The 123,493-nt window shown below is 41.5% G+C and overlaps 2 protein-coding genes, 1 non-coding gene and 2 pseudogenes across 4 annotated transcripts; all 5 read left to right on the forward strand.

The window, feature by feature from the left end:
* The first annotated feature begins 4,819 nt into the window (after positions 1-4,819).
* On the forward strand, positions 4,820-105,685 carry OXSR1 (oxidative stress responsive kinase 1). Of its 2 annotated transcripts, XM_029244175.1 has the most exons (19): positions 4,844-5,221; positions 21,312-21,424; positions 28,334-28,442; positions 45,394-45,535; positions 61,611-61,666; positions 71,504-71,613; positions 74,102-74,203; positions 78,081-78,214; positions 82,162-82,210; positions 82,829-82,894; positions 87,030-87,152; positions 91,190-91,225; positions 96,349-96,483; positions 97,801-97,865; positions 99,794-99,846; positions 101,520-101,588; positions 102,447-102,511; positions 102,929-102,965; positions 103,176-105,685. In XM_029244175.1, exons 1-19 carry the CDS (start codon positions 5,152-5,154, stop codon positions 103,214-103,216), a joined length of 1,575 nt encoding a protein of 524 aa, XP_029100008.1. In that variant the 5' UTR covers positions 4,844-5,151; the 3' UTR covers positions 103,217-105,685. The 2 variants fall into 2 exon arrangements, with proteins under 2 accessions (XP_029100009.1, XP_029100008.1); XM_029244176.1 differs by having other exon boundaries at positions 4,820-5,221; positions 102,929-105,652.
* LOC114907983 lies at positions 38,509-39,330 on the forward strand (annotated as a pseudogene).
* On the forward strand, positions 92,507-92,579 carry TRNAG-CCC. Its single transcript has one exon. It is a non-coding gene; the product is annotated as a tRNA-Gly (tRNA).
* LOC114907984 lies at positions 95,210-95,839 on the forward strand (annotated as a pseudogene).
* A 4,508-nt stretch (positions 105,686-110,193) lies between the features above and the next one.
* On the forward strand, positions 110,194-120,303 carry SLC22A13 (solute carrier family 22 member 13). The gene is given in 11 exon segments (XM_029243300.1): positions 110,194-110,260; positions 111,146-111,528; positions 117,305-117,408; positions 117,654-117,808; positions 118,037-118,177; positions 118,180-118,204; positions 118,371-118,490; positions 118,577-118,643; positions 118,645-118,752; positions 119,260-119,471; positions 119,676-120,303. Coding segments are annotated over 11 exon segments (1,710 nt in total). The 3' UTR covers positions 120,004-120,303.
* The last annotated feature ends 3,190 nt before the right edge of the window (positions 120,304-123,493 follow it).

The raw sequence follows: 123,493 nt of genomic DNA on the forward strand, positions 1-123,493 counted from the left end.
TTGAACAGGTAATATTTGGATTTATAAAGTCCAAAATGTACAAAAGAGTATATCCTTCCTACTCCTCTTCCTCAATAAGTCAGTAGCTCTGGCCTGGCTGCAACCAAATTTACCAATTGTGGCAGAGATCGCCTAGATGTTGACTAATCCCATTTCTTCTTGCTGGACACAGAAGAAGCCATGTCCCAGTTTCCTTGACTTCAGTTCTGACCAACACAACCTGGGAAGAAGTAACAAACACAACTTCCAGTGTTGGCCAGCTTTTGTAGTGTTCTCCCTCTCAGCTAACCAGCTGGCTGAATGCAGAGGGTCCAGCAGAAGACTCTAAGGAGGTCCTAGAAGATGGTGGTGCCACAAGATGGAAGGAGCCAAAATCTAATTCTCTGCTTGGAGGAAAGGGACCAAGGACATATGTATTGGACTATATGTGTGTGAGAAATAAGCTTTTGGGTTAAACCAGCCAGTTTAGTTTAGTTTTGGGTTGTTACTTCAGCTAGCATTAACACACAAATTTCTTATTTATCCTAAGATGTTCTACATAATATATACAAGCAATTACCAATCCTCTATCAATGGACACCTTTATCCAAGGTTGTTTCCAGTTTTCCCCTATTACAATAATGTTACAATAAACATCCTAATGAAGGAGGTTTCTAGACATATTAAACCTTTAAGAGACAGCGTTTGAAAAGTAGCAGGCACCTAGGCACCTGCTCCATCTCAGTCAGGTATTTCCCATCTTTTGCTCAATTCAACTTGAGATCATCACGTTGGCATGGTGCCAGCCTGAGAGAACCTGAAGCTACTCTCTGGCCCAGAACCCAGCTTGATGCTGAGACTCTACTTTCTGCATGGACTGATTTTTCTTTTCCTACAATAACCTCTCATCTACCTATTTCTTACAGGCTCTGAGCCCCTGTCACCTTGGACATTCATTCCCTGGGTTTGCCAAGATGTCAGCTTCTCCCCAGGCTCCAGACTCCTAGCTTGTGCATGTCTTCTCTACTCGCAAACTCCATCGATTTTTAATCAACACCATGCCTGAATACGTGCCTGTACAGGGACCATTCTAGGCACATAGGCGGGAAGCACACCTATGTGAGGAATGGGTGTTATCCCTTCTCACAAGAGATGACTTTATACTACATATGACGTGTGATACTGGAGAGAAGGGGGTGGGGGTGGGGAGACAGATTCCAGCAGTTTACAGTTGGTCCTGGAGCTGATGTGGAAATGCTGAGAAAATCAGCTTAGGACAAAGACATAAACTTGTGCTTTTCTTTATATTCAGGTTTCTCACAAAAGGTACATATTAATTTATAGACTTCAACTCTCTTTCTTTAATGGAGCCTATAAAACTCGAATTAAAGCTGTAATTATCACTTCAACACATCATTAGTCTTGAAATCAGTCCTTTTTCCTCTACCCTGCAGGTGCTAAAAGCAAAACACAATGCAGGTAAGTTGCTTAAAGGCAACAGAGAAAGAAGAGGAAGCATGAATATACTTTCCCTCCCAGCTTTTCAGCCCAATGATTCTCAACTTCTGGGTTTACACACTGTAGTAGATGCTGTCTATACCCGTACATATCCTTTGGGCCTTCTCTGACGTTTGGTTTCAGAGAGTTCTAGTATGTGAGGAGGACTGTCTGTGTCTCTTGCTTGAGTGCATTCTCTGACTTTAGGAGCATGCTTTTCCCAGCACTGAGGTGGGCGGAAGTGCAGGAGCATTAACAATAAAGAGGAAAAGGAGTTGGTGGGCAAATACGTCAGCTTCCTTGCCTGCTGGTGGGGCAATTCCAAGGTGCGTTCCAGTTTCTCAAATAGCTACACAGTCTCCCCTCTTTAATATACCCTTGAATGACTTTCCTTCCTTTCTTGTCTCACCTCACCACTCCTTCAGAATGCCTCTTGAGGTCACCTCCTAAATAAACTATTTGCATCCAAATCTTTTCTGAGTCTGACTTTGGGAGACAAAAGAAGACAAGGACTCCTTTGAAAATGTGAGGAAAAACAAGGTCCCACTCTTCAGGAAAGTATGTCATACTTTCAAGAAACCTAGGTAAGATTTGGTTAAATTTTGGTATTAGGGCAAGGGTTCAGAATCACCTTAACCCCCTTTTCCCCCAATCCCCCAAAAGATTACTGAGGGAGCCATATACAAGGACCAGCGGCCTAAGAGGAATGAAATTATTACTTCAATAGCTTCGAAAGTGCCTAAAACCCCGTTGTAACCTGTTTAGAACACACTTTGCATGGCTGGCTCCCTCGCAGTTTTCTCATAGAGGTTTTCTCCAAACTCCCTAACTATTGTCCATCACAGTATACTCGTCTTTTCCTGCTTGATGCTTTGTAACGTAATTCCTCATCTATGTATTTGCTGAGTTGTTTACTCTTCCTCTATTAGACTATAGCTCCATGAAAACAGGAACTAAGTTACTTTGTTTACCACTGTACACCCAGTGTTTATGACAGTGCTATCACATGGAAGATACTCCATAAGCTGAGAAAGAAATTGAGGTTTTGGCTTCTGGTCTCAAACAGCCACCAATTCCTTGCTCATTAAAAACATGGGAACTTCATGACCATCAGCCACATGGAGAAAGCCCAGGAGACAGGGGAAATAAAATGACCAGATCTGCAGAGCAGGTTCTGGCTCAACTAAACCATCAAGCTTTGTGCATTGGAGGAAGTAGAAAAGAACCCATCAACGAATGTATAGTGGCCCTGACCACCAAGAATGTGGGTCAATTAACATCGTGAATTTTCATTATTAGGTCAGTAGCTCCTTTTCACTGGGGAAGAAGAAGAGAGAAAGGAGGAAGGTGGCCAGATTTCTCCCTGAAGTACATACTATTCTGCACACAATTTCAAAGGAGTAAAAACCCCACAAACTTTCTGAAGGTTGTTCATGGTCCACACAGGCCAATAAATCCAGGTTAAGAATTTCTGGTTTATGGATCTTTCTACTGGTACAAACCTTGACATCTCTAATCCTTACTATCAGCATTAGCTCCTCTCTGATAGATTTGATCCCCATCCCTCTTCTCCCTGCAAAAAGAAAAAGGCAACACGTGGCAGTAAAGAAGGTGTCAGTAGTTAACAGCTGAAACCAATCTCTATAGCAAGGCCTGTGCTATGTTTCCAAACTTGGGAACTCTGGCACCTTTGCCGTGACTGGAAGAGTCTAGCCTCTCAATTTCCACCTGTTGATAACATGTTAACTATGCAGGGTCTCCTCCTCCATGAAACATTCTCCAATCCCACCAAGCAGGTGGAAACGCGTTAACAGCTTCATTGCTGCAGCTCCTAGTTGACTGCTTTTGTTTTTTTCATAAATTTATTTTATTTATTTATTTTTGGCTGTGTTGGGTCTTTGTTGCTGTGCACGGGCTCTCTCTAGTTGTGGCGAGCAGGGGCTACTCCTCGTTACAGTGCACGGGCTTCTCATTGCGGTGGCTTCTCTTGTTGCAGAGCACGGGCTCTAGATGCGTGGGCTTCAGTAATTGTGGCATACGGGCTCAGGAGCTGTGACTCACAGGCTCTAGAGCGCAGGCTCATCAGTTGTGGAGCATGGGCTCAGTTGCTCCACGGCATGTAGGATCTTCCCGAACCAGGGATTGAACCCATGTCCCCTGCATTGGTAGGCAGGTTCTTAACCACCACGCCAGCAGGGAAGTCCCACTGCTTTCGTTTTGTAGTCAGTGGATTTCCTGCACAGGGCTTCCAGTGCCTGGCATGGCCTGGGTGAAGGTCTCTTTCGTAAGGACTACTACTGGTCTAAAAGACATCCAACTGAGAAGAGCTTCACACCTAGCCCAATCCACGTCAGTACTCTTTATCCCATTTTACCAAGTATGTTCAATTTCACCTCGTTAATTTCTCCAACGGCCCTAAGTGGTCAACCTGTGAAAACTCAAGTTCAATGAGGTCACACAAAAGTCAAGGCCTCTGAAACGACCTCAGATCTCCTGGGCCAAACCTCACTTGTTTAATGGCCCCAGCCGCCTCTGGGGAAAAACTCCAACCTTCCGAGGCCCCAAGACAGGTGCTCATTTAAGCTCCAGACCCAAAGTTGAGTATGGACAGAACACCCTAACCATTAAGGTTACTGAGAAGGCCGCGACGGGCGCTGCAGATAGAACTTCCGCCTAGAGAAAGTGTCGTCACGGGGCGAGCTTCCGGTTCCCCTGTCTCGTGGCCCAAGGCCTTTTATCCCACTTGGCAGTTGTCCACACTCCAAAGCTACCCCACCCAGCTGCTCCCTCGGGTTTCTCCACACCCTGCGGAGCCGTCTGCACGTCTCGAGGGTGTGACGGTTACACCGCGACATCTCTTGGGAGAACTGTGCAAAGCAAGAGGCATATCCGCCACCCTGAAGGACTGGAGCCCTGTCAGAGAACGGCGCTCAGAGCGCCTGCTGGCGGGACTAATTTATGACTGACGTCCACACTCACCTATTGCCTTTCTGATTCCTTCTCAAATAAGCCAATGAATGCGACAGCGGAGACGGCAACGTGACCCCGCCGCCAAAAGTGGCTCCGCCCCCTCCACTAAGCCGCCGTTTGGTTGCCATGCTCAGTGTGGCTACCGCTTCTGCTACTTTAGGCTCTTCTCTGGCTTTCCGATGCCCTTGTTGAACTCCTTTCAAAGCATTTCTTCCCTTCCATTGTCAACTTCCTCCTCCTCGGGCTTCTTACTTGCTCACTGCTCATCCAGCCACACTTGAAATGGCGGCTGGAGGCGGGGCCGAGGCGGGGCGTGCCCGGCGCGGTGACGTCAGCGCGCTGCGTGTCGGCAGGTGGAGGGAGAAGGGAAAGTTTGGCCCGTGCGTGGGGCTGGGGTGGAGGGCGGGACAGAGGGGCTGGGCCGAGGCGAAGCTCCTGTAGCTGCTGCCACGGAGGCCGAGGCCGGGACCTGGGCCGGGCAGGGGAGTGCCGGCCGCGGAGGAGCAGGAGGCGAGGTCCGCGGGTGCTTCGAGCCCCCCGCTGCTCTGCCGCGCGGCCACCCGGCGCCAGGCGCCGTCGACCCGTGGCTGTTCCAGAGGCGGTTGGTGGGGGCGCGGCGGCAGCGGTTGGGGGTGGGGAGAGGCGCGGCGAGGAGAAGAGGGAGGTCAGCGAGTTTGAGGGAGGGCTGAGTGCCGTGCCGCCGTCATGTCCGAGGACTCCAGCGCCCTTCCTTGGTCCATCAACAGGGACGATTACGAGCTGCAGGAGGTGATAGGTGAGAGCTGGCGCCGCGGAGGGGGGAGGTGCCGCGCTGGATGGCGGGTGACACGCGGGAACGAGGGGACCCGCGGGAGCTCGGAGGGCGCAGGGCTCCCAGATATTCGTGGGCGCTCGAGTGGCCCGGGGGTTGGTAGGGAGCGTGGGTGAGGCTCCAGGTTTGTGCAGCGCGTGCAAGGCATGGAGGGGATTTTGAGTGGCGCGCCTGTGCGGCGCGGTGGGGTGGGGTTTGAGAGGCTCACCAGAGATTTGTGTAGTGACAGATGTTTGAACCTGAGCGACAGATGTGTCTGAGAGAGAAAGAAAAGTGAAGGTATGGGACAGGCCTTTACGAGGCGGTGCGAGAAATGGGGTATTGCAGTTGGGGGCACGGCCACCTATTCGGGGGTTGGTGGCTTAGGGTGCTTTTGTTCACTCCCGCATCCGTGCGAGGACCCGCACGAAGTGCCAGGCGTTGCTGCGGTAGAGCTGGGGATTCTCTCCAGATGAAGCTGCAGGTACCGCACTGAGCGATGTAGACACAACTTACGACTGCTTGGAATTGACTTTCTAGTCAGGGAGGTAGACAGTAAATAAGTAGGTAAATAAAAAGAATTACAGGTCTTGGCAAGTGCTAGGAAGGGAATAAACAAGATGTTCTGATAGAGGATAACGTGGAGACCTAGTTGGGGCAATTTCAAGGAAGATGCTTTTTCTGAGGCGTTTACATGTAAGTTGAGCACTGAAGGATGAGAGAGTCTTAAGAGCCTAGGGAAATTTTTTCCCGACTGAGGGATGAGGAAATGCAAAGGCTCCTGAGGAGGGAAAGAGCTTGGTGTGTTTTAGGACCTGAAAGAAGACTGGTAAGGTTAGAAAGGTAAGGGAGAAGCCAGATTTTAGGGATCTTCTCAGCCGAGGAAAGGATTTTGGAATTTTATTTTAAGTGTTATTGGAGGGCTTCAAGCAAAGACCTGAAACAATCCGATGGACCTGGCTATTGTGTGTGGAATGGATTTGAAGGGGGTCTGGGAATACCAGTTGGCAGAGACCAAAACTTGCACAAACATGGATTGTAATTCTCACAGAGGCACAGTGATTGGGGGAGGGTGGGGACTGGGGATGAGGGGAGTATTTGTTAGACAACAATAATCTAGTGATTTTAGAAATCAAAAGGGGGTGGGTTTAGCTAAACAGAAGCTCAATCCAACAGACACGAGCAGACCCTTGTGTGTTGGAGGAAGGAGATTGTCTGCTTTGCCAGATCAGCATCCAGTCCTAAATTAGTTTTATAACAAAGAGTGTCTGAAAACTCCTTAGCTGTCTTGGCGGGGTGGGAGGTGGTGGCGGGGTGGGTAGTGTTTATTGCACCGTGTAGGTGTTTAGAGAAACTTTGTCACATTTCTTTTTTTCACTTTACTCCTTGTTTCAAAACAAATCTGGCCTAAGTTTTATCTGAAAGACAGCACATCTTTTTCCTTAAGCCACTTCATGGATCTTTACTACATGCTGGGTCTTTGATGTGTACTGGTTGGTTCTAAAGACAGCTAGCTAGGTCTCTGTCTTGATTGATTGCTTCTGAGTCCCTCAATCACAGTTTCTTATTGAAAAAAGGGATTAAGTGGGAAGTTCCAAAATGATGTCTAAAAAGTAAGGAAAGGGGGTCCTTATCATTTTAGAAAAGGAATTTTGATTTTCTTTCTGGTAAGGTGTACATCTTTCTAGGGTGAAGAGGAGGGTTGTAGTTGTTCCGAATGCCCTTGCTATTAAGATTGCACAAGGCTCTAGAGCTTTAGAAACTTGTTAATTTGGTGTCCTCAGACCAATAAGGTGTCTGAGTGAGCAAAAGGGAGGCTCAGGCCTCTGGGTTAGGGTTAGTCTTCATCTTATTCTCAAAGTGGTCTGTGGATAAAAAGTTAACTCCAATGTGATTTGACCACCTTATTTTTAAAAACAATTTTACTCTGAGGTATAATTTCACCCATTTTTAGTATAAAATTCACCCATTTTTAAATATAAAATTAAATGATTTTTAGTAAATTTATTGTGTTGTGCACCAATCAGCATAATACAGTTTTAGAATATGTTCATCACCCCAGTGAGATCCCTTGCGCCTGTTTACAGTTAATCCCTGTTCCTACCCCCAGTTTCAGGCAACTGCAAATCTACTTTCTGTCTCCATAGATTTGCCTTTTCTGGACATTTCATATAAATGGGATCGTGTAATATGCAGTTTTTTTTGTTTGGCTTCATTCACGTAGCATAATATTTTTTCATTTTTAAAAGCAATTTATATACCATAAAATCCACCTGTTTTAAGTTTACAGTACTATAGTTTTTTAGTAAATTTACAGAGTTGTTCAGTCATCACCACAATCCAATTTTAGAACATTTCCATCATTCCAGAAAGATGCCTCATGTACATTTGCAGTCACTCCCTGCTGAAGACAACCACATATCTACTTTTTGTCTCTATAGATTTGTCTTTTATGGAAATTTCATATAAATATCGTATAATATGTGATCTTTTGTGTTTGGTTTCTTTTACTTTGTGTAATGTTTTTTGAGGTTCATCCATGTTGTAGCCTGTATTAGTACATTTTTCCTTTTCATTGGACACCACTTGATGGACATTGGGTTTCTTCTGCTTTTTGCCTATTTGGAATAATGTTGCTATGAGCATTTACATCAAATCTTCAGTGACCATGTTTCATTTTTCTTGAGTGGAATTGCTGGGTCATATGGTAGATTTATGTTTAACTTTTTAAGAAATGGACAGACTTTCAAAGTGACTGTACCATTTTACATTCCCATCAGCCGTGTATGAGGGTCCCTATTTCTTTACATTTTTGCCAGCATTTGTTGTCTGTCTTTTTGATTATAGCCATCCTAGTGGATGTGAAGTGGTATTTGATCATGGTTTTGTTTTACATTTCTGTAATAACTAATAATAGAGAGTATCTCTTTTTTTTTAACATCTCTATTGGGGTATAATTGCTTTACAATGATGTGTTAGTTTCTGCTTTATAACAAAGTGAATCAGTTATACATATGTTCCCATATTTCTTCCCAATAGTATCTTTTCATGTGCTTATTTGTTAGCTTTTCATATCTATTCTTTGGTAAAATGTCATTCAAATCTTTTTCCCATTTGGGTTGCCCATTGGGTTGTTTTCTTCTCACTGAGTTATAGAGATGTGTGTGAGGGTGTGTATTCATTCTGGATATGAGTCCCTCACCTGATATATGATTTCAAATATTTACTCTCAGTCTTTTTTTGGGGGGCGGGGGGGGGGCGTGCCACAACTTGCGGGATCTTAGTTCCCCGACCAGGGATCTAACCCGCGCCCCCTGTAGTGGAAGTGCAGAGTCTTAACCACTGGACCACCAGGGAAGTCCTGAGAAATCTTTAGTAACCCAACATCACAAAGATTTTTTTCCTATGTTTTCTTCTGTTATAGTTTAGCTCTTAAATTTAGTCCTCTGGTATATTTTGGGTTAAGTTTTCTGTAAGGTGTGAGGTAAGGTGAACCATCTTGTTTTACAGATGAAGACACTGAGACATAGGAAGGTAAAATGACCTGTCTAAAGTCAGAGCTAATTATGGGCAGAGCCAGTACTGGTGTCTAACTGTCGCCTAATCCAGGATCCTTATTTCTGCATCTGCTTTTGGTTTTTGGAAGTATCTGAAGATGGTGGTCATAATCTCATCTTTTTTTTTTTTTTTTTTTTTTTTTTTTTTTGCGGTACGCGGGCCTCTCACTGTTGTGGCCTCTCCCGTTGCGGAGCACAGGCTCCAGACGCGCAGGCTCAGCGGCCATGGCTCACGGGCCCAGCCACTCCACAGCATGTGGGATCTTCCCGGACTGGGGCACGAACCCGTGTCCCCTGCATTGGCAGGCAGACTCTCAACCACTGCGCCACCAGGGAAGCCCCATAATCTCACCTTTTAAAGGAAATATCCTTACAATGAAAAAAAACTGATCGGAGCAGATATTTTGTAGATAACCCTTTAGATATAGTTAGATTTATTCTCTTTTGTGTATCCTATTTTGTCATTTTTTTTAATGTTCTCTCTCTCATTAATAAGTTCCTGAAAGTTCTTAATGTACTTCCACTCCTCACACACTCTCTCTCACCCCATCTACTCAAGAGGGAGGAAAAAAAGTTTTTCCTTGAACTACAGCCTAGTGCAAGTAGCAAGGCTCAGTAAAGCAGTGCATGCTTATTCTAACTTTGCTTCCATGCCAAAATGTTTGGAATACAGTATTTTGTAATAAGCTGTAAGTAGCTTTCCAAATGAATCTTTGTAATTTCTTCAGATTATACTCATTTTTTTTCAGGAAACAAATGGTTGAAGTCTGGGCAAAAAAGGCTTGGGGGAATCTTTTTGAATTTTCTGTTTCCAAAGGATTGTATTTTAAGGAAATGGTATAATGCTGTCTCCTTTCTCATCAAAGCACATACAGTTATTTGAACTATATATCTTTTTCACATGTGCTACTTAGGACTGTATTTGGGGTTAGTTTCTCGCATGGTTTTATTCTCTCTTTTTCTGGCAAAATCTTATAGAGAAGAGAAAATTCCCTTCCTAGAACATAATAAAAGCATACAAGTTGGGAATTCAAAGGACTTCCTTTTAAGGTTTCCCTGGTGGCGCAGTGGTTGAGAGTCCGCCTTCCGATGCAGGGGACACGGGTTCGTGCCCCGGTTCGGGAAGATCCCACATGCCGTGGAGCGGCTGGGCCCGTGAGCCATGGCCACTGAGCCTGCGCGTCCGGAGCCTGTGCTTCGCAACGGGAGAGGCCGCAACAGTGAGAGGCCCGCGTACCGCAAAAAAAACCCGACTTCCTTTTAAAGAATTGTATCATCTTAAGCATGCTTTGGCAAAGGTTTGAACTTTAAGTATGATTACTTGTAAAAGATGTAGTATTGGTCTCACTATTAATCATTTATCTTTTCAGTGTTTTTGAGCTCCTGCCTAACCCCTACTATTGCATTGGCACTTCTGACCAGGTGTTGTACTGTATTTGACGTGTGTTGAAGCAACTGTAATAGTATGGGCTTTGGGGTTAGACTGACCTGGATTCAAATCCTGGCGTTAGCTCTTACTACCTATCTGATCTGGGGCAATTTATATAACTGTTTTAGTGTCAGTTTTTTGTCTGTAAAATGGGAATAATGGTACCCATGTCCTTGGGGCTGTTGTGCAGATTAAGTGTAGTTGTTTGCAGGAAGCTTTTAGCTCGTATTCATTACTCCATACAATCTCTTTGTTATCTCTTTCTTTTTTTCTTCTTTTTCTGTTTCCTAATTTTTGGTACTGCCATAAAATGTGAAATACATGATTTGGAATCTTGTAACACTTGTAATCTTGTAATGTTTTGAATCTGTTGTAATGTTTATTGGACCATCACTGCATCTTTTTTTTTTTCTTACTTCCAGATCTTATTCAGGTTTAGATGGATTTAAGGATTTATGCTGGACATGGTAGTATAGCAGTGTAAGGCCCTGCCACCTGTTTTATTGCCCACGATACAATATAGTGGCAAAGTGGGAAACCAGTCTGTCAAGGGCTGTGCCATGTGGCTTTTGTTATCATGCATTTTTTTTTTTTTTTTTTTGCGGTATGTGGGCCTCTCACTGTTGTGGCCTCTCCCGTTGCGGAGCACAGGCTCTGGACGCGCAGGCTCAGCTGCCATGGCTCACGGGCCTAGCCGCCCCGCGGCATGTGGGATCTTCCCGGACCGGGGCACGAACCCGTGTCCCCTGCATCGGCAGGCAGACTCTCAACCACTGCGCCACCAGGGAAGCCCATTTTGGTTTTTGTTTGTTTGTTTGTTTTGGTTTTTGTTTTACTTTTTATTTATTTTTTGGCTGTGTTGGGTCTTCATTGCTGCATGCGGGTTTTCTCTAGTTGCGGCGAGCTGGAGCTACTCTTCTTTGCAGTGTGCGGGCTTCTCATTGCAGTGGCTTCTCTTGTTGGGGAGCATGGGCTCTAGGTGCACGGGCCCAGTAGTTGTGACTCACAGGCTCTAGAGCGCAGGCTCAGTAGTTGTGGCGCATGGGCTTAGTTGCTCTGCGGCATGTGGGATCTTCCTGGACCAGGGATCAAACCCATGTCCCCTGCATTGGCAGGCAGATTCTTAACCACTGTGCCACCAGGGAAGTCCCGTGTTACCATGCATTTTTAAAAGTCTCAATAAATATTTACTGTTTACCTCATCCTAGGTTTAGAAAATTGTTCTTTAAGATCCGTTTTTAGTAAGGTGTGATTCACCTACCTTTGATACTGTGGTGAAGGCAGCCTACTAGCTTTATTCTCTACTTTCCCTACCCTTTTAAATTTTCATTAGTTGTTCACTAGCTACACATTTGATGTCTAAGGTATTGGTTTCCAAATACAGATTCCAGGATCCCACCTCTAGCTCTTCCATAAATGTGAAAGCCGTTATTTTCTATTGATAGAGTGATGCTTAATGGTTAGTGTATTTTCTCCCCCTGATTGGAAGACTTAGCTATGATAACATTTTCAATAAGGCCAGCATTGGGCCAACAACCTCATAGGGTTGTATCAAATAGGGATTGCATTTGGCTGCATGTAATGGAAAACAAATAATAGTGGCTTAATAAAATACTTTTTTGCTCCCTTTATATGACACGAAAACTGGAGTGGCAGCCTAGGTGCCATTAGGCACCCAGGCTCGTAGTTTTTCACTCCACTCCACTTAGCACTTGACTTGCATTCTCATAGTTGCAAGACAGTTGTTCCACCCCTAGCCTTGTGCTTGTGTTCCAGGCCAGAAGAATATGGTAAAAGGACAAAGTCACATGACAACTCAGCTGGCTCCCTTTCAAAGGGCTTTCTTTCCTGGAAGCCTTACTCAGTGATACATTTCTATTTTATTGGACAGAACTGTGTCATTTGGCCATTTGCAAATGAAATGAAGCTTTTTATCCAAGCATGTTATTACTTAAAGCAAAATAGGTAAAAGTTCTCTTATTAAAGAAGGGAAAACTGTATGTTGGCTAGGCAACTAAAAATGTTGGCCTCGGGTTTTTTTATTTTAATTAAAATAGTTAAATAAGACACTGCAAGTAAATAATTTAACCTGACAAATAATCAGTTAATGTTAGCTTTAAAGAGTCAGTTGCCTACTAATTAAGAGTATGGTGTTGAAACGTCATGTAGTTCTGGTTTCTAGGCCCTACTCTGCATCTTACTAATTTATGACCTAAGTCTTACCTTTGCTTGCATTGCTTTGTAAGATCAATAATACCTAACTCATGGGATTATTGTGAGAATTAGATGAAAAAAAAGAAGTGCAAGTAAGGAGAGTGCTCAGCATAGTACTTGGCGCACAGAGTAAGTGCTCAATAAATGGTAACGCTCACGATGGTAATAATGAGGTAATGCCCGTGAAGACTGGGCTATTTTTGTGTTTGTTCTGCCCCAAATGAGCAAAATTTTTTTTTCTTGAAAATATATGCCACTACTTGAGTCATGAATCTATTCAACAAATATTTACTGACCTCCACTTGTGTGTCAGGCACTATTTGGATGCTAGAGATACAGCAGCAAAGCAGACAGACAGAGATCCCTTGTGGTGGTGATGAAGGACAAATATAAAGTAGGGAAAGGGGTTGCGAACTGCTAGGGATAGAGGTGAGTTTTAAAGAGGTCAAGGAAAGCCTCACTGAGAAGGTGACATTTGAGGAAAGACCTGAAGGAGGTGGAGAAGTGAACATGGTGGTTATCTGCAGGTAGTTTGGTCTAAGCAGAGGGAACATCAGGAGCGCAAAGGTCCTGAAGAAGGAACACACTGATGTGACTAAGGAATAATGAGGTAAGGGTGGCTGGAGCAGAGTAATTCAGAGGTTGAAGAGGCAGACCGGTTGAAGAGATCAGGAGAGTAAGGTGGTAGGTAGGGATGGATGGTCCTGGCCATCAGATGGTATGAAGCGTGGTAAGTCATTGTGGTACTTGGCTTTTGCTTTGCGTAAGATTTTATGTTTTAAAAGGACAACCTGGGCTGCTATGTGGAGAATAGTTTTTTAAGGGTATGAGGGTAGGAGAGGTTATCCAGGGGAGAGAGGTAGTAGTGGAGGTGGTGAGAAGCAGTCAGACGTTGGTGTAGCATATTTTGAAGTTAGAGATATGCCATTGGATTGGATGTGAGAAGTATCCAAGATATTTGGCAGGAGCATCCAGAAGGATGAGGTTAATATCCGTCGAGATAGAGATCACCAGAGTGAACAGGAGCGAGAGATGATTCATTGCAAAACCATCAGGCTGCTTGAATAATTACTCAGAGCATATGGCAGTGTCTTTATTTTCATCTTTGTATGGAGAGAGAGCGTGATTTTTATGATAATGACTGTCCTTACAGCTGTTTCTGTAAAGGAGCTTTAATTTTCAGTATGACTCTGACAAGAGGGCTTATTCAGAAAAAGGTTTATGAAATTGTAAAGTCCTGTATTTTCCATGGTTCAGGTGACAGTGCCTTAGTCATCTTTCAGAATAAACAGTCTGGACTAGCTGTTTAGTTGGTGTTAAAGCCTTACTGAAAAATACTTAAAATCTTTAGAATATGTATCTGTAATAGTGACGGTTGGTCAGAATTTGGGGGGAAAATATCTTCAGTTGATTTGGTTCATTTGATTTATTTTTTCCTCACAGGTAGGAATAAAATCCATATTTTTGCTTACTCTTTTAAATTTCAGGATCTAGTAAAGTGGAGGGAGACTGTGAAATTTTTTTTAGTTCCACTCATGCCTTTGGGCAGCTCCTTTTCTGTCTCAAGAGATAACATTACCCAGTTTGAGGGATTTCAGGAGAAAGCTCAGTCGTGGTTTTTCACTTTAATCCATTCTGGTGTGTAATGTACACTAACATAGCAGTTAAAGAACCAGCTAGGAGAGGACAGAAGAGTGGAAGAGGGGACATGGGGGATGGTGCATGGAGGATGCAAAACATGTAAAATAGTGAACTTCTGAATTAGGATGCTTTATTGGAAATTGTTTTACATTTTCCATTATATTATTCTTCATATTAAGCCAATGCTTATTTGCTGGCATTAGAACAGTAGCTTTCACACTTTGACTAAACCATTCCTAACAGTTACCTTTTACATATTTTCATGTGTATTTACACTGAAGTAAAAGTTTTACAAGATAATATTTGCATTTTTATTTTTTTATATATTTTTTAATTGAAGTATAGTTGATACATAATGTTTACTTTTACTGTGTGCAATACATACTGATGGTTTCTAATTTGATTCTGTTTTCTCTAAGAAAAATGATGGTTGAAACCCAGTAAGTTGACTTGTGGTTTGAATAATTCCTCATGAAGGAACCTGCTTTAAAGAAGAGAAAGAAAAAATATGTATTGTGGGGCTTCCCTGGTGGCACAGTGGTTGGGAATCCGCCTGCCAATGCACTAAACACGGGTTTGAGCCCTGGTCCAGGAGGATCCCACGTGCTGCAGAGCAACTGGGCCCGTGTGCCACGGCTGCTGAGCCTGCGCTCTGCTTCGAGCCACAGCTCCTGAATCCCGTGTGCGTGGAGCCCGTGCTCCGCACGGGGAGAGGCCGCCGCAACGAGAAGCCCGCGCACCATGACAAAGAGTAGCCCCCGCTCACCGCAACTAGAGAAAGCCCGCGCACAGCAATGAAGACCCAGTGCAGCCAAAAATAAATAAATAAATTTATTTTAAAAAATATGTATCGCACAGTAATTATATTAAGAAAAAGCAATTTTGAGTAGAATGCTTCATGTAAAATACAACATGCTTTCAATATTTTTCTTCCCCCATGCCCTCTTTTGTAAACATTTTTGTGAAATTACTTTAAAAAAAAATAATGTATTTATTTATTTATTTTTGGCTGCGTTGGGTCTTCGTTGCTGGGTGCGGGCTTTCTCTAGTTGCGGCGAGTGGGGGCTACTCTTCGTTGCGGTGCGCGGGCTTCTCACTGCGGTGGCTTCTCTTGTTGTGGAGCATGGGCTCTAGGTGCATGGGCTTCAGTAGTTGTGGCACTCGGGCTCAGTAGTTGTGGCACTTGGGCTCAGTAGTTGTGGCTCACGAGCTCTAGAGCGCAGGCTCAGTAGTTGTGGTGCATGGGCTTAGTTGCTCCGTGGCATGTGGGGTCTTCCGAACCAGGGATCGAACCCGTGTCCCCTGCATTGGCAGGTGGATTCTTAACCACTGCGCCACGAGGGAAGTCCCTGAAATTACTTTCTATTTGGGAAGAAAATGAGAAAATGGAGAGGAAGGAAGAAAGAATTTAATGATTGTACATTTTTTCTTTTTTATTGTTTACATTTCATCTCTATCCAAGGCTGTATGTACAGGAGAACCCATGATTAAAACATTGAAAAAAACTACAGTTTAAGTGGTATGGCTAGGGATGGGGAGTTGGTGAGGATAATTTATCCTCATGTGTTTTGGTAAAGATTCAAGTACTTTAGAAGCGTAATAAACCTACCTTATATCAAATACTTGAGGAGACACAGCTATGTCTTTTAATAGTTTAAATGTCTAATAGGAAGATAATAGGTAAATAAATGAAAAATAATGACATTTATTGAGGATTGCCATTTCCAAGCACGTAATCAGGGAACCAAGACTTACCCTGCTAATGGTGGCAGAGTTTGTTTGAATCTAAGTGTGTTTTCCATGGAGCTTCCTGAAGTTAGGTGAGTTTTGACTTGGGCTTTAAAAGGAGGGGGAGGTATGGATTAATATGTAGAAAGCAAGCAAGGTGAATGGTTTGCACAGAGGAATGGAGATGGAGAAAACTAAATTGCATCCAGGGTATGGAAAATAAGTTAAAGCGTTGAGTTATCAAGAAGTACAGTATTGGGACTTCCCTGGTGGTGCAGTGGTCAGGAATCCGCCTGCCAGTGCCGGGGACACGGGTTCGAGCCCTGGTCGGGGAGGATCCCACATGCTGCAGAGCAGGTAGGCCTGTGCACCACAACTACTGAGCCTGTGCTCTAGAGCCCACGAGCCACAACTACTGAGGCTGTGAGCCACAGCTACTAAAGCCCACATGCCTAGAGCCCATGCTTCACAACAAGAGAAGCCACCGCAATGAGAAGCCCGCGCACCACAACAAAGAGTAGCCCCCACTCGCTGCAACTAGAGAAAGCCCGTGCGCAGCAGTGAAGACCCAATGCAGCCATAAATAAATAAATGAAATTAAAAAAAAAGAAAGTACAGTATCAAGTAGTGGCTGTGGTTTAGTGATCTGAGGAGTGATATAGTGCAAATGGACCTTGAAGATTATTTTATTAAGGGTAATAGATGGATTGAAGCCTAGGCTTTTTTTTTTCTTTTTTTTTAAGCAATCTACGGAACTTAGAGCTTACTATCTGTATGTGTACTGTACTCATTTGTGTGCATGTGTGTATGGTTCTGTGCAGTTTTATTACACGTGTACCTTTGTGTAACTACCACTAACTAAATTCAAGACACAGAACTGTATTCCACCACAAAGTCCCTCTGGCTACCCCTTTGTAGCCCTCCTAACCTGTCTACTCACATCCCTAATCCCTGACAACCACTAATCTGTTCTCTGTTGCTGTTATTTTTGTTATTTCAGGAGTGTTGTATATTATATAAATGGAGTCATAAAATATGTAACTTTCTGAGATTGGCTTTTTTCATTCAGCATAGTGCCCTTGAGGTTCAATTGTGCATATCAATAGTTTGTTCATTTTTATTGCTGAGTAATATTTGTCTGTGTGGACATACCATATGTTTAACCATTCACCTGTTAAAGGATATTTGGGTAGTTTCCAGTTTTTAGCTATTATGAATAAAGCTGCTGTGAATATTCATGTACAAGTTTCTGTGTGAACAGAAACTTGTATATGAATTTTTAATTTCTCTCAGAAAAATTTTAATTTTTAATTTTAATTTCTCTCAGATAAATACCCAGTCATACAAATGCTGAGTTGTACAAGTTCATTTTTAGTTTTAAAAGAAATGGCCTAACTATTTTCCAGAGTGGCTATACCGTATTTTATATTTCTGCCTACATTGTATGAGTGATCCAGTTTAACCATATCCTCACCAGCATTTGTGTTATCACTTAAAACAATTTATTTTAGCCATTCTAGTAGGTTATTCCATTGCTGTTGAATTGCTTTTGTACCTTTGTCAAAAATCACTGTGGGGGGCTTCCCTGGAGGCACAGTGGTTGAGAGTCCGCCTGCCGATGCAGGGGACACGGGTTCGTGCCCCGGTCTGGGAAGATCCCACATGCTGCGGAGCGGCTGGGCCCGTGAGCCATGGCCGCTGAGCCTGCGCGTCCGGAGCCTGTGCTCCGCAACGGGAGAGGCCACAACAGTGAGAGGCCCACGTACCACACATACACACACAAAAATCACTGTGGCACATTTGTGTGAATCTATTTCTGGTTTCTCTGTTCTGTTTTGTGTGTGTGTGTGTATGTGTGTATGTCTGTCCCTCTGTCTATACCACACTGTCTTGATTACTGTAACTATATAAGTCTTTAAATTGGATGGTATGAATCCTTCAACTTTGTTCTTTTTTTAAAAAATTATTTTTATTTATTTTATTTTTGACTGCATTGGGTCTTTCTGGTGCACAGGCTTCTCATTGTGGTGGCTTCTCTTGTGGAGCAGGGGCTCTAGGTACACAGGCTTCAGTAGTTGTGGCTCGAGGGCTCTAGAGCGCAGGCTCAGTAGTTGTGGCACACAGGCTTAGTTGCTCTGCGCCGTGTGGGATCTTCCTGGACCAGGGCTCAAACCCGTGTTCCCTGCATTGGCAGGCAGATTCTTAACCACTGCACCACCAGGGAAGCCCTGTTCATCTTCTTTACTATGGTGTTGATTATTCTAGGGCCTTCCCTTTTCATATAAACTTTAGAGTAAGCTTGTCTACGTGTACAGAATACTTTGCCAGGAGTGTGATAGGAATTGCCTTAAACCTATATGGAGTCAATTTGGGGAGTATTGACATCTTTACTGCATTGATTTTTCGAATCCATGAACATAGTAAGTCTCCAGTTATTTAGGTCTTTTTTGTTTTCTTTGTTTGGTATTTTGTAATTTTCAGCATATAGATCCTGTTCATATTTTATTGGATTTATACCTAAATGTTTCATTTTGGGGGAGCAATTGTAAATGATACTGTGTTTTAAGATTTTGGTTTCCACTTGATTGTTGTTAGTATATAGAAATGCAGTTGGTTTTTGTGTGTTGACCTTTTATCTTGCAACTTTGCTAAACTCTTTTATTAGTTTTAGAAGCTTTTCTTGTATAGATGGTCATGACATCTACAAACAGGGACAGTTTTATTTCTTCTTTTCCAATCTGGATGCCTTTTATTTCTTTTTCTTGCTTTATTGTGTTGTCTAGGACTTCCAGTGCTATGTTGAATAAAAGTGGTAAGAATGAACATCTTAGCCTTTTTCCCAATCTTAGAGGGAAGGCAGTCTTTCACCAGTATGATGTTAGCTGTAAGGTTTTTTTTTTGTAGATGTTCTTTATGAGGTTGAAGAAGTTCCCCTCTATTCCTAGTTTGCTGAGAGCTTTTTTTATCATGAATGGTGTTGAATTTTTATAAAGTGTTTTTGTGTCAGTGGATATGCTCATATGATTTTTCTTCTTTAGCCTGTTGATACAGTGTATTACATTGATTTTTTTTTTTTAATTGTACCAGCCTTGCATACCTGGAATACATACTACTTGGTTGTGGTGTAGTATCTATTGCTGGATTCAATTGGCTAACATTTTGTTAAGGATTTTGCAGCTAAGTGCATGAGAGGTATTGGTCTGTAGTTATTTTGTTTTGTTTTGTTTTTTCTTGTGATGTCTTTGTTTTGTTTTGGTGTTGGTAATACTGGCTTCATGAAATGAGTTGGAAAGTGCTCCTGCTTCTTCCTTTTTTTCTAAATTGTTGAACTATGAGTTAAAATTGTTTGTAGTATGTAGTATTCCCTTTTTTAAAAAGATCAAGATATGTCACTTAACATAAAACTAACCATTTTTTTAACATCTTTATTGGAGATATAATTGCTTTACAATGTTGTGTTAAAAACTAACCATTTTTTAAGTGTACAGTTTAGTGTTTTTTTAGTATATTCACAGTGTTTTGCATCCATCATCATTGTCTAATTCCAGAGCATTTTCCTCACCCCAGAAAGAAATTGTACCCATTAAGCATTAACCTCCCATTTTCCTCTTCTCCCAGCCCCTGGTAACTACTAATCTGTTTTCTGTGTCTATGGATTTGCCTGTTCTATGGACATTTCATATATATGGAGTCATACAATATGTGGTCTTTTGTGATTGGTTTACTTCGCATAGTATGTTTTCAAGGTTCCTCCCTTGGCTCATGACTCCATTACTCTTACCTCTGCTTTCATTGTCTCATCTTCTCTGACTCTGACCCTCCTTCGTCTCTTTTATAAAGACCCTTGTAATTAAATTGGGCCCACCCAGATAATCCAGGATCATCTTTCCATCCTTAATTTCATAACATGTGCCAAGTCTTTTTGCCATTTATGGTAACATTCACAGGTCTCAAGGATTAGGATGTGGTCACCTTTGGGGGGCGGGTATTATTCTACCTACCACACAGATTTTAGAGCTTTTATTATTATTCCACTTCTCCCTGAAGCTCTGTTCTTTTTTTCAGTCAGTTTTCTCTCTGCTGTTTAGATTGAGTAAAATTATTGATCTTATCCTCAAGTTCACTGAATTTATCCTGTTATCTCTCTTTTTCTATTGAGCTTCTCCAGCAGGTTTTATATTTTGGAAATTATGTGTTTTAGTTGTGTAATGTCCAGTTGGTGCTTTTTTTTTTTTAGTAACTTCTGTTTCCTTATTGAGGCTTTTCTATTTTTTTATTTTGTTTTAAGATAATTCTTAACTGTTTGTTGAAGCACTTTTATGATGGCTGCTTTAAAATTCTTGTCAGATAATTCCAACTAGTAATTCGTCTTGGTGTTTGTATCAGTGTGATTGTCTTTTCTCATTCAAGTGTGTTTTTCCTGGTTCTTGGTGTGACGACGTGATTTTCTTTTTTTAAATCGTGTGATGGACATTTAGGATATTAATGTTAGGAGACTCCTGATCCTATTTAAAATTTCTATTTTAGTAGGCAGTTACTCTACTTAGATTTAATGTGTAAGTCCTGGCCTACTTTTGTGAGCTATGTAATTCTTATGGTAAGTGAGTTTTCAGAGCTCTGGCAGTGTTATTATCTTCTGCTTTATTCTTCTGGCACAGCAGGACTCCTATTTAATCTCTGCAGGTGTTACCTGGGTTGACAGGTGGGTGTGGGTCTGGTTCCCCCCCTTCCGCCCCCCACCCCCTCTGCTGCTGCTCTGGGCAGATTGGCTGGATGTTGCCCAGGTGTGGGGCAGGGACCTAGTTGCCCTGTGGTGCATCTGGCCTGCTGCTGTCTGGGTGTGGGTTGGAGACCCTGCTGATGCTGATGCTGTGGTGGGTTGGGTGGATTGTCCTGGATAACGATTGGGAAATCTGTCTTCTAGGTTGCTACTGAGCTTCCCCTTTCACAGTCCTTTGGCTAGAAAGGATTTTTCTCATTTGTCTGTTTGGCTATCCCTGTTGGTTCCAGGAAGCAGGCTGTTCTGGTGCCCACTCGTGGATATGTGCGAGATAAAAGAAAAACCCAGGGAGCTTACAATAGTGCTTTTCCTCACGTCCTGAGGGTCCTAGCCAGCCCATCTGCTTCTTTCCACCTTTCAGATTGTCTTTATGATTGTTGAATTATTTCTAAGGTATTTAGTTGTATTTAGAGGAGAAGAGCAGGGAAATGTGAGCCTACACCATCATATTCTAGAACTTCTGGAACTCAAGCAACTTTTATTTGTGTGTGTGTGTGTGTGTGTGTGTGTGTGTGCGCGTCTGCTGGTATTTATTGACAATTCTATGAAATGGTCAAGGCTTTTGCTTTTATTGACACCCTACTTTTTAGAGTGTTTCTCTGCATTTTTTGTTGAGCGTAAGAATAAGTTAAGAATTATTCTCTTGTTTAAATTGTGTAGGAATTTTAAATGTCTTGTTTTTATCTACCCCTCTACATATTTACTCACTTGTATATTTATCTTTAGGGAGTGGAGCAACGGCTGTGGTCCAAGCAGCATATTGTGCCCCTAAAAAGGAGAAAGTGGCGATCAAACGGATAAACCTTGAGAAATGTCAAACTAGCATGGATGAACTCCTGGTATGCACTTCTCGTATTTCCTGTATATTCATGTTAGAGTGGGAAATAACTTGAAGTTTTTTGTTTTTTATTTTTTAAAAAGGTTTGTGATTTCTTCATTAATAAGTAATGCTTATTATAAAATTTATAAAGTCCAGGTAAGTAGAAAAAAATTATAGTCCTCTCATTCTGAGATTGACACTTGCTATATGTGCACATTTAAACATCTTTGTATTTTCATAATAATGTAACCATATACTTGTTCTTTCAATTAAAAATTTATCATAGAATTCTTTCTATGTCTATAAATATGAATTAATGTAGCTTTCAATATGTATGTAGTGTTCCGTTGAATACTTTATCTTACCTGCTCTCTAGTATTGGATGATTTTTGTTTCCTCTTTGTTGTTATAAACAATGCTTGCTTACTTCTCACTTTCCTTAAAATAGTATCATGCAATTGTGATTTCTGGGTCAAATGAAATATACTTTAAAAGGCTTTAACCTTCTAGGAACATGGTACCAACCTGCATTCTGACCATTGTTGCAGGATGAGAGGTAGAATGACCCCCCAGCAGCATTGGCTTCTCCAAGGGCTAGGGTCAGGGAGAAGAAAGGGTATCCCAAGGATCCACAGCTGCATGAGATGTTCTGTGGCGTTAAAAGCTAGCCACACAGGGATTGTTTTGTACTTTTATGCTCCATGACACATAGAGTAGTTTTTAAGTATATAGTAAGTGCTCAGCAAGGGAAATGAAATAGTTTTTCCAAATCATTTAATTTTTTAAATCCTCAGTTTCTTTGGTTTAAATTGGAAATAATATCTGCTTCTGCTTTGTGTACCTCATGAGGTTTTTCTTTTTTTAATAAATTTATTTATGGCGTTGGGTCTTCGTTGCTGCGCATGGGCTTTCTCTAGTTGCGGTGGGCGGGGCCTACTCTTTGTTGCGGTGTGCGGGCTTCTCATTGCGGTGGCTTCTCTTGTTGCAGAGCACGGGCTCTAGGCAGGCGGGCTCTAGAGTGCAGGCTCAGTAGTTGTGGCGCACGGGCCTAGTTGCTCCGCGGCATGTGGGGTCTTCCGAACCAGGGATCGAACCCGTGTCCCCTGCATTGGCAGGCGGATTCTTAACCAATGCGCCACCAGGGAAGTCCCTTATGAGGTTTTTCTTGAAGATTGAATGATATAGTACTTGAAAACCATAAACTGCCACACAAATATGAACTAATATTGTTATATTGTTAAGTAATTTCTCTAAGATCATGTACAGCTAATAGTAGAAAGGACAGGAACTAAGACTGGTATGATCTATCAGTCCTGGATTGGGTTTAATTTCTGGTGTAGTCTGTAGTGAGTATTTAGGGAATAATTGGAATAAAGTAAAAGATAATAGAATTATATATTGAACTTTCAGCAGATGAGACAAATGTATTTCTTCAGGAGCTGGTAATGCATAAGCAGAAGCTGAAGAGTTGGGTTGCTGGAGTGATCTAGAGCTGTCTTTGGTGAGAGCACACACACCTGGAAGGAGATGCTGATTGAAACACTATGTGACGAACTTGGATTTACAGATGCCAGCAATACCTTAGAGAACCATTTGGGCATTTGAACTGCAGTGATCATAAAAGAAGTCTAAATTGTAAATTAATTCTTATTGTTAAAGAAAAACAATATTTAAAAAAAATTTTTTTCACATCTTTATTGGAGTATAATTGCTTTACAGTGTTGTGTTTGTTTCTGCTGTACAACAAATTGAATCAGCTATACGTATACATACATCCCCATATCCCCTCCCTCTTCAGCATCCCTCCCAGCCTCCCTATCCCATCCCTCTAAGTCATCACGAAGCATCGAGTTGATCTCCCTGTGCTATGCAGCAGCTTCCCACTAGCTATCTATTTTACATTGGGTAGTGTATATATGTCAGTGCTACTCTCTCACTTCATCCCAGCTTCCCCTTCCCCCCGTGTCCTCAAGTCCATTCTCTATGTCTGTTTCTTTATTCCTGCCCAGCCACTAGGTTCATGAGTACCGCTTTTTTAGATTCCATATATATGTGTTAGCATATGGTATTTGGAAAACCCTTTTTTTTTCGGTATGCGGGCCTCTCACTGTTGTGGCCTCTCCCGTTGCGGAGCACAGGCTCCGGACGCGCAGGCTCAGCGGCCATGGCTCACGGGCCCAGCCGCTCCGCGGCATGTGGGATCTTCCCGGACCGCGGCACGAACCCATGTCCCCTGCATCGGCAGGCAGACTCTCAACCACTGTGCCACCAGGGAAGCCACATACTAAGCTTTTGATGTTGTGATTTTAAATTTTATTTTCAAAACTGTCTTTATTATTATGCAGAAAGGATGCTCTGGGTTCTCCAGAGAGTACTGATGTAAACCAATTACAGGTGTGTAATGTGTGTGACAGTTATTAGTGAGGACGCAGTATATTGCTCCTTTCTCTTGTTAAAATGTTTTCTCGTCTGATAGCCTTTGCTAAGTGTGATCACAAAGTCGGCTGTCAAATCTTACTACATTTATTTTCTCCAGAGATTTTACTCACAGACTTTTCTCTGAGAAAGGCAACTATGTAATATATTGAGATTTTTCTCTCCTCTGGTAGATGCTAGGACTAGATTCATTGAACAAACATCTGAGGGGACCATTAAGAGGCTTAAAATGTCTTTTCTTCTGCCAAGAGGCTCACAATCTAGTTGAAGGGTTAAGGCTCTTGCCTGCTGTACATGGCAGAGTGTGACAAATGCTTAGGAGAGGTATAAGTACTGTGTTGCAATAAGAGGAAGAAGGGAGCTACCAGTTATGAAAGTGGAGGCCTTTGTGGAGATGTTTGTGTCCTGGGCCACCTGGGCTGGGAAGACTTTGAAGAGGCAGAGATGGAGACCCTGCTGGGCAGGGGTTTAAGATCAGCAAAGAATAGCATATTATATATTACCATTATGAATATATATGATATTATATATTAATATAACTGAAACATTTTTATAAAACAATTTTTTTGAGCATTTCTTTTTTTTTTTTACATCTTTATTGGAGTATAATTGCTTTACAATGGTGTGTTAGTTTCTGCTTTATAACAAAGTGAATCAGTTATACATATACATATGTTCCCATATCTCTTCCCTCTTGCGTCTCCTCCCTCCCACCCTCTGTATCCCACCCCTCCAGGCGCTCACAAAGCACCAAGCTGATCTCCCTGTGCTATGCGGCTGCTTCCCACTAGCTATCTACCTTACGTAAAACAATTCTTAATTATGTGGAATGCACTCTGATTTTCTATCCTATTTTTGTTTGTCTGTTTTTTTTTTAATGTGATCCACTAAATTTATTTCATGACCCATATGAGTTGCATCCCATAGGTTGAAGAACCCAAAGAGATATTGAGACTAAATTCAGGCAGTGACAGTGATAATGGAAAGGAAGACACAAATTCCCCAGACATTTTATAGATGGAAAAATTGTTAGTACTAGAATGAGCACTCTATGAGGGCAGGGACTATTCACTCTGAATGAGTGAATGAATAAATTAACATTACTTGGGGACTGACTGAATAGTGTGAAGTGGAGGAAAGCCACCTACGTTGGAGTAATCAGAAAACCAGGGAGTAATTAGTAGAAATCAAGATGAGTGAGTTTCAAGAAGGAATGAACAGTCCATCATTAAAACATGGCTTCCGGTGGAGAACTGAAAATTCCAGACAAAAGATCTGGTATTAGCAGACAATAAAGGACTTTCAGGAAAGCATTTTCATGAGTAGGGGTGGAATCACTTATGAGTGTTAAGGAAGCTGCTGGGAAATTTGAGTCAGAATGAATATACCACTCTTGCAGAGCACTTAATATGTATATTTTTTCTTTTTGAAAGGAAAGGGAAAAGGATAACTCCAAGGGGAATTAAGAGGAATAGAAGAGAAGAAATGGAATATTTAAGGCCCTTTTAATCTTTAAAATTTATGGCTCTCCTGCTAGCCTCCTTTTTTTTGTTGTGGTTGTTTTTTGTTTGTTTTTATTAATTTTTTTTAGTTGTAGTTGATTTACAGTGTTTCAGGTGTACAGCAAAGTGATTGAGTTATACATACATATATATATATATATATGTATGTATATGTATACTTTTTCAGGTTCTTTTCCATTATGGGTTATTACAGAATATTGAATATAGGTCCCTGTGCTATACAGTAGGTCTTTATTGTTTATCTGTTTTATATATAGTAGTGTGTATCTGTTGATCTCAAATTCCCAATTTGTCCCCCCGCCATAGTCTCCTTTTAGAAAACCCTTTGTAGTACTCTTTTTTCCAGGATTAAGCTCAAAACCTTTTGCTTAACATTTAAGACCTTGGACCATTTGACCCCAGCTCTTTGCATTGTCACTCCCCTATGTGATTTCTGTCTCTTTCACCTCTCCTGTCCAGTTAGTCACCAAGTCCTATTGTTTATACCTCTTTAGTATCATCTCTTGACTCTTCCCTTTCTTTTCATTCATATTACCACTTATTTTTTTTAACTTTTTATTTTGTGATAGTCTCAACCTTACAGAAGAGCTGCTAAAGCAGCATAGAAAGTTCCCATATGCTGTTCACCCAACATCTCCTAAGAGTAACATAACCATAGTACAGTAATCTAAACTGAGAAATTAGCTGTTTATCGTTTTTCAGGCCATTATCATCTCACCCAGCTCATGGCAACAACCTTGAACAGAGTCTTTCCCTTTAGTCTTGCCTTCTCTCTTTTATTTTCTACATTACAGCCAGAGTGATTTTTATGAAAAAATAAATATAGTTAAACCTTTGATGCCTTTCCATTGCTGTTAGGATGAAGCCTAAATTATTGAACACAGTTACAAGCTCCTTTATGATACGGTCCCAGGTAATTAAACAATCAAAACCCCTAAAAACATATTTATCTTTTCTATTTCAGTGTCAGTGTAGTAAAACTTCTTATAGGAAGCTTTCCCTGATTGTCACTCCTAATTTTTGGTAATTCACCTCTCCGATGAAATCATGTAGTATTTAGTACTTCTCCTATCATACTTTCTTCATCTGTGTTATTAATTAGTATTTGTCTGACTTCTTCATCAGACTGTAAGTTTCATGAGGGTTCACCATTGTGGTCAAGCACCTAGGACTGTGCCTGGCACAGAGTAGGCATTTGGTAAATTTCTGTTGAAAGCATGAACTACTTAACCTTAGACAGGTTTACTCCTGTGTCCTAAAATCTGTCTTGCTTATTTCATCCTTTTTTTGTAATTTTATGTGCTTTGCACCTTGTACTGCTATAACATTCCACATCCTGCAGAACTAAACGTAGTTCCCACCTTCTCTGTGAAGACTTCTTGCCTGCCTTAACTGTTCTTTCCTCTGGATTCTTGTAACATTTACTATCTTTACTGCTCATTTGGCACATATATGCTGTTCTCTTTATATTCCCTCTTATATGTACATATCTTATCTCTTCAAATCCTGTATAACTATGTCAATAGGCAGGTGTTTACTTTAGTTCTTCTTCCTTATCCTTCATATTTACTTACCTTTTAGTATGGAAGACTGTGCTAGTAACTTAGTGGGTAGCAAAAATGCACACAACAAAGTCCTTGCCGTAAAAGAATTTACATTGAAGTAGAGAAAATGAAAATGGAAAAACTAGTGTTTATTGAACACTTCTTATGAATCAGGGATTATGGGCAACTTTTACACAATTGATCTTACTGAACAAATACCAAGGGCATAGGGCAAGTATTAATACATCAGTAGTAAAAAGCTATATAAAATGCTATAGGATTTTATTCATTCAGCAAATATTTATTGAGGGTATACTGTGTGCCAGGCACAATAAGGGCCAGTATACAGAATCTGACCTCTCATTGAGCTACAGTTTTGTGAGGGATGCAGAAAAATAAATAGGCAATTATAGCATCGTATGATAATTCCCACCATGTGTATGAGTCCACTTTTAAGTACTTAACCTTCTTGGAGTTGTCAGTCTAGCAGGGAAGGACAGACAAATAAGCATCCAATGTACTATCCAGTACATATGTGCTGTGATGTAAGGAGATATGCACAGAGCTTGGAAGCCAAGAGAAGGGACACCTAACTAACTCAACCTGGGAAGTTGGGAGGAAGTGGTATTTTGGCTGAGATCAGAAGGAAGAATTGGTGTTTTCAGCTGGGTGAAAATGAGGGAAGTGTATTTGAGGCAGAGGGAACAACAGGGTTAAATGCCCATGGTTAGAAGAAGCATGGCTCACTTGAAGTTACTTTGGCTGGATCATAGGACAGGGGTATTTTGGGGGTAGGGGTCAGTGAAGGTAGTAGGAATGATGGAGAGGTAAGCAGGGCCCTGATCACACAGGGCTTTTATAAGGCATTTAATCACACCAAATCTAATTTAAATTCATAAATTCGAATGAGATAGTATAAGCTGAGACTTTGGGCTCAGGTGTCTACTTTGGATTTAGTTTATGGCCTCTTTAAATTGGGAACCGTTAATCATTTCACAAAAATGAGGTGAAACAATGTTTTGGAGAAGAAAGACAAACCAACCAACCACCCTTTGTTTATTAGTATTGATAATTATCCTCTGTGACTGTAAAACCTGATTTCCCAAGATGGTTCTTTAAGGGCACCTGGAAGTAAAAATATGTGTCCCAGTGGAGGCCTCTGTGGTGCTGTGGCAGGGTGTGATAAATAGTGCATGTTTTTGGTTTCAGAGATCGCTAGTTTAACGAGTGAAAGGAGTAAGAGTCAGAATGGACTGAGGGAAACCAAGCGGTTTTTTTGGTTTATCCATTCTTGCAGAGGTCAGGCATGAAAATCCCAGAAAGGTTGTGACATAGTCTTTGGAATTCCCAGATCTGGATTCAGTAACTTCTAGTGTTGTTTTAGCCTTGCATATAATGAATTACCATGTTTTCTCTTCTTTGTAGAAAGAAATTCAAGCCATGAGTCAGTGCCATCATCCTAATATTGTGTCTTACTACACGTCTTTCGTGGTAAAAGATGAGCTGTGGCTAGTCATGAAGCTACTAAGTGGAGGTGAGTAGAGTACAATGAAATGTCAACTTCCATGGTTTGGAAAATTTATACAAATGTTTTTCTTGTTTTGGTTTTCATGGACATTTACATTTGAGGAGATACTGAGAATAAAGTATCTAATGATAATAGTGCACAAGCTGAGACAAGTTTCACATGTTGCATTTGTTCGTCATGCCTCTTCAATTACTCTTAATCTAGGATGGTTCCCTCCTACTTCCTCTCTTCCATGAGGCAGACTTACTGAAGGGTCTGGTCTGAAGGGTCTATCTTGTCCCACATTTTTTTTTTAACATCTTTATTGTAGTATAATTGCTTTATATTGTTGTATTAGTTGCTGCTGTATAACAAAGTGAAGCAGCTATATGTGTACATATATCCCCATATCCCCTCCCTCTTGCGTCTCCCTCCCACACTCCTTATCCCGCCCCTCTAGGTGGTCACAAAGCACCGAGCTGATCTCCCTGTGCTATGTGGCTGCTTCTCACTAGCTATCTCTTTTACATTTGGTAGTGTATTTATGTCAATGCCACTCTCTCACTTCGTCCCAGCTTACCTTTCCCCCTCCTTGTGTCCTTAAGTCCACTCTCTGTGTCTGTGTCTTTATTCCTGTCCTGGCCTTAGGTTCTTCAGAACGAGTTGTTTTTTTCTTAGATTCCATATATATGTGTTAGCATACGGTATTTGTTTTTCTCTTTCTGACTGACTTCACTTTGTGTGACAGATTCTGGGTCCATCCACCTCACTACAAATACCTCAATTTCGTCTCTTTTTATGGCTGGGTAATATGTCATTGTATATATGTGCCACATCTTCTTTATCCATTCATCTGTCGATGGACACTTAGGTTGCTTCCATGTCCTGGTTAGTGTAAATAGAGCTGCAATGAACATTGTGGTACATGACTCTTTTTGAGTTATGGTTTTCTCAGAGTATATGCCCAGTAGTGGTATTACTGGGTCATATGGTAGTTCTGTTTTTAGTTTTTTAAGGAACCTCCATGCTGTTCTCCATAGTGGCTGTATCAATTTACATTCCCACCAACAGTGTAGGAGGGTTCCCTTTTCTCCATACCCTCTCCAGCATTTGTTGTTTGCAGATTTTTTGATGATGGCCATTCTGACCGGTGTGAGATGATACCTCATTGTAGTTTTGATTTGCATTTCTCTAATGATTAGTGATGTTGAGCATCCTTTCATGTGTTTATTGGCAATCTGTATATCTTATTTGGAGAAATGTCTATTTAGGTCTTCTGCCCAATTTTGGATTGAGTTGTTTGTTTTCTTGATATTGAGCTGCATGAGCTGCTTGTATATTTTGGAGATTAATCCTTTGTAAGTTACTTCGTTTGCAAATATTTTCTCCCATTCTGAGGGTTGTCTTTTTGTCTTGTTTATGGTTTCCTTTGCTGTGCAAAAGCTTTTGAGTTTCATTAGGTCCCATTTGTTTATTTTTGTTTTATTTCCATTTCTCTAGGAGATGGGTCAAAAAGGATCTTGCTGTGATTTATGTCATAGAGTGTTCTGCCTATGTTTTCCTCTAAGAGTTTTATAGTGTCTGACCTTACATTTAGGTCTTTAATCCATTTTGAGTTTATTTTTGTGTATGGTGTTAAGGAGCATTATAATTTCATTCTTTTACATGAAGCCGTCCAGTTTTCCCAGCACCACTTATCAAAGAGGCAGTCTTTTCTCCATTGTATATTCTTGCCTCCTTTATCAAAGATAAGGTGACCATATGTGCGTGGGTTTATCTCTGGGCTTTCTATCCTGTCCCATTGATCCATATTGCTGTTTTTGTGCCAGTACCATACTGCCTTGATTACTGTAGCTTTGTAGTATAGTCTGAAGACTGGAAGCCTGATTCCTCCAGCTCTGTTTTTCTTTCTCAAGATTGCTTTAGCTATTTGGGGTCTTTTTTGTTTCCATACAAATTGTGAAATTTTTTTGTTCTAGTTCTGTGAAAAATGCCAGTGGTAGTTTCATAGGGATTGTGTTGAACCTGTAGATTGCTTTGGGTAGTATAGTCATTTTCACAATGTTGATTCTTCCAATCCAGGAACATGGTGTATCTTTCCATCTGTTTGTATCTTCTTTAACTTCTTTCATCAGTGTCTTATAGTTTTCTGCATACAGGTCTTTTGTCTCCTTAGGTAGGTTTATTCCTAGGTATTTTATTCTTTTTGTTGCAGTGATAAATGGGAGTGTTTCCTTAATTTCCCTTGCAGATTTTTCATCATTAGTGTATAGGAATGCAAGATATTTCTGTGCATTAATTTTGTAACCTGCTACTTTACTAAATTCATTGATTAGCTCTAGTAGTTTTCTGGTAGCAGCTTTAGGATTCTCTATGTACAGTATCATGTCATCTGCAAACAGTGACAGTTTTACTTCTTCTTTTCCAATTTGGGTTCCTTTTATTTCTTTTTCTTCTTTGAGTGCTGTGGCTAAAACTTCCAAAACCATGTTGAATAAGAGTGGTGAGAGTGGGCAACCTTGTCTTGTTCCTGATCTTAGTGGAAATGGTTTCAGTTTTTCACCATTGAGAACAATGTTCACTGTGGGTTTGTCATATATGGCCTTTATTATGTTGAGGTAAATTCCCTCTATGCCTACTTTCTGGAGGGTTTTTATCATAAATGTGTGTTGAGTTTTGTCAAAAGCTTTTTTCTGCATCTATTGAGATTATCATATGGTTTTTATCCTTCAGTTTGTTAATATGGTGTATCACATTGATTGATTTGCATATATTGAAGAATCCTTGCATTCCTGGGATAAACCCCACTTGATCAGGGTGTATGATCCTTTTAATGTGCTGTTGGATTCTGTTTGCTAGTATTTTGTTGAGGATTTTTGCAACTATGTTCATCAGTGATATTGGCCTATAGTTTTCTTTTTTTGTGACATCTTTGTCTGGTTTTGGTGTCAGGGTGATGGTAGAATGAGTTTGGGAGTGTTCCTCCCTCTGCTATATTTTGGAAGAGTTTGAGAAGGATAAGTGTTAGCTCTTCTCTGAATGTTTGATAGAATTTGCCTGTGAAGCCATCTGATCCTGGGCTTTTGTTTGTTGGAAGATTTTTAATCACAGTTCCAATTTCAGTGCTTATGATTGGTCTGTTTATATTTTCTATTTCTTCCTGGTTCAGTCTCGGAAGGTTGTGCTTTTCTAAGAATTTGTCCATTTCTTCCAGGTTGTCCATTTTATTGGCATACAGTTGCTTGTAGTAATCTCTCATGATCCTTTGTATTGCTGCAGTGTCAGTTGTTACTTCTCCTTTTTCATTTCTAATTCTGTTGATTTGAGTCTTCTCCCTTTTTTTCTTGATGAGTCTGGCTAATGGTTTATCAATTTTGTTTATCTTCTTAAAGAACCAGCTTTTAGTTTTATTGATCTTTGCTATCGTTTCTTTCATTTCTTTTTCATTTATTTCTGATCTGATCTTCATGATTTCTTTCCTTCTGCTAACTTTGGGGTTTTTTTGTTCTTCTTTCTCTAGTTGCTTTAGATGTAAGGTTAGGTTGTTCATTTGAGATTTTTCTTGTTTCTTGAGGTAGGATTGTATTGCTGTAAACTTCCCTCTTAGAACTGCTTTTGCTACATCCCATAGGTTTTGGGTTGTCATGTTTTCCTTGTCATTTGTTTTTAGGTATGTTTTGATTTCCTCTTTGATTTCTTCATTGATCTCTTGGTTATTTAGTAGCATAATTTTTAGCCTCATGTGTTTGTATTTTTTACAGTTTTTTTCCTGTAATTGATATCTAGTCTCATAGCGTTGTGGTCGGAGAAGATACTTGATATGATTTCAGTTTTCTTAAATTTACCAAGGCTTGATTTGTGACCCAAGATATGATCTATCCTGGAGAATGTTCTGTGTGCACTTGAGAAGAAAGTGTAATCTGCTGTTTTTGGATGGAATGTCCTATAAATATCAATTAAATCCATCTTGTTTAATGTGTCATTTAAAGCTTGTGTTTCCTTATTTATTTTCATTTTGGTTGATCTGTCCATTCGTGAAAGTGTGGCGTTGAAGTCCCCTACTATTATTGTGTTACTGTGGATTTCCCCTTTTATGGCTGTTATCATTTGCCTTAAGTATTGAGGTGCTCCTATGTTGGGTGCATAAATATTTACAGTTGTTATATCTTCTTGGATTGATCCCTTGATCATTATGTAGTGTCCTTCTTTGTCTCTTGTAATAGTCTTTATTTTAAAGTCTATTTTGTCTGATATGAGAATTGCTACTCCAGGTTTCTTTTGGTTTCCATTTGCATGGAATATGTTTTTCCATCAACACACTTTCAGTCTGTATGTGTCCCTAGGTCTGAAGTGGGTCTCTCGTAGACAGCATATATACGCGTCTTGTTTTTGTATCCATTCAGCCAGTCTGTGTCTTTTGGTTGGAGCATTTAATCCATTTACAGTTAAGGTAATTATCGATATGTATGTTCCTGTTACCATTTTCTTAATTGTTTTGGGTTTGTTACAGTAGGTCTTTTCCTTCTCTTGTGTTTCCTGCCTAGAGAAGTTCCTTTAGCATTTGTTGTAAAGCAGGTTTGGTGGTGCTGAATTCTGTTAGCTTTTGCTTGTCTGTAAAGGTTTTAATTTCTCCATTGAATCTGAATGAGATCCTTGCTGGATAGAGTAATCTTGGTTGTAGGTTTTTCCCTTTCATCACTTTAAATATATCCTGCCAGTCCCTTCTGGCTTGCAGAGTTTCTGCTGAAAGATCAGCTGTTAACCTTATGAGGATTCCCTTGTATGTTATTTGTTGCTTTTCCCTTGCTGCTTCAATATTTTTTCTTTGTATTTAATTTTTGATATTTTGATTAATATGTGTCTTGGTGTGTTTCTCCTTGGATTTATCCTGTATGGGTTTTCTGCACTTCCTGGACTTGATCAACTATTTCCTTTCCCATATTGGGAAGTTTTCAGCTATAATCTCTTCAAATATTTTCTCAGTCCCTTTCTTTTTCCCTTCTTCTTCTAGGACCCCTATAATTTGAATGTTGGTCCGTTTAATGTTGTCCCAGAGGTCTCTGTGACTTTCCTCAATTCTCTTCATTGTTTTTTCTTTATTCTGCTCTGTGGTAGTTATTTCCACTATTTTATCTTCCAGGTCACTTATCCGTTCTTCTGCCTCAGTTATTCTGCTGTTGATTCCTTCTAGAGAATTTTTAAATTTCATTTATTGTGTTGTTCATCATTGTTTATTTGCTCTTTAGTTCTTCTAGGTCCTTATTAAATGTTTCTTGTATTTTCTCCATTCTATTTCCAAGATTTTAGATCATCTTCACTATCATTACTCTGAATTCTTTTTCAGGTAGACTGTCTATTTCCTCTTCATTTGTTTAGTCTGGTGGGTTTTTACCTTGCTCCTTCATCTGCTGTGTATTTCTCTGTCTTCTCATTTTGCTTAACTTACTGTGTTTGGGGTCTCCTTTTTGCAGCCTACAGGTTTGTAGCTCCCGTTGTTTTTGGTGTCTGCCCCCAGCGGGGATGGTTGGTTCAGTGGGTTGTGTAGGCTTCCTGGTGGAGGGGACTGGTGCCTGTGTTCTGGTGGATGAGGCTGGATCTTGTCTTTCTGGTGGGCAGGTCCAAGTTTGGTGGTGTGTTTTGGGGTGTCTGTGACCTTATTATGATTTTAGGCAGCCTCTCTGCTAATGGGTGGGGTTGTGTTCCTGTCTTGCTAGTTGTTTGGCATGGGGTGTCCAGCACTGGAGCTTGCTGGTCATTGAGTGGAGCTGGGTCTTAGCATTGAGATGGAGATCTCTGGGAGAGCTCTTGCCGATTGATATTATGTGGGGCTGGGAGGTCTCTGGTCAACCAATGTCCTGAACTCGGCTCTCCCACCTCAGAGGCTCAGGCCTGACAGCCAGCCGGACCACCAAGACCCTGTCAGCCACACGACTTTTGGAAGTCTGAGGTCCTCTGCCAGCGTTCAGTAGGTGTTCTGTACGAGTTGTTCCACACATAGATGTAATTTTGATGTATTTGTGGGGAGGAAGGTGACCTCCACGTCTTACTCCTCCTCTATCTTGAAGGTTTCTCTCTTCACACTATTTAGTTTTGAAGTGTTCCATACTCACAGATCAATCAAGGAAAAGCTTGAGGGCAGATTTAGGGAAATCTTCCATTACTCCTGTTGCTAGAGGATCTACATTTCATGTTTTTTCCTTTGTGCTTAGTCTAGTTTCACTTGCTCATAGAGTACTGCGTGCAGTGGCCTTCTTCCTGGCAATTCAGACAAGAGTTCCTAGCATGAAATGTATCAGGCTGCACCTGATACTTGAGCTTGGCGGGCTGCGTGCAGAAGCTCTACACATGACACCTTGGCTCAGCGGGGCCATGTGCAGAGATGTTGTGCCTGGCCCTGTGAGCTGGAGCCTTGAGCAGCACTAGCAGCACGCAGCTACTCCACATTCTGGATTTAACTGGTTATTTCTTCCTGGTGATGTTTAACCTGATTTATATTCCTCTGTTTCCTACAAATTAAAACAAGACCCTAAGTGTTGTTTGGACAGAATATTTTGTAGGTGATGCTGTGTACTTCATATTGCATCACATCAGGAAGTAGTATTTACTATCTGGTTTTATCTTTAACGGTGATATTAATTTTGATTGCTTAAGATTATGACAGCCAGGCCTCTCCATGGAAAAGTAAGCTTTATTTCCCTTTGCAGCAAGCAAGTAATCTGTGGGATGATACTTTGGCACTGTGAGTATCCAGTTCCCCAGTCTTTTGTCTAATGATTTTTAGCATCCATTAACAATCCTTGCTTGTCTCAATTAGTTTGTCAGGGGTTGCAGAATGGTAATTTTTCCTATTGCGCCCTTTTTTTTTTTTTTTTTTTTTTTACAGTTATAAACTGGCATTCTTCTCTGTAAAGGAACTTTCCCTTATTAACTGGGGCTTTTTGATTAACCTATACTGTAGTTCCTACTGAAAAGGCAGGATAAATGTGTTTTTTTAAGGACCAATTTTCAGAGTAAAAAGTTAGTTTAATAATCACTGCCAGTGATTTTTTTTTTTTCCTTTTTCCCATTGAGTAATGCTTTCATTTTTTGGAGTATCACTATATAGACTCAAGGATTTTTATATATTCAGTGTCTTTCTCAGCTATACTCTATTCTTTTGATGCTCAGGTTATCCAAAATTTTGTCAATGGGAGTCCCTTCAAGCTTTCTGTTGTGTCCTTTTGACATGAATCCATCAATCTTTGATAACTTCCTTGATTTTTAGTTCAGGATAAAGGTTCACATTTATATTGCTTTTCTCAGAATCAGTGAATATTCTAAGAAGCCCTGATCCTTTTTATGGGGAGTGGTATTTAGAAAGTATAACTTGGATTCTTGGGATGCTCATTGCTGCTACTTTGTCATTGTTTCTAGTTGAAAGAGCTTGGAAATATATTGTAGCATATTAAAAATAAGTCATAATTTGACAGTTCAAGTTTAATATTACAGACGTTTAAAACTTTAAAATTATATTTGAATCTCTTTACTCTTACACAGAAAATCTTGTTTCCCCCATATTAACATAATTAATTACATACTTTATCCTGCACTATTATATTTACAACTATTTCTGCTTTAGTCCTTAGAATAAAGTGTAAGCGTTGCTGATTGCAAACAGTGGACCCTTGGTATGTATAGATTGAAGATTTTGTTATGGTTACTGAAACACCCACGCCATGTAGTAAATTAGACATTTTCTTATGGCATGGATTTGAATGATGTGGCAAGATGGAGAGGACAAGTGAGTGATGGAGCTGCCTGACTTTCCCATCACTGTGTGACTTGTTTGCGTATATATTTTATGTGGAAGCATGATCTTCCATTTTGGATTGTAGGGTTACACAAAAGAGAATCCATGTTTATTTGCCATGTCAACACCATTACTCATTGAGCACCTTACTTACCCTGAGAGCCTTTAAAGGAAAGTCGTAGGCTTTAGAATTAAATTCCAGGTTTTCTACTTAGCAGTTGTGTCACTGGGCAAACTTTTTCAACTCTTTGAACCTATTTTCTTGTCTGTTAAATGGGGATGCCTTTCTGCATTTCAGGGTATTGGGGAGGAGTAAATGAGATGACTATGCAAAGCATCCCCCACTATGCTGACATGTAATAGGTGCGCAAGAAATTTTAATCATTAATAATAATAATCCCTTGTTATTTGATGCTTTTCAGTGTAGCCAGAATCACCTTTTTGTTTCAATCCCATTAGTGACACACTGGAGAAACTGGATTACTTTGTTAAAGGCCCTGTTCATATGATGATTGGAAGCCTTGCTAACACCAACCACCTTTCAAGATGGTGGTCAAGCATGGTTCTTTCAGTATGGACAGATATGGGAATATTAGGTAATATTGTATCTTTCGTTTTTGATCACCTACAGCATAATTTTCTTTATATGTAATTTACAAAAATGTATAATACAGAGTTTTTAATGTTTTGCTAAAAAGCCCTCTGATGAACAGGAATAAGTTGTCTGCTTAATTCTGTTATCCATAGCTGTATGCCAGCCCACCCTTTCTGCTACTCCTAAGCAGAATGCCTTAAAAAAAAATTTTTTTTTAAAGAATCCCCGTTCCTCTCTCAGTGAGTATATGTCCTGATCACAGAAAGGGCAGGATATGTAGCTGAGTGGGATGTCTTTTCAGTGTACCTCTCTGTTCCTCCTGGTCTTAAGTTTCCTGGGATGGTGCCCAATTTTTCTAGCATAGCACTCAGCAGATTTCCTGGTTGATAATTTTCAAATATATTCCAGGCATTAATTCTTTTTATAATTACTTATAATTTTATGAGTCAACTTAATCTTATATCTAAATGTTTACTTTTAAAATATTAAAAATTTTGCATCTTTTTTAAGAAAATGTAATCTTTTGTAGTTATAAAGTAAATACATATTCAAACTGAAGAGATACATTAAGTAATATTTAGAAAACAAAAGATAGAAGTAAGCACAACTTAAAAAAATTTTTTTTAAATAGGAGGAAATTGTCAAGATAGCTCAATTAAAAAGCCTTTCATCAAATGCTTATTGATTACCAATACACTGGTGAATCAAACCATCAGTTCCTTGCTATTATGGGCCTTATAGCTAATAAGTAAAAGTTATAATTAAGTAATTATAAGAGTGTAGAGTGCCATGAAGAAGTATCAGGTATCATGGGAATAAGTACCAGGAGAACCTAACTTTATTGAGGGAGAATGGCTGTGGCAAGATAGACAGAGACTGCCTTTAGGAGGTGATGTGCTTCAGGAGACCTGAAGAGTAGGTAATAATTAGCCAGGTGAAATGGGAGAAGGAATCCAGAGATAGAGGGAACACTGTACTGAGAGTGACTGGAGGCCGGCTAGAGCAGTGTGGTGTGTCCTGGGAACTGATGGGGGATCACAGCTGGAGCAGAGAGAGTGAGAGGAGGGGACTATTGCGAAGCAGGGGCTCCATGTGAATAATTTAAAAATGTAAATAGCCAGAGTTAATAGAAGTCTGTTTAGGCTGCATTCTTCTATATTCACTTCCTCAGCCAAAATATTTAAATCAAAAGCATATTTTTGATGTAGCAACATTGTACTGATATAGAATTTAATAAGCTCATTAAATGTAAAATGAATTGCAACTGGCAGTCTTAATCCCATCGACCAAATGGACAACATGGTCAAAATAAGTTTAAGTGTGTCAATATTATAATTATTTTGTAATGCTCCCTTATGACTATAATATTCTTATCTTTTGTTAATTAAATAATTAGAACTCTGATATTGAGTGTTGGAATTTATTAGTATAGAAAGTTAATCTTTAGAAATTAGAATCACTTTCTATCTAAATAGCTGTTTCTACCGTTTATTAGCACCAAACTGCAATATAAGATTTTTAGAAATCAAAGTAATTAAGAAAGCTTCTGAAGATTTTGCTGGAGCCTGCGACCGAGTGGGAGTGGAGTGGAGTGGCTGTTGTTGCCGACTCTTTCCTCCTTCCCACGGTCCAGTCAGCTGGTTGATCAGGCCATCGGCCCTCAAGCTGAGACTTGTCTCTTATTTAGTTCTGGGGAGTGCCTGGCCGACATGAGTGATGTAGAGGAGAACAACTTCGAGGGCAGAGAGTCTCACTCTCAGTCAAAATCTCCAGCGGGAACTCCTGCTCATGTAAAATTGGAGAGCAGGTCAGGATCTCGTAGTCCATCAAGAGTTTCCAAACGCTTTGAATCCCATTCTCGATCAAGATCAAAATCCAGGTCGAGGTCAAGGAGGCATTCTCATAGACGTTACACTTGATCCAGATCCCATTCTCACTCTCATAGGAGACGACCTCGAAGTAGGTCCTATACACCAGAATACCAGCGTCGAAGGAGCCAAAGTCATTCTCCAGTGTTTAACCGGAGAAGACATACAGGCAGCAGGGCAAATCCAGATCCCAACACTTGTCTAGGAGTGTTTGGCCTCAGTTTGTACACAACAGAGAGAGATCTTTGCGAAGTATTTTCTCAATATGGACCATTGAGTGGTGTCAATGTGGTTTATGAGCAGCGAACTGGACGATCACGAGGGTTTGCTTTTGTTTATTTCGAGAGAATAGATGACTCAAAGGAGGCTATGGAAAGCTCAAATGGAATGGAGCTGGACAGTAGAAGAATTCGTGTAGATTATTCTATCACCAAGAGAGCTCACACACCTACACCAGACATATACATGGGCAGACCAACTCATAGTGGTGGAGGTGGAAGAGGTGGCAGACATCGAGATTCTAACCGTAATAGAGGATATGATCGTGGGTACGGCAGATATGAAGACTGTGATTACCAGTACAGAAGAAGATCACCTTCCCCGTACTATAGTCAATACAGATCACGATCAAGATCTCGTTCCTACAGCCCAAGACACTATTGATAAACAGAGTAGTTGCAGTTGAGGACATCTTTTTCTCTTTCTCTTTTTTTGTTTAATTCTGGATTTCCCCAAGCTTCTGATCCTTCCTACTCCTTAAAAAGAACCCTTAAAAAAATCTTTGGTTTATTTAGCTTCTACAGTTTGTCGATTGTATTGCTGTTTTCTACCCCTTTTATTATATTCTTAGAGATGTAATTGTTGTCATTTTGGGTAGTTGAACATCTTGAGTAAAAAAGGAAACCCCAGTGTTATGCTTTTGTAAATGGTTTTTTGTTTGTTTTTTGCTTTTACAGAAGATTAACTCCTGCCTAATCAAATGAGGAAAGAAATGGTCTTTTTAAAGCTTCTTTTGTGTTAGATATTGTATTAGACATTGTATCAGAGAGCTGCATTTACTACAGACTCCTTTTTAAACTTTCTTTTGGGGAAGTTAGTAACATATAAAGTAGTTCAGTCATGTCAGGTTTGTCTGGGGTGGCGTGGAGCAATCAAATAGTTGAGTGTAGAAAGTTTGAAGCTATAGAAGAAAACACTTGGTCATTTCTTTTGAAGAATGGAATTTTTGAACCCTAAAAATTATGTCGTTTTTTAGAGATAAAAACCTTGTGGACTCCTACAAAACATGTTGTATTTAAAATACATTTGTTAAAACTTCAAAATGTTAAGTGTGATTTTTGTGTTGAAATTATTGAAGTTTAATCAGTGCAGGACAAGCCTTATTATTTAGAGCAGTTGTATGCTTTGATGTTAGAAATTTTGGTATTGGGAAAATGGTTTAAGCAGGCTATTGTATAGAGTCCTTAGAAATAGTGAGGGGAAGGGTAGTCTCCTTTCAACTAAAAGTTAATTTCTTTGGAAAAAAAAATAAGAAAGCTTCTAAAAGGAAAAGATGAAGGGGCTTCCCTGGTGCCGCAGTGGTTAAGAACCCGCCTGCCAATGCAGGGGACACAGGTTCGAGCCCTGGTCCGGGAAGATCCCACATCCTGCGGAGCAACTAAGCCCGTGTGCCACAGCTACGGAGCCTATGCTCTAGAACCCGCGAGCCCCAAGTACTGAGCCTGCGTGCCACAACTACTGAAGCCGGTGTGCCTACAGCCCATGTTCTGCAACAAGAGAAGCCACTGCAATGGGAAGCCCGCGCACCACAATGAAGAGTAGCCCCCACTCGCCACAACTAGAGAAAGCCCACGTGCAGCAATGAAGACCCAACGCAGCCAAAAATAAATAAATAAATTTATATGAAAAAACGTCGTTCCTAACAAATATTTAAAAAAAGGAAGGGGGGCTTCCCTGGTGGCGCAGTGGTTAAAAATCTGCCTGCCAACGCAGGGGACAGTGGTTCGGGCCCTGGTTGGGGAAGATCCCACATGCCTTGGAGCAACTAAGCCTGTGCACCACAACTACTGAAGTCCGCGCTCCTATAGCCCATGCTCTGCAACAAGAGAAGCTGCTGCAATGAGAAGCCCGCGCACTGCAACAGAGAGTAGACTCTGCTCGCCACAACTAGAGAAAGCCCATGCGCACAACGAAGACCCGACGCAGCCAAAAATAAATAAATAAAATAAATTTATGAAAAGAAAAAGTTAAGTCTTAAAAAAAAAAAGATGAAGTACCTGTAGGACTGAAAGGGACGAACTATAGAAATGCAGAAATCTAATTTAATTCACTGTGTTAGGGAATTATTTTGTGGTTTAAGGATGCTTTGTCATCTTCTAAGAGATAAAAGGCATGGGACTTCCTTGACCCGGAGCAGGACCCAGGTAAAAAATACCTGTTATTAAGAGTGACCAGGGCTTCCCTGGTGGTGCAGTGGTTGAGAGTCCGCCTGCCGATGCAGGGGACACGGATTCGTGCCCCGGTCCTGGAAGATCCCACATGCCGTGGAGTGGCTGGGCCCGTGAGCCATGGCTGCTGAGCCTGCGCGTCCGGAGCCTGTGCTCCGCAACGGGAGAGGCCACAACAGTGAGAGAGGCCCGCGTACCGCAAAAAAAAAAAAAAAAAAAAAAAGTGACCAGCTTTGGATGGTCAAGCAATAATGGAGGGTGTTTCTGTTAATCTGAAATGGAATACTCAGACTAAGCAAATTGTGGTCCCTTTGAAAACTTATATGGCTTAGGAAGACACAAGCAACGCCCAGTGGCTAAAGATTGGTTAAAACTTCTTGGTAAAAATGCCTAACTAAAATGAGTGAGTTAATTCTGGACTCGAGTTTTTCATAAAAATAAACTGTGCAAATGAACATGTTGACTGAATAATTTGATTGAGCTACAATTATCAGATTAAACAAGGGTCATTAACCAGCAGCTGCTTCACCACTTTTTCAATTTTTTTTTAATATTTAGTAACGGTTTTCTTGGACAGTTAAAGTTTTGCATTGCTTTTTTTTTTTGCGGTACGCGGGCCTCTCACTGCTGCGGCCCCTCCCGTTGCTGAGCACAGGCTCCGGACGCACAGGCTCAGCGGCCACGGCTCACGGGCCCAGCCGCGGGGTATGTGGGATCTTCCCGGACCGCGGCACGAACCCTTGTCCCCTGCATCGGCAGGCAGACTCTCAACCACTGCACCACCGTGGAAGCCCTGCATTGCTTTTTAAATGTTCTGTGCCATAGACTATGAAGGCAGACATGAAATGGTTTGGGGGAATAGATAATCTACCTACATTTTAATTTTTTGCTTTGTTATGAAATTTGTACCAAACCCCTCTTGTTTTCCATTATTTAATTTACTTGCTTTTACTCTAAGAAATTCTTGGGTTTCAGTGGACGGTGTTCATCAAGTAGCCTAGGTTGTTAAAATGCAACTTCTTGGGCCCTACCTCAGATCTCTTGAATGACAGTCTATAAGGTCTGGGAATCTGCATTTTTAACTAGTTTGCCAAGTAATTTCATGCATTAAAGTTCAAGAACAGATTATCCCTGTAGAATATTTCTTCCAGATTGTGCCTAAGGACATAATATGGTATATGCTGATATAGCCTTCCCTCATTGTTCCTTCTTTTCATTAGATATTAATTTGAATCATCCAGTGATAAATCTACAGTTTTCTTTTGCTTAGAGTATTTTACTTTCATCTTTCTCTGAGTTGATATAAAGAATTCTGTGTACTTTTGATGTTTGAGGAGGGAGGATTATAGGCACCATCATCATGTTAGACGCTGCAAGATGCTGAGGAAATCATATGGAAAAGAAGTGGGGACCTTCCAGGACCAGTATTTGTCAGTTAAGGAGGAGGGTCTTAGTGGCATGATCATCCCTCCACCTATAAAAATCATATTGTTGGGAGGGAGACTAAAACTGAAAAGACAAGTTATCCCAGGGAAGAGGGGGCTTCTTATCCAGCCTTGTTTGGTATATCTGTTCTGGACATTGTCTGGGGGTGTGCACTGCTTTAATTTCCCTGTTGACCATTGGATGATGTGAAATCAATTAAAATTTTCTAAGACTTTGAAAAGGAGTTCCTGCTTCAAACTCTTTAAAAATACAGATCTAATAACTTTGGTGTGCCCTAGGGTCTTTGTTACTCCATTTCTTTGATCTTCCAGATTAGAAGTTCCCTGAAAGTCAGCAGTCACATGTTTTTGACATATTCTGTGGCACCTAGTTCTAGATCGCATGTAATATGACTTAATTGTTGAATGAATAAATTGTGTTTTTAATTCCTAGTAGGGGTTTCTCCCTTTGCGTTCCTTATTTTAGATATTCTTTATATTACAAACATTTAACTCAGCTGGGATTTATACATATGTTTTCTTACCGAGCAGTTCTTATATGGCCTGGATTTCTCAGAAGAATGAAATACATGCCTGTTGGTATAGTCACTTTGCTTTTTGGGAGTTGATGTGTGATTGGTTAAACTAAACAGAACAAAACTTCTTCCTTAGGCCCCCTCTTTGTGAACCAGTCTTGTGAATCCCAGCAATAAAGAGGGGAAAGTGTTAGAAAAAGTTACCTAGAATCTGAAGCCTCCCTGGTTCTTTGTCTACAGAGAGTAAACTGCCCGTCTCCTGCTGGAGGTGGGGTGTGGTTGTGGCCTGGCTTCCAGGATAGGGAGGAGGGATCTGGGAATCTTATTCTGCCTTATATGAACTTTCAACCAGTTTTCCTGTGTTCAGCCCTTTCCTTCAGTACCCCCTTACTTTCCCTTATGTGGTCTTTGGTGTTTGTATTCTGAGCCTTTCTGGAGCTCTAGGGTAGGGAATCTACTTTTTCCTAATTGATATACCTCCTGTGCAGGCACTGAAGTTACAGATTTTTCCACTCTGCATAATCAGTTACGTTTTTCTGCTTTCTCTCTTCTAGAAAATTAGTGCTATATCTCTTCTGTTATCTTCTTTCTTGCTTTCTTTTTTATTCTGGGTTTATGCCCTTGTTATCAAGCTTATCAAGTTAGTGGATTTCAAATGGGAGGTAAAGTAAACATGTGTTCAATTCTCTAATGTTTTCGAGGATTCCATCTAGACCACTTCTTTCCATCTGTTTGGAAGTACATTTTTTTCTTTTTAAGTGTGTGCAATAAAAAGCATCCACCAGGACATGTTTTCAACAGAAGCATTTGCCAAGAAATGGGCATCCAGCCTTTTCAGTGCAGTTTATGTTATGTTTCAGATTTCTTGGCACAGTTTTTAATATTGGAGATTGTTTTGCTTTGGTTCTGTGATCTTTATGGGCCATTGTACTGCCAGAAATCTGACCGATCTCTAGCAAACTTTTTTTTAATAATCATCAGTTATGGTAGACAGCATTCTGTGACTTTAATTACTATATGGGTGTCTTTTCCCTCCCTCTCTCCGATTTTTAGGAGGAGCATTATTTCCCATCCTGGGAAGAATGGGATTGATAATACATCTGGGCTGTTATTTTAAAAGAACTGCCATTTTTATTCTTTTCATATTTTTCTTTGCCTTACCTGTTTTATTTCTATTACTTATTAACCTGAAACATAATTTTAACCCTTAAATTCGTTTGCATACACATGTGATATTCTGTAATTTGACCTGCGTTTCAACTGTGTTTTATATCTTTATTTATACAATGTTGCATACTCTAATCTGATGTTGGAGGCCTAGATTGGTTTGTTATATCTTATACTAAAGTGTTATTGATGGGTATGGTTTACCTAGGGATTCTTCAGAGGTGATTAAAAATCATCTATTACCAGCCAGGAGATGGAAGCAACCTAAGTGTCCATCATCGGATGAATGGATAAAGAAGATGTGGCACATATATACAATGGAATATTACTCACCCATATAAAGAAACGAAATTGAGTTATTTGTAGTGAGGTGGATGGACCTAGAGTCTGTCATACAGAGTGCAGTAAGTCAGAAAGAGAAAGACAAATACCATGTGCTAACACATATATATGGAATCTAAGGAAAAAAAAATGTCATGAAGAACCTAGGGGTAAGACGGGGAATAAAGACACAGACCTACTAGAGAATGGACTTGAGGATATGGGGAGGGGGAAGGGTAAGCTGTGACAAAGTGAGAGAGTGGCATGGACATATATCCACTACCAAACGTAAAATAAATAGCTAGTGGGAAGCAGCCGCATAGCACAGGGAGATCAGCTCGGTGCTTTGTGACCACCTAGAGGGGTGGGATAGGGAGGGTGGGAGGGAGGGAGATGCAAGAGGGAAGAGATATGGGAATATATGTATATGTATAACTGATTCACTTCGTTATAAAGCAGAAACTAACACACCATTGTAAAGCAATTATACTCCAATAAAGATGTTAAAAAAAATAAAATGAAAAAATATATATACAGAAAAGGGAAAAAAAATCCTCTATTACCTTTTTCAGATTCTCATTAGAAGTCTAAAAAAGATGCTGGTGTAACACTACTATTTGGATATTAGCAGGCTGCTTTCTGTTTTAGAGTGGAATCGAGAATAAATTATTACTTTAAACTTCTGTATATCCTTATATTTACTATTTTTTCCTTTCTTTCCTACACAGCTAAGTTTATGAAAAGGTTTACATGTGTTTTGATTTAAAAATGGCTTTGAATTATATTGAATGAGTTAAAAAAATCATGGAAAACTGTGTTTTCTCTTTTCAGGTTCTGTTCTGGATATTATTAAGCACATTGTGGCAAAGGGGGAACATAAAAGTGGAGTCCTAGATGAAGCTACCATTGCTACAATACTCAGAGAAGTGCTGGAGGGGTTGGAATACTTGCATAAAAATGGACAGATTCACAGGTATGTAGAAGACAACAGTCTTCTCTTTTGGATAAGTGCAGTGATAGTTGTGCTGTATCATTTCATGGAGGCTATTCCCCATTCTTTTGCACAGTTAATCATAATCTCTGAGTGTTAGCAGGGTTCTTTGTATTACTAGTTCCAGTACATAGTGGTTACACAGCTAGTAAGCATTTAAAAGTAACAAGTACTTTAGTCAAATTGGAAACTCCAGAAACAGGAGAAATTCCTAATTTCCTATGGGAGTCAATCATTGCAATCACTGATAACATTTTGGAATATTCTTTTCCAGTTTCTTTTATATGCTAACAGATATTTAAAACAAAACTGTATGTATAATTTTGTCTGTTTCTTTTTTGTTTCCTTTATGTTATATCTTGACTATTTTCTCAAATTATTAAAAGTTTTTATAAAATCACTTTTTAAAATTAAAAATTATTATTTTTTTAAAATAAAATGACATTTGAAAACCTGTGTAACATTTTATGGTTCAAGTATTTCTGGCTAATTATATCTATTCAGTCTCTGCGTACAGATAACAATTGTTACCTGTACAAATGGTGGTAGATTCTGTGTTATTACAAATTTGTTTAGTCCCTGGATTTGGTTTTCCTTCATTTGAAGATATATTTATTTCCCCATCGTTTCTGAAGGATAGTTTCCCTGGGTATAACAATTTGTAGTTGACAGTTCTTTTCTTTCAGCACCTGAAAGATGCTGTGGTACTTAATTGGGGCCTTCATGGTTCCAGATGAGAAATCTGTCATGTGAATTGGTGTTCTTAGGCAATATGTTGCTTTTCTCTGGCTACTTTCAAGGCTGTTTCTTCGTGGGACTTCCCTGGGGGTCCAGTGGTTAAGACTCTGCACTCTCAATGCAGGGGACACAGGTTCAATCCCTGGTCGGGGAACTAAGATCCCATATGTCACATGGCGTAGCCAAAAAAAAAAAAAGATTGTTTCTTTTTTTTTAGAAAAACGATTTATTTATTTATTTATTTATTTTGGCTGCACTGGGTCTTAGTTGCCGCATGCAGAATGTTTTTAGTTGCGGCATGCAGACCCTTAGTTGCGGTATGTGGGCTTCTTAGTTGTGGCATGCAAACTCCTAGTTGCAGCATGCATGCAGGATCTAGTTCCCAGACCAGGGATCGAACCCGGGCCCTCTGCACTGGGAGCTCAGGGTCTCAGCCACTGGACCACCAGATAAGTCCCAAAGTTTGGTTTTGACAAGTTTAATTATGATATGTCTTAGTGTGGATTTCTTCACGTCTGTCCTGTTTGGGGTTCCTAACCTTCTTGAATCTATAAGTTTTTGTCTTCACCAGTTTTGGGAAGTTTTCAGCCATTATTTCTTTGAATACCTTTGCAAGCTATTTTCCCTCATCTTCTTCTGGGACTGTAATGATGGAAATGTTAGATCTTTTGTTATTGTACCATACTGTACCATAATCCCTGAGGTTCAGTTTTCAGCCTATTTTTACTCTGTTCAGATTGAGTAAATTTTCTTGATTTGTTTTCAGGTTTGCTGATTCTATCCTCTGTCCTCTCCATTCTACTCTGGAACCCATTCCTTGAGCTTTTTATTTCAGTTAGTGTAGGTTTTCAGTTATATAATTTTTATTTGGTTCTTTTTTATAGCTTTTTTTTTTTTGCTGATATTTTCTGTTTTTCATTTGTTTTGAGAATTCCAAATTGTATGTTAGAAGCATTTTCATGATGGTTGCTTTAAAATTCTTGTCAAATAATTCCAAAACCTGATTCATCTTTGTGTTGACATCATTTTTTTTTTTTTTTTTGCGGTACGCGGGCCTCTCACTGTTGTGGCCTCTCCCGTTGCGGAGCAACAGGCTCCGGACGTGCAGGCTCAGCGGCCATGGCTCACGGGCGCAGCCGCTCCGCGGCATGTGGAATCTTCCTGGATCGGGGCACGAACCCGTGTCCCCTGCATCGGCAGGTGGACTCTCAACCACCGCACCACCAGGGAATCCCATGTTGACATCATTTAGTTGTCTTTTCTTTTTGAAGTTTTTCCTGGTTCTTGGTATGTTGAATGATTTTTTTTTTTAATTTTATCATGGATGTTTTGGATGTTATGTTAGGAGACTCTTGATCCTATTAAAATAATAATATAGTGATGTAATATATTTTAGCAGGCAATTGCCATGATTTTTTAGAGCCCTTGCAGTGTTGTTCTGGTTTGTTTTGTTCCTGTGGCACTGCTGGGGCTCTCTTCTCGATCCCTGCTGATACCACCCATTGGAGTAGAGTGCCCTTCCCCAGGCCTGGTGCTGCTAGCTGGAAGGTGGGAGATAGTGACTGTGCCTGTAGGTCTGTGAGCACTTCTTGGGCTCACCTTGTGGGCCAGGCCACCTGGTCGCAATTGGGCTCCCACTCATTCTGTGGTATTGCCTGTGGACATGAAAGGCACTTTTCTGGGCCACCTTTTGCTACTGAGTGGGGAGTTGGGAGACACTGGGTCTGGGTCATCCTTTGCCACTGTGTAGAGCAGCGATCCCCAAACTTTTTAGCACCAGGGACTGGTTTCATGGAAGACAATTTTTCCACACACTGGGGTGGGGGTGGGGGAATGGTTTAGAACAGGCCATGGCCCAGTAACCGTCTGCGACCCTAGGGAATGGGGACCCCTGGTGTAGAGGACCAAGAGGTGCCAGACCTGGGTCACTTTCTGCTGCTGGGTGGAAGAATGGGAGATATTGGCTGGGGCTGTCGGTGGTGCTGGTGTAGGCAGCATGGGCCTACCTGCTGCACTAGATGTGGATTGGGCAATGGAGTTTCCTGTCTGGTCTTCATTGGCACCTCTGGTTCTGGCCTAGTCGGTCAGCCTTCCATTCCAGCTGTGTAGTCAGGGATGGAGTCCCTGCTAGGTCTGAGCTGTGCTGCCCCTTTCCTGATCCTTTGGCCACAGAGAGCAGGCTCAGAACTTCTTCTTCTTTTTTTTTTTTTTGGTCTGTGCCTATTGACAGTTCTGGGTTGCAAGACTATAATACCCAGTCCAGGATATATGAGATTGAAAGAAAACTCAGGGAAGTGGTATAGTGCTATGTGAAAGTGGACTTGGATTAGTTGTAAATGTGTAGAGCGAACTCTAGGGCAACCACTAAAAAAGGAAAAAAAAAAAAGAATTAATACGCTAAGAGAGGAAAGAAAAATAGAATCATATAAAATGCTCAATTAAAACCAAAGAAAGCTGAAAAAGAATGGAAGAACACAACAAGATATAACATTTAAAATCACCTACTTTTAACGAACTACAAAAATAAGAACAGACTGAGCCCAGAGTTAGCAGAAGGAAGTTAAATAAAAGCATTACAGTGGAAATATATGAAATACAGACTAAAAATACAGTTGAAAAGATCAATGAAACCAGTTTTTAAGAACTGGTTTCTTAAAAAGATAAATAGACAAATTGTTAGCTAGACTCACCAAGAGAAAAAGAGAGAGGACTCAAATAAATTAAATTCAGAAATGAAAGAGGAGACATTACAGCTGATACCACAGAAGTATAAGGGATCATAAGAGACTACTATGAACAATTTTATGCCAACAAATTGTACAACCTAGAAGAAATGGATAAATTCCTAGAAACATACAATCTACCAAGACTGAATCATGAAGAAATAGAAAATCTAAATGGACCAATTACTACTAAGGAGATCAATTCAATAATCAAAAACCTTCCAACAAAAATCCAGGACTGATGGCTTCACTGGTGAATTTTACTAAATATTTAAAGAGGAACTTATAATAATCCTTCTCAAACTCTTCCAAAAACTAGAAGAGGAGGAAACATTACAAACTCATTTTACAAGGCCAGCATTACCCTGATACCAAAGCCAGACAAGGACACTACAAGAAAAGAAAATTACAGGCCAATATCCTTGATAAACATATATGCAGAGATCTTCAACAAAATGTTAGCAAACAAAATTCAACAGTATGTTAAGAGGATCATACAGCATGATTAAGTGGGATTTATTCCAGGGATGCAAGGGTGGTCCAACATCTGCAAATCAATCACTATGATACACCACTTTAACAAAATGAACGATAAAATCATGGTCATCTCAATAAATGCAGAAAAAGCTTTTTGACAAAATTCAACATCCTTTCATAATGAAAACTTTTGACAAACTGGGTATAGAGGGAATAACATAATAAAGGCCATTTATGATAAGTCCACAACAAACATCATACAAAAAATGATACTGACCTCCATCTTATACCATACAGAGGAATCAACTCAAAATGGATTAAAGACATGAACTTAGGACCTGAAAGTATAAAAACTCCTAGAAGAGGGCTTCCCTGGTGGCTCAGTGGTTGAGAGTCCGCCTGCCGATGCAGGGGACACGGGTTTGTGCCTCGGTCCGGGAAGATCCCACATGCCGTGGAGTGGCTGGGCCCGTGAGCCATGGCCGCTAGCCTGCGCGTCCAGAGCCTGTGCTCCGCAACGGGAGAGGCCACAACAGTGAGAGGCCTGCGTACCGAAAAAAAAAAAAACCTCCTAGAAGAAAACATATCCTTGAAATTGGTCTTGGCAATGATTTTTTGGATTTGACACCAATCGCAAAGGCAACAAAAGCAAAAACTTTAAAAATTAGACCACATCAAACTAAGAAGCTTCTGCACAGCAAAGGAAACCATCAAAAAAGTAAAAAGGCAACCTACTAAATAGGAGTAAATATTCGCAAATCACATGTCTGATAAGGGGATAACATCCCCAAAATAGGAGGAACTCATACAACTCAGAGGCAAAAAAATAAAAACAACCCAATTTAAAAAATGGGAAAAGGACCTGAATAGACATTTTTCCAAGGAACACATATAAGTAGCCAACAGATACATGTGAAAAAGGTGATCAGCATCACTAACCATTGGGGAAATGCAAATCAAAACGACAATGAAATATCATCTCACACCTGTTAGGATTCTGTTATCAAAAAAACAAGATATCAGGCAATTCCCTGGTGGTCAAGTGGTTAGGACTCTGTGCTTTCACTGCCAAGAGCCAGGGTTCAGTCTCTGGCCAGGGAACTAAAATTGCACAAGCCGTGTGGTGCAGCCAAAAAACAAAACAAAACAAAACAAAAAGACAAGATATCAGATGCTGGCAAGGATATGGAGAAAGGGAACCCTTGTGTACTGATGTTGGGAGTGTAAACTGGTACGGCCACTGTGGAAACAGTATGGAGGTTCCTCAAGAAATTAAAAATAGAATTACAGGGAGGCTTCCCTGGTGGTCCAGTGGTTAAGACTCCGCACTTCCAATGCAGGGGGCACAGGTTTGATCCCTGGTCTGGCAGCTAGGATCCCACAAGCCGTGTGGCGCAGCCAAAAAAAAAGAATTACAATAAGATCCAGAAATCGCATTGCTGGGTATATGTCCAAAAGAAATGAAGTCATTATCTCAAAGAGATATCTGTACTCCCATATTCAGCATTATTCACAATAGCCAAGATATGGAAACAACCTAAGTGTGTATCATGGATGAATGGATAAAGAAATTGTGATACACACACACACACACACATATACAGTGGACTTTATTCATCCATGAAAAGGAGGAAGTCCTGTCATTTGTGACAACATGGATGAACTTGGAGGGCATGTTATGCTAAGTGAATTAAGCCAGACAGAGAAAGACAAATACTGCATGGTACCACTTAATATGTGGGGTCTTAAAACACACACACACACACACACACACACACACACACACACACACACACAGTTAAATTCCTTGAAATAGAGAGTAGAAAAGTGGTTGCCAGGGGCTGAGTGGGTGAGGGAAACAGGGAGAGGTTGGTGAAAGTACAAACTTTCAGTTATAAGATGAATAAGGTCTGAGGATTTCATGTATATCATGTTGACTATAGTGGATAACACTGTATCATATTATTGCAGTTTGCTAAGAGAGTAGGATTTAAATGTTCTCCAAAAAAAAGTAAATATGTGAGGTGATAAATGTGTTAGTTAACTCTATGGAGTTAATCCTTTCCCAGTGTATATGTGTACCAAACCATCACATTGTACACTTTAAATATCTTATAGCTTTATTTATATCTTAAAAATTTATTTATCTTACGATATATCTTATTTATTTGTATCTTACAATTTTATACCTCAGTTAAAAAAAAATCACCTACTTAACCCTAATCCATCAGCAAACAGACAAGCAAAGGCCCAGAAAAGTAACTGATCAAAGATCAGACGACTACCAATTTGTAAAACTGAGGTTTTAAGGAGTAATCAGAATATGGAGGAAAAAAACAAGGTATTCCCTCCCCCTACACACAAACTTTTGATTAGATTACCCTGAGAGTAGAAGCATTTTAAAGAAAATCAACGTATAGTAAGTGAAATCACTCATCTATAGAAGCATCTCATTCTAGGAAAAATGAATAATTCTTTCCAGTTGTTTAAGTTTTTCCACCTGCTTAAGTCTTACAAAAGAAACAAACTTTTTTTTAAATTAATTTTTATTTTTGGCTGTGTTGGGTCTTCCTTGCTGTGCACGGGCTTTTTCTAGTTGTGGTGAGTGGGGGCTACTCTTTGTTGCGGCACATGGGCTTCTCATTGCAGTGGCTTCTTTTTATTTTTAATTTAATTTATTTTATTTATTTTAGTTTTGGCTGCATTGGGTCTTCTTTGCTGTGCACGGGCTTTTCTCTGGTTGCAGTGAGCTGGAGCTACTCTTTGTTGCGGTGCACGGGCTTCTCATTGCGGTGGCTTCTCTTGTTGCGGAGCACGGGCTCTAGGCACGCAGGCTTCAGTAGTTCTGGCACAGGGGCTCAGTAGTTGTGGCTTGCAGGCTCTAGAGTGCAGGCTCAGTAGCTCAGTAGTTGTGGTGCATGGGCTTATTTGCTCTGCGGCATGTGGGATCTTCCCAGACCAGGGCTCAAACCTGTGTCCCCTGCATTGGCAGGCGGATTCTTAACCGCTGTGCCACCAGGGAGTGGTAGCTTCTCTTGTTGTGGAGCATGGGCTCCAGATATGCAGGCTTCAGTAGTTGTGGCACGCGGGCTCAGTAGTTGTGGCTTGCGGGCTCTAGAGCACAGGCTCAGTAGTTGTGAGGGCTCAAACCCGTGTCTCCTGCATTGGCAGGTGGATTCTTCACCACTGCACCACCAGGGAAACCCCGAACTTTCTTTTTATGAGGATAAAAGAGAGTAATTGATTCTAAGGAATAACATGTAAACTAGAAATCTTGGAAACACTGAAAGTATATTCTTAAGACAATAGTATTTTTCATCTAAAATTGTACCTAATCAGTTGTTTTGTACCTAGTTAAAATAATGTGTTAACAAATGACTGAAAAGGGGACATGACCAAAGGGTAAATGTTTAGGAATTTATTTCCCACACTGTCAAGGGAAAAGGTGCCCTGAAAAACAGGATTCCTGTCCTCTGAATGGTGATAACCCTGTGTATACATAACTTGATACTAGCAATGAACATAATTCAGTTGATACCTCAGTTCTGATTCCATGTTCATCAAGTAATCTGCTAGAAAGACATATGCCGTAGACTGCTAATTGGCCCCTAATATGTCTCCCCTTGTTTTAGAATTAAAAGAAAAAAGACATTTTTTACTGGGCACATGAACATCCAGAGGAAAGGCAGCATTTCATAGCCTCCCATGCAGGCCAGATTTGACTGTGTGATTTAGTTTCTAGCCACTGTGATGAAAACAATAGTGTTCCCTTAACAGGTTGTATCAGTCCCAGCACCACTGACTTTTGGGCTGGGCAATTCTTTGTTTCAGGGGCTATCCTGTGCGTTATAGAACGGATCTAGCAGCATATCCGGCTTCTACCTATTACACGCCAGTAGCAGACACGTACACACCGACCCCAGTGCCCATTGCGACAACCTAAAATATCTCTAGACATTGCCAAATACGCTGAGAACCACTGCTCACAGAAAGTGACATAACCTCTTTATGCCCTTTCCTTCCTTCCATTGAAATGTGGATGTGGTAGTAAGGCATCTTGGACTGTGCAGCAAGAACTTAGAGATGGTAGAGCAATAAAATATGAGGAACCTGAATCACCAACTCTGTGGAGTTACCATGCTGAACTGATGTCACTCATGCCCAGACTGTCATGTGAGAGGAAAAAAAATTTATTTTACCACCATATAGATCATCAGTGATTGGCAGACTCTGGCCCACAGGATGAATGCAGCCTGATGCCTGTTTTTTGTTTGTTTTTTTGTTTGGGTTTCTTTTTTAAAACACAGCCATGCACATTTTAGCACTACAGAGAAAAAGTAGTGGTGACAGATATCATCTGCCCCACAAACCCTATTTACTGTCTGGCCCTTTAAGAAAATGTTGACCCCTGGTGTAGATAATAATGACAGCTAGCATTCACTGCAACTTGTGTGCTAAATACTTTTTTTTTTTTTTTTTTTAGTGTTTATTATTTGGCTGCACTGGGCCTTAGTTGCGGCATGTGAACTCTTAGTTGCGGCATATGGGGTCTAGTTCCCTGACTAGGGATCAAACCTGGGCCCCCTGCATTGGGAGCATGGAGTCTTAGACACTGGACCGCCAGGGAAGTCCCTAAATACTTTTCTAAGTGTATTTTCTACCTTAACCTGATTTAATCTTCACAATTATTTTATGAGTTGGTACTATTTTTTTTTTAATTAATTAATTAATTTTTGGCTGCGTTGGGTCTTCATTGCTGCGCACAGGCTTTCTCTCTAGTTGCGGTGAGCAAGGCATACTCTTTGTTGCCGTGCGCCAACTTCTTACTATGGTGGCTCCTCTTTGTGTGGACCACAGGTTCTAGGCACGTGGGCTTCAGTAGTTGTGGCACACAGGCTCAGTAGCTGTGGCACACGGGCTTAGTTGCTCCGCGGCACATGGGATCCTCCTGGACCAGAGCTCAAACCCATGTCCCCTGCATTGGCAGGTGGATTCTTAACCACTGCGCCACCAGGGAAGCCCCTGGTACTATTATTATTCCTATTTTACAGGTGACGAAACCAAGGCAAAGAGAGTTAAGTAACTTGCCAAAGGTCACCCAGCTAGTGACAGAGCTGGGATCTGAATTTAGCAGTCTACTTCCAGAGTCTTCTAGGAAATGTTGTGCTAATCAGTGATGCTGGGCATACATATCATGCTGGGTTTAAATATCAATTATAGTTTTTAGTTACTAACTCAATAGAATTTAGATCTGCCACTGAATTATTATTCTTTAAGTATGCAATTGTTGTCTTATTTAATATATCCGTATCTCTATTTTTAAAAGTCAAAGTTCTCACTTCAGAACATGGATAGAAGTATGTTCTTTTCCCTAAACCTTTACATACTCAGACTTTATATAGTCAATGGTAAAATTAACCCAAAATACACACTGAAATACACGTTAAGTCCACTGTTTTTTTTTTCTTTTTTGCAGTACGCGGGCCTCTCACTGTTGTGGCCTCTCCCGTTGCGGAGCACAGGCTCCGGACGCGCAGGCTCAGCGGCCATGGCTCACGGGCCTAGCCGCTCCGCGGCATGTGGGATCTTCCTGGACCGGGGCACGAACCTGTGTCCCCTGCATTGGCAGGCGGACTCTCAACCACTGCACCACCAGGGAAGCCCCACTGTCTTTTTTAGAAAGCAATCAAATTGACTTACATCAAGTTCAGGCACAAATTCAATCTGTGCTCAATTGTGTATGACTGTAACATCTACTTTGTTAAATCTGTCAGCTCTCATTTAGCTAAATGAGTAAAAGGGACAAAAAAATATTGAAAGAAATAGTGACCTAAAACTTCCAAATTTGAGGAAAAACATTAATCTACAAATTTAAGAAGCTTAACGAACCACAGTTAAGATAAATAACAAAGAGATCTATACCTAGACACATCACAGTCACACTATTGAAACCTAAACACAAAGAGAATATCTTGAAGGCAGCAAGAGAAAAACAACTTATCATGTAGGGGGAGTGCTATAGACTGAATGTTTGTGTCCCCTCAGAATTCATATGTTGAAACCTAATCCTCAATGTGGTGGTATTTGTAGGTGGAGCCTTTGGGAGGTACATAGGTCATGAGGGTAGAGCCCACATGAATGGTATTAGTGTCCTTATAAAAGAGACCCCAGAGGGCTTCCCTGGTGGTGCAGTGGTTGAGAGTCCGCCTGCCGATGCAGGGGACACGGGTTCGTGCCCCAGTACGGGAAGATCCCACATGCCGCGGAGCGGCTTGGCCCGTGAACCATGGCTGCTGACCCTGCGCATCCGGAGCCTGTGCTCCGCAACGGGAAAGGCCACAACAGTGAGAGGCCCGCGTACCGCCAAAAAAAAAAAAAAAAAAAGAGACCCCAGAGAACTCCCTTGCCCCTTCTGCCTTGTGAAGATACAGTGAAAAGGTGGTCACCCATGAACAGGGAAGCAGCTCCTCACCAGGCACCAAATCTGCCCCTGCTTTGATCTTGGACTTTCCAGCCTCCAGAACTGTGAGAGATAAATGTTGGTTGTTTAAGTTGCCCAGTCTGGTATTTTTGTTATAGCAGCCTGAACAGACTAAGACAGAGAGCATCAGTATAATTAGGAGGAGTTGACTTCACATCAGAACCGTGGAGGCCAGAAGTAGCTGAAGTTAGCCCTACAACACTAATGACCCCTTTGAACTATAGTCCTCTGCGATTGAAAGATATTTTATAGGTACATACAGGTTCAGGATTGTTATCTTCTTGGTAAATTATTCCCTTTTTTGTTGTTGTTGTTATATAATGATGCTTTTTATTCCTAGAAATGCTTTTGTATTAAAGACAGTTAGGTCTTATTTTAATATGGCTTTCTTTACTGGCTTGCCTTTGGCAAGTATATGTTTCATCGTGGCTCAGTCTTCCCAGGGTCCTAGGTTTATGAGCGGTCTCAGTTCTCTTTCTCAACCTTAAGCTAGCCCAATGCCATGTATTCTGTTTATGGGTAGATTTTAAAGCCTGAGCTCCCTAGCTATTTGGCGGAGTATCTCTGTCCTGTCTCCCAAGGCTTACTGCTCTGCTCTTAAGTGTCCTTTTCATTTCTGAAGATTGAAGATTTCCTTTTCTTTATTTCATGTTCATTTATGTGGCAGTTTCCCCCCCTAATGAATCCAGCATTTCTTTGTGTTTGGAGAAGGGGAATGGTGTATCTTGGGGCCAAGGCCTGGGTAGTAAGTGATGAAAGTCTCTGCCATGTTGCTGGAATGGAAATTCTCTTACACATAAAATCAGAGAACCTTAATGTTGGCTTCATATTGGAATCACCTGGGAAACTTTAATAAGTACCAGTTCCTGGATCCACTGCCAGAAATTCATTTAACTGGTCTATGATGAGGCCTTGGCATTGGGACTTCTGAAAGTTCCCCAAGAGATCCTAATATGCAGCCGAGGCTAAGAACCCTACTTACACTTTAGCCAAGATGCACTGAGATTTCAACAGGAGAAACTCTGGGATAAAGTTGTTTTACTGGGAAACAGAGATGGATGTTTTTAGTAGGTTTTGTTACTTCTCATATCTTTAGAGTCCAATTGTTATTTCAGGTAGATTTGTGTCAGTCTGGTGGATTAGGTCAAATAATTTTACTGTTTCTACTGTGTTTTCTCCTTGACTCCCCAGGCTTTAGAGGTTTTGACTAGGGTGAACAGGTCTCTAAATTAGACTTACACTTTTCTCTCTGTATCTACGTACCCAAATATTTTTCCCATTTAAAGAGGTTAGCTTTAACAGAAATGGTAGATATTTAGTCAGTTTAAGATGCCTAAATGTAGTGTATTTTCCAGCTTTTGTCTTGATTCATTTCTTCTCTTGGCCTTTTTCATGTTTTCCATAAACTGTGCCTATTGATGAGTCATAAAAATGTAATGGGGGGCTTCCCTGGGTGTGCAGTGGTTAAGAATCCGCCTGCCAATGCAGGGACACGGGTTTGATCCCTGGTGGCACAGTGGTTAAGAATCCACCTGCCAATGCAGGGACATGGGTTCGATCTGTGCACCACAACTACCGAGCCTGCGCTCTAGAGCCCACGAGCCACAACTACTGAGCCCATGTGCCACAACTACTGAAGCCTGGCGCCTAGAGCCCGTGCTCTGCAACAAGAGAAGCCACTGCAACGAGAAGCCCGCTCGCCGCAACTAGAGAAAGCCCGCGCACAGCAATGAAGACCCAATACAAGCAAAAATAAAATAACTAAAAGTAAATAAATTTTTAAAAAAATGTGATGGGGAGAAACTTGTGTTCTGTACTAATGAGAAAGTCAAGTATGTCTATGATATTCCTTTTAATTTTAAAAGGAATCTGTAACTTTGGTGCAATAGTGACTTGTGAGAAATGGCATCAAGCTGTGAAAAACAACACTCACTGTTCTTGCTATTTAAGAGTGGTTGGAGGATTTAGCTGTTGGGGCTGTTGGGTTGCTTGAAATCCTTTGAGGCAGGTAACAAAGGTTCTTCAGTTAAGGACTATTACATTGATTTCCAGAGATTTAGTTACAAATCTTTTCCTTGAAAGGTCATTTGCCCTGTTGTGTGTGAGGACAGACTGTGGTGTGTTTAATTGTCCAGTGAGCCATTTAGCTTCATGATCTTCCTCTGCTTTTACTCTTGGAAACTGTTCTGTATTTTGCACTTTTGGTTTGAAAAGGGAAACATGAATTGATTATCTGGAGAATTGATCAGGAAAAGTAGTTACCCGAAGTGTAGGTTCTACTGAAAATGGATTACTGTTTCTTCACTTAAGACAAAAGCTTAGAAAACATTATTTGAATGGGTAATGCAAATATAGGCTTAGAAATTCAAATGGTACAAATGGTATATGATAAAAAAACAAGTCTTCACCATATCGACTGTGCTAAAACATGGTGATAACTATGTACTCTTGATATGATGTGATGAAAATGGCACTTGACTTCTGTGGTTTTCCTTCCCAAAACTCATAACAACAGTTTAATCATGAGGAAAACATCATACAAATTCCAATAGAGGGGCATCCTACAAAATACTGGACCGTTACTCCTCAAAACTGTCAAGGTCATTAAAAACAAGGAAAGTCAAAGATTAACTGTCACAGACAAGAGAAGCCCCTAAGAAGACATGACAACTAAATGGAACATGGTATCCTGGGAAAGAAAAGGGACATTAGGTTAAAACTAAAATATTTGAATAAATTGTAGACCTTAGTTAATAGTAATGCATCAATACTAGTTCATTACTGTGGCAACAGAACCACTTAACGTGTCATGTTAATAATAGGGGACAACTGCGTGACAGGTGTATGGGAACTCCTCTGCACTATCTTCTCAATTTTTATGTAAATCTAAAACTGTTCTAAAAATAATAAAGCATTTTAGGGACTTCCCTGGTGGCGCAGTGGTTAAGAATCATCCTGCCAAGGCAGGGGACACGGGTTCGAGCTCTGGTCCAGGAGGACCCCACATGCCGCAGAGCAACTAAACCTGTGCACCACAACTGCTGAGCCTGAGCTCTAGAGCCTGCGAGCCACAACTACTTAGCCTGCGTGCCACAACTACTGAAGCCCGCGCACCTAGAGCCTGTGCTCTGCAACAAAAGAAGCCACCACAATGAGAAGCCCTCGCACCGCGACGAAGAGTAGCACCCGCTTGCTGTAACTAGAGAAAGCCCGCTCACAGCAACAAAGACCCAAGGCAGGCATAAATAAATAAATAAACAAACAGACAATAAATAAATATAATAAAGCATTTACAAAAAGAAAAAATCTCCTTCCTTCACTGAACCTCTAGTACCCTGGTCTAAAGGGAACCACTTCTTGCCATTTTCTTGTGATTCCTTTGAGAGAAATTTTTATGGCAATATAAACATACTGTATATATCTCCCTCCTGCTTAAAAAAAAAAAAGACAAATGGCAACATGATGTATGTAGTATTGTTATTTCACTTAATATATTTGGAGATTGTTCCATATTAACATATATATTCGTTAGTATTCATAGTATTTCATTATATAGATAGACCATAGTTTAACTGCTCTCCTATTTAGATGGATAGGAGGTGGGAGTTGGGAGGTGGGATGGCAGGAGGGAACAATTTTATTTTTGTATTTAGTTGGATTGATTGATTTACTACTCCACATCTCTTCAGAAACAATCAATTTTTATTTTAGTGTTTAGTTGGATGGATGGATTGATTTAATGATTCACTTATCTCCATAAGGAGATTTAAGGCAGGTTGTCTTCTATTTAGTTATTTAAATCTATTTGATGAGTATCTGGGAGATGCCCCCTAGGCACTAATTATAATACTAAGTAAGTGCAGATGATATAGAAATGTACTAAGATATGACTCATGGTGAAATGAGGAAGATTATATTTTTATGATCTGTACTAACATTACAGCCTGCTGCAGAAACACAGAGGAGGAAGTGACTAAACTATATATTGTTTTTCCCGTTAAATTTTAGATATCATTCCAGATGAGCCCAGAAAAAGGAGTTGAAGGTTCATGGTTGCCTTAGTTGAATGGTCTTGTCACCAGGGGAAGGAAATATCCTCAGTTCTCTCCTGTTCATGGTGTAGACTTTAGGTTTGTAGGGCAAAGTGAGCCAACCTCCATTCTAAGTCAGCTTCTGGGAAAGGTCCTATAAATTGCTTGGATTTATAAGCAGAAAAAAATACTCAGTAACATGATTTCCGAATGATTCAGTATATATTCAGGAAAGGTATTGTATACTCTTGGTATGGTGACGTTGCTACACACAGTTGTGAAACTGTTGTTCATTGTTTACCAAGGAATGGTTATAGCTAAGGATAGGGGAAAGAAGACAGGGACAAGGAAGAGATGAAGTGTCCTTTCACTGGTTCTTTTTCCTGACAAATAGGGTCTTCTTCCATGAGCTAGCCTCACTTTTCTTTCTTGTCTAGTAGCTTCAAGGCCTGGCTCTCTTTTATTTAATTATATTTATTTTTAATTATGAAACAAATAAGTGAGTCCATTCCCACAAGACTCTGATCCCACTCCTCTCCACTAAAGGAAATAAATTCATTGCTCTTTGTGTATGGAAAGGGGTGTGTGTGTTTGTGTGTGTGTAACATTAATGGTGGCGTACAAAATGCACTGTCCTATTTGATTTGTTCACTTAGCAGTATGTATTATGTATTAGAGGGCATGACATGTTGATTGACCTTAATCCATTTCATTGGATGTAACAGAATTAATTTAATCTTTTTGCTGTTGTTGGCTTTCTAGGTTGCTACCATTTTTGGTTTGTTATTACAAACAATTCTGTAGACAACCCCCTTGTATATTCTGTGAACATTGTGAGAGTTTCTCTAGGTTATCAAAGAAGTGGATTACTCATAGGAATTAGGGATTGTAAATTTTGCTAGATATTACTGACACATTATTGCATGAGAAAAACAAGTTGTAGATTTGAAGGGATAGTACGATATCATTTATGTTGGAAGAAAAGTCCAGATATGTCACAGGAACATATTCTGTTAACTAGACTGATAATGGTTGAAAACTTTGGAGAGAATACTAGACTTGAGAACAGTGGTCAAAAGGAACTTTGGCCTTTTCAGTGATGTTTAGGCTTTTATAGCAGGAATGTGTTCATGTATTACTTGAGCTGTTATATATAGTTACTAATAAGAATATGGAGATATTTGAATAATTTCCATCATGTATTTATGCTACAGGCATAGAATAGTCCCTGTTTTCAACCACATACCATTTAAAATTTTTGATCATATATTAGGGTGTAGAAAAAAATCATTGTATTTTAAAAAGTAGATAAGGTGATAGTAAGTGAGGGTCACATTCTTTGGCCACTATTATCTCAATTGAGTATTTAATAACCTCAGATTTTCCAAATTTAATAGTAAAAAGCTATATGTTATTGTTTACAATGTTTGGATTCTAGTACAAGTGACTACAATTTTTAAAATTCTGCTGTTGGCCTTAATACCCTTTAATGCAAAATAGAACATTTAAATATTGACAGTGTTGTGGTGAATATAGTGAACTGCTTAAATTATGTGACTCCAAAGAATAGGTGTTTTTTAATAAGTGATTCTTTTTTTTTCTTAAAGAGATGTGAAAGCTGGCAATATTCTTCTTGGAGAAGATGGCTCAGTACAGATTGCAGGTAATGATTAATATTTCTTTTTATTTTGGTTTAATGGTTGATAGAACCACATTACTTATCTGTTACGTTTTCTTAGTTTTCTCTTCTATCCCCTGGACCCTCTCTGGTCAAACATACTATGTTGACACATCCCTACTGACTCAAGATATCTTCCACTACTCATCCTTCATTTTCAGTCTTAGGCATTTTCTGACCATTACTCATTACCTTACAATTATCTACTCCTTATCCCCATTAAAGTCGTCATCTGTGGGTTTTCATAGCATCCTTTACTTTCTTTTAAAGGAGAAGTAGTCAAGAAACCTCATTGCGTTTAAGAATAAATATGCTACAGAGAGGTGATACAGAACTGCTTCTGTCCTGGGAGAAATGGGGTATTTGCCAATTAGGAAGAGGCATCTGAGAGGTGGAAGTGTACTTTTGTCAGATTCAGAGCTAAAGAGATAAGAATTGGAGTCCAAGGCCTGCCAGTGTTGCTATCCTGGTGAAATGCCCCCTCCACCAGGGTGAAACTCCAGAATAGCTGAACTGCAGGATTGTAGATCAAGCAGATCATCTGAGAAAAAACCTCAGCTTGGTCCCACACTCCTGGAACAGTCAGATGTTTGGCAGGAGGAAAATAACCACCCAAACCTTGAATTATTTCTTCAGCTTTAGAAGATAATTTAGGCACACATCTTCATGTCCTCAGGTAAGGGAATATTTTAACAAAGCCACATCATGTTCTAACGTAAAGAAAAAGATTGATAAATTTAGCTCCTGTAAAATTAGCAACTACTGTTCATCGAAAGAAGAACAGTTTGTCACCATTAATAAGTAAAAAAGCAAAACCACAGAGAAGATATTTGCAGCATGAATAACTTGACAAGGGGCTCAAATTTAGAACATACAAAGAACTCATTAAGGAAAAATCAGATAATCTCAAATGACATCAAAACATAAATATAATAAAAGGTGGTCAGCCTCACTAGCTAGCAATTAAATGCAAAGTAAAATAGCATTGGGGATACCACATTATACTGACTGACCTAGCAAACACACCTGACAGTACTAGTTATCAGTGTGGATGTAAAGCAAGGGAGAATCTCACCCTCTGATGGTGGGAATATAAACAGTACCAACACTTTATTAAGTTGAAGATATGCATACCCAGAGACTTTAGCTTCTAGGTGTATGGCATAGAGAAACTCATACTTCAGTGTGCCATAGTGCTCATAAGCATTGAAAGTTTGAAACAGTCCCAGGTCTTTTGTTAGTAGAATGGATAAGTAAATTGTAGTTAATTTATACTTTGGAATACTATATAGTGATGAAAATGAATAGAACTACAGCTGTATACAAAAGCATTAAATAAATTATAAAAATATAGAGTGAACGAAGCTAGTCAGAATATATAGCTTGTGATTCCATTTATATAAGTTCAAAACCAGGCACAATTATACTGTATTGTTTAGAGAAGCAAAATCAAGTGGTAAGAAACTAAAGAAGAGAGAATTCTGGGAAGATGGCAGAGTAGGAAGCACCAAGAATCTTCTCCCCACCTAAACAACAATTGAATTGGCAGAATTTGTCTAATGTTGGAATTCTGCATTCCACTGATTGCTTGAAAATTCTAGGGCAAGACTTGGAAGGTAAATTACAGTTAATTTCAGAGCTGCTCATTCCTCACCTATCAGCCACCTGGCAGGCAGCTATGCACATGTTTTTGGAGCAGCTTGCAGGAACCATGGTGGCAGAAAAGATCCTGTCCTCCAGATATCCAGGATATGCTCTGATTACTGATTGCTTCTGATCACAGAGGTACAAAGAGACAGGCAGCCATTGTTGTTGCAGCTCCTCCCTTCCAAGTGATTTCCAAGGGACTTTAACAGGCCATGGCCTTTTTTCCTTCCCTTCTCTTGCCCTTTTTGGAGCCAGACTTTAAAGACTAGGACATCAAAAAACAACTACAGGGGAAAACAAAAGAAAACAAAACTATAGAGACTTTCCTGGCAGTCCAGTGGTTAGGACTCTGCGCTTTCACTGCTGAGGGCCTGGGTTTGATTCCCTGGTCAGGGAACTAAGATGCCACAAGCCACGTGGCATGTCCAAAAAAAAAACAAAAACAAAAAACAAAACTACATTTGCAGGGAAAATTGGAAAGTGAATGTACATTCCCAGGAAAAGGTGCAGAAAAGATCTGAGAAGATCTTAACTTTACATTTCAGGCTGATGCTTAGCACAGATACAGCCTACCACAACCCCCAAAAAACAAAAAAAATAACAAAAAACAGCAAATCCCAGGAAAGGGGGAGAATCTGATTTCCAGCATTACCACCTTGTTAGATTCAAATGTCCGGTCTTCAACAGCAACAAAAAAATCACAGAGCACTCAGTGAAACAGGAAAGTATGGCCTATTCAAAGGAAATAAATAAACGAACAGAAACTGTCACTGGAAAAGACCTGATGGCACATCTACTAGACAAAGACTTTAAAACAGCTATCTTAAAATGTTCAGAGAATTAAAGGAAGATATGGAAAAACTCAAAACAATGATGTGTGAATAAAATCTAAATATCAATAAGGAGAGAAAACCTCAAAAGAAACCAAAAAGAAATTCTGGAGCTACAATAACTTGTATTGTGAAATGAAAAACTCACTAGAAGGATTTAAATGCAGATTTGAGCTGGCAGAAGAAATAACTGGTGAACTTGAAGATAGAAAAATGGAAGTTATCAAGTCTAAGGAACAGAAAGGAAAATGATTGAAGAAAAGTGAATAGAGCCTGAGGGACCTGTTTGGATACCATTAAGCAGACCAACATACACACTGTGGGAGGCCTAGAAGGAGAAGAAAGGGGCAGAGAGAATATTTGAAGAAATAATGGCTGGAGGGCTTCCCTGGTGGCGCAGTGGTTGAGAGTCCGCCTGCCGATGCAGGGGACACGGGTTCGTGCCCCGGTCCGGGAAGATCCCACGTGCCACAGAGCAGCTGGGCCCGTGAGCCATGGCCACTGAGCCTGCGCGTCCGGAGCCCATGCTGCGCAACGGGAGAGGCCACAACAGTGAGAGGCCCTTGTACCACACACAAAAAAATAATAATGGCTGGAAACATCTCAAATTTGATGAAAGACAAACATCTAAGAAGCTCAGTGATCTCCAACTAAGGTGAACTCTGAGAGACTCAGAGACTCCCATTATAATCAAACTTATAAAAGGCAAAGACAAAGAATTTTGAAAACAGCAAGAGAAAAGTGACTCATCACATACAAGGGTCCTAAATAAGGTTGTCAGCAGATTTCTCATCAGAAACTTTGGAGGCCAGAAGGCAGAGAGACAATATATTCAAAGTGCTGAAATAAAAAGTGTCAACCAAGAATCATATATCCAGTAAAACTGTTTTTCAAAAATGAGGGAGAAATTAAGACATTTCCAGATAAACAAAAGCTGAGGGAATAGACCTGCCCTGTAAGAAATGCTCAAGCGAGTCTTACAAGGTAAAATCAGAGGACCCTAGACAGTAACTGCAAGCAGTATGAAGAAATAAAGATCTCAGTAAAGGTAAATACATGGGGATGTATAAAAGCTAGTAGTATTGTAACAATGGTTTGTAACTGCACTTTTTGTTTTCTACATAATTTAAGAGACTGATACATTACTAAAAACAGTTATTGGTCTAAGACTTGGTATTACTTGGTATTGGTTTGTAACTCCAAGTCTTCTTTTCTACGTAATTTAAGAGACTAATGCATTTAAAAGAATGATTAGTTCATGTTTTTGAGCACACAGTTTATTAAGATGTAATTTTATGATGACAACGACAACCAAAAGAGGTGAGGATAGTGCTGTAAAGGAGAAGAGTTTTTGTATGTTATTGAAGTTAAGCTGATGTAAATTCAAATTAGATTGTTACAACTTTACCATGGTAAATGTAATCCCTATGGTAACCATAAAGAGAAGAGCTATAGAATATAAACAAAAGAAAATGAGAAAAAAAATTAAGCATTTTACAACAAAAAATTAAGCACAAAATAAGTAATATAGGAAATGAGGGACCAAAAAGCTATAAGTCATATGAAAAAAATAACACAATGACAGAAGTAAGTCCCTCCTTATCAATAATTGCTTTAAATGTAAATGAATTAACTGTCCAGTTAAAGACAGAGATTGACAGGATGGATAAAAACATGATCCAGTTATATGCTATCTATAAGCAAGTCACTTTAGATCCAAAGACACAAATAGATTGAAAGTGAAAGGATGGAAAAATATATCCTATGCAAATAGTAACTAACTAAAACAGAGCAGAGGTGGCTACTCTAATATCAGACAAAATAGACTTTAAATCAAAAAAGGTTACCAGGATGTGGGGGGGGTGAATTGGAAGATTGCGATTGACATATGTACACTAGTATGTGTAAAATAGATAACTAATGAGAACCTACGGTATAGCACAGGGAACTCTACTTGGTGCTCTATGGTGACCTAAATGGGAAGGAAATCCAAAAAAGAGGGGATATATGTATATGTATGGCTGATTCACTTTGCTGTACAGCAGAAACTGACACAGCAGTGTAAAGCAACTATACTCCAATTTAAAAAAAAAAAGGTTACAAGAGACAAAGAAGTACATTACATATTTTTTTAACTTTTTATTTTATATTGGAGTATAGCCAGTTAACAATGTTGTGATAGTTTCAGGTACACAGCAAAGTGACTCAGCCATACATATACATGTATCCAGTCTCCCCTAAGTTCCCCTTCCATCCAGGCTGCCACATAACATTGAGCAGAGTTCCCTGTGCTATACAGTAGGTCCTTGTTGGTTATCCATTTTAAATATAGCAGTGTGTACATGTCCATCCCAAACTCCCTAACTCTCCCTTTCCCCCCGGTAACCATAAGTTCATTCTCTAAGTCTGTGAGTCTGTTTCTGTTTTGTAAGTAAGTTCATTTGGGTCATTTCTTTTTAGATTCCGCATATAAGGGATATCATACAATATTTTTCTTTCTCTGTCTGATTTAAGGAAGTACATTACATATTAATAAAAGGTTAAATACAACAAGTAGATACAACACTTATAAATATCCATGCACCTATTAACATAACAGCAAAATATATGGAGCAAAAAATGACAGAAGTGAAGGGTACTGTAGATACCTCTACAATACTGAAGGAAACAGTAGAGAGCTCTATAATAATAGTTGGGGACTTCAGTACTCCATTCTTAATAATGGGTAGAACAGACAGAAGATAAGGAAATAGAGGACTTAAACAACACATTGACCTTCTAGATCTAACAGACATATACGGAACACTCTACCCAACAGGAACAGCATACACATTCTTCTCAAGTGCCCAAGGGACATTTTCCAGGATAAGACCATATGTTAGGCCACAGATTAAGTGATATCATCTGACCACAATGGGGTAAATCTAGAAACCAACAACAGAGGACGGGAAAATTCACAAATTTATGGAAACTAAGCACACATTTTCACAACCAGTGGATGAAGGAAGACATCACAAGGGAAACTAGAAAATACTTAGAAATGAATGAAAACAAAATCACAACCATACCAAAACTCAGGGGACACAGTGAAAGCATTGCTAAGGGGCAGATTTATAGCTTTAGATGCTTTCTTTAACAAGAAAGATAGCACATCAACAACCTAACTTTACAGCTTAAGGAACTAGAAAAAGAAGAAACTGAACCCAAAGCTAGCAGAAGGAAGGAAATAATAAAATTTAGAGTTGAGAAAAGGAAATAGAGAATAGAAAAGCAATAGAGGGAATCAGTGAAGCCAGAAGATCACCAAAATTGACAAACCTTTAAGTAGACTAAGAAAAAAAGAAAGAAGACTCAAATGACTAAAATCAGAAACAGGGACTTCCCTGGTGGTCCAATGGTTAAGAATCTGCCTTCCAGTGCAGGGGACGTGGGTTTGATCCCTGGTCAGGAAACTGGGATCCCACATGCCATGGGGCAATTGGACCCACGTGCTGCATCCACTGAGCATGTGGGTCACAACTAGAGAGGCTGCATGCTACAACTACTGAGCCCTTGCGCCACAGTGAGGAGCCCGCGTGCCCTGGCAGAGGATCCCACGTGCCGCAATGAAGATTCCAACGAAGATCCCACGTGCTGCAGCTGAAACCCAATGCAGCCAAAAATAAATAAATAAATACTTTTTAAAAATAAAAGAATCAGAAACAAAAATGGGGACATAACTACCAATTCCACCCAAATAAAAAGGATTATAAGATGGTATTATGAACAATTGTACTCCAACAAATTGGATAACCTAGATGGACAAATTCCTTGAAACACAAAACCTAACAAGATGAAATCATGAAGAAGTAGAAAATCTGAAATGACCTATAACTAGCACAGAGATTGAATCAGTAATCAAAAATTTTCTGACAGAGAAAAGCCCTGGACTCGATGGTTTCACTGGTGAATTCTATCAAACATTTAAAGAAGAACTAGGGGCTTCCCTGGTGGTTCACTGCTAAAGAATCCACCTTACAATTCAGGGAATGCGGGTCTGATCCCTGGTCAGGGGACTAAGATCCCACATGCTGCAGGGCAACTGAGCCAGCATGCCACAACTACTGAGCTCACATGCCTCAACAAGACCAAAAGTCAGACAAAGACACTAACAAGAAAAGAATACTACAGACTAGTATCCATTATGAACTTGATGTAGATATTTTCAGCAAAATAACTAGCAAATCAAATTCAGTAGCATATTAAATGGATCATATACCATGGCCAAGTAGGATTTCTTTGGAATGCAAGGATGATTCAACATATGAAAATCATTGTTATACATGACGTTAACAGAAAGAAAAAGAAAACCCACCTGATCATCTCAGTGCAGAACAAGCATTTGAGAAAATTTAACACCCTTTCATGATAGAAACATGCAACAAAGTAGGAACAGAAGGAAACTTCCTCAACATACTAAAAGCCATATATGAATAACCTACAATGAACATCATACTCAGTGATGAAAGGTTTTACTCTGAGTTCAGGAACACAGGAAGGATGTCTGCTTTTGCCACTTCTATTCAACACAGTACTGGAAGTTCTAGATTGAACAATTAGGCAAGAAAAAAAATAAAAGACATTCAAACTAGAAAGAAAGAGGTAAACTTACGTCTGTTTGCAGATTGTATGATCTTATATGTAGAAAACCCTAAACATTACATAAAAAACTACTTGAGAGACTTCCCTGGTGGTCTAGTGGTTAAGAATCTTCTTTCCAGTGCAGGGGACACAGACTCGATCCCTAGTCAGGGAACTAAAATCCCACATGCCATGGGGCCACTAAGCCCACGCCACAACTACAGAGCCCACGTGCTCTGGAGCCTGCACGCCACAACTAGAGAGCCCACGTGCCACAACTACTGAGCCCGCACGCCACAACTAGAGAGAAGCCCGCACGCCACAACAAAGATCCCACGTGCCGCAACAAAAGATCCCACGTGCCGCAACTAAGACCCAACGCAGCCAAAAGATAAAATAAATAAATACATATTTTAAAAAAAACTATTTGAACTAATAAATGAATTTTGTAAAGTAGGATGCAAAGTCAACAGACATAAATCAGTCACAGACTTCCCTGGTGGTCCAGTGGGTGAGACTGCATGTTCCTAATGCCAGGGGCCTGGGTTCAATCCCTGGTCAGGGAACTGGATCCTGCACGCATGCTGCAACTAAGAGTTCTCATGCTGCAACTAAGAAGTCCACATGCCGCGGTTGAGTCTGCATACTGCAACTTAGAAGCCATCATGCCACAATTAAAGATCCTGCATGCCGCAGTGAATATCCCACCTGCTGCAACTAAGACCTGGTGCAGCCAAAATAAATAAATAAATATTTAAAAATAAATAAAAATAAAATGGTAATCTTTAACAAAAATCAGTTGCATTTTCTACACTAACAGTGAACAATTTGAAAAAGAAATTACAAAAGAATTCCATTTACAAGTAGCATCAAAAAGAATAAAATACTTAGCAGTTAACTTAATCAAGGAGGTAGAATACTTGTACAATGAAAACTATAAAACATTGCTGAAAGAAATTAAAGAGGATATAAATGAATGGAACCACATCCCCCCTGTTCATGGATTGGAAAACTTACTATTGTTAAAAAGTCAGTACTCCCCAAAGTAATTTATAGATTCAGTGCAATCCCTGTCAAAGCCCCAATGACATTTTTTTTTTGCAGCAATAGAAAAAAAAATCCTAAAATTCATATGGAATCTCAGGGAACCTCAAATAGCCAAAACAGTCTTGAAAAAAAATGAACAAAGCAGGAGGACTCATACTTCCTGTTTTCAAAGCTTACTACAAAACAACAGTAGTATAAACAGTATGTTATTGACATAAAGATAGGTATAGAGACCAGTGGAATAGAATAGAAAGCTCAGAAATAAACCCTCGTACATATGGTCAAATGATTTTTGACAAGGGTGTCAAGGCTATTCAATGGGGAAAAGACAGTCTTTTCAACAAATGGTGCTGGGAAAACTGAATATCCCAATGCAAAAGAATGAAGTTGGACCCTTAGCTAACACTATATTCAAAAATTAACTCAAAATGGACCTAAATATATGACCTAAAACAATAAAACACTTAGAAGAAAACATAGGGCAAAAGTTTCATGACGTTGAATTTAGCAGTGATTTCTTAGATATGACACCAAAGGCACAGGCAACAAAAGAATAAAAATAGACAAGTTGGATTTCATGAAAATTTAAAAATTTTGTGCATTAAAAGACACTATCCACAGAGTAAGAAGGCAACCCACAAAATGGGAGAAAAGATTTGCAAGTCGTGTATCTGGTAAGAGATTTATAATATCCAGAATATATAGAGAACTCCTAAAACTTAACAACAACAAAAAATCAATTTTAAAATTTAATAGACATTTCTCCAGAGAAGATATTCCAATGTCCAGAAAGCACATGAAAAGATGCTCAGTATCACTAATCATCAGGGAAGAATGCAAGTCAAAACTAAAAGGAGATACTAACCCATTAGGATGGCTGTTATCAAAAAATAGAAAATAACAAGGATGTGGAGAAATCTGAATCCTTGTTCACTATTGGTAGGAACGTAAAACGGTACAGCTGTTGTGGGAAAGAGTATGGCAATTCCTTAAATCAATTAAAAATAAAAATACCATATGATCCAGCAATTCCACTTCTGAATGGAATTATATGCCAAAGAACTGAAAGCAGGGACTGAAACAGGTATTTGTGTACCTATTTTCATAGCAGCGTTATTTACAATGGCTAAAACTTGGAAGCAACTTAAGTGTCCATCAGTGGATGAATGAATACACGAAATGTAGTATATACATACAATGCAATATTATTCAACCTCTAAAGGAAGGAAATTCTGACATATGCTACAACATGGATGAACCTTGAAGATCTTACGCTAAGTGAAATAAGTCAGTTATAAAAAGATATACTGTATGATTCTACTTACATGAAATACTTAAGAGCAGTCAAAATCATAGAGACAGAAAGTAGAATGGTGGTTGCCAGGGGCTGGGGAGAAGAGGCAGCTGGAGTTAGTGTTTAATGGATATAGTATTTCAGTTTGGGAAGATGAAAAGAATGGTTCCGAGCAAGGAGGAAAATCTGAGGAGATGATGATTGTGGAGGTGGAGAGGAATGGAATGAGGAATCTGTTAAGCTATGTCTTAATTTAGTCAAGAAGTTTAGCAGAAAGAAGAGAAAAGGTCATGCTGTGTATATAGGACCATAACTATATTACTTTCCTATCTATTTATGTTAGTTACTGTACTTTTAATGCCTTGCTGTTGTATTCTATTTTAGACTTTGGAGTTAGTGCTTTTTTAGCAACTGGTGGTGACATTACGCGAAATAAAGTTAGAAAAACCTTTGTTGGAACCCCTTGCTGGATGGCGCCTGAAGTTATGGAACAGGTACTGTGTCTTTTTAAAACGATTTGGGGTTTTGTTACAAAATTGAAAAAATTGAGTAGTGTTTGCTTTTGTTTGTTCTACTAGGTTAGCTTTGGGAAGTATGTCTCTGTTCCTTAAGACTGGTCCGTGCTTAAAAATAAAACAGAAAAACTCTACAATCTTAACAACGGACATATGAATCTCAAGATTTATACAAAAGGCAACCTAAGGAATAATATAATCAAGATTGATTTAATGCTAATATCCTTAGTACAAATTAAATGACCTGACTTTTTTTACATGTAGTTTCATTGCTATGGCTCTTGAAGGACTAGTTTTCTCCAAGTCCCTCTTTCCCAGTTGTCAAACAAACTGTAGTCTGATGTCGCTCATCCCATCACCTAATGGAAACTGCTATTCCTCCAATCCAGTGCTCATTTTTTTGCTCCTTGTTTCGTTCTCTTTGTGGCATTTGAAACTGTTGACCTTTTCCCCGTTTACTCACATCCTTAGCTTCCTCATTCTTCATCTACTTGTCGGGCCATTTCTCTGGCTTCTCTTCTGGCTTTCCTTCTACTGCTAAATGACACTGCTCCCCAGCACCTTGTTTCTGACTCTTCTATTCTCTGACGACACATACTATTTTCATCTCCACTTCCCACCTGTTAATTATTTCTAAATTATATCCAGTCGAGTCTTCTTTTTTAAGCCTCTGGATAGATATTTCCAATTCCCTATAGATGTTTTACATAAATGTCTTATGTCAAACTCAGTATGTAGAACTGAATCTACTTTTTATTCTGTTACAATAAAATACAATACAGTACAGGCCTGTATTGACCCTGTTGGTGAGGGAAGGCTTCCCATGCTAGGGTTATGGGGATGGCTGAACGCACAGCACCTGACACTGGACCTAATGAGATTGACAGCAGTTTATTATTTGTATGTACACATATCTGGAGGCAGAGGACACTGCATGCCCCACAGGGTTGCACTTAGGAAGGAAAAGAACAAACAGTTGCTGTAGGAGACAGGCTTTGTAGTATCAAGAGAGTGATATGCCCTTTGGTTTCCTTGTGAAGGTGTGATTGGCTTGTTTGAACAATTCTGACGGCTGGCAGGGAAACCTGCTACTCAGGAATAAACAGGAACTGTACCTGATCCATTTGATATGCAGGGTTGTTGGGCCTAGGGGGCCTTCTCCTTGGGAGGAGACCGGGGAAGGGAACTTTCGCTTAGGTCAGTAGAGGTCCTCCTGTTTACCCAATGTTGAAGCAGCACGTAATAAGGAGCTTTAATTTTAGGTCTCAAACCACACACTCCCCAAACCTGTTTCTCCTCCTATATTGCTTAGGATAGAAAATTTAAATATTTAATTATATAACATGCTGGTGACAGTATAAAGGAGAGAAATTTGGCAACATATTCACACCAACAACTTTAAAAATATTCTCACCCTTGGTAACTTTTTTCATTCTAAAAATTAAGATGATAAAACAATACCATAACACAGAGGAATTAATGGGGAGGGTGTGGGACATACATGTAATGGAGTGTTACGCAGCCATAAAAAGGAACAAAATTGGGTCATTTGTAGAGATGTGGATGGACCTGGAGACTGTCATACAGAGTGGGGTGAGTCAGAAAGAGAAAAACATTAACGCATATATGTGAAATCTAGAAAAATGGTGTAGATGATCTTATTTGCAAAGCAGAGATAGAGACACAGATGTGGAGAACAGGCATGTGGACGCCAAGGGGGAAGGGGGGGGTGGGATGAACTGGAAGATTGGGATTGATATATATACACTATTGATACTGTGTATAAAATAGATAACTAATAAGAACCTACTGTGTAGCACAAGGAACTCTACTCAGTGCTCTCTGGTGACCTAAGTGGGAAGGAAATCCAAAAAAAAGGGGAGATATGTATACGTGTGGCTGATTCACTTTGCTGTACAGTAGAAACTTAGCACGGCATTGTGAAGCAACTATACTCCAATAAAAATTAATTTAAAAAAAGAAAAAAACAATACCATAACATAGGAAATTGGGAAAACTATGCCTAAGACTGCCTAACATTTTTTTTTGTTCTAGTTCTTTCTAGTTTTTTTCTTTAATAGGCTATATATCTGTTTGTAATAGGATCAGAACTTATGAAAACTTTTGTAATCGTTTTTCTTCATAAGTGCTTTATCATATAACATCATAAAGTGGTTTTCCATATTTTCGTATAGAATTCATTAATTTTGCTTTTAGTTGAGTGTATAATATTTTTTTAAGTGAATATACCATACTTAACTATTTCCCCATTGTTGGTGAACATTCATTCAGTTTTCTTTCTTTCCTTTTCTTTTTTCCTCTAACCAAGTATATTTGGCTTTTGCCAACTTTAGATTATATTTTATTGGCTTAAAATTTATGGTTCTTGATACATATTAGAAGCTACCTTTTAAAAGTGCTTTTAGGGTGGTAAAAATAATCTTGTACATCTCTCTGTTCTGTACAGGTCCGGGGTTATGATTTTAAAGCTGACATCTGGAGTTTTGGGATCACAGCAATTGAACTGGCCACAGGGGCAGCTCCTTATCATAAGTATCCGCCAATGAAGGTGAAGCTCATATTCAAAATACTACCCCAGCTCATGCCTCAATTCTCTTTCAGAGCCTTACTTCATTTGGCATTCTTTTTTTGTTGTTGTTCTCCTTCACTTTATTTATTTATTTATTTAACATCTTTATTGGAGTATAATTGCTTTACAATGGTGTGTTAGTTTCTGCTTTATAACAAAGTGAATCAGCTATGCAATACATATATCCCCATATCTCCTCCCTCTTGCATCTCCCTCCCACCCTCCCTATACCACCCCTTTAGATGGTCACAAAGCACCGAGCTGATCTCCCTGTGCTATGTGGCTGCTTCCCACTAGCTAGCTTTTTTTTTTTTTTTTTTTTTTGCGGTATGCGGGCCTCTCACTGTTGTGGCCTCTCCTGTTGCCGAGCACAGGCTCTGGACGCACAGGCTCAGCGGCCATGGCTCACGGGCCCAGCCGCTCCGCGGCATGTGGGATCCTCCCAGACCAGGGCATGAGCCCGTGGCCCCTGCATCGGCAGGCGGACTCTCAACCACTGCGCCACCAGGGAAACCCTAGCTAGCTATTTTACATTTGGTAGTGTATATATGTCCATGCCACTCTCTCACTTCATCCCAGCTTACCCTTCGTCCCACCCCATGTCCTCAAGTCCATTCTCTACATCTGCATCTTTATTCCTGTCCTGCCCTTGGGTTCTTCAGAACCTTGTTTTTTTTAAAGATTCCATATATATGTGTTAGCATACAGTATTTGTTTTTCTCTTCCTGACTTACTTCACTCTGTGTGACAGACTCTGGGTCCATCCACCTCACTACAAATAACTCAATTTCGTTTCTTTTTATGACTGAGTAATACTCCATTGTATATATGTGCCACATTTTCTTTATCCATTCATCTGTCGATGGACACTTAGGTTGATTCCATGTCCTGGCTATTGTAAATAGAGCTGCAATGAACATTGTGGTGCATGACTCTTTTTGAATTATGTTTTGCTCAGAGTATATGCCCAGTAGTGGGATTGCTGGGTCATATGGTAGTTCTATTTTTAGTTTTTTAATGAACCTCCATACTGTTCTCCATAGTGGCTGTATCAATTTACATTCCCACCAGCAGTACAAGAGGGTCCCCTTTTCTCCACACCCTCTCCAGCATTTATTGTTTGTACAGTTTTTGATGATGGCCATTCTGACCGGTGTGAGGTGATACCTCATTGTAGTTTTGATTTGCTTTTCTCTAATGATTAGTGATGTTGAGCATCCTTTCATGTGTTTGTTGGCAATCTGTATCTTCTTTGGAGAAATGTCTTTTTAGGTCTTCTGCCCATTTTTGGATTGGGTTGTTTGTTTTTTTGATATTGAGCTGCATGAGCTGCTTGTAAGTTTTGGAGATTAATCCTTTGTCAGTTGCTTCATTTGCAAATATTTTCTCCCATTCTGAGGGTTGTCTTTTTGTCCTGTTTATGGTTTCCTTTGCTGTGCAAAAGCTTTTAAGTTTCATTAGGTCCCATTTGTTTATTTTTGTTTTTATTTTCATTTCTCTAGGAGATGGGTCAAAAAGGATCTTGCTATGATTTATGTCTATGTTTTCCTCTAAGAGTTTTATAGTGTCTTGCCTTATATTTAGGTCTTTAATCCATTTTGAGTTTATTTTTGTGTATGGTGTTAGGGAGTGTTCTAATTTCATTCTTTTAATGTAGCTGTCCAGTTTTCCCAGCACCACTTATTGAAGAGGCTGTCTTTTCTCCATTGTATATTCTTGCCTCCTTTGTCAAAAATAAGGTGACCACATGTGTGTGGGTTTATCTCTGGGCTTTCTATCCTGTTCCATTGATCTATATTTCTGGTTTTGTGCCAGTACCATACTGTCTTGATTACTATAGCTTTGTAGTATAGTCTGAAGTCTGGGAGCCTGATTCGTTTGACATCCTTATCCATAGAATTCTGCCCTGCATTCCTTCTAACTCCTGTAGCAGTTAAAATCTCTATTAGATATTTGGTATTTAGCATTGGGTGACTTTACATTGTAGTTGAGCTTTTTATATGATGACTCACCATCTCCTGACTGTGTAACTAGTTTGATATTAGGATCTGTTGTGTCTTATTTTAGGATGTGTTCCCCACAGTCACTTGTGTAGAACAGCCTCAGTGGGGATGATGATCATTTCTACTTTATAAGGTTGTTGGAAGGGTTACATGTTAATAGTAATTATCACTAACATTGATTCAGCACTTATCTGTGCCAGGCACTGTTTTTAAGTGCTTTTAAGTGTTTGAAGTGCTTTTTATATGTTAAATAAGATCCATGCAAAGTGTTCATGTGCCATACATATATATCATTCTCACTGTTATTGAATAAAAGTTTGCTTTGCAGTAGGACACTAAGCAGCTTTTATTAAAAGGCCTCTTATATCCTGAAGGAGTAGTTACCTGAAACGTAGTTGTTAATCCTAATGCCCCAACATTAGTAATAAATGAGTTTTTTGTGTTTCAAGATGGTCCTGCCAGTACTGTTGGCAGCCATTTTTATCTGTGTGACCCCTTAATTATAATATGCACATGAATTCTATTTGTTTGTAACTGTAGCTGTTGTTTATAGTTCTGCTTGATCACTTTACAAAATGCCCTATGACTGTTTAAATTGGTGACCACCATTGTGAATTTTTGTCATAGTGATATTATTCATATATCTATGTTCTTGGTGCATTTTAGAACCTTTAAAATGTTATTTTGTCCCCTTTAACAATGTAGAGAGGGACAAAACCAGTAAGCAGATAGTATGAAAACCCTCTCTATATCTGCATATTCAAAACATATGTATATTGACCTATATATTTGATGCGTGAAGGGTTAGTGATATTTTAAGGCCACGGTTTTTTTCTGAAAGGTCAAGATGCCTAGGTGTAAGTGAATATTCACAAGGTTTTGAAAAGGATGGTTTTTTAATAACTGTAAGGTGGGAGGCTATTTTTAGGTCCAAGAAATGGCTTATTTTTAAAAAGAGGTGGGGGAGGAAGATGAGGTTTACTTTATATCATTGTAGGCTGTGACTCCTGCAGTTGTAGCCAGACATACACATGTTAACCTATTTGCTCAAAACGAGAAATACTGCCAATCTTAGTAGTTCCCTTTCAGTAAATATAAATTGAATCTGAATAGCAAGTAATAATTCTGATTATAGCCTTTTAATTTTGGTGTTGACTTTGTGCTCAGAAAAATGGCTTATACTTTTATTAAAAAGTCAAACAGTATAGAAAAACACAAATCATCCCAAATTCCACCATATAAATGTGACCTTTATTATTTACATCTCTATGCATTAAGATGGTATGTTGCCATGTCAGTCAAAGAAGGAAGAGATTTCGGATGGACAGTCGCTGCAGGAAAGGTAGGAAGAATGCAAACTAAAAGAGGCTCTAGTTTTGTTAACTGGGACATCATCAGTGATTTCTATAATTGAAGTTTCTGAGGAGTTCTGGGAAGAGAAGGTCAGGTTACAAGGGGTCAGGTTGGAACAGAGCCATGAATAGGTAAAGTCAGCAAGGTCACACTCTTAATTTTGCTATGGTTTTAATTTTTTTTAAGATAGTTTGATGGTATAAGAATGGGGACAGAGGACATGAAGAAAGGATTCCAACTAAAGGACATACAGTACAATGTTGATACAGTTGAGCCCTTGTAGGCACATGCCTGGGAAGCCAACTATCTACAAGATACTGTTTATGTGGAAAACACCTAAATAACTCTAGTTTCCAAACAACTGGTCTAGATGTGAACTTTTAGAAAATGAAATCTGCTCGTATGTTTGGAGGTTGTCTATATTGAAAAAACTTGGCCGCAATATTTAAATTACTTTACTGAGTCTTCAGAAGTTTATATTGTATTAAAAATTCTTACAGGTTTTAATGCTGACACTGCAGAATGATCCTCCTTCTTTGGAAACTGGTGTTCAAGATAAAGAAATGCTGAAAAAGTATGGAAAATCATTTAGAAAAATGATTTCATTGTGCCTTCAAAAGGATCCAGAAAAAAGGTAAAATATGAGATAAAGCTTACTTTTGTCTTCGTCTAATATATAAACCATTGGGGAAGCCTAAGAATCACATACATACATGCCATACATACATACATGCACAGCGAATTCAAAGGAACTAAATACAAACATTAGGAAAAAAATGCACAGACCATTATACTAGATTGGAATGAGTGAATTACTTTCTCCCTTCTTTTTAGTATACAGTGTACCCTAAATAGTTAAGCTATTTCCTGGTTAATTTCTTATAATTATAAATTTCTGTGTTACTGAAATGCCAAGTTAGCGGGAGGGCTTATTTTCAATTTGCATTTAAGAGTTGTAAGTAAAGCAGTATCTTAATGCTCTTTACAATTTTAATAACAAGAGCAATATACATAGCAAATATTATATTTAATGTCGAATAGTCATACTTATTTCCTTACTAGAAAGATATTTTAGTTAAGTGGACCAAAAAGTCAAAGAGCTTATTGTTAACATTAGAAAAATTGGGTGGCATGTAAGTAAGAGAAACATGATCATCTAATGTGTGTATCTTTATGAATTAAACAGAAGCATAGAATGTTGAAGATCATTGAATACAATCTTTTATCTTTGAGGTCAACCAAAACTCCTGATTTCTAACCTTGGGCCCTGTTCCCACTCTGTCTTATTTTTCTGTTTCACATAGTATATACATAGTCCACTCAGTTTCTTAGGACTAAGAGGTCTTTAATTTTGATTTTTCTAAAGCTCAACAAAAGTAAAAGATTTGAACTGACATCCTGGATCGTGTCTTTAGTATATTTAATGGGCTTCAAAATTTACTGTTGGAAATATTGGAAAGGGTAAGAAAACAGGCAGTAAAATTCAAACCTTTGTTTTTAGAACTTTTTTTCTCTTTCTGAATAAATTGGTATAAAATATAGGTAACGCTTTTGCTTCTGCCAAGTTAGTTGACTAAAATAACAGAATTCTCTTGTTACAAACACCCAGAAATGCTGGCTAAATCTATCAAACTTAAAAAACCAAATACAGAGATGAACTTGCAATAAAGGGATGTCTTCAGATGCCAGAATTAATAAGGAAGCCATAAATCCAAGAACTATCATAAACTAATTCTGTGGCTCCCCTCAGTAGGACACTATTCATTCCAATAACCTACTGGTTTGGATTTTTAACTTCCAAGTGGGGACTGGAGATGAGATATTGGGCCTACCCAATGGGGATTTTGAACTGAGATCTCTGCTTAAAGTTAGGACATTCAGAAGTCTGCATCCTGAGTAAAAGGAGAGACCAAAAAACAAAAAAAAATCTGTCCATCATCACAGAGACACAACAGAAATCTTTCCTGAATAATCCAGCCCTCTGACCTGGACATTCTGCAGGTTTACAGTCTGAATTTATACCCATATTATCCAGGAATCCACAGGATTAGAAAGTAAAACAGTTATTACTAAGCCAGTTTTATTTCTGGCAGAAGCAATTGGAAACTGCACTGTTAGAATACTTCCAAAACTCAGGTCCATGGGATTCTTTTTTTTTTTTTCTTTTTTTAAATTTTATTTATTTTTGGCTGTGTTGGGTCTTTGTTGCTGCGTGCAGGCTTTCTCTAGTTGCGGCAAGCAGGGGCTACTCTTTGTTGCGATACATGGGCTTCTCATTATGGTGGCTTCTCTTGTTGCGGAGCACAGGCTCTAGACGCACAGGCTTCAGTAGTTGCAGCACGCGGGCTTTGTAGTTGTGGTGTGCGGGCTCAGTAGTTTTGTCACACGGGCTTAGTTGCTGCGTGGCATGTGGGATCTTCCCGTACCAGGGACTGAACCTGTGTCCCCTGCGCTGGCAGGCAGATTCTGAACCACTGCACTGCCAGGGAAGTCCCCCATGAAATTCTTGCCCTGAAGAGATCACAATCCAAAATTACAAAACTCACAGTGTAACACTACCGCTGTGAACTAGAAGCAACATTCGAAGAAGTAACAGCTGAGAATTTTCTGAATTGTTGAAATACCTTTATTTTCAGGCTAAGGAAATATCACCCCAGATTCCAAGTGGTATCCCTCTTTTCCCACTTGTACACATTGTCGTGAAACTACTGGACACAAAGGCAAAGAGAAGCTCTTAAATGTGACCTGAGAGAACAGATTACGTACTGAGGAATAGCAGGCAGATTGACAGCCACTTCCCCAAAAACAACAGTCAAGGCCAGAATATACTGGAACAGTGCTGAGAAAAAAAAACTGTTAACCCAGAATTCTCCATCTAGTCAAACTATCATTCAACAGTAAGCATGAAATTAAGTTATTTTTCAGACAAAATTTGAGTTTTCCAGTCATGTTTTAATCACTTAAAGAACTCCTCTAAAGTGTACTTTAGAAAGAAGGAAGTGAACCTAGAAGAAAGGAACGAATCATAAAAAACAGTGTTGTGCAAACTGTTGAACATATTGAAATTGTGACTGAATGAAAAAAATAGGAATGGTAATGTCTACTTTCAGTTTGCATAGCACTTCCACACTGACTCTCTCTTTTAATCTTTATAAGAATCCTCTGAGGCCCTGGTTCTCAAGCTTGAGTACATATTGGTATCACCTGGGGAGTTCTAAAAACTGCTGATACCCAGGTTTGCCCCCACAGATTCTGCTTTAAGTGTTAAGGGGAACAGCCTGGGCATCAGGATTTTTTTTTTTAAATAAGATAAGACTTTATTTCTCTCTTGTGTAGCAGTTCACATGTGGTATGACAACTCTATTTCAGGAGGGCAATCCAAAACGTAGGCTGCTTCTACCTTGTTGCTCTGACATAGCTAGAATATGACCCTCATGTCTTTAGTCCCAAGGATTTTTTTTTTTAACTCCCAGATATTGTAATGCACAGCAGTGTTTAAGAACCACTGCTTTTAAGGACTTGGCCAGGTAATACTGAACCTTAGAGAAGTGATTTGCTCAAGATTACATGGTAGGTATGTGGTGTTAATCAGGTCCAGTTTCTTAAGTGTAGTATTTATTATTTATTCGCAGTCATACTAGTTTGTGAAATGGACAACAGTGCCTTTATGCCAATGAAGTAAGACTGTACACAGTTGAGTTAAAAACTGAGTTTAGGGCTTCCCTGGTGGCTCAGTGGTTAAGAATCCGCCTGCCAATGCAGGGGACACAGATTCGAGCCCTGGTCCAGGAAGATCCCACATGCCACGGAGCAACTGAGCCCGTGCGCCACAACTACTGAGCCTGCGCTCTAGAGCCCACAAGACACAACTACTGAGCCCATGCGCCGCATTTACTGAAGCCCACACGCTCTAGAGCCCATGCTCCGCAACAAGAGAAGCCACCACAGTGAAAAGCCCACGCACAGCAACGAGGAGTAGCCCCTGCTCGCCACAACTAGAGAAAGCCTGCACACAGCTACGAAGACCCAACACAGCCAAAAATAAGAAAAAAATAAATTAAAATAAATTAATTTTTAAAAACCTGAGTTTAGATTAAATTGGGGGACTATATGTTACTCTTAGAATCTTCAGTTTTTTTAAAGGAAATTGTGAAATTATTTTTAAAAAATATGTAGTTACCTAAGTTGAAGGCTTGCAGGCAACCATGTGGCAAGAAGCACAGGGCTTGATTTGTGAGTTTAAATATATTTTTTTGCCTCGTTAAAGCAGATAAAGCCAACTTCTTGGGAAATAATATTAAATAGCAAATATATTGAAAGCCACTAAGAAATCATGCTTTTAAAAGAAACATTTCACTAATGAATTTTTGAAAGAGCCTACAATAATTATTATCAGAACATTTCTATTTGAGTTTTTTAATTTTGTTCAATGTCTTGTACTGAGTTTATCCTTTTTGGTTTTTAGTAGGTTGAGGACAGTGGAGTACACTGAGTTTTTATCTTGATGCTCAAGAAATCATTTTTGAAAATGAAAACCCACATTCCACTTGAATTTATAAAAACTTTCTTTTCTGGTTTTAGACCAACAGCAGCAGAACTGTTAAGGCACAAATTTTTCCAAAAAGCAAAGGTAGGACATTCTAACTTGATTTCATGTGTTCATATGATCCTCCTCAATTACCTAAATTAGGTTCACTGTTCAGATGTTGCATTAAGATGATTATTTTTGGAAGAATGATGGTAGATCAAATAATTGCTGAGGGCACTATTTATGTAATCTTTGGTATATAAGATAAATGTATTTTTCATATAAATTAAGTGTCAGGTAAAACTTAAAACAGGAAAAAATGAATATTAAACTTCAGCATTATAAATAAAATCTGTGGAAAATTCTGTGAAATATACTGAACTCTCATTTCAGGGTTTACTACTGAATTAGTAAACATCTCATTTCCCAAAGATGTGGGTTAAGTAGGATGTTACTGTAGTTGGGAAATGTGGGACCATGATCCCAAAGGACATATGTTAAAGCAAACTTTTCATAGATAATGGTTTTTACAGTACACTAAAGATTTTTCTCAATTTATAAAGTCATGGTAGTAATATACTAAGGAGCTTCAGAAGCTTTTTTCAAACTTCTTTATAAAACAGTTACTATATCACATTTTAATTGTGAATATTTCTGTGTCAGTTATTTTGTTCAATAAAAACTTCTTATGAGAAGAAAACACTTATTTTTCCTCTCCAGAATAAAGAATTTCTTCAAGAAAAAATATTGCAGAGAGCACCAACCATTTCTGAAAGAGCTAGAAAGGTAAATGGGGATTTTACTCAGTTTTTCTGGGAAATTACTTAGAATAGATTTACTTTTGCATTTTGAAAGTATATTTAACTAATACTGTGTTAACAGTATGAGTATTACTCATTTTCTTTCAGTCTTATCTTTAGCATTCTTTGATATATTCTTTTAGCAATAGTCTACTGTATGCCTTGGTATTACTCCACTATCAACTAGAATGAAAAGGTATGTTATGTAATTAATGAATTAATTCTAAATTCTGTTAAATCACTGTTTGCAACTACCAGAGTAAGTTGTAAAGTTGTGAAGTTTCTTCACACCATACAAAAACAATGAAGACACCACTTCACACCCACTAGGATAACTATATCAAAAAAGACAAACAATAACAAGTGTTGCTAAAGATGTAGCGAAATTGGAGCCCTTACACATTACTGACGGGAATGGAAAATGGTGTGGCCACTTTTAAAAAGCAGTCGGGCAGTTTCACAAAAGGCTAAACAGAGTTGCCATATGACCCAGCAATTCCACTCCTAGTCATACCCAAGAGCATTGAAAACATGTACACATAAAAATATGTACGTGGGTCCAATCGCCGTCAGCCGAGGGCTGGCGGAGAGACACGCCCATGGCTGGGAAGTTGGCTGAGAAGAAAAATCCACCATGCGTACTTCCGGGGATTCTCCATATTGATGGAAGAAAGTGTTCAGAGTACCAGGTGAATCCCATTGAAGCCACGTGAGGGAGATAGGAGAGGCTAAATATGGCCACATTAAAACCCATCAGCAATGTTGGAAACAGCTTCAAGCTTAACATCCACATCTATATCCTAAGCTGCTTCAGCTGAGTGAATTTCTGTTAAATAACAGTATCCTTTCTCTTGGCTGACTGGAAGAACTACATGTTTTAAGAAGAAAAGAGTTTAAAAAATTAAAGAATTCAGTCTTATGTCCTTCCCCCTCACTAAAGTAGAAGCCACTTCCCCATTATTTCATGATTAATGTGAAAAAGTACAGGAACAATGAGAGGAAGTTCATCTGTTTCCAGTAGTAACATTCTGGTTTCTGTTGGAATTCCATTGGCAACAGAAGGAAGCAGCATATACCACATGCCTGCCCTATTACAATACAAAAAGCTGTCAACTTTGAAGTCTTTTGAAATGTTAGTAAAGTAGAAAAGATGATTGTGGCTTTCCTTCAATATTATTTGGGTAACCTAGCCTTAAAATAGTGAACAAACATAAGTCCTTTATCCTTAAGGCAGGACCAAACCAAATATTAGTGGCCTAGGTAAGCTAATTATTTGGCATACCTTCAAATGGATACTTTTCAGATATTCACTCAACAGGTGTTTGGGTGAGGAGTTGGGCATGGCAGGCCTTGAGAGCGAGTGGAAAGGGGGCTGGTGGGGCCTTTCAGTTTGCATACTCTATTCAGTATAACAAAGACCATGCAACTGATCTGGCTAGATCTCCTTGGAAGGCAGTTTGGTGACCATCTGTAGATTTTCTAATATGCCCTTCCCTATTCCAAGCTGTTTATCGAGGCATTAGTAACTGCAGCATTTATAACTGCACTGGTAGCTCCTTGAAAGGTTACTGCTTTATATTCTTTTCTCTACGTTGTTGCATTCCCAATGATGCTTTCACACTCCTTATAGATCCAGCCTCCCTTCTATACCATGTACTGAGTGTCTGTTATGTGCCAGGCACTGTGCCAGATACTAGAAATATAAAAGTGATTAAGATACTTTCCCTGCCCTTAAGGACACACCTTGGGTGGGGAAAGATTTACAAACAAATAATACAATACCACAGTGATGAAGCCTATAGCAGTAAAATGGTTATTACTAGATATTACTGGTAAAATGCTCTGAAATCCTTTCTTAAAATAGAAGGTATTTTGAATTTGCCTTTATGTCTGGAAATCTTATCTTGGGTAAGGACTGGAATAAAAAGAGTAATGTTAAAAAAAATATGTACATGAATGATCATAGAAGTATTCTTCATAACTAAAAAGTGGAAACAACCGGAATGTCCATCTATTATAAATGGATATATAAAATGTCATGTACCTATACAATGGAATATTATTCAGCAATAATAAGGAATGAAGTACTGATACATGGCATAACATGGGTGTACCTTTAAAACATTATGCTAATTGAAAGACATATTCTATGATTCCATTTATGTGAAATATCCAGAATAGGCAAATGTATAGAGACAGAAAGTAGATTATTGGTTGCCTAGGACTTGAGCAGATTGTAGGGAAATGGGCAGTGACTGCTAATGGGTATGGGATGTTTTTTGGGGGATGGAGGGAGTGATGAAAATGATCAAAATTTGATTGTGGAGATGGTTTCACAACTCTGAATATACTAAAAATCATTGGATTATAATACCTTAAATGGGTCAATTTTATGGTATATGAATTATATCTCTGTAAAGCTGTTACTTTTAAAAAAGAAACATTTAGAAAATGGCACTACCAGCAATGGCTCTTGGAAATTGAAAATATTATAGAAGAAATGAAAAAAATTCTTTACAAAGATTTTAGAGTAAAGTTGAGGAATTTCCCAGAAAACAGAGCCAGAAGGCCAAGAGATAGATAACAGAAAAGATGAGAACATTAGAAGATTATTTGAGAAGGCTCAATATTTGAGTTAAAAGAGTTCCAGAAAAGGAGAACTGAGAAAAACAGAAGAAAAGAAATTATTGAAAAAATAATTCAAGAAAAATTTTGTGAATTTCCAGATTGAAATAGCCCAAGTACCCGGTACAGTGAATGAAAATAGACCAACAGTAAGGCACATTTACCATGGTAGCTCATAAAACTGGAGATGAAAAGAAGATGTGTAGCTTTCCAGAGAAGGGGGACAGGGCACGGACAGGATCAGGGATCATAATGACCTCAGCAGCATCTCTGGAAGCCACATCACAATGCAGCACTATTTCAACATTATGGAAAAAAATGTTTTCTAACCCAGATTTTTTTTAACCAGGCAGACTGTAAGTAAAGTGTGGGAACAGAATCAAGTTATGTTCAGAAATGCTTGGCTTTAATAAATGTGCCATGTTGATAGTAGAGGAAGTGCTTAAAGTAAGAACAGGGAAGTCATGTGATCTAGGAAGCATGGTCCTCTGGATGACGGTAGAGTGAGGTCTAAAGTACCAGACCTGGTGTCAGTCTGGTGGAACAGATCAGGAGGCTCTGGTGAGAGGCTTTCTCAAGAAGATAATACTGATGAATACCTAATATATGTGAATATGGTGAGAGGAGATTTACACAGCAGGGAGAGAATTGAGGGATGAATATGACAAGTAAGAAATAAGCAAATATTAACTCCAGGGGAAATTAAAAAGTTATGCAGAAAAGAAAAGTAATTGTAATGTATAATAAGGTTCAACTGTATAGTTTATATAATCATGTTATATAAACACTGAATATTGATTTAAGCAAAATTACAATGTATCTTGAAAAAAGAGTAGGGGATTGATAATAGGGTTTAATTCTCATTTGTATAGCAGGAAGTTCAATAGATAATTCCTAAAACTAGAAAATCAATAATAAGAACAGGTTACTCAGAGAGATAAATATAAATTCCAAAAGAATAAGCTAACATGAATTGAAAGTGGTTGCCTGTGAGGAAGAATATGAAAGTTAGGGGACTGCTCTTTTTCTTAACAACACTTGCATAGCTGTAGTACTTTTGAAACTATGGAGGTATAATTGGGATTTTAAACATTAAAATTGAAAAAAAAAGAGCAGCATCTTCTTTATCTTGGGTTTATTTATTTGAGGGCTTAAACTCCCCCCCCCCCGTCTTTTTTCAGTGTCTCAAGATACGAAACCATTAATCAGATTTGACCTGTGACTTCACATAAGAAGGATTTGGATGATGTGCAGGCTCAGAGTACGGGAGTACAGGGAGAGTCAGTGGTTGTGAGTAAAGACAAATAGTGGAGATTATGAACAGAAAGCAAGTGAAGGATGGAGGATGTGAGTTTATATAGGAAAACTTCTCTATTGGGAAAATTATTATCTGCTTACAGCATTGAAGTAATAGAAGGAGAGAGAATATGGCTGACTTTTCTATATAGGAAGTGTCAAACACTACCATAGTCCACGTCTCTCTTCCTAATGAGCAGGTTCGGAGAGTACCAGGTTCCAGTGGCCGTCTTCATAAGACAGAAGATGGTGGCTGGGAGTGGAGTGATGATGAATTTGATGAAGAAAGTGAGGAAGGGAAAGCAGCAATTTCACAACTCAGGGTAAGTTTTGTTAAACTATATGCTTTAGCTAGAGTTCTTTTTGTCTGAAGCCTCTGAGATAATACTATATTCTGTGGTTCTGTTCAGTTTAACCAGCTAAAATATAAAAAATACAGACAGAATTTTCTTGAACAACTTATTAACAACAGGAGCCCAAGTAATTCTACATGGAAAAGGGGACTGGCATATCTGTTTTACTATGATAATATTTAGGGTATATAAAAATGACCTAAATCGAGAAATGAAAACTATAGTGTCTGAGATGAAAACACACTGGATTAGATGAATGGCTGATTAAACACTGCAGAAGAAAAGATTAGAGAATTTGAAAGCCTAACAGTTGAAACTTTGTCCCTAAAGTCTGTTAACTTTCTACCTGAAGAGGAACAGTGCACCTCTTCTTCAATTGGTATATCCTGGATCGTGTGTGCGAGTGTGTTAGTTTTTGCTAGAAGTGGACACCAAGACATGAAGTGAGCAAATACTATTTGAAAAATGGCGCTGATAGACTTGCTCAGTGCAGGGTTGCCACAAACCTTCAATTTGTAAAAAATGCAATATCTGCAGAGCATAATAAAGCCTAGTGCAATAAAATGAGGTGGGCTGTATCTTAAAGAATTTGTGCCAACATTTTCTTGTTTGTATTGTTTCCAGTATTAAATCTGCTTGTATACTTAGCTTTTCACTTATAAGTCACATTTCTTTTTACTCTGGCTGCTTTTAAGATTTTTTTTCTTTATGAATGGTTTTGAGCAATTTGATATGGTATGCCTAGGTGTATCTTTTTTTTTTTTTTTCATGTTTCATGTTTAGGGTTTATTGAGCTTCTTGGATCTTTGGGTTTACAGTTTTTTAATCAAGTTTGGAAAGTTTCCAGCCATTATGTTTTCTTTTTTTTTAATATTTATTTATTTGTTTATTTATTTATTTGGCTGCACTGGGTCTTAGTTGTGGCACGTGGGATCTTCATTGCCACATGTGGGATCTAGTTCCCTGACCAGGGATTGAACCTGGGCCCCCTGCATTGGGAGTGTGGAGTCTTAACCACTAGACCACCAGGGAAGTCCCTCAGCTATTACATTTTCAAATGCTTTTTCTGTCCTTCCACCTTGGAGAGTCCAATAGCATGTATATTAGGCTGCTTAAAGTCATCTGACTGCTCGTCTTTTCATGTTTTAAAAATTCTTTTTCCCTCAGTTTCATTTTGCATAGTTTCTAGTGCTGGCCTGTTCATTAGTCTTTCTTCTGCAGTGTTAATCTGCTGCTAATCTCCCATCCAGTCTCCTTTCCATCTCAGGCGTAATATGAGAATTTTGATTTGGTGTTTGATTTGGTTGTTAGGTTCTAGAAGTTTGATTTGGTGTTTGTTTTGGCATCTTCAGTGTCTCTACTTAACTTTTTGAAGATATGAATATATAATAATTATTTTAATGTCCTTCTCTGCTAATTCTAACATCCAAGTCAGTTTTGGGGCAGTTTTCTTTTCACTGTGGCTTGAAAAGTGTTTTTGAGAGTTGAGTAAATAGAGGTAAGAGATCAAGGCAGATAAAATTTGATAAGGTAGAGTACCAAGGAGGAGAGAGCTACCCAGAGAAAGAAGCTTAGAGCTTCCCTTTTGAGTATTCAGCAGCATACTTACCAATGACTATATGTGAGAAAACTACCCATGTGGAGAAAGTGCCCAGCACTCACACAACCAGGAACAGCAGTTAGATTGGAGAAACTTATAATTCACAGGGCATTTGGTAGAGTGCTTAGTAATGGGGTATAATATATTGCCCTAGACCGAACACTGCTCCAGACCCAACTAACAACTCATCAAAGCAGGATCCAAAAAGATTAAACTATTTCCAAGTAACTTTACTGTATTCCAAAACAAAGCTCAAGAAGATTTATAGAAATTATCAGCATGCAACAAGGTAAAATTCACAGTTTCTGTCATCTAATCGAAGATTACAAGAGTAAGCATACCTTATGCCCAGATCGTGGTTTCTAATGTCATTCCCTACTAAAGAACAAAGGCTCACTGGAGAAATGGCTGATTCCAGGGCTTACACAGGGAAAATGCAAGATGAATCTGGAATATCTTCTTTTGACAGAAAGAAAAGATCTTTTATTTTTAAAAGAGTCATAATAATATGAGCTAGGTTGAAGGAGCTCCCACTGGCCAAATTAGGGAGAATTTAACCATCAAAATCATTAAGTGTAGTAATAAATTAGAAATCATTTAAAAAATAGGAATCTATAGGCCCATACTAATAATAAACAGATATATAAATACATGGGGGGGGGATGGGTTTTCATTACGGTAACTGCCAGTGCTGACTGGTAAATGTAGGAGTGGATGGGGAAGTTCACCATTTTACAGCCATCATAAAACAATCGTAAATGTTAGATCAGACAAGGATCATCAATAGGTGCTAAATATATGGGAACATTTTGATGAACAGGATATTTACATGGTCTTAAAGTTTCTCTCCATAGATGGCCTATTAGTTGCAAGAAAAAAATACTGCATACCTGAGAAATTAGAAAATGCCTTGACTCGATGATTAAAATTAACATCACTAATGAGGGGTAGAGGAACGTGTGATTCCCTAAGATATGATACTGTAGGAAGGATACGTCACTCTGTAGAATTCATTTAAGTCTGAATCATGAGGAAACATCAGACAAACCACAAATTAGGAGCATTCTATTCAAATAGAGTGTGTAGTAGGCAGGGGGGAATGATTATGTATAGGAGGTCATTGGAAAAGTTGGATTATAGAGAGTAAATTAAAGTATTATTTTTAAATTTACTGAAGTTGATTGCTTTAGTAGTGTGAAGTTGTGTAAGAGAATATCCCTATTCTTAAGTACACAGTGGGGACTTTCCTGGTGGTCCAGTGGTTAAGACTCTGCCCTCCCAATGCAGGGGGCCCGGGTTCAATCCCGGTCAGGGAACTAGATCCCTCATGCCACAACTAAAGATCCCGCACACTGCAACAAAGATCCCGCACGCAGCAACGAAGATGCCGAGTGCCACAACTAAGACCCGGCGTAGCCAAATAAATAAATATTTAAGAAAAGAAGAAGAAGAAGAAGAAATACACAGTGACTATTCAGTTGTAAAGAGCTATGATTATATGCAACTTATTCTCAAATGGTACAGGATTGATTAAATATATATATTTAAAAAGAGAGAAAGTGAACACTAAATAATAAAGCACATGAGGAAAAAGGTTAGTAATGGATGAATCTGGGTAAAGGGTATAGCAGTGTTCTTTGTATTATTCTTATTCTAACAACTTTCTGTAAGTTTGAAATTATTTCCAAACAAAGTTTTTTTTAAGGTTTTGTGTTGGCTGTATACTTGCTGTAACCCATTAGCTGTTGGGTAATGAAAATTTTAAAAACCTAAACTGACCTTATAAGAAGTCTAAATTCACACTTGGTAGAATTTACCATAAATTGACGTTTGTTTAGAGATATGTTGTTGTTTTATGTATTCTCCAGTGCCTGTATCCAGAATTACTACTAACTTATGATTTACTGAATCAATTTAGCTTTAGATTTTCATATGGCATATTGTAATTAGTATTTCAATTTTGGCTCAAGAGTTTTCTTCATTAAAGCCTATAATCAGAATTACTCTGCTTTAAGAATGTGTTGGATAATTAGCTTGAATGTTTACATTTGGTTTGAGATATGCACATAATATGTTCATGATTAGTAGAAAGAATTGAACTTTGAAGAATGTGACCTCCCTACTAACTGATAGCTCAGTCCCATTATGTTTGCTTATAAACCTCAAGTTTTAGACTTAAAATACCGTAGGTATATTGATGCATTACAGGCTACCTGGACAAAGAATACAGTAGTATCATGACAGTTTTCTTTTTCCAGAAAACTCTCACTAGAGTTACCGATGAGTTAATTATGGATCAGAGTGAAATGGAGTTGACTTGCATTTCAACATTCCGTGCAGTTTGGAACTGACTACAAGTAACCTGAGTTTTCAGTTAACAAGCCTCCTTTTTTTGTATTTCTTTTAGTCTCCCAGAGTGAAAGACTCATTAACAAATTCTGAGGTAAGCAGTTGTGATTATTGAATCATTAAAGTATATGTGCTTTTGTTTTGGTTTGGTTTTAATGTTAAGCACGCTTTTTGGTATGTGCCTAAATGGGAATGGGAACTTATGCCAGTCGAATTTTATTAGAGCTATCGATTCTGAGTTTGAATGGATCTTTGCAGTAAATGGTGCCATTGCACTCATTTTAAAAGTGGGCCTGAGAACCCAGAATGTTCTTTTTTGCTTGCTTGACTTTATGAACTGCTATTTTTGTCTTGGGCTGCTTAGAGTGGAAATTAGTCTTTTTGCATTAGTCTGTCCAGGAATCTGTCATATGCTGCCTTTGCTTTTTGGACTTTTTCCCTCAGCCTCTTGTCAAATAGATTCTGATGTCTATAGTTACTGCCTCAGTGTGATAGGGAATCCTACTAAACAGACGCCTGTTAGGCTGGCCCGCCTTATGCTCCTTACCTAAAGAAAATAATCATCTCATGAGTATTCAATATTTGGTTTAATGGCACACATGTCTTGCTCTTAATCCAATTTGTTCTTGCCACATGCTTAAAAGTAACTATTTTTTTCCACTTCATTTGTATATATAGTAATATAATTATGTACAGGATTATGTTTAAGACTGAAAATACTGTACCTCAGTTTATTACAGGCTAGCATCTGACAACTTGAATTAGAACTGCTATTCACTAAGATTTCTGGCTCTTCTTCTTGGTATGCGGTAGAATTGCATTTTTTTGCCCCTTGAAGTTACTCATGGCCGTGGCAGTTACTTTGGCCAATAAAATGTGAGCAGAAGGAAGAGCCACATTGTGATTCCCTGGGTTCCCTTGCCCCTGCCATCATGACCTGCATCCCTGCTGCAAATTTAGGTACCAAATTTAGCCTCTGCTGGCCACAGATGGACTTGAAGTGTGTGCAAGAAATAACTTTATCACCTCACACCTGTCAGAATGGCTATTATCAAAAAGACAACAAGTGTTGGTGAGGATATAGAGAAAAGAGAAGCCTCGTGCACTGTTGGTGGGAATGTAAATTGGTGCAGCCACTATGGAAGACAGTTTCTCAAAAAATTAAAAATACAATTATATATCCCACAATTCGACTTCTGGGTATTTTCCCAAAAACACTAATTCAAAAAGATATATGCATCCCGTATTCATTGCAGCATTATTTACAGTAGCTAAGATATGGAAGCAACCTAGGTATCCATCAATAGATGAATGGATAAAGAAGATATGACATATATGTATATATACACAATGAAATATTACTCAGTCAGGGACTTCCCTGATGGTCCAGTGGCCAGGTCTCTGCACTCCCAATGCAGGGGGCCCAGGTTCGATCCCTGGTCGGGGAACTAAGGTCCCACATACCGCAACCAAGAGTTCACATGCCACAACTGAGGATCACACATGCCACAACTAAGACCCAGGGCAGCCAAATAAATAAATAAATATTTTTTAAAAAAAGAAAGAAATATTAGTCAAAGAAGGAATGAAATCTTGCCATTTGCAACAACATGGATGGACCTTGAGGGTATTACGCTAAGTGAAATAAGTCAGAGAAAGACAAATACCATATGATGTAACTTACATGTGGAATCTGAAAAACAACAAATGAACAAACAAAACAGAAATAGTCTCATAGATACAGAGAACAAACTGGTGGTTGCCAAAGGGGAGGGGCGTGAGGGGAATTGAGAAATATGTGGGGGAGATTAAGAGGTACAAACTTCCAGTTATAAAATAAATAAGGCATGGGGATGTAATGTACAGCATAGGGAATACAGTCAATAATATTGTAATAACTTTGTAGGTGACAGATGGTAACTAGATTTATTGTAGTGATCATTTTTTAATATATAAAAATACCAATCGCTATGTTGTACACCTGAAGCTAATATAATATTGTAAGTCAATGAATTATACTTCAGTTTTTTAAAAAAGGAAAATAATTCTAAAACAAGCAAAATGTTTTCAAAAAAGTAATAACTTTTGTTCTTGTAATTTACTGAGAACTTAAGATTATTTGTTACGCTCTAACTTAACCTATCTTGACTGATTCCTAGTTTCTCAAAAATTGAATGGAAGGGTATTTTACATATTACCCAGACTTATTCTTTTTAGTCTCCTCCTTGTTCCTTTGCCTAAATAGCTTCTCCACGTGAACTTGTACATGCTCATAGTCATAGTCTCATGCTCATAACTTTGTTGTTGTTTTTTAAATTATGATAAAATACACATAACATAAAAGTAACCATCTTAACCATCTTCAGTGTGCAGTTCACTGACATTAAGTACATTCACACTGTTGTGTAACCATCCCCACCATCCATCCCCAGAGTTCTTTTGATCTTGCAAAACCAGCTCTGTACCCATTAAACAATAACTCCCTATTCTCTCCTCCCCCCAGCTCCTAGCAACGTCCATTCTGTTTTCTGTCTCTGAATTTGACTACTCTAGGTACCTCATAAAAGTGGAATCCTACAATATTTGTCCTTTTCTGACTTGTGTATTTCACTTACATAATGCCCTCAAGGTTCATCTATGTAACATGTATCAGAATTTCCTCTTTCCTTCCCTTTTAAGGCTGAATAATATTCCATATTTGTGTGTGTGAACCACATTTGTTTAACCATTTATCTGTCAATGGACATTTGGGTTTCTTCTACTTTTTGGCTATTGTGAATAATGCTGCTATGAACATGGCCACACAAATATCTGTTTGAGTCCCTGCTTTCAATTCTTTTGGGTCTATACCCAGAAGGGAATTGTTGGATTATATAGTAATTCTATTTTTAATTTTTTGAGGAACTATCATACTGTTTTCCATAACAGCTGTACTATTTTACATTCCCACCTGCAATGCACAAGGTTCCAATCTCTTCACATCCTCTCATTACTTTGTTTTGTATAACCTTTCTGTCTTGATTATAGGTATACATATATGTGCATGCAATTTGGAAGCTGTCTTTTTGAAATAGTGCTAATAGTTTTAAGCATTTTCAAAACTAATCTTAAAGTTCTGTTTTTCTATCAAAAACTGGAACCAATGACTAACTTTTGGTTTCCTTTATGTGAAGCTAAGTAAACACAAAATTTTACTTCCTTGTCTCCTTGTTTTGCTTATATGATAACAGCTATTAGACCTCTCATTGCCCTTCTAATTTTTTTCCTCTTTTAACTCTAAATTTTGGCCATTACATTGATATCATTTTCCCCATTACCTTATAATTTTAAGTATGTTTAACTTGAATTTGTACTCAACTTCGGTCTTTTTTCCCCATTACATAACTAAAATTTTCAAACACGCAAAATAATGTTTAATGTCTATGTTAGTTATAAAGCTTCACATCCATTTTGAAAAGCATTGCAGTTATGTTAAGGAACCATTGGTTGATTTTCTTTTTTTGGTAAGTAATGGAAGGTCCCCAACATAGAAAAATGTCATTTCTACAATTTCATACTATATACCAAATCTGTATTTTGTAGGTGCTGTTTTGCTGGGCAAAGGGGATAGAATAGATGTATTTAAAAATAAACAGGACACAAAGAACTACTATTCTGAAGAAGGAAAAAAAAGTGGACTACTGATATTTGTTACAACATGACTGACTCAAAAACTAAGTTAAAGAAGCCAGACACAAAAAGAGTGCATATTGTAAAATTTGGTTTATATGAAATGTTCACAAAAGGCAAATTGATAGAGGCAGAAAGTGGATCGGTGGTTGCCTAGGGCTGGGTGGGGGAGCCGGGGTTAACTGTAAATGGGCACGGGAAGAGTTGATGGAAGTGTTCTAAAACCAGATTGTAGGGATGTTTACAGAAGTAGAAATTCTCTAAAAATCACTTGAGTTGTAGGCCGCCGCCGCCCTCGCTGCGGAGCCATGTGGAGACGAGCTCACGAGCTAACCTGAGCCAGCGGCCGAGCCAGCTGGCGGGCGTCCCAGAGGTGGCGGCGCAGGGAGGGGCCCGACGCACGCACTTGGCCCTGGCGGCCGCCATGGCGAACAGCGACCCCACAGGGGGCGCGGCGTTGGCGGCGTTGGCGGCTCCGGCCCCTGGACGGGGGGAGTGGTGGCCCAGGGCCCCGCGTCTACTTTCAGAGCCCCCCTGGGGCTGCAGGCTAGGGCCCAGGCGGCGCGGACGACGAGGGCCCAGTGAGGCGCCAAGGGAAGGTCACGGTCGAGTAGCACCGCGAGGAGCTACGGAGGCGCCTCAACCTGGAGGAGTGGATGCTGGAGCAGCTCACTCACCTCTACGACTGCCAGGAAGAAGAGATCCCAGAACTGGAAATTGATGTGGATGAACTCCTGGACATGGAGAGTGATGATACCCGAGCTGCCAGGGTCACGGAGCTGCTGGTTGACTGTTACAAACCCACTGAGGCCTTCATCTCTGGCCTGCTGGACAAGATCCGAGGCACGCAGAAGCTGAGCACAGCCAGAAGAAGTAAGGGTCCTCGACCCAGGTGAACCGTGGTTCCCACAGGACAATCTCTGCCCCCCCACAAGCTGGTAACAACAGCAATACCAGTGAATTTCATGGGACGTAAATTACACCTCAAAAAGTTCTTAAAAACAAAAAAGCGGGACTTTCCTGGTGGTGCAGTGATTAAGAATCCACCTGCCAATGCAGGGGACACGGGTTCGATCCCTGGTCCGGGAAGATGCCACATGCCACGGAGCAACTAATCCCGTGCGCCACAACTACTGAGCCTGCACTCTAGAGCTGGCGAGCCACAACTACTGAGCCCACATGCTGCAACTGCTGAAGCCCCCATGCCTAAAGCCCTGTGCTCCATGACAAGAGAAGCCACTGCAATGAGAAGCCCGCGCACCGCAACGAAGAGTAGCCCCCGCTCACCGCAACCAGAGAAAGGCCGCACACAGCGACGAAGACCCAACACAGCCAAAAATAAATAAATAGATTAATTAATTAATTTAGAAAGCATAGAGATATTTGACTTCCATTTGAAATAGGTGTGTCTTGGGGATGTAGAGATGGGCTGGTTCACTACACAAGGACTACTTTAAAAAGTCTCTCTGCAGCAGTGCTTGCCTGTCAGCAGGCCCGCCTCCCTTTCCTCTCAGCTTAAGCAGCACTGTGTGTGTGTTTTTGTTACAGCTGTTTTCAACAACTGATCCTGTGGGTACTTTACTCCAAGTTCCAGAACAGATTTCTGCTCATATACCTCAGCCAGCTGGGCAGATGACTGCACAGCCAACTCAAGTCTCCCTGCCGACCCCCGCGGAGCCTCAGGTACAGCAGGGATGTGCTTTCTTTCGTGGTCAGCCTTCCGGGTGGAGGAAGAGGGTGGAGGCTAACGTGGACCGCCGCCTGGTGCCATGAGGGTGATGTCCTGGTAGATTTTGAAACAAGTTAGAAATCTGTTTTCACGGTTTTAAATGTATGCAGATAAGAGTTTAACAAAGATCACACAGGTTTCATTTAGCAACAAAATAAGTTAATGATGGAAATATTTCAAACAGCAAAAGTTGGAGGGGGGGGCAGTAATTTCTTGTCAGCTTTTTTTTTCCTCACACGAAGGCGAGGGGTTTTGCCCACTGAGGCGGCTCAGTGCCCCGGTGGCTCCTGCACTCAGGAGGGACGGCGCTGGGGGGTCTGGCGCCCCACGGCTCCCGCTCCCTCTCCCTCTCCCTCGCCCTCTCGGATCGCTGGGGAAGGCTGTCTCACCCAGGGTGCGCCGTCCCCCACGCCCCGTCCCCGGAGCACTGTTTTCATCTGCATCCCAGTGGTGCTCTGCCTTTGGAGGTCACTGCTCTGAGCTCTTCCAGTTAGTCACATTCTAACTTCACTTACCTGTCCTTTGCCCACGTTTTCCATTTCTGCCCATCATATGGGAAAAGATACAGTTGTCTTATGAAAACTGATGGAAAGATTGGATTTGTTTTATAAACGGCTTAAATAGAATGTATATCCTCTGTAAGGCAAGGGGCAGCTGTATGGTTTTCAGAGAGGATTAGTTTAGTCATTAGAAGATGTGGAGGGACTTCCGTGGTGGCACAGTGGTTAAGACTCCATGCTCCCAATGCAGGGGGCCCAGGTTCAATCCCTGGTCAGGGAACTAGTCCCACATGCATGCCGCAGCTAAGGAGCCGGCGCAACCAAATAAATAAAATAAAATATTTTTTTAAATTAAAAAAAAAAAAAGATCTGGAACCTCCAGGGTGGGTGGTTTTGTGAGGGGTAGCCAGTTTAGACCTTACTGGCAGATGTGTTGCCACTGGCAGATTTTTTAAAGGGAAAAACCCAGCTTCATGTTCTTCGTGCTTATATAGAGGAAGAGAGGTCTGAAAAATACAAAATTAAATGTGACTGTGTATGGAATTTCGTGTGGGTTTGAGAATTATCTTTCTCGTTATGTTTGACATTGAGCTCTTGTTGCTGCCTTGTGGTGCGTGTCCTCCCACAGCAGGGAGTGTCCTAGGGACTCGGATGGCCACACCTGGGGATGAAGAAAGTTGATGCCACGCGGACAGTTCTGCAGATGAGCATTAGTCACCTCCATGCTTAAGAGTCCAGGCAATGACTTTATACCTTTCAATGCTTTTTTAGGCTCTGTCTTCAGGAGCAGGTTCACAAGAAACCAAGATCCCAATCAGTCTAGTACTAAGATTACGGTAAGTAGACATTCTGTTGTTGTTGTTTTCTGAATACTCTGAATATGCTGATTTCTATTAGAAAGTTACTCCCCCTTCTAGTAGTTCATGCCTGAGAGTAACTGGATAGGGTCGTGTGTGTGCGCTTGTGGGTGTATTATTTCCCTCAGAAATAATAGCAGTAGTGTGAGGACCTGAATTAGCCTTGACTCATTCCTCCTTCCACTTGTGAATTCCTAGTCACCTTCTCAGTATGACCATAATTAGAGTAGAGGCAGCAAGACTGTTTGGGGAATGTTTTGATTTTACCACTAAGAGTAATGAAATTATGCCATAAATGTGAAGAAAGCAGATCTGGTTACCTTTTCTTTATAGAAGCCTACTCTGTATACCTGGACTCAAATAGTTCTGAATTAATACAGTGTCTTGGTAATCTCATCCTATTTTAACTGTACACAAAGAATGTTATTTGTCTCTCTTCAAAATCTTGTTTTGAAAACTTACAGCAGTTAATAGAGAGTATAACAATTCTATTTGACATGTGCTTCAGGAGGGGAGAGGATACTTGTAAGTGATGTAGTTAGCTTTTTTTTTTTTTAACATCTTTATTGGAGTATAATTGCTTTACAATGGTGTGTTAGTTTCTGCTTTATAGTTAGCTTTTTGAAGGGTGCTTTTTAGTGGACTGTGTTCCAGACTTGTTTATGGAAGAGGAGGCTAGATTCTTATTCTCACTTATGAAGACTTTGAAGTTAAATGACTAGGCAGTTCAGTTTAGCATATTGTTATCTTTGAAGGTGTTTGTGCTTGGCATGACAGTCACATCACTAAAGTGATAATGAACACTTGACCTTAATTTTATTCAGCTTTCAGACTAAGTACAGCACTATTAGCTATTGTGCTAAGATACTGAGAAAAAGAGAAAATGAAATGCAATAATCAGGTCTGTTGGAAGTTGATTTGTATTGTGTACTTAGCATAGCTAAAAACAAGTTTCAGTAGTAGACATGCAGAAGTGTAAATCTGTGTAGACAAGTGCAGAGAGACAACATGAGGGAGAAAATCACTGTGGGGCAGGATGTGTTGGATTTGGATAACTGTATTTTAAGCACAATTTCAGTAACATCAAGGATGTGTCAGATAGACCTAAGCTCCCTGAACTGTTTAGATAAAATGGATTTGGGTCCTAAGTAATCACTCATGTCTGCCTTTAGACATAATATTCTAATTTCTCCATCTTTAACCAGAACCTCCAGGGAGCTTAGTTAATCTCAGTACTTGGTGTGGTGCGCAATCTAGGTAACTATCTTTCACCAGTCACATTTTAACCTCTGGAGCCTTATATTAACTCTGCTGCCAGTATGGGCCCCATTTCTTTCCCCATCTTCTCTGCCCGCCCAAATCCTTCCTATCCATTAAGTCCTATCTAAAATACTACTTCTAAAGTTTTTCCTCATTATCCCAATCTGTATATTCTTTATCCTTCTCCTCTGAACCCCTGTGGAATTTGGGGGAGCATCATGTGTTTCATTCTATGAGTCTAGTCAAACAGATCACCAGTGGTGGGCAAGGTACTCTCCGAGGCATAGGGGTGTGGGGGGTAGGAGTGGGGATAAGGAAGAAAAGGCCATCCTGTATCATGTTAATCACACCTCCCTGTGCTCATACAGATATTCCTCTTAGTCTAATATGATCATCTTAGTGGGAATAAGGATGGGCATGGGCATATATTGACCAGTGAAGGACATAAATTAAAAGGGTTGTAGAACAATTAGATGATCACTCTGAGTTGTTTGCTCTGAGCCCTCAGTGTGAGCTCATTAGGACAAATCATACAGTCTATGGGACAGAAAGATCTTTCTCTTGGCATAGCTTTCCTGATATATGTAGGTGGACCCTGAATGCATAAATTCAGAAATTTATTTTATACATTTTGTTTTCTTTCATAGGAATTCAAAAAAAGAACTAAATGATATTCGATTCGAATTTACTCCTGGGAGAGGTGAGGCATCAAAACATTGAAAACAAAATAACTGCTCATTTGTCATTTTAAGGAAATGTGTGTGAAGTTTCTATCCTCTAGATATATTTTCCTCCTAAAGGGTGATAAAAACGTTCCTGGCCTAAAGGTTTTGGGGGGGCATATGAATAAAATTAAAATGCAGTCTATTTACTACTACCTCATTTAGAAAACCTAGTATAATACAAAGAGTACTGAATATAACTCTAATTTACTGCTTACTGTATGGCAGACATTGTGCTAATCAGTATCTCATTAAATTCTCAAAACTGCCCCCTAAGGAAAGATTATTGTCCCCACTGCATAGACGATGAAATCAAGGCTTAGAGAGAGTGAAGTAACTGGTTGCAGTTCCCACAGCTGAGAAGAGGTGTAGCTGGAATTCAAACCCAGATCTTTCGGAGCGCAGAGTTCCTGCTCTTATCACTGAACGTGGTCCTCCATGACAATAGAGAAGCAGTAAGGCTTCCAGTCCCCTCCCTCCCAGCTAAAGCTGAGCCCTGTCATTGCAGTTTCTGGCCGTGAACTTCTCCCAGGGACAAGGCTTATTTTCTTTCTTGCCTTTGTTACTCAGGGTTCGTATTTGGGAAGTGGCCCGCAGCCAGCTGGTATCCGTCCTGTGTGCCACGCTTAGTCTTCCTGCTGTCTCAGTATCATGAGCAGTTCACTCAAATGCAGAGAACAAATGCACATGTACAGAGATGTATCTGTTTTCCTTTTTAAAGCCAGGCAGAGTCACATTTTAAGGTACTCATTCAAATCGCTGGTCTTTGGCAAATGTATGTGCACAGCCCCTCCCCAGAGGTCCTCCCGTTCCCTCTGAGGGGATCGGTGTTCAGGCCTCGGGAAGGAGTCAGTTGGAGATGAGGTTAATTGATGGTACTCTGTCCTCATCTTTTTAGTTTCTAGTTACATACCCATTGCTCAGACAGTACAACCTATAATAATTAGGTATGAAGGAAAACCCACCAGAATAAAAAAGAAAATTATTTTAGCAAAAACAACAAAACCAAAAAAAAAACTGGGAGTATGACCCCCAAAGAGAAGAGATTACAGTTTGTTTTCTTAAGATTTATGGGGGCAATTCCCTGGCGATCCAGTGGTTAGGACTCCGTGCTTTCACTGCCGGGGGCACACGTTCAATCCCCAGCCGGGGAACTAAGATCCCACAATCCGCACGGTGTGGCCAAAAATAAAAAAGAAAGAGATTTAATTGGGACTAAATTATTCTGCTTTATTAGCCCTGGAGATGTTACACACTCATCATCACGTCTCAGAGCTCATAGGGCTGGCATCCGGGGTTGTCCTCAGACCAGTAGTTTCTTCTGCAGCATCACTGTCAGGTGCTCTTCCGACAAAGGCAAGAACCCATGTAAAGTACGCCATCATTTAGAACGTTGTCTTCACGTTGAGCTGATGATTGCCATCTGGGTGATACAGGTTCCGCCCTCTACCTAGACCTGTGATAGTCCCTCACTTGAGATAATCCTGGTGGGAGGAAGAACCTTTATGTGGAGAAAGTCCCCCCCCCCCCGCCATCTTGGTTCTGTGGATTTAACAGCTAGCTTTGGTCTGGCTGTGCCAGCACCCACTCTGAATGTTAGCAGGGACATGCATGCACAAGAAACGGAGCACCTTCTTCTTTGTCCTTGCAGATACAGCAGAGGGTGTCTCTCAGGAACTCATTTCTGCTGGCCTCGTCGATGGAAGGGATTTAGTAATAGGTAACTACTTTGTGCTCTGCCTTTGTGTCGCCGTCTCTCTGCTTGTATACTTAGGATCTAGAAAATCAGGCTTTGATTCCACTGAGTAGGTCTGATGGTTCTTGGAATGGTTCTTGGCTTTGCTGAAATAACAGGTATTGGGGACAGTTCCTTCCTTACAAAAAGGAAAATCTCACTTCTGAGTTTGCTTTGTGACCCCCAGTGATAGTGAGTGAAAACTTACCCAGGTCTCTGGGAGATCGTAGAGATGATGACAGAAGTTACAGGTTAGAGTAAACTTGGCCATATCTAATCCGTTTTGGAGAATGAACGCTATCCTTTTGGAGCTAAGAGTTAAGCAAAAATCATTACAGATTTAGTCCTAAAAAAAGCAGGAAGTAAGAAAAGGCACAGTCGGGCCACAGGTGCATTTTACTGAAGGAAAAGACCATTGCCTAGGACAAGTCAGCAGAGTTTTAAAGGGCCAGATAGTAAAGTAATAGTTTAGGCTTTGTGGACCATGTAACAGTCTCTGTTTTTACACTCTTCTTGGCTCACAGGCAGAACAGAAACAGGCTGAAGGCCATAGTTGGCTGATTCCCAGTCTAGGGCTTTCTGGCCCATGAATAGGCAAATCATACCTCTTTCACCCCAGTGTCTTTCCTAAGTTAAAAGAAAGTTAATTTGACAATGATAAGATTTATTTGTGCTGCTTGGAGTTGCTTTTAAAAACACCTTGTGTTTAGGGAGCGATTTATCTTCCTGCTTCCATTTTGATTGTACATAGAAGATTGTGAACTACCATTTAAGTTGTTAAAATGTGGTTGAAATGTGGATTTACTTAGCTTCTCATTACTTTCTCTGTTTGTATGATTGCAGTGGCAGCTAATTTGCAGAAAATTGTGGAAGAACCCCAGTCAAATCGATCTGTCACTTTCAAACTGGTATTCATCCCTTCGTCTTTGTTAAACCATCTCACGTTTTACCCATCAGCAGCCTCTGCAGACCAGCTTCCATATTCCCTGAGTGATGAGAATACTTAAGCCTGGTGGATTGTATTTGTTTAACCTCCCCATGCCCTGGGCTGATACCGCCCTTCATCGGCTTCCCTTCCCCTCTCCCTCTCAGGAAGCCTCCTGCCCGAGGCCCTTGACTATTTATCCTCAAGAGAGATTGATTGCTGGTCAATCTGACTCCACCTTTGTACCCAGACTCCACCTACACCTTTATCTGCCTCCTGTTTGTATCCCAGGGACCTGTCCCCCACTGCCCTCTTTCCCACAGTCCCCATGTCAGTGTTAATTGCTGCCTGCAATTTTGTTTATAAATAGCCACAGCTTCTCATTTTGTTTGGTTCTTAGGCATCTGGTGTCGAAGGCTCGGATATTCCTGATGATGGTAAACTAATAGGATTTGCCCAGCTCAGCATCAGCTAAAACACAGCCCTGGAAGAGGCGGCCTAAGGAGATTCCACACATGCGTATCTCTGTTGCTTCTGTTGGCCTAAACTCACTACTGCCAAAGAACCCAGCAACAAACCTCCCAGCTAAGAGCTTTAGAGGTCTTTCTTTATGTTTTTCCTGCCATCATTCCCCCTTTTCCCCACAGGGAAAGAAAAGTTGGATCACCAGTGGCCAGCATCCCTTTAAAGAGTTCCGTTAGTAAACTTACTGCACGTGTCCCCTGTCTTCCTCCATCTGAGAAGTGGCCCGGGTGCCTCAAGGCCCAGGAGGGAGGTGTATCAGCTCATCTTGCCTTACTCCAGTGATGGCGCTGGGTGGAAAGTAGCAGCTATCTTGGGCTTCCTCATCCTGCTTGTTCTCCCACACCTGAGAGGATTTGGGCATCTTGGGATATCCCTTTACCACTGAAGTAGCAATTAAAAGTTGGTTGTTTAGCTGAAGCCCAGAGAATTTAATTTAGTGGGTTTTTGGGTTTTTTTTTTTTTTTTTTGGTTTCCGATGTGAATTCCAACAACCTTTGTTAGGAAGAAGCACAGCCTCAGATGGAGGCAACCTAAACTGTGTTCTTGTTTTGTTCATGATGTTTCTAAGCGTTTTGCTGAAGCTGCTCTCAGGCACCCCTCTTCATTACTCCCTCCAGAAAGGGTTGCTAGCCTTAACTTCAGCTGGTGCAAAACATCTGACTGTAATCGAACTTCAGCCATCGGATCCTTCAAAGTGGAACTTTGGACTGTTTTTAGAGAAAAGATCAAGTAATGGCTTGTAAAAGAGAATTTCCCCAGCAGTGGTTTTTGAACAGGAAAAATCATAACTCATATCATTGCAGAAGTATTTATTTTCAAATCTTAAAACAATTGAAGAAAAACTGCTCCTTGATCCTCCCATGAAAATCAATTTGCCTGGCCTCCAAATCATGAGGAAATGCAAGGCTGAGATTTCTACAGCAATAAAGGAGACTCGCACTGGGCCAGAGAGGTGTGCCTTCTGCCCCCTCTCCTGCACTGACCCTTTGGAGGGGGTCCCTGTGTGCTGAACCTGACCCAAGATGGAAAGTGAAACCACATGTGCCGTGACTTTTAGGATTTTTGAGTAGACAGTGTTCATTTGATTTTCTACAGAAATAATATAAATTATTCTTTAGGTTTAAAAAAGAGCACCATAATGCAATATGTGAATCATCAGTGGCGTTGATTTTTTCTTTTTTTTCCTACTGTTTCACAGTCAGCCTTTGTCTAGCTGCAGATAGCCCTAACAAGGTTTGTAAATGAAAGGGATCCTCAATCTGGCCTTAAAATGACACACAAAGATGGGCTTTGGCCCATCTTTATAGAATCACTCGAGCCCTTTCCAGCATCGTTGGTCCGTGAATAAAAGGATTGCTTTACCTAGTTTTCTCGTAGAACACTTCTGAAAGCTTTCTCCACAACTAACTTATTATAGTTTTTGTTTCATTCTGAGCTTGTAGTTTTAGTCATGGGCTTTCTTCACCTGCCCTGGATACAAAGGCATGTTGGCAAAGGGATGGGTGTTGTAGAGGAAGGGAGGGGATGCTTTGGGATGGGGGTTGGGAGGAAAGTAGATCAGCGGATCGGACACCAAAGCCCAAGGTCCCAGCAGGATTGGTAAAAGGAGGGAGCCTGCTGAGCCTGGAGACAGAAAGGATTGATCAGCTTACTGGACAAATATTTAGCTTTTCTTTTTCCTTTTTTTTTTTTTTTCTTTCTTTTTTTAGAAGAGGGTTGGGGGAACAAGGACAGGAAGGTAGGAATAAGTTATGAAAAAATGTAATGTCCCTTTTGGCACAAGACTAGTGGCTTACCTTAGAGTCTGTGTTTTGGTTTCAGATAAGCCCATCATAGTCTACTTATTTCTGAATCCAAAGGGTGGTGGCATCACTCTATTCTAGCTTTTATTTGGAGGTGGTCGAGAGCCCAAGCTGGAAGTAAGCAGCAGCCCATCTCCCTGTTCAATTTCTCCAGCCGGCCATTACCTTTGAACTGCAGTGGGACAGGCGTGACAGTAGAAGTGGGCTGGGGCTTTCTCTTTCTTTTCCATTCATCTTTTGCCCTGCTGGGAATTAGGAGTCAGACACCAAGCCCCAGGACAGTGTTATTTCTTCTTCTGCTTGATGTATGGTGGACTCGCTTTGCTGGCTTGTGCAGTGATGCTGAAAAAAAATGAGTGAACAGAAACTTTGCAGGTGAGACAGCACGTGACCTAGTGAGCAGTTTTGCTCCTTCCCAGGAGGGGTGATTCAGGATACACCTCTCTCCCTGGATCCCCAGGATCCCCTGGTCCCTGGGGGAGGGACTAACTTAGCACAAGGTAACATGTGCCAATGCTATTTGTGAAATGTATGGTCTTTCTAAATGACTAATGGATTTGTTTGGGTTTTTTGCTTAAGTTGTGAACCAAATCCTAGAGCCAGCTGATACTCTAATAATCTGGAGGACAGAATAATGGTGTATCAATGAATGGAGGTTCCTCCTTATGGTGTGTGCTAGATTATGGAAGATGTAAAATATTTGACTTCCCCCTCCCTTTTATTTTTATTTTTATTTTTTTGACTTTGTACTTTGCTGCATGTTTCATTCATTTTTAATCAATAAAGAATAAATTGTCTGTGGTGGTGTAAGGGTGCTTCACTTTGGTGACTCTTGGTGGGGGCAGTGGGAAGTGGGTCAGGAGGTCACTACTAACTTTAATTTTTCATGCGGATAGAGAAAAGCCAAGGTGCACTTTTCCCTAAAAAGTGTATTAGTCTACAAATTAGAACAGCTTAAAACCAAGTGGGGAAACTGAAATCCCAAAAGAGAGAGAGATCTGCCCAAGGAAGTTTGATAGAGTGGGATAAGGAACTCTTTGCATTGATCTTCTCTGTTTAATTCTGCTCATGCTATTGGGCGGGGGTGGGGAAGATGCCAGATTCAAGCCCTTGGGAATCTGTTGTGGAAAGTTTAGAGCAGGGCTGAACTTGTTCCCATTTGGCTTTGATATTGAAATGGTGAGGTTTCGTGTAAGATTCTAGGCCCCTCTGTATTCCTCCACCCCCTGGATAAGTAACCTCCCTGATCATAACTCCTTCCCAACAGAAGGTGGTCTTTGAGCCATGACAGGACTGCTTCTGTGTGGGTCCTGGTAATTCAGGCCTCAGGTCCTGGGACCTTGGAATTGATGGTATCATAGCTGATTGAATTTGCTTTCAAGATAAGCAGGTTGTAAGAGCGGACTCTCACTATTGTGGGGATGGAGAGGAGTTGCTGGCTACTCAAAAGTGACCATGATGTATGTGGGGATAAGAGCAGGGGCAAGAGTAAACGGAGCCTCTCCACTTGCCCATAATTCTCTAGCAAGATCCAGTCTTGTCCAGAAGCCAGTTTCCTCACCTCTGCCTATTCATAGTAGCAATGCTCAGTGCAACAGTTCATGGATTCCTCCTGTGGGTCAGCTCATCTACCCCACATTTTTTGTTTTTCTCTTTTTTAAAGTAGACTTTATTTTTTTTTAGCGCAGTTTTAGTTTCATAGCAAAATTGAACAGAAAGTACACGGAGTTCCCATATACCCCCAGACCGCACACACACGCACAGCCTCTCCCACTGTCAGCATCCTGCACTGCAGTGGTACACGCGCTGCAATCAGTAAACCTACACGGGCGCTTCGTTGTCAGCCGAAGCCCATAGTATACATTTGGGTTCACTCTTGCTGTTGTATATTTTATGGGTTTGGACAAACGCACAGTGATGTGTACCCATCGTTATGGTCTCATAGAGAATGGTCTCACCGCCCAGAAATCCTCTGTACCCTTCTTGTTCATCCCTCCCTCCCCTCGAGTCCCTGGAAACCACTGAGCCTTTCAGTGTCCCCAAAGTTTTGCTTTTTCCGGAATGTCATATAGTTAGAATCATACAATATGTAGCCTTTTCAAAACTGCTTCTCTCACATAGTAATATGCGTTTAAGGTCTCTCCGTGTCTTTTTGTGACTTGATGGCTCATTTCCTTTTAGTGCTAATATTCTGTGCCTGGATATACCACAGTTTATTAATCCATTCACTTACTGGCTGTGTCCAAGTTTTGACAGTTATGAATAAAGCTGCTATATATATCTGCGTGCAGGTTTTTATGTGGGTATGTTTCAACTCCTTTGGGTAAATTACCAAGGAGCCCAATGGCAGATTGTATGGTAAAAGTAGGTCTAGTTTTTTAGGAAACCACCTACTGTCTTCCAGAGTGGCTGTGCCGTTTCGCGTTCCCAGCAGTGAATGAGAGTCCCTGTTGCTCCACGTGTTCGCTGGCACTTGGCGTTGTCACTGTTTTAGATTTGGGCCATTCTACTAGGTGTGTAGTGGTATCTTATTTTAATTTGTAATTCCCTGATGACAGTGTGTTGAGCATCTCTTCACATGCTTCTTTGCCATCTGTATTTATTCTTTGGCGAGGTGTCTGTTTAGGTCTTTGGCCCACTTTTAATCAGGTGGTTCTCTTATTGTTGAGTTTTAAGTGTTCTTTGTATACAGGCAGACTTCGTTTTATTGCTGTTTGCTTTATTTCTGCTTCACAACTATTGCATTTTTTTTTCAAATTGAAGGTTTGTGGCAACTCTTTGTTGTCAGATGATGGTTAGCATATTTTACCAATAAAATATTTTTAAATTAAGGTATGTAATTTAAGGCAATTTAAATGAAGGTATGTAATTTAAATTAAGGTATGTAATTGTTTTCTTAGAATACCCTTGCACACTTAGGAGACTACAGTATAAACATAACTTTTTAAAATTTTTATTTATTTATATTTTGGCTGCGTTGGGTCTTCGTTGCTGCGCGCGGGCTTCCTCTGGTTGCAGCAAGCGGGGGCCACTGTTCGTTGCCGTGCATTGGCTTCTCATTGCGGTGGCTTTTCCTGTTGCAGAGCACTGGCTCTAGGCGCGCAGGCTTCAATGTTGTGGCACACGGGCTCAGTAGTTGTGGCTCGCGGGCTCTAGAACGTGGGCTCAGTAGTTGTGGCACACAGGCTTAGTTGCTCCACGGCATGTGGGATCTTCTGACCAGGGCTCGAACACATGTCCCCTGCATTGGCAGGCGGATTCTTAACCACTGAGCCACCAGGGAAGTCCCTAAACATAACTTTTATATGCACTAGAAAACAAAAAAATTCACTTTATTTTGTCTAGTTGTTCCAGCACCATTTGTTGTATTGTATTGCTCTTTGATCAGTTGAATCTGTGAGTTTCTTTCTGGGCTCTCTATTCTGTTCCATTGATTTATGTGTGTAATCTTTTGCCAGTACCACACAGCCTTGAGTACTTTATAGTCAAGGTTGAAGTCAGGTATTCTCAGTCCTGCATCTCTGTTCTTCTCCAGCACTGTGTTGGCTGTTCTCACCTTTTCTACCCTGAGCCCCCAAGCAGTCTGTCAATTACAGTCGGATTTTCCCACTGTGATACTGGTTCCTGTGGAAGTTTGAGTTTGTGGATTTCTGCTCCAAGAAGTTATAGTTCTCTGTATTTACCTGTCTAGCTCCAATTCAAGGGATAGCAGTTTGCCCTGTGACCTCACTTCTCTGACAGGAGAGTTGTTGATTTTTCAGTTCAGCTTTTTACCTGCTAGAACACAGTGACAATTTCCAAGCTGTTTACATCCTGGACCAGAAACCAGAATGCCTATCCCCTGTTTTTATCTACTAGAGTTGTTCTCAAATTTGGAAGAGGTTTGAGACACCATCCAGTGCATCCCTGTAGGTGATGTTTGGGGAGTACCTTCCCCTCCCCCCACCATATGCACAAACACTGCCCTCTACCCCGTGGACAGTTGATTGCCAGGGATGTGTGTCCATTCAATTTAGCTCCAGTGATTAGAACACTCTTGTTACACCTCTCTTTGGTCTTAGTTTTGCCCTTTACTGAAGGCAGGTACAAGGAGGGGAAGAGGAGAGAGAGAGGCTGTAGGCTCTCCCTGAAGGGCCAGAGGCAGCCCCGTCCTACCCTGCAGTCTCCTAGAGGACACTGGATGTGACGAGACTGCTCCGGGACGCCAGAGAGCAGCACATATGCTCCTTTGAGCTCATCCTCCCAGGTCAGTGAGACCACAGGTCCCTGGGGTTACAGTATTCCTGGGAGGACTCCCTCAAAGAAGGGAGCCAGTTTTAGGCTTTGAAGCATCATGGGGAGCCTTTGGCAGACTGGTGGGGTCGGGGGGAGGGTTAGGAGAACAGATAAGTTAATCAAGAAATTAAGATTGGGGCAATTGGGAGGGCAGTGAAGCCAGTGGCATTTGGGGGATCATAGTTACAACTATGGAAGGTCTTTGGTTGAGTCTCACTCGTCTATCAGCATCTCCTCATCATTTATCTATCTGTGTTTTAGAATCCTACACCAAGAAATGGAAGGATCCTTAGAGAGCATCTAGTGCAAGTTTTCCTTATACACAGATGCAGAAATAGAGGCCAGAGGGATAGAAGGAGCAGACTGCGGGTCACAGTGAATCAGTGGTGGAGACCAAGCTCCCTGCCTCCTACCTCCAGTCCCCTTGGAGCCTTAGAGTGGAAATCCTTACCCTGATCAGAGTGAAAAGATGATGAGCACTGAGCCCAGGCTCCTGTCTCCACCTCAGTTTTCCCCATAATGTGAACGCCAAAGTGAGCAGCAGCAAGTAGTAGCGTCTGCTTTCTTGGCAATTCAGTGAAGGCTATGCTGAGGACAAGAACACGCAAGCGAGGTGGGTGAGGAAGAAGAGGTGGGGCTGGGGACAGTGGGGAGCTTGGTGGGGAGTTTGGGAGGGGGCAGAGAGGAATGTCCTCTCCTTAGGCAGGGTTGTGGACCCTTGCCTCTGCCTTCCAGCGTCTGCCCTACCTGGACCCCCCCTCCGTGCTGACTAACAGGCCGCGGATGTAGGCACACTGTATCAGGAACGGCCCTGCACAACCTTGCTGCCTTGCCTTCCCTTCACCCATGCTTCTCTGCCCATCTCTTATCTCAAAGTGTCTCAAAATCAAAACACAAAAAGGCTTTCCGATGCTTACCAAGCAAATATGTGAATGTGATACCCAAGCGTGTATTTTTCCCTAATGCTCTATTTAATCCCACCATTCCCCACCTCCTATGATTGAACTAGATGCCTTCCAAGCCCTGGGTCTACCTGCAGTGAGACTCCCCCCAGGGAAAAAGGATGGAGGCTTTCATCGTTGGGAGGTTCCTGTTGTCAGAGGTCCTGCCTTCTGTTAGCCTCCTGTCCTGTAAGAATCCTGACCTGCCAGCCCCCATGCCGTGCCCCATCCCAACCTCGACTCCAGCAGGGTCATAGGACTGACCCCCAAATGGGGGGGCTTCCACAGCGGGGGCTCGGGCTTTGTCCTTTGTCCCTCTGTGCTCACCAAGGTTGCTCAGGGTGGTTGGGCTACCCTTGGGCAGCTTTTGCATCTGTTTCTGTCTTGGGAGGGTGTTAATGGTTCCTTCCTTGATTAGATAGAGATCAAGATGCACTGGTTAGCTCTGCTGCTGAAGGGAAAGGCATTTATGCCCTTGGTGGGTCTCCTGACCTTCATACTACCCTTGGATTGACTGCTGTTGCATACCACCACATGCTAGAGACCCTGCAGAAGAAAATAACTTCAGGGTCATGAGACCAGGTTGGGCTGTTGGCCAAGTTAATGTGCAGGCTGGGTCCTTGCTGCTCCACTGACTTATCCCCCGCGGTGCAGTGTAGTAGCAACTGCCTTGTCGCGCTGAAATTACTCTCAGAATTTGGACTCTATCATAATGGGAGGGGTTTGCACTGGTGTGAATTGTAGAGGATGTTGCAGTTAGAGGGGGTGCTGTCCCTGTATACCGTGTAACCTTTGGCTAAAGCTCACTGCTGTGTGCCAGGCCTGAGAAGTTCCTCTCGTGGTGCCTGTCACACAGTCCATAAAACATCCTCGGATCCTCCAAGTCAGAGTGGACTATCTTTTCATCATATTCTGTCATTCCTAGACCAGAGTTGGGGAGCTGAGGTGTGACAGGTGGGGCCAGGCAAGGCTGTTTTAAACAGTAATGCAGCACCGCCACTGCCCAGAGGAGCCCGTGCCCCAGAGCGAGCTACAGAGCTGTCTGGTGGCCCCAGCTAAGGAGGCGGTAACCAGTGACCGTGGCTCCCTTTGCCCAGGTCCCGGCTGACATTGGCAGCTTTGGTCGCTTCCAGGTACAGCTGCTGATACTGCTGAGTGTCCCCAACTTCCTGACTGCCTTCTGCATGTTCACCCAGGTCTTCATGGTCCTGGATGAGGCCCACCACTGTTCAGTGGCCTGGGTCAAGAACCGGACTCTGACCCTGAGCGCTGCTGAGCAGCCGGTGCCGAGCGTGCCTGTGGATGCTGCAGGCAGCCCTGAGCCCTGCCTCCTGTTCCGGCCACCCCCCAACGGTGCCAGCCTGGAGGACATCCTCAGCCACAGCTTCAGTGAGACACAGGCCTTGCGAGGCGGGCCGGGTCTATCCTGCAGGAGGCCCCTATCCCTAAAGAATGAGGTAAGGCTGCCCTTTGGCCTATCTTTCCACCTCTTTTGAGTCCATCAGCTCATCTGCCCGACCCCGTGCCCTCAGTCTCTGGTGGCTGCCTCTGTGGCTGCCCCTGCACCCCATGCCTGAATGACGGTGGGTCCGCCTGTTTTGCTCTCTGTCCTCTGCCTGTTGGTTCATCTACCTCTCCATCCATTTCCTTTGTCCAGGGTGTCTGTCCATTCATCTCTGCCTGTGCTTTTATCTGTCCCGCTGCCTGTCTGCCCAGTGGCCCTCCTTCTTGTCTCTCCTGTTCTCCTGTCCTCATGCCTCTCTCTCTCTCTCCCCCATGTTCCCATCTGCCTGTCCATTTGCCTTTGTCTTTCCGTCCACCTCTGCATGTCTGCCTGCTTACCTATCTTCGCATTTAACTAACCCTCTGATGCTACCCCTTCCCTGTCCACTCGTCTGCCTTCCTGCTTGCTTGCCTCGAGCTTCCTGCCTTCAGCCTCTCTCTCTAGATCTCCTCCTGCCTGCCTGCCTGCCTCTTAGATCCTGAAGGACACCCAGGACTCTAGGACTGTCCTGCACATAACTGGGCAATTGCTCCTGCTAACTCCATTCTCGTAGGAGGGACCCTGGCAGATCAATAGAAAGTTCCCCACTCCAACCACCTCAGAGCAAGAAAGGCTGCTTCCCAGACAGTGGGGTTGAGCACAGAATGGGGAGATGACTTGGCGAGGGCAACGTAAAGACTTGATGGTGGAGCCGGGACTCTCTCATTCGGGGCACCTGCTGCCCAGTTCCCTGCAGGCATGGGAAAGAGCACAGATAGTCCAGAAGCCTGAGGGGCAGGGGTTGGGGATCTGTGCAGCTCTCACCTTAATGGTGGCAAATCCTGAACCTCTGTGGAGGGCAATTTGAGCCCCGAGACTAAACATTCACTTCTTAATATGTGACCATACACCTGCCTCCAGAACCATGGCAGCCTGAGGATGTGTCCTCCTGCCTTCTTCCTGACCCTCCCCCTCATTCCACCCCGCAGGGGGAGTAGGTCGCCTTTGAACTCTGCCAGCCCCTGGATCTAGCCCAGCCTAGGCCGGTCTGACCCTCAGTGCCCCCTCCATCCTCTCCCCAGTATCCCACCCGTGATAGGTCTGGTCTTCATCGGTCCTTAGATGTTGTGGAGGTGTCTTTCTCTACATGTGCTCATAAACTCTCTGCCCATCTGGCCAAATGTCACCATCCTTACAGCCCAGGCAGACTTCCAGAGTGCTTGGAGCCAACTCCAGGTCTTGTGCACAGCCTTTGCTGGTCTGTTCATGCAATTATATTTAGCCAACAGCTTCTGAGTATTAACTATGCAAGGAACAGAGAACAGAGGCACCCTATTCACTTTCTCTGAGAACATCTGGGCTCCTTGTAGAGGGACAAAGGGCTAGATGGGCTCTAAGGCTAGAATTTGCTTCCTCCTGGGGAGGGAATGGGCAGGCAACTCCCTGAAGGAGTTGGTATGTGAACTGGGCACCAGGGACCAGAATAAGATTGATGTAGAAGAGGGGAAGGCCTTTGTAGACAGAGAATAGCGAAAGGAAGGCCTGGCAACAGGAAGCAGGTGATGTGTCTGGGAAGCAGCAGGGACTTGGTGTGCCTGGGATAGGGCTGGGCAGGTTATGGGAATGAATGGGATGTTCTCAAGGATTGGGGGCCTCTCTCTTTATCCTCAGTCACCAACTTAGTCTTTGCTGACCCTGGGGTGGGACCTTGGACCTCCGGCCTTTCCCTGACATGCTCCCAGGGATCCACCCTCCCAAGAACTGCGACTCTCAGGGCAATGTACACTTTTGGTACTTTGTGCCCTGAACCACATGACAACCCCAAACTCTGGGGCTACCTTGTGTGAGGTATCCACCTTGGTTTCCAGTCAACAAGCAGGGGTTCTGCTACAGACTGAGGACTCCTCTGAGGTGACGTCCCAAGTTTCCTTATTATAACAGCAACTTCATATGCAAAGTGAAATACAAAACAATCCAAATTTAAGAATAAAAGAATATATTTCTTTATAGGCAGTGTGCTCATGAAGGACAGAGTACATTTCTCCTTCTCAACCTGCCTGTCCAACATTTCCTGGGTGCCCATCCTTGGAAAAAGAGAAAATGACTCCCAGCCCTGTCCACACGAACCTCTGAATAGGGAGGCAACTAGACCATCAGTGAATAGCAACAACAGTGTGATCCGTCCTGGGACCACAGAAGGAAGCAATGGGAGGGAAGGGGAAGCAGAGAGAATAGCCATTTCTAGGGTCTGGAGCACGAAAATGCCTGGCCCCTGTGAGCAATTCTCACATACAAAAGGGGTTGAGAAAAGGCAAGAGCCAACTCTTAAAGGGTCTCAGATACAATGCTGAGGAATTGGGGCTGTCTCCTAGAGACCAAAGGGAGTCATTGATGGTTTTGGAACAGTGGAAGGGAGATGTGATGGGTTTTCCTCCAGGAAATGGGGGTGGGATGCTGTGGGCCACCGTGGCAGGCCCCAGACAGAACCATCCACTGTAGGCATTAGGGCTGGGAAGGTTGACAACTGGTGTCCCAAGTCGGAGCCCTCTTCATCTCTGTTCCATCTGCAACGTGACACCAGCACATGAACTTGGGTAGGTCTTGGCACCTCTCCAAGCCTCTGTCTTTGCTGCAAAACAGAGGGAATGATAAGCCTTCATGGAGTTAGAATGAGGATTTGATAAGATAGGGGATATCTCAACTACAGGGAGGTAGTGAATGGTGTCCACTAAGCAAGGGTGGCAGCCTTGGAGGAGTCCCATGGCTCAGCACTCATGCCTTTAGAGTTTGACCACCCCTTGTGTCTGAGATGCCTGTGTCACCAGCTGTGTGCTTCATGGCACAGGGGCCAGTACAGCCTCAGCTGAGCTAACATTTGCTGACCTAGCACAGCCACTGTGCTAAGCATGCTATATGTGTTAATTCCTTTAATCCTATCTGGCGATACCATGGAATGTATTTCATCCCCATTTTGTACGTGGGAAACCAAGACACCAGCAGGTCAGCTAACAGATTCAGAGTCACACAGAGTGACTCAGTTCTGACTCCAGAGGCTGACAGCAGCAGGCCTTTTGTTCATTATTATTTATTTTAAATAGTGTTTAACTACAAAGCAATCTGTGGTGGCTGGACAAAAAGCAAACCGGATAGAACTGGGTGGAACAACAAGTTCAAGTACCTGGTCCTGCTGCACTTCATTCTCAGGGGCAATCCATTCATCATTTGATATATATTTAAAGTTCTTATAAAATTAACAGTTGTTGGACTTCCCTGGTGGCGCAGTGGTTAAGAATCCACCTGCCAATGCAGGGGACACGGATTCGAGCCCTGGCCCGGGAAGACCCCACATGCTGCGGAGCAACTAAGCCCGTGGGCCACAACTACTGAGGCTGCGCTCTAGAGCCCTAGAGCTCTAGAGCCCGTGAGCCACAACTACTGAGCCCATGTGCCACAACTACTGAAGCCCACATGCCCTAGAGCCCTAGAGCACATGCCCTAGAGCTGCTTAACCTCTTCTCCCTTAGACGAATAAAGCAGTCTCCTACCTTTTTGGCACCAGGGGCCGGTTTCGTGGAAGACAGTGTTTCCACCGACAGGGCAGGGGGTGTTGGGGGAATGATTCAGGCGGTAACACGAGAGATGGGGAGTGGCAGATGAAGTTGCGCTTGCTCACCACCGCTCACCTCTTGCTGTGCAGCCTGTTTCCTAACAGGCTGTAGAGTGGTACCGGTCCGCAGCCCAGGAATTGGGGACCCCTGGGGGAATATAATAATAAGTCAAGGATCGTTGTCAGAATTATATGAGATGGGACTTCCCTGGTGGTCGAGTGGGTAAGACTCCACGCTCCCAGTGCAGGGGGCCCGGGTTCAATCCCTGGTTCCCTGGTCAGGGAACTAGATCCCGCATGCATGCCGTAACTAAGAGTCCGCATGCCGCAACTAAGAGTCCACATGCCACAACTAAGAAGTCAGCATGCCATAACTAAAGATCCTGCATGCTGCAGTGAAGATCCTGTGTGCCACAGCTAAGACCCGGCGCTGCCAAAATAAATAAATAAAATTTTTTAAATGAGATAATGCACGTAAAACATTTGGCGCATTATCCAACCCAGAGTAAGCGCTCAAAAAGCATTAACGGGGCTTCCCTGGTGGCGCAGTGGTTGAGAATCTGCCTGCCAATGAAGGGGACACGGATTCGAGCCCTGGTCCGGGAAGATCCCACATGCCGCGGAGCAACTAAGCCCGTGCGCCACAACTGCTGAGCCCGTGTGCCAGAACTGAAGCCTGCACGCCTAGAGCCTGTGCTCCACAACAAGAGAAGCCACCGCAATGAGAAGCCCATGCACCACAACGAAGAGTAGCCCCCGCTCGCCGCAACTAGAGAAAGCCCGCGCGCAGCAATAAAGACCCAACGCAGCCAAAAATTAAATAAATAAATAAATTTATTTTTTTTTTAAAAAAAGCATTAATATTGTTGTGAAGCTACCTCTGTGAGCTCTGGAGAACAGCTCGTGTCATGATACCCTCATAAACATATGGAGCTGAGCTATGTGCAGAGGGGCATAAAACTCACTGCGGGGCCCACAGATGGAGGTGGGGAATATCAGTCACATGCACTTATTGTTATGTGCACATTGCAGTAGACGAGTGTACAGACTTGTATGGACACCCATATTTTCATCACTTGGTTTCCCGGTCTGTCAAGTTCTCTCTGTGAGTCTCCAGGTGGGTTGTCCCCCTCACATCGTGTGTGTATGTGTCTGTGTGTGTGTCCGCGTGTGTGCAGGCCTGCACATTCCTCCATCCTAATCTCTTTCCTCAAGGAGTGTGTGAGGGCTCCTTAGGATTCTGACTGCCTGTGAATGATGGGAGTTTCAGGGGGGTTCTGCAGCCAGTTGGGAAAAGTTGGAAAGGCCCAAGCAGGTCACAGGGGTGCCATGGTTGTGGGAAAGAGGCCCCATTTGTCAGGAAGAAGCAGTTAATGACTGTCAGAGGTTCCCAAACTGTACATTCTTAGTGGGTCAATAATTTTACTTGGCATCTCCAGGACAAAAAAATACCTAAAAGTTTCACATATTAAGTAATTTGTTCCAAACAATTTAAGAAGGGGGACTTCCCTCGCGATCCAGTGGTTAAAACTCCATGCTTCCACTGCAGGGGGCACGGGTTCGATCCCTGCTCTCAGGGATCCCACGTGATCCCACTGAGATCCCACGTGCCGCGTAGTGCAACCCAAAACAACACCAATGACAAAAAACAAACAACTTAAGAAGGATTTATGTACTAATAACTCAGTAGCTGTTTAAAAAAAAATACACACGAATCAAAAGAAAACACTTTTATTTCATCCTAACGTGCAATTACTTCCTAATAGGATGTATTGGGAACTGCAAAACGTCTTGATCCTTGAACCCCGCCACCCTCATTTTCTGTTCCACATTGAGTTTCACATGGTGCTTGCTTTTTTTCATAGTAACTTCCAAAAACACAACTTCACACAGATATGATGTCACTGAAAAAGATTGCGTGAACCATCTGGAGCTGGTAGTTTGATACGAAGCAGGCGTTGAGGGTCACAGTGTTTCCCTTTACACTTCTAAGCATCGTGTTGTGCACCCTGAGTTCACGCTGGTGCCCTGGGATGCCTTGCCTGCCCCACTTCTGTCCTGAGAGGTTTGTGGTGGGTGGGCTGGCTGGTAAAGGACTCGCCCTCGCTGCCCCTAGACTCACATCTGCATGTGTCTGCCTCAGCTGAACCTGGTCTGTGGTCGGAAGCATCCGAAGGACACCTCCCAGTCGGTGGACCTGGCTAGGCTCCTCACCGGGGCGCTCATCGTCGGGCCCCTCTGTGACTGGTAAGAACTTTGAGCAGCTCCCCCAACCCAGCACGCTCTTGGGTTCCTGGCCCAGGGTCTAGTTCCTCCCCACCACGTGCCCCTCTCACTGGTCTCCAGGTAAGGCCCTGCTTCCCGCAATGGGGCTCCCAGGTGGGGCCCTGCACCCTCCCGCAGACAGAGCACCCAGGGCAGGGCCGGGGGCTGGGTCTCCCTCCTTCCCCTCGGACAGACTCCCTCCTCAACCTGCCCCTTTCTTACCCCAGGATTGGCCGCGAGGCCACTATCCTGGTGCAGCTGCTACTCTTCGCCATCCTTGGCATGGCCGCAGCCTTTGTGCCCGGCTTTGAGCTCTACACGGCCCTGCGCTTTGCTGTGGCCACGGCCGTCGTTGGATATAACTTCAGCAGTGTCACCCTACGTGGGTATCTGGGTCCCGTGCCACCAGCCGCAGAGCGAGGCCTTGGGGTCTGGGTGGCCACGTTCCCACGCTGCCTGTGGGGCCCGCTCAACTCCCCGCACCTAATGTGATGGCACCAGCGCTCCCTGTACCGGGCCAGGACCACAGCCCCTGACCTGGTGGCGTCTAGCCATGGCAGGGAGTGAGAGGGCAGGGTCCGGGCCAGCCTCAGACTCAGTGTTCTCACAGTTGCAGAGTGGGTGGGGCCCTGGTGGAGAACTCAGGCTGTGGTGCTGGCCCAGTGCACCTTCTCCATGGAGCAGATGGCCCTTGCAGGACTCACCCATGACGTCCAGAGCTGGAGGCTCTTCCAGATGGCTGGCGCTGCACCTGTCTTCCGCTCTTCCTTTACTTCTGGTGAGGAGACACTTCCCAGGCAAGCTGCCCCTCGGTTGGCTACGTGTCCAGAGAGGTGTCTGGGAGAGCGAACCTGTGGGGTCAGTGTGCACTGGGACAGCGGGGAGGCTCCTGGGGGAGTGGGGAGGCCCAGGTCCAGGCCCCAGGGTCACAGCCCGACCTACAGGGCTCTGCCGGAATCTGCACGGTGGCTCCTGACCCGGGGGAGGGTAGAGGAGGCTAAACAACTGATCCAGAGGGTGGCCTTGGTCAACAAGCGAAAACTCTTCCCCGAGCTCCTGAGCCAGGTACTTGCAGTAGCTGGGCCAGCCCTGCCCTGATCTGACCACACAGCCCGGCCTGCCTGGTCCCTCACTCTGCACCTCCCTCCCGGATGGTCCCAGAGAAGACCGGCCCCACGGGGGATGCCCTGGATCTGTTCCGACACCCCCAGCTCCCCAGGCACTGTGATGGCTCTGGTGGGGAAGTTTGCCACGGCGGCCGGATTTACCATCTCCTACGTGTAGTCTGCTGAGCTCTTCCCCACTGTCATCAGGTAAGGACTGCAGGTGCAACTCCTGTTCCTCTGCTCCTGAGACCCTGATTTTGGCCACCCCCCCTCTGCCCTTACTGCTGTTCCCCAGTGAGCGTACAGAGCTGGCTCTGGGGCAGCAGTGCTGCATGGGGTCCAAGGCTGGATGGGGTCAGTGGAGGGCAGCGGAGGGCAGATACAGGAGGGGCCACACCCTGGCCTTGTCAGGACTGGAACATGGAGTAAGTCCCAAGTTTGATGAATGGCTCAGAAGGAAGACTCCGGTGGGGATGGGAGGTGGTCAGGAGGTGCAGCCTTTGATCTGAGACTCGACAGGTGAGGCACAGCAGGCAGACAGGCCTGGAGGTGGCAAAAGCACGCCACACAGTAGGACTCGGGGAAGTGCAGGAGGAGGGGGCAGGAAGGCTGGCTGGACTGCATGGGCCTGGAGACCAGATGAGACACTGGGGTGCTTCCAAGGAAATGAGCTGTGGCCCAGCGGAGGCCGGGTCTTCTCGGCTTGCACTCACCTTTGCGCGGGCAGACGGGCATGGGGCTGGTGGGCATTTTCTCGAGGATCGGGGACATCCTCACGCCACTCGTGACCCTGCTGGGTGAGTACCACACGGCCCTCCCTATGCTCATCTACGGCAGCCTCCCCATCGGGGCTGGCTTACTCTGTGCCCTGCTGCCAGAGCCACATGGCCGGAGCCCGAAGGATGCCATGGACGACCTGGAGCAGGAGTCCTGTCCACAGCGAGGTGCTTGGTCTCTCTGAAACCCAGGACCTCATATCAGTGACCCCATCCCCGAAGGGGCTCTACTTCGCCATTTGTCCATTGTTGCATAGAGGCCCATATGGCATCCTCACGATTCCCCTACCTTGGGGAGGGGATGGCGAGGAAATGTAATACGGGAACAGTTCCTAGGCAGCCGATGACAGCCTTCTGCTTCCTCCAGCCCTCTGAACGCAGTGCCCTCGGAAAAGGATTCCGAGGCCTCAGGAAGTACTTCTAGCCCAGGGGTGGCCTTTAGAGCAGCACGTACCTCTGAGTGTGTCTCCGAAGCCAGAGCAGCAGCAGCAGAGAGCTACCTGAACACTCCCCTGGGAACAGCTGGACCTATGAGCATGGCCGTCTTGCTGACGGAGGCAGCACCCCATGAGCTGGCCCCAGAGCCAGCCAGCCACTGCCCAGCCCAATCCCAGAAGCATCCGAGACAGGCCTCCCTCCTTTCAAAACCTTTCTCATCCCCAGAGCCCCACGCCCAATACCCTGTTCTGGGTTAGAGTCTTGGGTGTGTCTTGGGCTTCACTTGTTCTCTGACAGTCTTGTGGGGATATGGCTCCTCAGATCCCCTCCATCTGGGGTCCCCCTGCCCTGAAAACACAGTCAAGCCAAAAACAGAACAGCTGGGTAGGGCCTCTCCAAGTAGGTGAGAGTAGGAAGAGAAAAACACTTAAAAGTTCTGGACTCACCCAGGCAGGTGAAGGAAAAGCTGTGGATGAAGGGAAGGTTGTGGTTCCTCCAATGGCTGGACTAGGCCCGTCTGGATAAGGTGGGACCCACAGGGCATTTGATCCAGCTGAGTGGGCACTGATTCAGTCAGAATCGAAGCTTCAGTCTTGCCTTCTCTTCAAAGATTCTCCTTCCCCTGTCCTGCACTCAGGAACCAGTGGCGGGGAGAGGGAGGATGTGGGTCCTGTTCCTCTCCGGGCCCCTCCTCCCCTTCATGCTCTGCTTCTCTGGCTCCTTCAGGGCCCACGCAGGGTGAGGGAAAGGGGAAGAAGTCTTCTTACCTGGTGGCCGCTGGTGGTAGTTCTCCGGGCTTGCAGTGGTTAGTCATCAGTCAGTGGCCCTGGCAGGCTCCTAAAAGTAGGTCTTCCACGAGAATTTTCGGGGGTTCTCAGCGATCATCCCAGGACCTCTGCGTTGGTCCTTAGTATGAGCAATGTGCCTGCAACTGACCCCTTGGGACCCCTCTTCACCTCTTGGCCGCCCCCCCCCGCCCCGCCCCGTGGGGATCCCCACGTAGCCTCTTACAGAAGAATCCAGCTAGCAAGACCATAGCAGCACATGAGCCCGACTGCCTGCTTTCTCTCTTCCTGCACCCCAACTGCTGGTCACTGCTGGAAAGAGTCACACTCCCAACAAGTCTGATCTATGAATCCATGGTCACCAACACCAACTGGGTCTTTAGCAGCACCTTGTATTCCTACCAGCTTTTCAAGTCAGCTCGTTTTCCAACTCTCACCAGTGGCTATTTCTAAACTCCGCTCTGCCTGCCTCCCATCCTTCTACCCCCTACCAGATAGCTTCTCCTCCTCCTCTGAGAGACAGGAAAAGCCATCCTACTGCCGCTCCCCAGACTTCCCACCAAGAAGTCTTTAACCTACACTCCCTCCTCACCCGGGTGGGATCTGGGAGCTGCTGAGTGGAGAGCCTGTTCCTCCTCTTACTCTCCTCTCCATCCCTCCTCCTCAGGCATGGGGACAGGGGCAGCCAAGTTGTGTGTGGAAGGATGGGAGGATTTCCCTCAGTGGAGGTGGAGCCCTGATGGGGAGACGGGTGCTCCAGGTGCTGGGAACAGTCTGCACGGAGAAATGGGGCTGGCTCACGTGGAGATTTTCCCAGCCTGCCTTGCGCCTTCAGTTCCTAGAGCCTGTGGCCTGCTGTGCCCCAGGAATGGAATGCTGTTCCTCCCCATGCCACCCCACCCCAGGACCTCCCCGCCCCATTGTGACACTGCTCCCCAGATACCGTGGAACCCAAGGGTTCTGCTTCCAAGGGTCTGGCTGGGCCTGGCTTGTGGTCCTGTCTCCAGGGAGGAGGGACTGGGAGGGTGTGGAGGGTGGCAATTATGATGACACCTGGCAACTGTGTGGCCGCATTCTCAGCGCAGATGTGGACAGGGCCTGTTCGGCTGTGGGGAGTCTGTGGAAGGAGCGGGCTGTCCTCCCGGGAAGCGTGAGTTCTCAGGTGTGGCATCTGGCCATTTCCTGCCCTCAGAAGGGGGGCTGCTCCTGGTTATACCTTCCTGTCCCAGGCCTTAGTTTCCACTTTTTACATTGAGAACCAATTGCCTGGGGCCTGTCCACCTGGCAGGGGACCTTTGGGAACAAGTGCTCCAGGGCCTTGCAGACTGTCAGGCCCCTGTGGGTATTCAGGTGATGCTGTGGGGGACACTGAAGGGGACCCTGCCCGGGAAGCTGGCTCCAGGCCCAAAAGCCAAATCTCTCTGAGCAAAGCAAAGGTTCCCTCCTTCCCTCTCTCCCTCCCTCCCTTCTTCCTTCCCTCTCTCTCTCCCTCTCTGCCTGGGAAGTCTCTTCTGTCCTGTGACACCCCCTCCAAACTTACACACATGCACACTGTACTAGTTTTCTGTTGCTGTTATAACATATTGTCACAAACTTAGCGGCTTTAAGCCACACAGATTTATTATCTTATAGTCCTGCAGGTCAGAAGGCCAAAATGGGTCTCACTAAGCTAAAATCAGCTGTCGTAGGGGAATTTATTTCCTTGCCTGTTCCAGCCTCCAAAGGCTCACAGTTCCTTGTATCTTCAAAGCCAGCAACGGCTGGTCAAGTCTTAAGAGATGTAACTGAAATTTATGCATTTTCATTGCTGTATTGCATTCCACTAGATAAATATACCACAGTTTATCCATTCCTCTGCTGAAGGAGCATTTGGGCTCTTTTTTTTTTTTTTTTTCCTTCACATTTGAGGTGTGTTGTCGTGAATGTTTTGGTACTCTTCTTGGATCATATGTACAAATGTTTGCCCAGAGTATGTAACTGGGAGTAGAATTGCTGGGTCATAATGTGTGGGGATATTCAGCTCTATAAGACAATGCCAAATTGTTTTCCAAAGTGGAACTATGAATAATCCTGCCAGAAATGTATAAAAGATAGATACTGGGTATTGTCAGATTTCTTAAGTTTTCTTAAGCAAATGAGTGTAAATTATGGTCTTGATTTGCATTTCCCTCATTATTAAAGAGGTTGAACATCTCTTCGTATGTTTGTTTAAATTTCCTCTTTTTGCAATGCCCATTCATGTCTTTTGTCATTTTTCTATTGTCTTTTTATTATTGATCTGTGGCTTCTTTACATATTCTTGATCCTTTTTCTCCCCAGTAATACAAGTTTTTCAATATATTCTCCCAGTTGTGTTTATTTTAACTCTATGATTTTCATTTTTGAGTAGTCAAATTTATAATTAAAAATTTTTTTTTAATTCATTTGTTTATTTATTTTTTGGCTGTGCTGGGTCTTCGTTGCTGTGTGCGGGCTTTCTCTAGTTGCGGCGAGCGGGGGCTACTCCTTGTGGTGCGCAGGCTTCTCATTGCAGTGGCCTCTCTTGTTGCGGAGCACGGGCTCTAGGCGCGCAGGCTTCAGTAGTTGTGGCACGCGGGCTTCAGTAGTTGTGGCTCTCGGGCTCTAGAGCGCAGGCTCAGTAGTTGTGGTGCAGGGGCTTAGTTGCTCCGCGGCATGTGGGATCTTCCCAGACCAGGGCTCGAACCCGTGTCCCTCACATTGGCAGGCAGGTTCTTAATCACTGAGCCGCCAGGGAAGCCCTATTTTATGGTTAGCATAGAATAGCATAGCTTTTGTGTCCTGATTAAGAAATCCTTTTTTGGTTCACCCTGCTCCCTCTCGTGCTCACATTCTGCCCTGCCATGCCCTGCTCTCAGCAAACAAGTCGTCTCCCCCAGCAAGGTGGCCCAGCTTGCAGAGGAGGGCGGCATACCGCTCCACTTTGCCCAGCTCTTGGAGCACA

This window comes from Monodon monoceros, unplaced genomic scaffold, assembly GCF_005190385.1.
Source record: "Monodon monoceros isolate NGI ecotype Baffin Bay Population unplaced genomic scaffold, NGI_Narwhal_1 Super_Scaffold_3, whole genome shotgun sequence".
In the NCBI taxonomy this organism is placed as follows: Eukaryota; Metazoa; Chordata; class Mammalia; order Artiodactyla; family Monodontidae; genus Monodon; species Monodon monoceros.

What these genes read in the sequence shown, in the direction of transcription:
- OXSR1 (XM_029244175.1), top strand. Translation starts at nt 5,152, where the DNA reads ATGTCCGAGGACTCCAGCGCCCTTCCTTGGTCCATCAACAGGGACGAT. An exon ending in CTAGCATGGATGAACTCCTG is followed by an intron (nt 21,425 to 28,333) that starts GTATGCACTTCT and finishes TCTTCTTTGTAG; the next exon opens with AAAGAAATTCAAGCCATGAG. An exon ending in TGGAAGGGATTTAGTAATAG is followed by an intron (nt 101,589 to 102,446) that starts GTAACTACTTTG and finishes GTATGATTGCAG; the next exon opens with TGGCAGCTAATTTGCAGAAA.